At 34.8% G+C, this 144,179-nt stretch overlaps 2 pseudogenes; one reads left to right on the top strand and one right to left on the bottom strand.

Moving 5' to 3' along the window:
- Nucleotides 1-59,321: 59,321 nt before the first annotated feature.
- On the bottom strand, nucleotides 59,322-138,091 carry LOC149547067 (subtilisin-like protease SBT1.8; annotated as a pseudogene).
- A 5,887-nt stretch (nucleotides 138,092-143,978) lies between these two features.
- Nucleotides 143,979-144,179, top strand: part of LOC149547066 (subtilisin-like protease SBT1.7) — a 7,780-nt pseudogene continuing 7,579 nt past the window's right edge.

The following is a 144,179-nucleotide window of genomic DNA, read 5'->3' as shown; positions in this document are numbered from 1 at the left end:
TTGGCCTTTTCTATCTTGAAATAATAAACAATCGTTTCACACTTACCAATAAATTTTTCCATATCTTTTCCTCGATGTATGTAAATCATTTTCCCCACTTTGTATGGCATTACATAAAACTTCTATGCCATTTCTAATATGTATGTAGCCTTTGTCTAACTCAATGTATACTGTGTTCTTGCTTGGTAGTCATGTTGTCACTTAGTTTCCTTAAGACTCGGTAATATTTGCGAGGCTTGGTGACATGTGTGCTTAGTTAATCTCTATCTACTTGGTGACCACTATGACTTGGTTATAAAATTTCATACTTAGAATTCTTGAATCTTCTTTTTATAGGCACTATAGTGTAACTTGATGAATTGTGTGACTCAATGACTTCATTCGCTAACCAATGACTTCTATCTTATCAACTATCTTTTGAACTATTTGACACTAATGGCAACATGAATGCATCTTAGGAGTAACATTTACTAGGAAGTTGATAGATAGATAACAAACAAACAAGAAGAATGATCCAAACTCACTAAAGACTCTATATAAAGTGGGTCAAGGTACATGTAGCAATACAATCATGGTGAAGTGAACACCTAGTTTATGTGAAACCTTAGGATCATTAGAAAAATCACCATAGGTACAAAACAAAAAAACCATGTCTTCAATCCTATCTTCTCTAGTCATTTGTACTTTAGTTTCTTAGGATTTACAAAAAGAAAAAACCATAAATGATGCAAAGAAAATTAAAATATTCATTAATGTTTCTCTAGCCTAAAGACATCATAAAGATAGATAGAAAGATGTAAAGAAATTATTTTTAAATTGTGTCAAATGTTTTCATTGCGATTTCATTATGTTTAGGATTTTTTGTTTGGATTCATGTTTATTTGTAAGTAGTGTTTAGAAATAATTTTGTTTAGGTTTAATTTTAGTTTCAATATGATGGGAGTGTTGATAAATGTTTTTGACTAAAGTATTGAAAAATACTAGTTTGACGTCTATTATAAGTAGGTGGTGTTAAGAAACACCATTGTTTGTGACCATGATAGTGATTTTTTTTTGTGTGTTAAGAAATATTATTTTATGTCAGTTGAAAACTTCCCTAAACAAGAACCCAAGATAATGAAGTTTGGAAAAGAAAACCATGACTAACAAGATTCACTTGACTACTCCATGACTAGATATTATGGTTGACTTTGACTAGGAAGATGATTGATGCTAATTAGAGTTAGACTCTATAGAATGAATATGAACTTTCCCCTATCTAGATATGATTTTCAAAAGAATGAGATATGTATAAAGATTGATACAAGATGTCACACAACTGATAAATTCAAGACTAAGCCTAAGATTTTTGATTTTTGGATTATTTTCAAGAACATTTTTCACTTTTTTTTTATTTTTTATTTTTTATAATTTCTAGTTCTCAAGAAAATATCACATTGTTTTGTCCCAATGTTTAGCAAGGTGTAGGACATGATGTATAAACAAGTTGATGGAAGCAATGAATATGTAATGATGCATGGAGAAAAATGAAATCCTTAAGAACCATCTCCTCAAGATTACCCAATATAAGAAAAGAGAATATAGCCATATGAAGCATATTTTGGATAAGCAAAAAAAGTCAACAAGCTACATAACATATATGATAATGAATTGATCTTATTAAAGCATGTGGTCCCAAAAGAATGGACATTCCATGAGGCATCTTAGAAGCATTATTTAATTATTCTTTTTTCTTTTGATCAAGAACAAGTGTTAATTTAGATAGGATAGTGATGTGATAGAATGACTAGGATGGTGCTAATTATGGAGACTATGAGTGAAATAATAAAGATCATGATAGGTTATTTGATGGAAAAGATAACTCAACATTGTCAAGATCAAAGGTGAAATAGGAAATAGTTGGATAATGGAGGATTATGCATGATGAATGTTTGCCAAGATTTCATCATGGCACTTGTCCAAGGTACCACAAGAAGTGGTATTTTCCATAGGAAAGATTCATTTTTCTTTAATTTTTCTACCAATGCATCTATTTACCAGGTTTACACCAAGTCACTTTTTCTCTTTGAAAAGAATATTAATTCATTTTGGAGTTTTAGAATGAATTAAAACCTTTTCCTCTTTGGTTTATGTTCCTCTTGAAGGATATGTTGTGATGGTAAAATTGAAAGGTATGCTCAAAGTTGTTGATAGTGTCATGAAAAGGAGATGATATTTGAGAAAGGTATATGAAGGACAAAGTTTTATGAATTGGATGAGATAAATATATTGAAATAATAGAATGTGGAAGGATAATTGACAAGTGTGGGATAGTGGATATCGTATTGAAAATATTTGTGCAAAGGTAGATGGAAAAGTAGGACAGATCAAGATTAGCACACACCTTGAAGGGTGGTGGAATAATGGAGGAAACATGTATAAAATAGATTGGGGATTTGATGCATGAGGTGGTAGAAGATGTTTGAAAGAATATGTAGTTGAAGCCTTCCATTAGATCCCAACTCTGATTTGTATTCAATTTTCAAGTATTTTTAGAGAGACTTGGGCATAGATTTTTATTTTTCTCTTATTTTGGATGATTTAGGAAGCATTTCTTCAATGATGGATTTAGGAACCTATATTTTACTTCATATCCTTCTTTTCTTAGTGGACCCTTGTGATATCTTGAATATTTATTCTCTCTTTATATTCACATGTCTATTAGATATGACATGGTGATTTTTAGATGTAAATGGATTCTTATATATTATTTTTTGAAATCCAAATTGTTTCCAAAATACTTGGGACTTGTGGATAGATGAGGCTTATATGGTGTGTTGACATGAATAGGTGGATTAAAATTTGTCAAGGTTATTTAAAAAATAAAAATCTTGTTGAATGATGAGAGAAGTGGATGTCAAGCTAGAAATGAGAGGTATGAGAGATGGAGGAATATAACAACCAAATATAGATGGACAGTTTCAAGGATTTAGCTTTGAGATGTAAGGAGCAAGGATTTATTTGGAAGATGAGAATGGATAATAGATAGGTATATCAACATTAGTAGAGTGAGAAACATGGCCAAAGATATCATATTTAAGATACATTTTTATTCCAATAGGATTGGGAATACCTTTGATATGAGGAAATTTGGTAGGAGAAGCTAAAGCTTGGGGATATTAATTCTTGTGCTAAGGATTAGGATGAATGGGGGATTTTTGAGGTGGGTATGAAGAAGTATAACATGGGGATGGGGTGATACTTTGAATAGTAAAAAAGAAATCTATTACTAAATAAACTACTAAAAATTGTAGATATGTGGTTGATTTTGATCACGCGACCAATGGTAGTTTATTGCCAGACATTTATCTCTCAACATTATGACTAAACTATTTTAATCATTGATTAGGTCATTGACTTAGTCATTTACTATTGTTACTATGGTAGTTTATTTGGTAATTTTGGTAGTATAATTGGTAGTTTTTTGGGTAGTATATATGGTAGTATATTTGGTAGTATTTTGAGTAGTATATATGGTAGTATATATGGTATTATATTTGGTAATATATTTGATTGTTTATTTAATCATTAATTTAGTCATATTAGGGCATGATAGAATTGAACCACCATCCTTCTACTTATAAAGAAGGAACTATTTCATTAAGTTAGTACCCTTTAAAGAATAATGCAAAAAATTGATTTTGCAAAGTTGTCTTCCCAATATTAGATCTACCATGATCATGGTCACTGTAACATGATATACTCTTCTCAAAGAACAAAAATTTTAGTTATTATGAAAAAATAAAATCTAAATCTTTATCAATAACAATTCAACAATTTTAATTTCTTCTGTTGAAGCATTTTAAAATTATATTTCATGTCAATTACATTTCTCTAAATTATTGTAGTAATAGACTCTTATAAAATATAATTTGGAGCACTTTGGCCACAAAAAAGTATTGTTTCTTGTGTTAACTTCGTAGAAAAAGATAGAAATGATTATGAAATTTATGTCAAGAAAATATACCATTGCATTAAATAAAAACATCAAACCTTATTAAAAAATCACATCAAACCAACTATTTTTCTTTTCACAATCTTTGCAATAATTGCGACTAGCTTATGTGCATTACAAAAATAGAGTCACTTGTTGTAATGAAAAAATGTAATCACCATAATAATAATACCAATGTCAAGAGCATGAAAAAGCCGTGTATGATGGATTTACATAGGACACATTGAACTGTGCCAATTCCTACCATGACCTAAGAGACTATTTTTTGGGAGGGAATCTTTGTGAGGAAAAAACAAAAGACTACCAAAAAAATTGATCCAACATGCTTCAAATCCAAGAATGAAAATGCAACCAAATTTCTTGTCCTTGTCATTCCATTGTTAGATAAATCCAAACCCATTACAAAAGTCAAGATATGAATGTGTTGAATAACATCTATTGAACCTTTGGCTCAATTATTTTTTTTGAAGACATTGGAACTATATGTGGTAGAATAACAAATACAATCAAGAAAAGAAAATATTAACATCATATTTACACTCTATATGAGCCAAATCTTGAATTCTATTCAACATAGTTAGAATGTGTAAATAAGGTTCATTAAAAAACAAAATGAAAAACAAGGTTAAGGAAATGTAAGCTGTACCAAGAAAAGATTTAGATCCTTGGTTAAATCATTATTAGCCTAACAAGAATATTAGGGACCATTTAAAAAGTCTCAAATTGAACATCTTGTATTACCAATTGCTCCTTATCCCTCCATGCTACCACAACTGAACAATCTAGAGAAAGAATAATAATAGGACTAATTCATTAGAAAACCAATGAATCTTAAGGCATGAAAATTGACAAGAAATACAAATTTTAGAATAAAAGATGAAATCTTACTTTTGAAAGTGATGACTTTACCAGTAGTTTCTACAAGAGATAGATGAACTTTGCCATCTCTACTCTAAAAATTCTCATGGAAAGAATCAATTTCTATTCCACTCTCTATCTCAATTCTCCAAACAATAAAAAGGAAGAAATATTTTTTCTTCTCTTCTAATCGCCTAACCTTATAATATTTTCTTTACCAATATTCTCTTTACCAATATTCTAAGCACTTGGACATAAAATCTCTAATCAATATCTTGGACATAGATAAAGCATAGAAGAAAAAGAAGGATAACAAGAGCTCTGATTGAGCTAGAGTCCCTGCCTTACGTGCAAAATGAAAGCTATAGAATAGCATAGAAATGACAACAACATAAGGAAGAATATGGAAGGAATAAGAGTTTGAAGGAATAAGAATTCTAATTGTTGAAAGGGGTTGCTTGTACTTTTTACTTTTGCATTGTATTTAAACTATTAATCTTATTATTAATTAAAAATAATTTAATCTAAAAGTAATCCAAAGAATAGAAATTGTAGATACATGATAATACAAAAAATATATTTATGATCATGTTTAATGTTTAAATTTTAAAGATGTGAGATATATAATTAAAAAATATTGGTCCATCTATCCCTCATTTTTTATGCCACTAACCATTTTCAAATAAAACAATCATTTTATAATAATTTCTACTATAAGTTTATGAAATATTATTCATTGAAATATTTTCAACTTCATTGAAGAATTTTTTTTTCATAGCCAACAATCATTACACAAATCAAATTAAAAAATACTATGTACAATATAACATTCAGATTATGTAAATAATCATAAAATCATAATTTGAATAAACTTTTTTCTAGTTATTAATTAATCCTCTTAGATGATATTAGATTAAATTTAAATAATATGTTAAATAATAATTATTGAAATAAGAATATTTAATCAACTTCTAGAAAACATTAAAACTAAAGCTCAAATTTTCTTTTTAATGAAATAAAACAAAACTATTAAAAAATAACTCTAGATATAATCAATTTGAGAGTTTGAGATAACATGCTATATAGCTAGGAATGTACTAGTAGAATGCTTCAAACTCATGACATTTACTTCAATCCCCACCTCTTCGTATCCCCGTTGGTGATCGTAACCCTTCAATTGACTCCTCTTAATTTGATTTGTTCTAGCGATGATAGCTGCCTGATAGATAAGGCTCTCCATTTGGATAAATGAAAATATGTTAGCAACATCCCTTGTTCAAATGTGTTATTGTCAGTGACCCTCTTTTAAACCATTTGCACCAACTATAACATTTATTAAAAAAATTGTCATTGATTTTACCAAATTTCCTTTGACAGACAAATTTTTGGAAGTCTAGTGTGTTCTACGAAGCAAAAACCGTAGACAAAATCCTTTGGTTAATCTAAGCATTTATAAATCTTCATCAAATTCACGACATGAAATTGATTTGAGATTGAGAGAAACCCTTGTTTGGTAGACTCAATTCCATATGTAGCTCATTCCCCTATTTTAACCAAGGAAAGATTTCTCAATGCTCATCTGGCTACCCTCACATCAATTTTGAAGGAGAGTGTCTTTTTTTCCATGTGATCAGAGAGGATGACCTATATTTCTCTTAAACTCTTGCTCATTCCTCTATTATTTACACATATATTTTTGTTACATTTTGGCTAGTCTAGAGCTAAACATCAACAATAAAATACAGTGTCAAAAGGAATTGTCATGTTCTCAAATTTTAACCTTGGGTTGGGTCATATCACTCCACAAAGTTTCATGGACATGTTTCCCTATCAACCATCATTAATTACTAGAAATCATACAGTAAAATATTTATCATATGTACAACTACAAATGATAAAATATCAAATTTGGAGTATATTTAGTTAACTAATGGGGAATGGATAATTCTTTCCTAAAACTAAAATGTCATCATTTAGTTATTTTTACGATGATTGAAATTGATATCATGGTAAGCAAATCTACACTAGTTTTGACATCGACATTGCAAGCAAAGGATGGATTTTACTTTCAACTATTCCAATTTCCCATTGCCAATTAGACTCCACAAAAGACATTGGATAAAGATATTTATAGGTAACAACCTTTGGAATTAACCAAAAAGAATTAACCCTATGCATTGATGTAATAGAAGAATGCAAAAGAATTTTTGGAACAAACAGTGATAACAATAATCAAGCCACAAAAAACAATGATTAAAGATTATTAGCAATCAACGAAAAACAAAAAAAAATAAAGTTGATTAGAAAATTTGAAGGTATGTGATCATGAAAAATTAAATAACAATTAGTTTCAAGTTTACAATTAAAAAAGAGGTACATCTCCTCTTAAGTGAGTAAATGAGATATAGAAGGAGGAGGGCTGCAGTAGCAAGAGGACTTATTTAAGCAACTAACACATTCACCTGCTTATTTAAGAAACTAACACATTCAGTAGACTATATTATAAGTAGTCAAACATACTCAGTTATCCATTACATCTGTAAAATAAAATCATAAAGAAATATAGAAGAAAGTTAGTAAAAGTGCCTCTAGGACTAAGGCAATTAATAAGATTGCTCAACTCTTATACACAAAAACTCCTTTGTAGATTAGCAGACTGATAATATATTAGACCTTCCATTTTTGTGGGCTTCCTATTTCTAAGTAATTATCATATATTAAAACAAATATATTCATAATGCTAAGATAAGTGTTCATAATATAACATAAGATAATCTCAGTTGCAAAATTAGTTACATCCACCATTTACTTTAGCACTCAACTTGTTCCCACCTTGTCCACCCTTGGAGGCATAACATAGTCAATTGCTCACAAGGAAGTATAGAAGTATATAAGTGATTATCTTTTGTGGTTTTTTTCATTTAGATAGTGTAGATGGAATAAGACTAATTTAGTGTGTTTATATATAGATTTTAATTAGGAATAGAGTAGATTGTGTGAACTTCATTTGTGTGTATATTTTTTACTTAAAATAAATCTTGTCAAAATAAAATCTCTGTTCATTTCAAGACTTCAAAACTCTTCAAAGGTTAGTTTCTACACCTAAATATTTTAGTTTAAATAATCAAACTATTTAGATGGTGTATGTTCTAATTTCTTTAAAACAATAGCTTGATGAATTCAAGAAAGAGAAAGAGGGGGAACAATTCTATCAAAGACAAGTAGAGGCCATGGATCAACTTTAGTAGATAATTGCATTTCTAAGCTAGGCTGATGTAGTGCAACCTATAAATGATAAATGAAGCAATTATAAGAGAGAGAAGCATGATGAGAGAAATCAATCACTCCCTCCTCTGCAATCTTTGTTTTGTCCAATAGCACAAGAAATAATGGAAGATCTAGTTGGACTAATTTCTAGGTAGACATTTGAAAGTAGAACAATTGGAAATTGGTTTTTATCAGAATATATAATATATCTAGTGACAAAGACACATGTTTCAACTTTAGATTTGAAGCCCAATCTCTTCAAAACTCTATTTATTTATGGAAAGATAGAAATACACTTTTTGATATCACAAGAATTAGTACAAAGCTTTAGAGTGATTCTAATAATGAATCACAACTACATTATTCTACCTGTATAACTTTTTTGGAAATTCTTTAGAATAACTGAGAGGGGGGTGAATCAATTATTCAATGTCCAAATTTCCTATTCAAACCTTTTCACTAAGTCATGAGCCCATTCAACCATTCATTTATCCAAGCTTTAACTTTTCTAATCAGCAAGTTACTGTAAATCAACATACAAGCATAACACATAAAAGATAAACACATAACAAAGTGATTTACATGGAAACCTAATTTGGAAAAAACCACCAGTAACATGCTACTCAATTCTCACTCTCTTGAAGTGATGCCTTGTGAAAGGCCTGCCTTGTTAGAGACTTACAACACTATTAAATGTGACCTTGTTAGAGGATTTAACCACCCTATTAGAGGTGGGCCTGGCAAGAGGACTTTAGAACATTCACTTGGAATTTCACCTTATTAAAGGATTTATAAATGGTTGTTAGGCCAAATTAAGTCCATAGGATTTTTCCTCTATCCTAATTGATACAATTGCTAGAGAGTAACAATTAGTGATTTTGACTTGATTGTAGAATACAACTTAACTTGTAGATCTCAAATCACTTCTTAGCTCATACCATTTCTTGGCCTTCAATCTCTGCAACTCTTGATAGTGTGCCCTCCTTTCAAGCTTTTTCTCCTTGAGTCTCCATGCTCATTGTACCAATGTAATCATCTCTTCTTGACCACTTGTAGAAGTAGTGCCTCTGTGCTCTTCCTTCTCCTAGATGTGTTCTCCTTGAAACCCTTTTAACCATTTCACAATTTGGCTCTTTAGTAGTAGCAACATCAACAACATTTGCTTCTTGGTTTGTGACTCCTTAAATAGAAGTCTTGGAGTTCCTTTTCCCACTCAATTCTTCCTTCCTTTTGATTTCAATTTATATGGATTAGGTAGGATTCATTATATCTAACCCATATTTTGTTTCCTCTAAAAATTCTTGAATAATCATTTTGAATTTGTCCAAAAATGGTTTACATAGAACTATGTGCCACTAGCTCATCATCCTTATCCTCCAACTAGGTCACAAAATTCAAGACAAGAACTCTATCAACATTATTGAAATACTGGTGCTTATCACATACTGTGTTACTCAACATCAACTATGTTTTTCCTAATGCTCAACACCTAAAGATCACTTGGCACACACTGGAATTTCCTATTGCTCGGCTCCAACTAAGAATTTTCTTGACTTCAACTAGCTTGCTCGACACCCACTAATGAACTTAGTTTAAGCTTTGTAGTCAACCCTATTAAAACTTATTCCTCCAATGTTTCTAAGTGTGACTAACCTCTATATCTTTGAGTATGTTATCAATATATCATTTGACCATAGTCTTAACTAATCCTTGCACTTCATCACAACATTATAACTCAACCTTTCCCTTAGGTACTCTTGTTACATCATGTTGATCAAATCCTCTTCATTAATCAACTAAGTGATAGTACTTGGATCTTATAAGCAAATGTCATTCCTACAAATAGCAGGTTTGACATCAATGATGAAATGATGTAGGAGCATCCAGAGGTATAAGGGCAATCCTGTGCCACCCAAAAAATGTACTTAGACTTAGTTTTTGTTTCATGTGTTTTCATTTCTGGATACCCATTTGGGTCAAATAAAGGTTCCAACTCTCACAGTTCCACTATTAGTGTTCTAAGATAGAGTATTTGAGTACCTTGGGATACGTGTAAATGCCAAAAAAAAGGACTATCTAATTGAGCCATAATTATGGTGGATTAGAAGGTGTAAATTGGAGGGAGGATTAAAATTGTAATTTAGAACAATCCAGAAAAAGAATCAGGTCAAAAGGCTGCATGGTTTGAAATTTATTGTAGGTTTTCAATTTTTGGAGAACTCCTAAGAATGCTTCAAAGTTAGGTTTTGGGCATTAAATGACTTCATATAGGGCCAAAAAATGGGGTATAAGCAAATCTGGTCCATAGGGCTATAAAGTGCTTCAAGAGCTTTTCAAAAATGTAAATGGTTCGTCAATCAGAGCTACAGTTCAAAAGTTATGCCTCCTAAAAGTTCGGTTACCATTTCTAAATTCTTCTAGTTTTGTGCTGACTTCTAACATGACTTTGGGAGCCTTCTATTTGGTTAGTGGATGCTAACTATCACTTTCTAGAATGTATTCCTAATCCTTAACCCTTTGGGGTCTATTTAAGAACATTTTTGGCATTGTAAAAGGCAGTTCAGAGAGTAGTTTGAGAGAAGGTACTGGGAGAAGAAATTATCTCCTGATTTATGCTATTGTAAGCCCATAGGGCATGTTTTGGAGTCCATTTCTCTACACTAAGTGTACTAGCATATTTTCATAGTTAATAAAATTTTCCCTTTCTTGTTGTGCCCATTTTGTACTTGGGTCATGTCTCCATCAAGTGGTATCAGAGAGGGTTTTCCTAAGTGTGTAGATAGAGTGCTGACTGTGAAGTAGTTTGCACCAAGACTATGTGGTTATGGGTTTAAATTAAGAAGATGCCTCCATGAAGAGAGCATGGTGGAAGGGCTAGAGCTATTAATCCTAAGGAGGTTAGAGCCCTCCAAAGGCAGGTTCAAGCGTTGCAGGAGGAGCTCTGTAGAGGAACAAATGTTACTGCAGGTGACAAAAGTGAGGACAACAATAAAGAAGAAGAAATTGAACCAGAAGGGGAAGTTGAAGGGGAAGTTTTGAATTAGGTAGAGGAGAGGCTTTTTAGGGCCATTACTAAGTTTGGGAAAAGTCCTACAATTGATGTGGGTGTATTTTTAGGAAATCTAAAACTAGATGAGTTGACCGACTAGATTAATGAACTAGAAGAGTACTTTGAGTATGAGGATATCAGGGATCTAGATAGGTTAACAGTAACAGATTTCCACAATCCATTTGTAAAGTACTGAGTTTTCTGGATTAGATTGTGTTTGTTTATTTCATCAACGTTTCGGATCCAAAGGCCAAATTAAAAGGACATGCCAAAATTTGGTGGCAAGAGGTTCAATTGGAGAGAAATAGAAGAGGAAAGAAGAAGATCACAAGGTGGGATCACATGGTGGACAAACTAAAGAAGCAGTTCATTCCTATTGACTATGAGCTTGATTTGTTTAAGAAGATGCATGGGTTAAAGAATGTAAGAAAATCAGTCCAAGAATATATGGAGGAGTTTTATCGACTTCTTATTAGAGCAAGGCATGCAGAAACAAATAAGGAGAAGGTTTCTCATTATATCAATGGGTTACGACCTAGCAGCTAGGAGGAATTAAGTTTGGTAAGAATGACCAGCATTTAAGAGGCATACCAGTTTGCCCTATGAGTTGAAGAGAAGCTAAATCAAAAGTTTGAAGGGAGACAAAGAGGGTATAGTTAAGGAGGAAGGGGTAGTGGTAGGTCATCTAGAGGTCAAAATGAGACCCAAAGGAAAAATGAAGATGTGGGTACTAGCAGGAACCAGAGGAACAAGGATTTCAACTGCTCTCATGATCAAAACTTTGGAGATTAGAGAGGAAGAGGTAGAGGATGTGGACAAGGTTCAGGAAGAGGAGGTTTTGGTTGTACCTATTTCTATTGCAATGAACAAGGCCATTGTGCCTTTGAATGCCCTCAATGACAAGGAAGAACATATAGGAGAGCTGAGGGCCAAGCTAGGGTTGCTCATGTGGATGAGGATGTACAGTCATCACATTTAGAGGATGCAGAAAGAGGAGAGAATTTAGTAAATGAAAGTGTTCTACTAAGTGGAGAGATTGAACCAAGATAAAGGAGGATTCTATTTCATACCAAGTGCAAATGTGAGAATCAATGTTGTAATGTGATCATTGATGGTGGTATCACTAACAACTTGGTGTCAGAAGAGATGCTCTCTAAGCTAAAGCTCAAGAGCGAGAAACACCCCCAGCCCTATTGGATCGCTTGGGTGAAGGATGATCATAAGGTCCTGGTAAGTGAACATCATTTAGTGAAGTTCAAAATTGGGAGTTATCATGATGAAGTTCTCTATGATATTATTCCAATGGATGTCTGCCATCTATTGTTGGGAAGACTATGGCAGTTTGATAGGCATGTAGGACATGATGGTCATGCAAACACATACTCTCTAACAAAGGATGGAGTTTGCTACAAATTGAAGCCCATGGTAAAGGAAGGTGAAAAAGTATGCAATGGTGCTAGGATCTATCTTGTTGATGGAAGAAAATTTTTAGATGGCACGAAACATCAACATATGTGCTATGCTTTGATTCCTAGAAAAGATAAGGAAGGTAGTAGTGAAATACCACTTGAAGTTTCAAATTTATTAAATGAGTTTGGAGATATCATTTCTGATAATGTTCCAAAAGGACTACCACCAATAAGGAAAATCAGTCATCAGATAGATTTAATCCTTGGATCTAGTTTGCCTAACAAGGCGGCTCATAGGATGACTCCTACTAAAATTGAGGAGCTAAAAAGATAGGTTTTGGAGCTATTGAAGAAGGGTTTGATTTGAGAGAGATTGAGTCCATGTGCAATACCTACAGTACTGGCACCAAAGAAGGATGGAGAGTGGAGAATGTGTACGGACTCTCGAGCTATAAATAGGATAACCATCAAGTATCCGTTTCCTTTGCCAAGAATGGATGATCTTATGGACTACTTGGGTGGAGCTCAGTACTTCACAAAGATAGATCTCAAGAGTGGCTATCACCGGATATAGATTCAAGAAGGAGATGAATGGAAAATTGCCTTCAAGACCAAGGAGGTTCTTTATGAGTGGTTAGTCATGCCCTTTGGATTGACAAATTCCCCAAGCACCTTCATGTGGCTTATGAATGAGGTAATTAAGAAGTTCTTGGGAAAATTTGTTATTGTCTATTTGGATGATATTTTAATTTTCAGCAAGACTTTGGAAGAACATTTATTGCATATTCGTAGTGTCCTTGAAAGGTTAAGGGAAGAGAAACTATTAATTAATCTGAAGAAGTGTAGCTTTGCTAAAAAAGAGTTAGTCTACCTGGGGTTTGTTGTATCACCTAAAGGTCTCAAAATGGATCCAGAGAAGGTAAAAACCATCTTGGAATGGCCTAATCCAAGGTCTGCTACTAAGGTGAGATCATTTCATGGTCTGGTTAGTTTTTACAAGAAGTTCATTAAGAATTTCAGTGGCATATGTGCACCCCTAATTGACACAATAAGAGGGGATAGAAAAGAGTTCAAATGGACTGTGGCAGCTATGAGAAGTTTTGAATTACTGAAGAAGAAGGTGATAGAGCAACTTGTGTTGGGACTTCCTAATTTTAGCAAGGTGTTCCAAGTAGATTGTGATGCTAGTGGTAGAACTATTGGGGTTGTATTAAGCCAAGAAGGTAAGCCTATTGCATATTTTAGTGAAAATTTTGAATGATGCAAAAAAGAAGTATTCTGTTTATGATCAAGAGTTCTATGCAATAGTTCAGGCCTTAAAGAAATGGAGGCATTATTTATTGCCAAAGGAATTCGTTTTATATATTGATCACCAGGCATTACAATATCTAAATAGCCAAGGTAAATTGAATCAGAGGCATATGAAGTGGGTAGAGTTCTTGCAGAGCTATAGATTTGTGTTGAAGCATAGAAGTGGAAAATCTAAAAGGGTTGCAGATGCATTAAGTAGGAGATAGTTGTTGCTTATAGTAATGCAGGTTGAAGTAGTTGGGTTTGCTGAACTCAAAAATTTGTACCCTAAGGATCTTGATTTTGCTGAAGCATGGAAAGCTTGTAAAGAACCTTTTGTTGTAGATAGAACTAAGTGGTTAGACTATTTGATTCAGGATGGTATGTTGTTCAAGGGTAGTCAATTGTGTATTCCAAGGAGTTCCATGAGGGAAAATCTAATTAAGGAGAAACATAGTAGAGGGATGGTAGGACATTTTGGTCGAGATAAGACCATTTCCATTCTTAGATAACATTATTTTTGGCCTCAGATTTAACAAGATGTGAAGAAGTTTGTACAAAGTTGCCAGATTTGTCAAGTGGCCAAGGGATTTAGTTACGATACTAGACTTTATTAGCCATTGCATGTTCCATCAAAGCCATGGGAGGACATAAATATGGATTTTGTTCTTGGATTTCTGAGGACACAAAGGGGTGATGACTCAATATTTGTGGTGGTTGACATGTTGTCCAAAATGGCACATTTCATTCCATGCCATAAAACCCATGATGTTGTCCATATTGCAGAGTTTTTTTTTAGAGAGGTGGTAAGACTACATGGCCTCCCAAATAGTATAGTTTCTAATAGAGACACTACATTTGTGGGGTATTTGTGGAGAACATTGTGGAAGAAGTTGAGAACTGACTTGAAATTCAGTTCCACACATCATCTGCAGACTAATGGCCAAATAGAAGTGGTAAACAGAAGTTTGGGCAATTTGCTGAGATGTTTAGTTGGGGATAAGCCCAAAGGATGGGATTTGATTATACCACAAGTATAATTTTCTTACAATAACCCTATAAATAGGAGTACTGGTAAATCACCATTCCAAATTGTATATGGAAGTAGCCCAAGGACTGCACCAAAATTGAGGAAGATGGAGCAAGGGGAGTGGGCAAGCGCTGAAGTAGAAGAGTTTGCTAAACATATCAAGTGCCAACATAAGGAGGTCTAGGCACACATTATCAAGATGAATCAATAGTATAAAGCTAGGGCTGATCAAAGGAGAAGACATAAGGAGTTCCAAGTAGGGGATCTAGTCATGGTACACTTAAGAAAGGAGAGATTTCTAGTAGGTACTTACAACAAGCTGAAGATGAAGAAATTTGGCCCCTACAAAATTCTGAAGAAACATGACTCAGGAAATGCATATGAGGTGGAGTTGCCAGATGGAATTCACATTTCTGCTATCTTCAACATTGCAGACTTGATAGAGTATCATGATGATGGTGCAAATGAAGAGATGATGTTAGAGCCATGTCCAATTCTCGCTTCTAAGAAGGAGGAGATAGAAAATATTTTGGATCATCGTGTGGGTAGGAGTACTAGAAATAGGCAGTATGAAGAGTATCTAGTTAAGTGGAAAGGCCGACCGATTGAGGACTCAACTTGGATATCAGCAGCTGAGGTTTTCCATTTGGGATTTTCTCTACCATCCATAAAGTGACAAGTTCACTTTTCAATCTACCCTGGGTGTCTGATGCAGGAGTATCTAGAGGTATAAGGGCAATCCTGTGTCACCCAAAAAATGTACTTAGACTTAGTTTCTGTTTCATGTGTTTTCATTTCTAGATACCCATTTGGGTCAAATAAAGATTTCAACTCTCACAGTTCCACTATTAGTGTTCTAGGATAGAGTATTTGAGCACCTTGGGATACGTGTAAATGTAAAAAAAATAAGACTATGTAATTAAGCCATAATTATGGTGGATTAGAAGGTGTAAATTGGAGGGAGGATTAAAATTGTAATTTAGAATATTCGAGAAAAAGAATCAGGTCAAAAGGCTGCATAGTTTGAAAGTTATCGTAATTTTTTGGTTTCTGGAGACCTCCTAAGAATGCTTCAAAGTCAGGTTCATGGAATTAAATGACCTCATATAGGGACAAAAAATGGGGGATGAGCAAAGCTGGTCCATAAGGCTATAGAGCACTTTGAGAGCTTTCCAAAAATGTAAACGGTTCGTCAATTGGAGCTACAGTTCAAAAGTTATGCCTTTCGAAAGTTTGGTTACCATTCCTAGATTCTTCTAGTTTTGCGCCGACTTCTAATGCAACTTTTGGAGCCTTCTATTTGGTTGATGGATGCCAACTAGCACTTTCTAGAATGTATTCCTAATCCTTAACCCTTTGGGGTCTATTTAAGGACATTTCTGGCATTGTAAAAGGCAGTTCGGAGTGGAGTTTGAGAGAAGGTACTGCGAGAAGAAATTATCTCCAAATTTATGCTATTGTAAGCCCATAGGGCATGTTTTGGAGTCTGTTTCTCTGCACTAAGTGTACTAGCATATTTTCATAGTTAATAAAATTTTCCCTTTCCTATTGTGTCCATTTTGTACTTGGGTCATGTCCCCATCATGAAACAATGATTGAAAAAATTCTTTTAACAACAATCTCCCTCTTTGATCTTCAACAATGAGATTTTCAATTAGATTTCCAACAATCTCCCTCTTTGGCATTGATGGCAAACCAAACTGATCAACCATCAAACTAAACTATTCAACCATATGCTAACTAGGTTAGAACAGTAAGTCAAATGCCAAAAAGAAATTTGTGTTAGCATTAGTTCTCATATCTTCCTCTACTATTCTAAATGCCTCATTTCTACTTCTCCCTCCTAGCTACTATATGCTTTCTTTTCTTTTCTTCCTTCTTACATTTTCTCCCTCTATATGCATTGCTCATCTTTTTCTATTCTATGTTCTGATCAACTTCTTCATCTTTTCATTCAATCTTCATTTGATCAACTTCTACATTTTTTTGACATTTCTCCCTCATACTTTTGATCAAATTTTGTTGATCATTTTCTTTTCTATTTCTCCCTCTTTGACAAAAATGCCAAAGACACACTATTTCAACATCTTAATATGCAAGTGTAGCATTTGTAGGCTCTTTCAATTTCACCCTCTATCACCTTGCTTGTGATTGATTAGGAACTTCAACACTTCAATTACTTCAGGCATGAACCCTAAAGTAAACATCCTTTGCATTAATGTGTAAAATCTTCAACAATCAACTAATTTGATGCATGGTAGTTTTGCCTTTTCTTCAAGTAGCCTTGGCTAGGGGTATCACCCCTAACTTACCTCTAAGATACTCAAAAGCATCTTTAGGTAGTGCTTTTGTAAAGATGTCAGCAATCTGTTCCTTTGAGCTAACATATTCCATCTTCACATGTTTATCTTCCACTAATTCTCTTACATAGTGATACTTGATTGCAATATGTTTGGTTTTAGTGTGCATTAAGAGTTCTTTGATATGTTGATAGCACTTGTATTATCACAATAAAGTATCATAGGCTAATTTACTTCTTCCTTCATACCTTCTAGCAAATGTTTGATCCATACAATATTGGTGCAATTTATAGTAGCTACAACATATTTAGCTTCAGTAGTGGACTATGAGGTACAACTTTTCTTTTTTGTTGGTCCATGTAATCAACCTTTTTTCCAAGAAAAGTGCTCCTCCATTGGTGCTTTTTCTATCATGAATGTTACCTCCCCAATCTACATCAGTGTAGGCTCTCAGCTCAAATTTTTCACTTCTCTTGTAGTAAAATCCAAGGTCATTAGTTCATTTTAGGTACCTCAATATTCTCTTTACTACCATCAGATGATTTCCAATAGCTAATGCAATGTCTAGCCTACTATGTACAACATACTGCAACTTTTCAATCATTGATCTATACAATGTCTGATTCACTTCAGCTGATTCATTATTTTTGGATAGGTTATGTTCTATTGCCATTGGTGTGTTAACTATTTTTGAATCTTCTAATCCAAATATTTTGAGTATCTCCTTGATGTATTTGGATTGGGTCATAAATATGCCATTCTTCAATAGATGTACTTGTAAACCAACAAAGAACTTGATTTCTCCAAATATTGACATCTCAAATTCCTGTTTCATTTGATCAGAAAAATCTTTGCATAGAACATCTTTTCCTCCAAATATTATATCATCAACAAAGGTTTATGATATCAAAATTTCTTCACATTTTTTAGTTTTGATGTACAAGTTTCTATTGTCATTTTTTCTTTCAAATCCTACTTTCACAAGATATTTGTGCAGTCTTTCATACCATGCTCTAGGTGCTTGCTTCAATCCATAGAGTGCCTTGTGTAGTTTGTAGACCATGTCCTTGTTTTTGTTATCAACAAAACCCAATGGTTGTTCTATGTATACTTCCTCTTCTAGTATACCATTTAGAAAAGTAGACTTAACATCCATTTGGTAGACTTTGAAACCTTTGTAAGTAGCATATGCAAGCAGTGTTCTTACTCCTTCCATTCTTGCAACAGGGACAAATGTTTCCCCATAATCCAATCCTTCTTCTTGTGCATAGCATTTACAAACTAATCTAGCTTTTTTTCTTGTTATCTCACCATTCTCATCAAGTTTGTTCTTAAACTCCCATTTGGTACCAATTACATTCTTGTCAACTGGTCTAAGAACTAGGGTCCAGGTTTTGTTCTTCTAAAATTGGTCTATCTCTTCTTCCATAAGTTTATACTAGTCATCATCTTGTAGTGCATCCTTCATTGTTTTAGGTTCAACCTTACTCAGTAGACATGATTCATTCCTTAGTCTATTCCTTGTCATTGGTCTAGCATCCTTGTCACCAATGATTTGATCAATAGCGTGATGTCTTCTTACATATTTGGCTAACCTTGGTTCTATCCTTCTTTCCATGTTTGATCCTTTAGCTTCAAAGTCATTTTTCTCTCCTTCATCAAGTACTTCATCATCTCTTTCATGTGCACTAATTTCAAAGTCAGAATGTGCATTTTCTACATTCTACAACTCAGCTTCTGAATGCAGCTTGGCATTCAGTGGTCGTGACTTGGCTGATACTAAAATTTGTTGCTAATTTCCAACTTGATTTGCAACATTTTCTTCAATAGTCATTCCTTCATAGAAGTATACAAATGATCTATAATCCTCTGATTTTTTAGTTCCATCAACCTGAACTTCTACATGCTCATCAAAATTTACATTTGCACTCTCCACAATCTTTTTAGTGTTAGTATTCAAACACTTTTATGCTTTGCTTCTAGTGGAGTATCCAAGGAATATGCCTTCATCACTTTTTGCATCAAAATTTCCATTTCTAGTATCTTTAAGAATATAACATTTACAACCAAAGACATTGAAATGTTTTACATTAGGTGAGTGACCATACCACAATTCAAAAGGTGTTGCATTTTTACCTTTCTTGACTTGGACTCTATTCAGTGTGTAGACTACAGTCCTTATAAATTCTCTCCAGTACTTTAGTGCAACATTTTTTTCCATCATCAAGGTTCTAGCATAGTCAATCATTGACGTATTTCTTCTTTTAGCAATACCATTCTATGGTGGAGTCCTTGGTGTTGATGTTTTCCTTTTGATGCCTTTGTCTTTGTAGAATATCTCAAATTATTTTGATGTAAACTCACCTCCTCTATTTGACCTCAAGCATTTCAAACTCTTTCCTCTTTTCTTCTCAACTCTGGTCAAATACCACTTGAACATTTGAAATGCATTAGCTTTTTTCTTTAAAAACATAACAGTCATCATCCTTGAATAGTCATCTACAAATAACATTATGTATCTGTCTCCTAGGTAACTTTTCACTTCTATTGGACCACATAAGTTTGTATGGACTAACTCTAGGACTTCCTTGGAAGTGTATGTTTTTTTTTTGAAGCTAGACTTAGTCATCTTCCCTAGTTGACATTTTTACACATTGTGTTTTTAGGTTTCTTTAGTTTAGGCAACCCTCTGATCTTCTTCTTTTTGCTAATGCTAATCAGATTGTCAAAGTTGACATGACACAACTTTTTATGCCACAACCACACATCATTAAGTCTAACAAAAAGATAAGTTGCTTCTTCCATATCTAGGTAAAACAAGCTACTCCTAGTATTTTCACCTTTTCCTATTATATTTCCATCATTGTCATATATATTGGTAGTTTTGTTTCCAAATTCTACTTTGCAACCTACATTGCTTAATTGTGATACACTTAACAAGTTGTAATTCATTCTTTCAACATAGTATACATTATCACATGAAATTTTCTCGATAATTTTAATTGAGTCTTTCCCTTTGATTTGACATGGAGCATCATTACCAAATCTAACATTATTTACATCATATTGAGTAAAGGTAATGAACTTACTTTTATCTCATGTCATGTGATGTGAGCATCCACTATCTATGATCTATTTGTCATTCTTGTTCACATAGGTAACCATTGTTGTTGCTTCATCTTCATCTTTATCTAATTCATCCTTCATGGCCACATAGAATACTTCATCATCATTCTCATTAGAATCTTCCTCAACAATGTTGCATCTTTTGCCTTTTTCTTTGTAGTCCTTGCTATCATCTTCTCTCTTTTTCTTGTACTTGTTTCCTTCTTTGTATTTCTTCTTATCTTTACACCTTGCTACAATATGACCCACTTCATTGTAATTGAAACATATGATAAGGAGCTTACCTTTGAATTTACCTTTGCCTCTATGAGATCTCCTAGCCAGTAGTGCTTCTAACTGTTCCACATCTTCCTCATCTACGCTGCTATCACTGGATGCATGTTTTCCTTTTCTTATCTTCTTGTTTGATGTCTCCTCCTTAGTGTCTTTTATTTTCATCTTGGCCTTGAAAGTAGATTCAAGGTTCTTAGGTTTTTAGTTATCAAAATTGGATAACTTAAATGTAGTAAGTCTTCCCACTATACCTTCAAAGGTTAGTGTGTTTCCTTGTACACACTTTAGCTCTTGGATGGTTGAAACTCTAATGGCATAGATAGGGAGCAGAATTCTTAAGTATTTGCTAATGATAGTTTCTTCTTCCAATTGACCACCTAGACTTCTTATTGCACTTACCACTTCTTTCATTCTAGTAGCATATTGAACATCATTTTCTCCTTCCTCCATTCTCATGTCATCAAACTTTCCTCTTAGGCTTTCTCTCTTTACTCTCTAGACATTTTGATCTCCTCTGTAGATATCTGTTAGGGCTTTCTACATCTTGAATGCAGTATAACAATCTTTGATATCATCATATTCTACATAGATGAGTGTAGAGGCAATCTCCAATATTTCTTTATTGTGCTCCTTCCTTTTGCTCAAATCATTTGCAGTAAGAGGTCCTATTGGATTTATATGTTCTATTCCAATTGAGGTTTGTGCATAGTCACCTATTGATCCAAGGTGCAATTTCATTAGACTCTGCCATGTAGCAAAGTTGTCTTTGTTGAGCTTTAGAACTTCTCTCTTGGACATCTTGATCTTCCTACTTCTAGTACCTTGAAACTAAATCAGCAGATGGCTCTAATACCAATTGTTAGAAATGCTTTAGAATAACTGAGATTGGGGGTGAATCAGTTATTCAAGGTCCAAATTTCCTATTCAAACTTTTTCACTAAGTGTATTGAGCCCATTCAACCATTCATTCATCTAAGCTTTAAATTTTCTAATCAGAAAGTTACTATAAATCAACATGCAAGCATAACAAATAAAAGATCAACACATAACATAGTGATTTACATGGAAACCTAATTTGGGAAAAACCACCAGTAACATGCTACTCAATTCTAACTCTTCTGAAGTGATGCCTTCTGAAAGGCTTGCCCTATTAGGGGCTTACAACATACTTTTAAATGTGAACTTGTTAGAGGATTTAACCACCCTGTTAGAAGTGGGCCTAGCAAGTGGACTTTAGAACATTCACTTGGAATGCCACTCTATTAAAGGATTTATAAATGGGTGTTAGGCCAACCTAAGTCCATATGATTTTTCCTCTATCCTAACTGATACAATTACTAAAGAGTAACAATTAAGGATTTTGACATGATTGCAAAATACATCTTAACTTGCAGATCTTAGATCACTTCTCAGCTCATACCATTGCTTGGCCTTCAATCTCTACAACTCTTGACAACTTTCCCTCCTTTCAAGCTTTGTCTCCTTGAGTCTCCATGCTAACTGTACTAGTGCAATCATCTCTTCTTGACCACTTGTAGAAGTAGAGACTCTATGCTCTTCCTTCTCCTATATTTCTTCTCCTTGACACCCTTCTAACCACTTCTCAATTTGCTTCTTTAGCAATAGCATCAGCAACATTTTCTTTTTAGTCTGTGACTCCTTAAATAGAAGTCTTGGAGTTCTTTTTCCCATTCAATTCTTCCTTCCTTTTGATTTCAATTCATATGTATTAGGTAGGATTCATTATATCTAACCCATATTTTGTTTCCTCTAGAAACTTCTTGAATAATCCTTTTGAATTTTCCCAAATATGATTTACATAGAATTCTATGCCACTAGCTCATCATCCTTATCCTCCAACTAGTTCACAAAATTCAAGACAACAACTTTGTCAGCTCAGATTTGGTGAATCTTCATCATTTAAACTAATGCAACTACTCAAAACTCTTGAAATATTGGTGCTCGACACATACTATGTTACTCAGCATCAACTGTGTTTTTCCTGATGCTCAGCATCTGAAGATCACTTGGCATCAACTAAGATTTTTTGATGCTCGGTACTTGAACTTTACTCAGCACCTGAAGATCACTTGACACACACTAGAATTTCCTATTTCTTGGCTCCAACTAAGAATTTTCTCAGCTTCAATTAGCTTTCTTGGCACCCACTAATGAACTTAGTTTAAGCTTTGCAGTCAACCTTGTTACAACTTATTCCTCCAATGTTTCTAAGTGTGACCAACCTCTATATCTTTGAGTATGTTATCAATACATCATTTAACCACTATCTTAACTAATCCTTGCACTTCATTACAACATCATAACTCAACCTTTCCCTTAGGTGCTCTTGTTACATCTTGTTGATCAAATCCTCTTCATCAATCAACTAAGTGATAGTACTTGGATTTTATAAGAAAATGTCATTCCTACAAATAGAAGGTTTGACATCAATGACAAAACAATGATTGAAAACATTCTTTTAACAACAATCTCCCTATTTGATCTTTAATAGTGAGCTTTTCAATCAGATTTCCAACAAACTTAAGTGAAGAAAAACCTAACACTGATACTAGATAAGTGTTGAAGGTCATGCTCTCATTCTTTCACAACTATTGAATTCTAACAAGCATGACATTAGGAAGCATGCATTTGCAATAATGAAGAGCATTGTAATAATTAACAATAAAATTAAGGTATTCCCTACAAAAATATGGATTGGTTTTGTTAATTTCTATTTGTTTGGTTCTTATCTAAAATGCATCCTTGATTTCATTGCAATCTTATAGTTTGGTTGTTGTTGTGTAGGAAAGAATAGTGGATGTAGGGGTATTTCCTTGCATAGTACACTCATTGGCATGAGATATTGAGGAAGGAAAGCAAGAAATGACCCTTCAACTTGGTTTTTTACCAAACTTGTAGCCAAAAATTGAAAGCACAACAAAAAATTGAATGCAGAAAGGACAAGAACATTTATTAAAAAAAATTAGAATACAAACATACTTATAAGCCTACACATGTTCCTTAGATTTAACCCATTGACCCTATATGCAGACATACATGCCACCATGGGCTTATTACTAATTTTTAAATATAATTCTACTCTGTGCGCGCGCACACATGTGTGTGTGCGTGTGTGTTACATTTAATCATTGGAAGTGATATACATTGGCTTCCTAGGGACTAGAGGTGATATAATTAAGCAATAGATTGTCCCTATGTTTTCAATACTCTATTATTGGTTATGAAAACATATTACCTTCTTAGTAAGATTAATCATATCAGTAATATCATTACAATACAAAGTCATATCATATAAGGAGTACAAAAATGGTCCATTTTCTCCGTGATGTTGTATCTTTTTTATATTTTGTATATACCTTGTTATTCCTATGCCACCTCATGTGGTCCATTACTTATGAATTAGGATTCAATACACTATTATATTGAAAAAAGCATCTTCATCGATTGAGAAATGAGCATTCTTGTATTCATATATAATGTTCTTTAATAATATGAGTGGATTAGAAAAAGAATAGTTTCATGTGCTCTTTAACTTGCACAAACACTTTAATATTTGATACTAGCAATAAACACATGTTAGAAATTATGGGAGTTGTTCTTAGTGTGTCTCTACCTATACAGGAGGACAGTGGTCTCTATCCTAGCAAGTGAACATCCATACATGGATATTGTTGGATAAATTCCTACCAAATATGGAAGCTAGAAATAATAGTAGCCATGCATTAATGACACAAAAGTAGTTGGTCTATAACATCTAGCATTTAGATGAGCACATGAACTATTTGACATAATAATTCCAAAGAGATGTCACCTATGAAATATGTGAAATAAAAGAAACAAGAATTTTATCTTTATGAATCTCATACCACAATTCTCCACCAAATTTAATAGATTTATAGATTTAATAATGTTCCTACAACATTATAGTTGTAGTTAGTGAGAAAGAGAATTGCTTATAAGTTGGTGACTTAGTGTATTTTTTGGACCATGCCTATCTTAAGTGCTATCATTTCATGCTATCTTCCATACTGATATGTATAAAGATCATCCCTGCTAACATGTTTGTGTTATAAGGCTCATATTCACAATATCCATTTATTGTTCACATGATGTGGAATACTTCTTATTTGAACTTTTTTGTTTATATCATATTATGAATTCATTGCTTGATTAAGTGTTAAACTTCTACTTAAACTTTCCAGAAGATCCATATCACTGATATTTTCATTTATTGCCCTATTCGATACATGACCATCACTAAGTGTCATTTTCTTATACCTATATTTTTCTATTTTGGTTCTTGCATTTAATCAAATTAAGATTGGATTATATGCATGAGTCTTTTACTTGTACTATGGGGCCTTCTCCATTATCGATGTCTTAATACAAACTGAAATGTATAGTGAAAATGTAATTCAAACCTGATTTGCTTGATGCTTTCAATTTAGTATATTTTTATCCCTTCAATGAATCCATATATTATATTTCTTTTTTTTTGCCTTTGTATTTGTGCAATATGATTAGGACTAATGCTTCTCTCCTTGAATCAATATTGTATCTTCTACATGAATCTTATTTTCTTTATATTATAATTTTATAATTTAGTGATTGTGTATGAAATTTTTGCTGCAATATGGATACTCTATTTATCTTTGTCATGAATCACCACATCATCTTTGACTTATATTTGTCACACCCTCTTAGAAAACAACACTTTGATATTTGTGTAGTCACAACATGACATTGGCTCTTCATATATCAGTTTAATTACTGACACGTGTGTGTTTGTCTTATTTTATTTTATTTTATGTACAACCACTATGAATAATCTTGGTGACTTGCTAAGTGGTATGACTTCACTATTATTTTTATTATTGATGATGCTAATTAATAGTAGGCTTTCTATTGAATTTAATAATGACTTCATCTTCATACCTTTGATATTGGTGAATACTCGTTGTTTTGTTCATGTTCTTTGAAATCAATGGCAATATATCCACCAGTTCCATGGAGGTAATATATTTTTTTTTGGAATGACTATGATTTTTGTTCAACTTGGTTTCAAGAAATCTTTAAAATTAAAAATTTGTAAAGTGATAGAATATTTGCCTTAACTTCTAACCTAGGAGGGGAATTTTGAAAGGAGCCTAGCAAATGAGGGTTGGAAGATTGTCACACCTCCTAGAAGTATTCATGGATTAAATTTTATAAACAAAAATTCAACCTCTATCATATTTTGTTTCATGGATATATCTAGTGGTTATTCCTAAATGTATTTGAAAAATAATATGGGGAAAATCTTCTGTTCACCACTTCACTCTAAAATATCATAGGTTTTCTAAGAAGCACTTGCAAATAAACTTTCTAGTATCCTCTTGTAGAACTACCCAAGGAGTAAATAATTAATATTTAAAATTTGATTCAAAAGTGGAATTCGCATTAATAATTGAGTTTAATTGGTAAGGGTGATATGTTAGATCAGTGGTATGGAGAATCAAAATCTTTTTTATGGTATTAAATAAATGTCACAATAATTTTTTTTTTTTGAGGTCTCCATAGTCCATAAATTTTAATAAGAGATTAAATAACTATATGTATATTAAAGTTTATCCCATTATCACTGTATCACAACTATTTGTGACAACTTCATCTAATCATTGAGTTCACTGTAGTGCCAATGTTATTGGAGGACTATCACTTGGTAGAGAAGCTTGTTCAATTTGATGGAGAAAGGATTCGTAAGAGATTTATTCATGCAAGAAAAGTATTTGCCAAAGTATTTTTTGAGGTGGCACATGATGTTTCACACTAGACTTGTGCTATTTTTCTTAGGATAGATAAAGTTCAACTTCAAACACCTCTTATTGTGTGCTTCTCTACTATCATACATGAATGCTGGAGTCTAGATATATTGAGATATCCAAGAGGTTTTGCTGTAAGTTTTATACAAGAGAAGGAAACTTTGATCTTATTGGGAACAACATTCTTGTGTTCTTTGTTTGTGATGGAATGAAGGTATTTACTTTTAGTTTATGTTATAAGATCAAACTTTTATGTAGCTTCTTTATTTCATCTTAAGTTTGGAAGGTATTGTAGAAATTATAAATTTGATATTGGAGAAATATTAAATTTGAATCAACTAAGTCTTGCAAACATATTGAGTTAAATTATGTATTATGTATTTATTTAGTTTTATAGATGTTTGTAAATTTTCTATATGGTGTTTTATGTTTTTTGTTTGAATGATTGAATATGCAGTTTCTTGATGTCATTCATGCTCTCAAGCCCAACATAAAGACTCATATTCAAGAGCCATAACATATCATTGATTTATTTTCCCATTGTCTTGAAAGTTGTGGTGACTGGGGAATTCCATTAGATTTTAGGCACATTGAAGTTTTTGGAGATAACACATTCATGGTATGACACTTTTTGCTAGCTACTTTTCTTTCTTCCCTTGAAAGCTAATAGATAACTAAGACAACTTAATGATATGTCTCTTGTTAAAGATTTTGTTCTAGATTGTTTCGTCCTATCAACATAGTACTAAATCTCTTGTTGGAGATTTTATTCTACATAATTGCCTGATACTTGCATAAAATTTTGAGCTCCACTTTTAATGACACCAGATCATATACTATTATTCAAATAATTGATGTTAAAGTTTAGGATAAAAATGAGCAGTTTGTGGATAAAGTTGTACAACATTGTTTATATCATTTAATGCAATAGTCAATTGGTTGCAAAGATCATACGTACAACTTGAAAAAATGATGGTGATATAACTGAAGTAGTTTCTAAATTCTATGAGCATGAAATCAAATTTTGGGAGAAAATTGTGGCTCTTACCAAAATGAGTCCTAGAGTCAATAAGGATCCAATGAGCGAGAAGTTTGCAAGTGATAAATTATCTTAGCACTTAGATTCTATCTCTAATGCTTCCGTGGCAAAAAAATAAGGATCTCATTCATATGCAACACCTAATAGTAAAGAATTCAAAATACCAAATATACATCCTTCAAGCGTTAATCATCATAATGAGGGCATTGGAAAAAATAGCTCAAAGAGGAAAATTGCTTCCAAAGGCATTGACTGGAGTATTAGTAGTAAGCCAAAAAAAAAAATGTTCTCTATTAAGTCTCCAAAAAAAGATAAACACTCAATTATTACTAACTTCTTTAAGAAGGGAGTTATAGATAAGAGTGTACCAAGAAGTGACTCTATTATTAAACAATCTTGTATTACTAATTTCTTTAAGAAAATAAATTAATTATGGATGAAAGCATGTTAAGTGTTGATTCTAATGTACTAGTCTCAAATGCATAGTAAATATTTTTAGTAGTTCACAATCAGGTGGTTTGGAAAGTACATGCAGGTCTAAAGATTCTAAACAACTATATGGTGAAGGTTTACCATAGCTTCTTTAGATATTAGATGGAAATATGTCAAATGAAGATGCTCTGATTTTTTTGGATATGAAAAAAGGCAATGTTAATACAACATTATATTTGTATTACATTGTGGGTTGTGAACCATCAGATAAGAAGATTACAAGGAACAAATTGAAGTTGGAAAAATGTATATATCCATTTGAAATGGGCAACAACTTTCTTAGTTGTAATATCTTGGAAAATTCGACTCGCAAATTTGCTGAACCAACTGTACTATCCATTCAAAAGCATTTTGAAATTATTGCAGTGAATGTGAAGGAATGTTCTATTGCCCTTCCCCTGGTGAATTGCAATCCCATTGCGAATGGTAGGATGACATGCTTTTATTGTGCTATTGGGGAAATGTGTCCATTTATAAATGTGTCTTCCTATACCTTTTTTTTTTTATGCCCTATGACCTAGATGGGAAGGTTGAGGTGGAACTTAGGTTATGGTGTAATGCAAAAGTAGGGAAACTCTAAATGACTAGTAAAAAAATAGAATGATGCTATGCGTTGGTTGATGGTAACAACTTTTGTTGGTGTGGTAGTGTTGGTGCCATTTTTGGTTAATTCATAAGTTAGTCATGAATTTTCAAATCCTATGTTTGATTACTTGGTAAATTCCCATAATGTATACTAGATGTTGAAATAGATTTTATGTTTTTGTGATGTAATTTGTGGATACACTAGAATTGACTTGAACAAAAGAAATTATGTCTGAATTCTTTTTAGTCAAAATGTTCAATCCTTTGTTTGAAGAAAAAAGGTTGGTATTAAGTTACATTTTGTAGTTTGATCATAATTGGATCTTCTACATAAAATAGATTGTTATGGGTTGTTTAGTTTGGTTGTAGAATGTATATGAATGCTATGAACATTAGGAATTCATAGAGGCCACAAGGATGGTGTAAGAGCATTGTATAATGTTTGTTAAGTTCCTAGGAAGTTGGGGCACTCAAGGAAGGACTTGAAGCAAGGAAGATTATAGACAAAGTATGACTAGCTTATGCATATGTTCCTAAACATTGGGAAAGAATCAAACGATTTAAGGAACCCTAATTGTATATACTTCCAACATTATTCTATTCTTATGCATATGATCCTATACAAGGGACAAGAATTGAAGATATGGAAAAAACCTTACCTACGAATTTCTTCAATCTATCAGCAATGGAGTAGATTTTTTGCCTTTTCTTCAGCCTCTACCACCAATGGAGAAAATAATTTCACCCTTTCTTCACCCTGTGTTTCCAGTTACCAATGGAGCCAATATTTATGCTTATCCTCTTTCGTCAATGAGAGAATGATTTTTTTCCCCTTTGTTATATATGCTCCAAATGAGACAGTAGACTTATTTATTTTAAAATTTATTTTAAATTTTAAATTTTTATTTTTTTAGGATAGGACACCAAAGGTTACATGTTGAAATGATTAATAACGTGTATTATTAGTAATTAAAAATATTATATTTTTTAACTTTAATTTTAAATAAATTAATTAATAATTATAGTTTTTTTTTCCATTTTTAAGTGTAAGAAAATTAAAATAGTTTTAATTTGATATTTTAAATAATTAATAATAATTTAGCTTTTTATAATAATATGTTGATTTTTCCTTAAATTTTCAAACTTTCAATTTTTTTGAGCTAGAGTAGTAATTCTAGACTAGGTATTGACTTCTCAAAAAATTTCACTACTACATAGGTTCTATGAGCATCGACATCCAGATCCAATGACTAGTTTTAATTAAGTGACATTAATTTATTCCTTCCTATGATGAGATCAAAAGGGCTAAATTATAGGTGAACCAATAATTCATGAAACACATATGAGTTAACGATTTTGACTCAACAAATTAGATAGTTAAATCCTGATAGTAATATAACATTTTTTTATAAACACCTCACCTTAACAATTGTGCCTATATTGAACATGCACCTATTCCATTATAATATTTATCATGATTGCAAAATATTAATTTAAAGATGGATTAATTCACAACATTTTCATAATGGGAATAGACCCATATGCTTTTACAATAGATAGCTAATGAGGAAACCTTAGAGTAATATTATATACAATTAAACTTCCAAAACCTCCTCACATCAATATTGTACAATGTTCTTTGAAACTCAGTCTGATACTTTGGAATAATTAGCTAGTATCCTATCTAATTTAGAGCACCATATTTGCTAGTGAGTTGATCTGACCTTAACTTGTAAGCTTGCTTAAGGCTTCATCATTAGGTGCAAGTACATGAACCCTACATATTTGATGGTCATGGGCATTTTTTCCCTTTAAAATTTTGATTTTTTTTCACATGAATCCCTATGGGGCATCATATGCATAATTATATGAATATTAATTATTAATAAATAAAATTTAAATCATAAGTATTAATTATTTTTATCATTAAATCATATTATAATTTTAAGGTTTGATATTTTTTATTATAAATAATGGTAATTATAATCATTATTCAATAAATATATAAAAACAATGTTATATTTTATATAGGTGGCAATTTCATGACATTAATATGATAAATAAAAATTATATGTTTCGATTATTAAATACTTAATTGATAATGAATATTTTTTATATGCAGATATAAACTTGGAGTTTTCTTTTGAATACAATATGGAGTTGGGATTTAATTATTTTCTTTGGGACTAGTTTTACATAGATAGATTTTGAGGAGTATGAGTGTAGATTGTGACAATTTTGAGTTCATTTATAGTTCAATATTAGCTAAGAGGATATTTAAGGAAGTTAACTAATAATGATGTATTGATAGGACAAAAACTTCATTTATGGGCAATACAAGTTATAAAAAGTTAAAGAATGTATTAATATGATAAAGAAACCACCAATCATTCATTTAGTCATTTGTTTTGGTGACCATTTGTTTAGTCATTTATTGGATCATTTATTTAATCATTTATCTTTGTCTAACCCTATGATTTTACTTGATCACCAAATTAGTCATTTATTTACTCACTTATACTTATAAATTGAAAAATATTACTATAATTTAGTCACTGTTAGTCATGTGACTAAAATGTTTGTTCTTGTTACTAAAAGTTTTAGTTACGTAGTCATTTATTTATCAAAATTCTACTAGTGTTTTCTCTTGAAAATAATCTTTGGATAGCATAGGAAGAATGCTTTGAGTATGCATGATAGACATAGTAGTACATCGATATTTGGGATCTTTGATTCTAGAAGCATTAACAATATTTGTAGCCAAATTTAATTCAGCTATGATTTCTTTTAGAGGCATCCCTTCAGGGTATACATTGTTAATATGAAAATTAGTAGGATCTTTGTTTGATGGAGTCATGTTGGCTAGATTTGATGATTTAGGATATACACAAGTGTTGAAAGAAGCAAAGGATAGACAAGAACAACTAAATAGACACAAGTTCATCAATTTGATCTTGTTTAAGAGTAGTGTCTTTATTAGATGAGTCATTAGGATCTTCTTCTTTAATTAATTAATTGTTAATAATATATTGGATTTTTTATTTAAACTCTATGTAATGTGAATTATTGTACTTATTATTTAAATGATATGCACAATAGTTTCTTAAGAATGATATTCTACATGAGGTGGTTTGAGGCAACATGGTGAGATTATTCTCAAGAAGTTGTCCTAAATGAGTAATGTTTCTCTCTAAATAATGATTAGGTTATTCATGATGTTCTTGTAGATAGAGAAGAATATCAAGTAAATAGGATATATTTGTTTCATCATATTTTGATCAAAAATAGGCTCATCATGATGTTGTGGTATAGCCTTTTGATCAAATATTGGATTTTCATGCTTTAGCATTTCCATGTTTGAAGGTTATGAAAGAATGTATGAATCATGATAAAAAAGAAAAGGATAGATCAGAAGGAATACTTGTTTAATTTTGTCTCCTTTTCTTTCTTCATGTCTTGAATTTCTTATCAATGAGGATAAATATAGCTTGATCATCAGTGTCTTGATTTTTTTGACTTTGTTGATTGTTATCCCAGTAATACAAGTGTTGAGAAATTCTTGTAGTAGTTGTAGGTGTTTTTTGTTGAGTTTTACTTTCTATACTAGGCATGTTTGATCCAAATAGGGGATTCCTTTGTGAAGGGTCACTGTGTTCAAATGTTATTTGTTTCAGTATTTCATCTTCTTGTGCAAAAGGATTGTTTGTGTTTAGATCATATGCTTTGGATCTTGTAAGAGCCATGAAAACCTTATAGGTTATATTTTCAAGTTAAAGTATCTCAATGTCAAAAGAGGTATAGTGTTTATGCAAGTGTGTTTGTCCAAAAGGGGTTGATAATACATGATTGTGAAAATATATGATATGTGATAGAGATCTCATAAGTTTAAATATTAGAAGACTTGTTAGCTTTATGTTGAACTAAGAACCAAAATGTTTGATTGATAGTAACAAGATACAATAAACTAACAAGATTGGTTTGAATGTTTGACAGTGTAACTTGGGTACACTTAAAAAGTTTCTAACAAAGACTTTCAAATTTGATGAATGTTACAACTAGGTCTAGTAGAGGATCCAAAAGGGTACTAGAATATATAGACCTTATTTATATAACATGGGGAACACTCACTTTTCAAAAAATGAGTGAAGAAAAATGACACTTCAAACTTAACCAAGGCCTCCTAGAAATGATTGTTGTTAGTCTAAGAGTGATTGAAGCCCTATAATGACCATTTTAGTCCTAGAAATGGACCTTTAGCAAAAAATGGCCCTTCCTAATAATAAATGTTCCTCAAATAGAAATGACCCTCAACTCATAAATGAACCTTGGGCTGTTGGAGATGATTGAAGACTTACTAGGACCCCAAAATGACCTTTTGCAAGGTTAGACACTAGTTCTTGACTTGGTTAACATGTAGGGTAAAATTTGTGAAGTCTGAATTATCTAATTGCCTAATGTGGATATGTAGGGTAAAAAATATGAAGTCTAACTTATCTAAGAGTGTTTCAAATGACTAAAATGTTTCTCATTTTTGAAAATCTAAGGGGAAAGTCAGATGCTAAGAGGTTTGGGGGGGTGGGGAGGGTGGTGGGCGGTTGGGGGGGGGGGGGGGGGGGGGGTGGTGGTTGGGGGGTGAATCAAGATTTCTAATTTTTTTACCATTTCAAACATAAACCATACTCAAAATTAATTCACCACACATCTCAATCCTTAACCTTAACCATGCATCATCGTATGTCAACATGAAATATCAGATCTAACATCTAATCTAGTTTCACCATGCTCTCTACCCTCTAGCCCTAAATTTCTTCTCATTGCTAATAAACCTAATACCACTCCCTCAATCTCTAGTTAGGTTGTACATTCTAGTCCACTATCCTTAATAGAATGTATAGAAACCTTGGGTGTCAAAAGGATAAGGTTTGAACTTGAAAACCTTAAAGTTTAGGAAAGAAAACCAAAAATACCACCCTCAACATTGTTGACAGTGAAAATGAGAATTTTCTCCATACTCAATGCTCATCCAAGATTGGTAAGGAAAAATGGAAGCAAACCATAAAGAATTTGGCTATCGAGGAGTCCTTTGAGGATACTACTATCAAAGAAACCCCATAATTTAACTGTGACTCTTCTTCCAAGGATACTAAAATTGCTAAGAATGATCAACTTCTCACCAACCACCTATCTCTTATCTAACCCCTATCTTCCATTTTCCCTCAAATTGTTAACCCTAATTCCCCCCTCCCCCCTTAATTTTTTATGGTAGGCAAAAATGTTGCTGTTGGAGGTAGGATAAACTTTAAGAAAGCCTCCTCCAAAAAAAGATATAAAATATTGGTGAATCTTTCATAATTTTAGAAAAAATAATTTATTTCTATTGGTGAATCTCTTAATTTTTTATTTTGAATATGATAAATATTGGCGATTATTTACAAATCATAATTTTTTGGTATAAAATGTTTACAAATCTCAATAATAATAGGAATTTCATTAATCACCATTGAATATTACAAATCAAAATTGAATTTTTTTTACCTCATTGAATATTATGAGGATTGTTACATATACTTCAAATCAATAGTGTAAACTAAATATTGGTGATATATCCCTAAAGTAACTAGTAATTATGATAATTATTGGTCAGTTAAATTTAATTTCTCCAATAGTATATTATATTTGTGTGACTCAAATCTAATCATGTAACAAATATTGTGGCAAATATTTGAGTTTAAAATTTTCAATAAAATAAATTATCTAGTGATTTTAAATATTCTAGATCTAAAATTTATAAAACTACGGAAATTTAGATTGTATCTTAAATTATTAGCCAAATTACTAGCCATAAAATTCTAAAGTTAGCTAATTTGTGAATTTTAGTCGCTAAAAAAATAACTTGATAAAGGCTATCATGATACCCTTTCTAGGTGTTTAGAGCCAAATGAGGTTGCGATGGACCTAAGGAAGTTACATGAAAGACTTTGTGGTTCCCATAAAAGTGCCATTGTCCTAGCCAGGAAAGTCTTAAGAGATGGGTATTATTGGCCCACATTAGAAAATGATATTGTTAGCAATGTTTAGAATAACTGAGAGCAGTGGGGGGTGAATCAATTACTCAAGGTCCTCAAGCACCATTTGAACAATCAAACATAAACATTCACTCTTCTTTATCCTATTGTAATTTGGTGTCTACTAAATACTGATTAACAAAATTACTAGTAGTTCACTATCCTATTATAACAAACTTTTTAGAATGTAAATATGTAACTGTAAAACACCATACAACATTCAACACAAGTTTGACGCTAGCATTTAACTTAGAAACCCAATTTGGGAAAAACTACTAGCAACATGTTACCACTTCTTCACTCTTTCAAAGTGAGCTCTATTAGGAGCCAACCTTGTTAAAGGTTACAATACACACTATTAAATGGGAATTGGTTAGAGGATTTAATCACCTTGTTAGGAGTGGCCCTAGTAGAGGACTTTAATCATTCTATTTAGAATGTCACCTTGTCATAGGATTTACATAGACTGTTATGTACTTCAATGACTATTAGGTCAACCTTTGATTAAAAGGATTTCAATATAAAATATTTACAATTATTAGAAATAAAATAGTAGGGTTTTGATCTATATGTTTACAACTCAATTTTGCAAGTTCAAATCACTTTTTGGCTCTTGTGTTGATTTTATGATAAGTCCCCTTTTCAACTCTATCTCTTAACTCACTTGGAAACCCTTCAAGTAGTCATCCCCCTTCACATAAAACTTAAGTGTTCTACTTAGATTCACTTATCAGCTTTAGCAACATTTGAGCAAGCACTCCTTTTGCTTCTCTCTCGCACTTACACACTAGTGTTCAACCTTGTGTTCCTCTATTCCACCTTTCTTTGTGCCCACCATTTTAAAGTTTAGATCTATACCTCTTAAATAGGTAATTCTTATTTTTCCATTTTTCATGATCATCGTAGATCTTAGGGTTTGTGATCTAGCTCATTAGGTTTATTGTATATGTCCATCTTCCTTATTTTATAGAAACTTCTCATCCATCAGATTTGATCTTAGGTATTCTACCTAATCCTTTCCTTGAATTTAATGATCCAACTCATTAATCTTATCTTCAACATGATTTCCATATCCTAGAAATATGTAAAAATTTATAAATACACAACTTTATAGATCCTAGAAATAACCTGCAAGCAAATACCTGTTACAAGGAAGATGAAGCAAATAAGTGTTAGTTTGTGGTGACTGATCAAGGAAGTACTATACACACTTCATAAATTCTTTGGGCTACCATTCACCGATGGCTAGTATTCCCCAATTGGCTTTTTCTTATATTCACCAATTTATGGCGAACATGTTGTATGTCATGCCCAAACTTTCTTGAACAAGACACACATTTACACACACATATACACATATAATAATAATATTCAATTTTATTTCTTGGAATTTTTTTAAGAAATATTTGAAACAAAATATATTCATAGTATTCAAAAGTCCTTTTAAATATTACAATCATGTTTGGATCCTTACATCAATTTACAAATTATAGAAGATCTACTTCTTATCTTTTACATTACATAACTTTTACAAATGTTCATAATTAATCATCTTCAAAAATTCAACAAAAAGTAAAAATCTTCCAGACTTTTCTTCAACACATATCAATTTAGAATACCTGCACAAAACAACCCTGTAAACCATGAAGAGCTCACCTCCTAGCCTAGGTCTCTAAGAGGCCACTCACCGAGCTTGGAGAACAAGACCAACTGGGTAACAATTAGGTATACACATATAAATCAAAAATACATGATACAAAATTTAACACCCTTTTTGAGCTTACATAATAGGTTACTAGAGGAACCAATAGAATGGGTGAAGGTGCCTAAAACCCCTAGGAGAAGCTAAATACAAAAAACCAAATCTGCCTCCACAAGGCATACAAAATAAATACCAACTCTCACAAACTTTCTCCCCTTATCACCCCCAAAGTGCATAACCAAGTACTAGCACATGCAACCCATACTACATGCTTATCCCTCTTCCTTCTAGGGAAGAGACTCTGCACTTAGGGGATAGGCCCAATAGACCCCTTCATCGAAAGGCCAGAGTGATGTCCTTCCACACCCATAACACCATACTCTCAAAATCAAATAAAAATAAGGCAATAGAAATTCATCAACACCTAGCAATACAATAGGGATAATAAACAACACACATATGCATCTATAGAAAAATTTACACATTTTATATTCAGAAAAATAATCCAACACATAATTTCCAAAACATAGTAAAAGCTCCAACCTTTCTCGAAGCTATGATAAATGACTCAATTTGAGAAGAGCCCTCTATCTTTCCTTAATCCAATCTCAAAAACCAAAAATCTCTAAAACTAGAAAGTTGGTGAATGCCCAACCTATTTTCCAATCTCCCTCTAAAAGAAGAACATTCCTAATTTTTCTCCATCATAAAAGAGAACAAACACTTCAAATCCACCTAAGTTTCCCTATTTGGTTGGAATTATCAACTCACTGGAGATAAGGTAGGAATTTTGGGTAAGACTTCTTCCATTTTCGCAATACTTAAGAAATGAGATTTTACAAGTGTTAGAAAAGATATTTAACTCTAGCAAAGCCAAAATTAAAGCCCTAACATAAAGTACTAACATGTAGGTAACTTAATTTCACTAAAAGAACACTCTAAGACTCAAACAAAGCCCTCTAAAGTCACCCTAAACTTGAAATCCAAAATCTAATTTAATTAAAACCTTCATAAGATATTTTATGCAAGGAAATGAAAACTTCAACATTTCTAACTGGTTAGGAATAAGGTTGGGTGTTTTTTGCCAATGACTCAACCTGACTTGCCACTAAAATTATAACAACACAAGTGTTAAGTGACACTATAAATATACATTTAACATTATGAGTGGAAAATCAATTTTCACAAAAAGGAATCTAATCTAAAACTGTTGGAATTATGATATATCTGCCATTAGTGCAAACACTTATTCTATCCCGAATGCTTATCTTGCTCATCACTTAATCTCAAGTATATACCGAGCATTCAGTGGTTACCTTATAAGTTTAGCAGGAAAACAGTTCTCACCGAGCATTCCAGAGTTTACCGAGTGAAAAAGGTAAACAAAGATTAGTAGAGTTTACCGAGTGAAAAAGGTAAATGAAGATCAGTGGAGCTTACCGAGTGAAAAAGGTAAACAAAGGAATTAGTGTTTACTGAGTTAAGCAAGGTAAACAAAGAAGAAGATAGTTTCTATTGAGTGACACTACATCTATCAAGTGCATGACGATGCCAAGTAGCATAATGGATACTGAGTATCAGAAGGCCACCAAGTCAGTTCAGTGAACTCGAGTTATTTACTAATGGGCCGACTCAATAATGTTTTGTTCACTTGTGTTTTGGCCGACCTTGTAACTGTAAATATTGGAATGCTATATATGTAATGTATGATATCATTTTGTAATATATGAATATGATTGAGAATATTGGCATAAAATAAGAGAGTATTGTTCGCATGTGAAGAAGATATTGCTATCAGCAGCAAAGCAAAAGGAATACAACAAGGTCAACACAGGAGCAGGAAAAGTTATATCTATCACATCAGGTGATCAATGCATAAAGGATCTTATCAAAAAACAAGTTGTAAGTAGATCCACTACTTCATCCTAATAGGTGAATCAATTTTTTAAATCCTTTAATAGGGTAGACTTAACAGTCTTTTTGTAAAACTCCTAACAGAGTGCATACTTCATTGTATGTTTGTAAATCATCCAACAAGGTGGATCTAGCAGTCCTACTTGCTCCTAACAGGGTAGATCATCAGAAGTGATCATTGTAATCCTTAACTGGCAAACTTCATACTACAGTAATGAAGTTTTGTGGGCATCATCCCCACCCTAGTTTTACTTTCTAATTGGAAGGTTTTTGGGTCACCAAATCATTGTGTTCATGTGTTATGAATAAGTGATCTTTCATTTATGCAGTAGATTAGATGAATGAATGAGGAATGGTTAAAATGCTTAATATTTTATATGTTACTGATTCACCCCTCCCCTCTTAGTAACACATTTCATCCTGAATATATCCAAAAATTGGTATCAAAGCATTTGGTTCTCATGACAAAGTTTGACAGCTTGAGCAAAGATCAAGAACAATGGAGATATTCAAACTTGACAAAGCTATTGAAAATGAAAAGTTAGATCTAGAAATGATCATGGATCAACTCAATGAAGCCAAGGAACATCTTTCTCAATCCCTAAAAAGAAGAAAGAAACTTGCAAGACAAATGAATGATCATCAGTATGTTGAAGAAAAGATTGAAGAACTTTTACCATCAAGTAGTTCAAATGAAGCTAATGAGGCAATCAAGGAACTACTGGCAAAGAATGGTTCCCTACACAAAGAAGTAAGAAAACTCAAAAGAGAACAAGAAATCGAATCAATCAGGCTATGTGAAGTCTTGGAACAAAGAAACAAGGAAAATGAAGACTTAGAGGTAAGAAATAGTCAATCCATTCAGCATCAAGATCTTATAAATCAACTTTCCAATGCAAATGAAGCAATTATGAATTTGAGATCTGAAAATGAAGATCTGAGGAATGATCTGATCACTAAAAGACAAATCAATGAAAGCTTAAAAATTGACTTGAGATCTGAAAGAAAAATCAATGAAAGTTTCGAAAATGACCTAAACACTGAAAATAAAATCAATGAGAGAATGATGAAATCACAAGCAAACATGACTCAATTAAATCCGCTAAGTAAGCAAAATCTTCATAGACAAAAGGGCAAAGCTGGACTTGGTTACAAGGAAGAAGTTGAAACTTCCAAACAAGGTGCACAAAGCAATCAAAGGCCTACTTGTAATCACTGTGGTAAGATAGGTCATACATCAAAAAAATGTTGGAGTAATGGAAAGGAAAAATTCAATAGCAAATGCTTCAACTACAATCAGCATGGTCACAAAGCTAATGAATGCAAAGAAAAACCAAAATTTGAAGGAAAATGTCACAAATGCAAGAAACTAGGTCACAAGGCATCTCAATGCAAATCAAAAGCATTTAATCTAGTAGAAAAAATTATCAAAACAATATTTAGTTGGGACTACAATACCTGGTGCAAGTGTCACTATTGTGGAGAATATGGACACATTGGGATAAACTGTGCAAGGCATCATCTAAGAAAGAAGGATACAACCATAAGATGTTACACATGTACTGAACTTGGTCATATAGCTAAGAATTCCATGAATACTAGAAGAATTGAAGATGAAAATAAAGCTAACGCTGATAACATTTGGAAGAAAATGAGACAAAAGTGGATTCCTAAATCTACCAATCAAGACAGTTCAAATAATGATCATGTCACTCAAGAAGTGGGTGACTCCACCATTTCCAATGAAGACTTAAGGAGACTCAAGAACTGCATCCTCTACCCACATCTTAAACAATTCTAGATTATAAAAATGGGTGCAAATGATTAATATAGTATTTCAGATACATGGATCATAGAAAATTTATCATTCACTGAGTTGCATGTACCGAACAAGGCTGACTAAAGACCTTACCGAGCTAGTTTGGGAGTATCAAAGATTTTGTTAGACCACCGAGTTACAAGGTTCTACCAAGTAATTCAATGACAGACTAGCACACACTATGTCATCTCATCTACCTTTGTACCGAGCTTTAATGATAGTATTTCATTAAAAGGGGCAGAATTTGATTTCATTTTTCACCGTGACTTAAAATACTCAGAGCGAAAAGGATTTCCAGGTGCATGCCAAGCAATTTGAAGAAAAATCCCTGCAAAGTAATTGTTTGAAATTTTTCTCATCCACCGAGCAACAATGGCATCCACAAGCACCAGCAGTAGCAAGGTGAAGAAGGGTTTCTAAATGCTCATAAAAGGAGTCGAATGGAAAGCCCCAAAATTTAAGGTAGTGCTTGCAGTTGCTGAATCACTTGACATCCATGGAGCTCAATCAACAATTCCTCCTAAGGTACTTCTTGTTAATGATATTCATGCTCATTTCAAATGTGCTATTCAAGAAATTGGTATATTAGATATGGATAATGCCCTAGGTCAATTATGTGCTGATGGAGCCCTAAAACCTGAGCATAAACACTTAGAAGAAAAAGGCTTAACCCATATTTTGCACCTTCCAAGAAGTTTCCAGGTTAAATGGGTTAGATATGTTCTGAGCCATGTACATAATGGTTAGTTGTGGTTGGAACAACCCGTATTGTTAATCAAAAAGATGATTCATAAAATCACGAGTTTGCCTATGCTAAACAAAGCCAAAACCACTAAAACCCTAGGTCGGGATGAATTACAGAAGAAAACCCTAGCAGAGTGGGATGGTAGAGGACTAAAACTTAACAATATATCTGACGTGGAACTCAGATTTAGCATTTATGTGTTTGCATATAAATTATACAGTTCCAACAGATTGAATAGTGTACCGTGTGAAGCTATGGATTTAGCATTTAAGATTGTAAAGAAAAATCTCGAATTTGATTTGTCAGAATTGTTGTTAAGATAGCTAAATAAAAATATGGAAATCATAAGGACTTCAAAGAATAACCCCTATAAATTTGGTTTTTTTTTAAATATTCTTATTCCTTTTATGTACAAAAGTTTTTTTCCATCAAAAGGATCTGTAGTATGGAGAAAAGATACTCCAATTTTATATTAGATTAATGAGTTCATAGCAAAAATGGGTGAAATTTTTGACAAAGTCATGGATAACTATTTTGAAGATTTAAAGGAAAGGATGAATAACAGGTTCAGAATTCGTCCTAAACTAGTTGAGGATTATAAAGATGATATATGTTTCATGGTTGACTGTGATCATGTGTATATATAGTCAGTCATACTGTGAGTGGCATGGGTAAAACCATTTCCTTATGAATTAAATATTGATGATGCAAGATATATCATTGAGGCACTAGTCAATGAACTAGCTATCCCTAACATCCTTGCCTTTGGAACTTATAATGAAGAAAAGGCTAGAATAGAGCTTGAAATCAAGCTACCTTAGGCAATAAGCAAAGACAAGAGGAAGATAGCCAAAATGAAAACTGCTACCGGTCCTCTTATGCTAACTAAAGGTAAGGGCAAGGACGAAGAAGATGATGAAGAAGAAGGAGAAGAAGAAGAAGAAGAAGAAGAAGAATCTACAGGAGAAGAACCCCCAAAGAAGAAAGGTAAGGTAACCATTACCAAACCTAAGAAGATGCCTACTGTAGTATTCCTAATGAGAACTAGAAAAGGAAAATAGGAACCTATACTGGTCAGACCTTCATTCACATTTGAGGAAAGGCTCAAACAATTGGAAGAAGGAGCAGGCATCACAAATTTCAAAGCTTTGAAATTTGAAAAAAGAACAGATGCTGAGAAAATGTAGATAGAGGAACTGGTACTCTCCAAGATGGGAAAATGGAAATACTCCTCAGACCAACTTGCCTCTCAAATCTCCAAGGAACTACTAGAGAGATTGCAACCAAGATGGGAAACAACCACCCAAATAGTGAAAGATATCTATGAGCAATCTCTGAAGAATCTTCAACCAAATCTCACTGGAGCAGAAATAAAGACTGCAATGAAAAATCATGAAGGCAAAATGATGATCAAATTCCACACTTGTTTGATTTTAATCAAAGACATTGAGCATGTTATAAATGATGCAACAAACATGTGGAAAAATAGCTATCATCTGCATAAGCCTAGTGAAGACCCAGTAGAAATCCAAGATGATGACAACAGTGACAGTGATAATACAATTGCCTCTCCATCCATCATAGTCTCACCAAGAGAGCTACATGCATTGATGGAAGAAGACAAGGAAGAAAAAGAGGAAGAAGCTAAAGAAGAAAATAAGGAGGAAGATGATCCAGTAAAAATTGCAGTAGTAGTCATTGCATCCCTTCCTCACTCTCCACCTAAAACCATCACATCATCAAGGTTGGAGTCAGCTTCCATAGGTTTGATAGCATCTACATCATATTTATCATCTACACCTGCCACTTCACAACTCTAGGTCTCATCAATGGAAGTATCTACCACTTCATCTATCGATTTGTAGCCCTCTTCTTTAGTCACCGAGCTAGCCTCCTCTCTTCCATCATCATTAGGAGATACAACAATAAGTTCCACAATTTTGTCAGTTCCAGCATGTTCTACAATTTTGATAGCATTATCTGCATCTACTTCAAATTCAACTAGTTCAGATATTGCTATAATGGGTATATCATCATTTTTGGGAAGTATTCCAGTTTTTGATCCAGTAAATACTTCTATTGGCATTCATTCTTCAAGTCCTATCCCAATTTTTGCTGTTAGCCCTTCCATCTCTACTATTGTGTCTATTCCTAAGATTAAACCAAAGGTCACAGAAGTCAAACAAAAGAAACCATTAAGACTTCTGATACCTAGAAAGGAAATTCCAGAAGACATTGATTTAGACACATACAGTTATTCCAAAAATTGACTATGAAAATGCTACCATTGAAGAAATGAGGTATGCTAGTCAATTAATAGAGATGAAGGCTATGCAGAAGCAGTTAAGATCTGAAAGGGATAAGGAATATAAAATAATAGAGGATGCCAAGAACATAATTATAGAGGCTATAGGTGTTGAAGTAGATTCTACTCAACACATTTTGATACAATTAGAAGAGGCTGTAAATAAATTCAACAAGGACACCTCTAGTCAAGAAAAAATGGTTGAGAAGGCTGAAAGGAAATTTGATAATAAGGTGCTTGAGCACATTGCTCAGCACATTGCAATAAAATAGGTAGAATTTTCTACAATTTTGCTAATTTTGAAAATTCTTTTAATAATGTAACTTCACTTTTTGCCAAACTTTGTGATGTTACTGAGTACACTAAGGAGATCAAAGAAAAATTGAATAAAATTGATGAGGGTATGAAGGGCAGTGCCCAAACATTGCAACTTGACCCAAATTCAAGTTCATCCCATCATCTCAGAATCAGATTTTTGTTAGAAAAGTAGGTAGAATTATTGAGAGAAGAAGCAAGGATCAGGTCTACCTTAATAGACATCCAGAAAATGATCCTTCCTATCATGGACACAATGGAAAAACACATTGTCCACTCCAAAGCATTGATCCATGACAACAATTTCTTAGTTGCAGATCATATGGTTGAACTTTCAACAAAAGTTCAAATAGCACTCTCCACCTACAAAATTTTGCAAGAAAATTGGGATAAGACTTTGGCTCTTATTCTCAAGGTACACTCTGAATTCATCTCCCATTTGGTGTCCCTGTGTAAATATATATTGCTTAATTTGGCATTATTGTCAAAAAGGGGGAGATAGAGTTTAGAGATGGAGATAGAGTTAGAAAAGAGATAGAGATATTTGTAAATACTGTGAGCATATTGTATGGGGGAGATATATGTAAATCAGTACGTCAAATTTTGTACATAATTTTTTGCTCATAAGTGTTTTTGTCACTAATGCCAAAGGAGGAGATTGTTGGAATTATGATATATTTATCATTAGTGAAAAAACTTATTCTATCCTGAATTCTTATCTTGCTCACACTTAATCTCAAGTATATACTGAGCATTTAATGGTTACCTTATAAGTTTAGCAGGCAAACAGTTCTCACTGAGCATTCCAGAGTTTACCAAGTGAAAAAGGTAAATGAAGATCAGTAGAGTTTATCGAGTGAAAAAGGTAAATGAAGATCAGCGGAGCTTACCAAGTGAAAAAGGTAAACAAAGGATTTAGTGTTTATTGAGTTAAGCAAGGTAAACGAAGAAGAAGATAGTTTCTATCAAGTGACACTACATCTACTGAGTCACCAATGGTTACCAAGTTCCAAGCAATGTTCTGTGGCTAGTATGAACCGAGTCTCTACATCTACCGAGTGCATGATGATGCTGAGTAGCATAAAGGATACCGAGTATTAGAAGGTCACCAAGTCAGTTTAGTGAACCCGAGTTATTTACTAATGGGCCGACTCAGTAATGTTTTGTTCACTTGTGTTTTGGCCGACCTTGTAATTGTAAATATTGGAATGGTATATATGTAATGTATGATATCATTTTGTAATATATGAATATGACTGAGAATATTGGCATGAAATAAGAGAGTATTGTTCACATGTGAAGAAGATATTTCTATCAGTAGCAGAGCAAAAGGAATACAACAAGGTCAACACGGGAGTAGAAAAGTTATATCTATCACATCAGGTGATCAATGCATAAAGGATGAATGGTTAAAATGCTTAAGATTTTATATGTTACTGATTCACCCCTCCCCTCTCAGTAACACATTTCATCCTAAATATTTCCAACAAAAAATCCATTCACATTATGATCACAAAGTAAAATACTTAACGACGAGGTTAAGATCTCTTCATTAGATCTAACCTTGGCAATCTCAATTAATACAAAGGTATAGTCTTGGTTCTCCATTTTACCATGGATATTTCTACACACTCAAGCCACATATCAGTAATCCAAGATAAATAAAAGATATTCATATATAAATCCTCAATCAATTCTATATTCATAATTGAATCAAAACATAAGGCATTTCTCAATTGAATAACATTATTTCCATTTCTAACCATTGTGCATATATAATACTACCATTATTGAACTAAACATGACATGACTCTTTTGCACATTTCATGATTGTCATACATATATATAGTTCATCTAACATTTATATTCAAATATAACTTCCTACTCATTAATAAAATAACCAACCAAGTACATGAATGTAACTAATCATCAAGCATCATAAATAAGTTCTAACATCATAAATGATTACCATAAAATAAAGTGTCCCATAGTATCCAATAGTCTGAGTAACAATCCAAAATAGGCCAACATATAACAAGGTCTCAAAATGTAAATTATTTGCAATGCCAAATATAAAGTATCTAAAATGCAAATAAACTACTATGATATGCTATGATGGGCCAGGGTGAGGCCTCACATTGTAACTAGTTTTAACCCTAAAAGCAACAAAAATACTTGTATAAAAGGTCTTAGGGTTAGGGATTGTTTCATAAAGTGTGATGTGAAAATTTCTTCTTGTAGTGGTATTGAGCTATAAGGGATTGCATATGGTTATCAGGTTGTAATTGTAGAACAAGATTTAGTATGCAAAGAACATTAACAAATAAAGTAAACATTCACAAACCAAAAACTAAATTCACATATTTGCTTAGACAAAGAAAGCAAAAAATAAGTGCAAACCTCACAAGAGAAAACACTCCATGCTTTCTTGATTCTGTAGATGTGTCCTTTTGCTATGGATGTATGCTCAAGATGCTCAAAAGCTGCTTCAATGGAGATGGGTAATGGCAAATTGGTAGCTTTGTGAGCTCTCAATTTGGCATTATAAGGGTATGGGTATGGCTTTTGGCTCTCAAAAGGGCATGGTAACTTTAGCTCAAAGATTGTTGATGAAATGGCTTGGGATGGGATTCAATTTATAGGCTAAGGGGTAGAGGGATGGAGGGCTTAGATGCAATGATGGATGAAGGCTTAAGGAGGGCTAGGATGCACTCAAAGGAGAGCACATGGATTGTGCTTATTTAGCACCAATGGGAAGGTGACACTTGTCACAAGGAGGATGAGTGTGAGAGGGTAGGGTAAAGGGTTGGTTAAAGGCATGATGAGTGGGGTTGAGTATGTAAGAGGGATGTAAGAGGAATGAGTGTGGAAGAGGGAAGAGTGTGGAAGATGGGTGTAAGAGTCATGAGTGGGCTTTTAAGAGTCTTTATGTTTTGTAAGAGCACTCATGACTTAGTGGTTGGGTTTTTTGAGGGGAGACTTTGGTTTGGATTAGGAAAGTCTTAAACTTGTTTAAGGAATGTGACAACATTAGGGGGTGGATTAGGCTTGGCTTTAGGATTAGCTTAGGGATGTTAGAGATGTGCAAGTGGATGGCATTAATGAGGGTGGGTGAGTTAGTGGCTAAGCTTGGTTAGTATGGGTGGATGGGGTGGATTAGGCTAAATGGAAGATTAGAGATAGGTTAGGGTTTTTTTGAATTTGAGGATTTCATTTATCAAATAGATTTATTTTAATAAATGGGGATTTTTGAAATTAGATAGAAGAATAGGATTTAATTGATAAATAATAGATTATTTGATTTATCAATTAGGACTATAGATGATTAATTAAATTAATCAACTAGGGGATGACAAAGGATTAATTAAATAAGAATTTAATTAATGATGCCTTTAGAGATGGCTAAATTAGATTACCAAAGCAGTGTAATCAAATTTAGGTGTCTACATTTTGCCCCTCTTTGACATAGTGTTGAGACAACACTATTTCAAAGAAGTTCGAATGAAGACGACACGAGGAAGATGTTTTTAGCAACAAGGTTGCCCCAGTCTCGGATAAGAAGAGGAGAGACTAGACTTAGATGGTGCCCCCTCAAGAAGGTGGAGGGGAGAGAAATGAGGCTCGACGACTTCTTGAAAAGTACAAGAAATTGAGACAAGCTGAGACGCAGGTTGGCGAAGAGAAGGGGCTGAATTAGCTCAAACTCTCACTATGGGAGAATGATAAAGGGAAATCAGAGGCACAATAGTAAAGCAAGCTTAAGACTTTCCAGGATTGGGGGGGGGGAGATGGAGGAGAGGAGCGCTACAAAAGGAATCCATGGTAGGGAGATGGATGATAGAATGATAAAGCTGATGCAACAGGATTTCAAAGAGTCAGATTGGCGAAAGATGGGTTTCGGAGATCCCTAGGACTAGGATTGTGGATCTCGAAAGATGAGGCTTGGTGGATTGATTTGATTGGTGGATCCCCAAGACTAGGATTGTGGATCCCTAAAGCTAAGCGTGAGGAGTGATTCAAAGAGATACTGATGCATAAGCTGGGGTAGGAGCGACAGATGTAGGATATGGATGAGGGATAATGGAGATGAAGGAAAACCATTGAAGCTTTTTGAGCGGGGGGATACTTCAAAGAGAAGTACCACCATGTAGTTGAGCACTAGATTTGCTATAGGACTATTGGTTAATTGCCAAGGTTACCAAGAACATCAAGGCCTTTTCACCAACCGTCCAAAGGACTGACGAACTGACTCAAAAAAAACACACAAGGATTGCCCCAGTATCACACATGAATCCCAGAGGAAGCAGCGTGGAAATGACACTAGGTAACCCACAAGCAGAAAAAGAAAACAAGCAAAAGACCTGATCAAGACCTTACGCTCTAATTGCCCCATTCGCAGCATACCATGATATGGAAGATCGTGGCAACCTTGAGGAGGGAACAAGGAGATTGCTTGGAAAAGATATTTCAAGACCCAAAAGGGAAGATCCCAAATCAAAAGAAAGAGAAAATCCAAAAGAGAACTATTTGCCAACGAGATGGGTAGGACGAGGTACTAATGGACCAAGATCAGACATGAGGAAAGCTATATCCTGCAAGGATCTATCAGAGAGCACCTAAGCTGATGGATCTAGATGAGTGATGCGTCTGGCAAGCTGAACTAAGAAGGATAACACTTTGGTGACAAGAGATCTAGCTAAAGGATGCATTGGAATATCTAACCAAGGTGTGCGATGTGTGCAAGATGTTCACCAAGGATGAACTAACATGAAAGCCGGATAGATACAATGATACTAAGCTAAAGAGGATGTACAAGCTGACAGACCAAGATATGTTACAAATGTACAAGTTTGTTCATGTTTTGGTTTTTTATGAGATGGAAATTTTTGTGAAGGATGGGATGTCTAAAATAGTTGATAGGTGGATAGATAGATGGTTTTTGAAAAGCTTAAGGAAAATGGGATTCTGTGTGTGCATGTGATAGGATACAGGCTAGGATACAAGATTATTTACAAGCTGGAATATGGTACAAGCTTTGGACAAGATTCAGATATATACAAGGTATGGTACAAGATTTACAAGGTATAATACAAGCTTTGGTACAAGATTTACAAGCTGTACAGGAGGTATTGACAAGCTCCATTAGATTTTGGATATTTGATTGGAACACCAAGGGAACAAGCAGGTGTTTTATGGGATGGATGGATGAGGGATAGGATAGTGATAGATAATGGATTTGTCTTTAGCACACAAGGTGCTTGAATTACCAGGTTTTCACCAAGGTACCTATCCAAGGTGCTTGAATTGCCAAGTTTTCACCATTGGACGCTTATTTCTCTTTACTATTTTTTTTTTGTATTTTTTTTTTCAAGGATCTTCAAGCATAGAACTTTTTGAGATGAATGATGTTACTGGGATCATTCAAGAGTTCTCCTTCTGGTGTAGATAATTGATAGGCTCCGGAGCCAAAGGAGGCAGTAACCACATAGGGACCAAGCCATGTAGGTTCAAACTTGCCTTTCTTTTCTCGATCTACTTGGACTTTCATATTTTCTTTGAGGACCATATCACCTGGTTGAAAGTGTCGTGGGAGCACCTTCTTGTTGAAATTCCCTTTGAGACGAGTTTGGTAGACTATGAGATGGTCATAGGCTTGTTGTCTCTTCTCGTCTAAGAGATCTAGCTGGGTGAGTCGAGCTACTCTGTATTCTTCATTTGAGATTTGCCCTCGCAAATATATGTGTAGTGAGGGAAGTTCAACTTCTATAGGTAATACCACTTCAGCACCATAGACTAGGGAGTATGGAGTTGTGCTTGTGGATGTACGGAAGGAAGTTCGATAGGCCCATAGAGCCGGATTTATTTGAAGGTGCCAATCACAGCCGGAATCATTGACAACTTTCTTTAGGATTTTGAGGAGGGTTTTGTTAGTTGCCTCTGCCTGGCCGTTACCTTGTGGGAAATATGGGCTAGAAAAGTGGTGATGGATGCCGAGGGAAGTGCACAATTCTTCCATGTTGAGATTTTCAAAGTTACCTCCGTGGTCAGTGAAGATGGTGGATGGGATGCCGAAGTGGCAAACAATGTGGTACAAGATGAACTTGGAGACTTGAACTCCTGTAGCTGAGACTAGGGGGACTACTTCCACCCACTTAGTGAAATAGTTTGTAGCTGTTATTATCCATTTATGTCCATCAGATGAGAGAGGGGTGATAGTTCCAACTAGATCAAGGCCCCAACAAGCAAAAGGCCAAGGTGGTGCAATAGGTTGTAGATCTTGTGCTGGAGCGTGCACAAGATTTGCATGCTGCTGACATGGGAGACACTTTCTGACAAAGTCACAAGAGTCTTCTACAATGGTAGGCCAATAGTAGCCTGCTCTAAGGATTTTTCATACTAGGACAATACCACTCATGTGGGCACCGCAAAGTCTGGAATGTACTTCTTTTAATGCCATCGCGGCCTCATTTTCATCTAAACATCAAGAGAGAGCATCGTGATAACCTCGACGATATAGGGTATTGGCTATGATAACATAGCGGGATGATTTTTGAATAAGGTTCTGGCATTGGGTGCATGTGAGGTGAGGGGATATGATACCATCATTAAGGTAATTGTGAATTTCATGGTACCAAGGGGATTGGGGACCAACCAAGATACAAACACGATTTGACTCCTCATTCGCATAAGTGGGTGTGAGGAGCTGCTCAACTAAAAATTCATACTGCGTAGCATCTTGGGGAATTTCCAAGAGCGAGCTGATAGTGGCCATGGCATCTGATGCCTTATTCTACATTCGAGGCACTTGTGTAAACTGAAGCTTTGTAAAATGCTGGGTCAGCTGATCAACTAGCTCTTTGTAGGGTAATAGCTTTTCATCTTTGGTTTGATATTCATTTAAGACTTGTTTGATGATGAGCTGGGAATCACCAAAGATTTCTAACTCAGTGATATTCCATTCTGCAGCTATCTTTAATCCTGCTACAAGAGCTTCATATTCTGCTATATTGTTGGTGCTAGGGAATTGTAGCTTGAAGGCTTTTGGAATGTAATCTCCTTGAGGTGTAACTAATAATATTCCTGCCCCTGATCCATGAGAGGTGTATGAGCCATCAAAATAAAGCTTCCATGGGGCTGTTCTTCAATTAGGCAGATATGCTCATCTGGAAATTCTGTGAGCAAAGGATATGCATCTACTAGAGGTGCATCAGCTAGGTGATTTGCTATAGCTTGCCCTTTGATTGCCTTTCTGTCCACATATTGGATGTCAAACTCACTTAGTAGCATAACCCATTTGGCCAAACGGCCTGTAAGTGCTGTTCTGGAGAGCATATACTTGAGAGGGTCAATCTTGGACACTAGTTGGATGGTATGACTTAGCATGTAGTGGCGAAGCTTTTGAGTTGAGAAAACAACTGCCAAACAAGTTTTTTCCATAGGAGTGTAATTGAGTTCATAACCAACTAGGGTTCTACTGATATAGTAGATGGCTCTCTCTCTGCTATAATCATCATGTTGTGCTAGAAGTGCCCCTAGGGCAGTAGGTGTTGCTGATATATACAAGATCAAGGGACGACCAAGAACTAGTGGAACCAAGATAGGGGGATTGGTGAGATACTGCTTGAGCTGATCGAAGCTGCACTGACATAAAAGATCCCACTTGAAGTTCTCATTTTTCTTTAGCAAGTGTGAAAACAGTGTACACTTATCTGCAAGCTGGGAGATGAAGCACCGGACAGATTGAAGTTTTCCCTAAAGAGAGCGAAGCTATTGTAGTGTCTGGGGAGGAGGCATGTCTAAGATAGCCTTGACCTTTTTGGGGTCGATCTCTATACCCCGTTTAGAAACTATGAAGCCTAGAAGCTTGCCACATGTGACCCCAAAGACACACTTCTTAGGATTTAACATGAGATGATATTGGGCCAACCTATCAAAGACTTTTTCCAGGTCAGCAAGATGATCCATGAAGGTGTGATATTTGACTAGGATATCATCCACATAATCTTCCAAAATGCTATGGATAAGATCATGGAAAATGGCTGTCATAGCTCTTTGATAGGTAGCCCCAGCATTCTTTAGGGTTCCCCAAGGGGTAGTGAATGTTGTCTTATGCTGGTCCTCTTCTGCAATCTTGATCTGATTATACCCGAAAAATCCATCCATAAGGGACAGAATTTCATGTCCAATTGTAAGATCTACAATCATATCTATGTTGGGCAAGGGAAAATCATCCTTTGGACAAGCTTTGTTAAGATCTCTAAAATCAGTGCAGATTTTGATGTCATCGGAAGGCTTAGTGACAGGGACCATGTTGGAGATCCATTCTGAGTAGTCGATAGGTCGGATAACCTTAGCAGCTAACATTCTTTCTAGTTCAGCTTTGACTAGTAATGCCACCTTGGGGTGCATTTTTCTAAGCTTTTGTCTGACGGGCTTGATCTTTGGATCGGCTGCAAGATGATGAACTAATAGCTTTGGATCAAGTCCTGGCATGTCCTGATATGACCATGCAAATCGGTAAATGTTCTCTCGTAAAACCTCAAAGAGGAGGTCAGCTTGGTCTTGTGATAGGGATGCAGCAATGTGAACAATTCTAGGGATCTCTGAAGAACCAATGTTGACTTCTCTAGTATCCTCTATTAGAATAGAAGACACCTCTGGTCGATTATCTTGAGGAGGCAATACTAAATCCTCATGTTTTTCTTGTGGCTCTGGATTTTCTTGCTGAGGGGTTCTCTTCGCTGCCTTAGCTAGTCCCAGATTTACCTTAGTTTTAGTTTTGGGTGTATCGAAACTAGGTTGCAAATTTTCTCCAAAATACCCCTTGGGATCTAGCTTGTAGATGTAAGCAGAATCTGGCTTTGTCTTCTTATGAGGAGTTTCGGCTCCCATGAATCTTAGAAGCGCTTCCTTTGATGTGAACTCATCAATATGTATGACACTTGGTTGGTCCCAATCTATGAGTTGTGGATGAGCGAGTGGTAGGTCAATGAGATGGATGGATAGCTCTCGGAGAACAGAGTCTCCTAGGAAGATTTGGTCTGGGATATCGTCGTAGGCTCTCTTTTCAACTTCCTCAGGAATGTCTTCGATTTCGACAAGGTCGCGGTGAATGTTCAAAAAAGCGTGACCGTTCTCGTTGGTGCCCCCAGTTGTGGGTATGCCAAAGCCAAGACCTAACTTCATTTCCCAATTATGTGCTTCGATGGGACATTGCATGCCCCTTTCTTCTTGTCCTAGTCCACCTCCTTGATAGTTCCATTTTTCAGTGATGAGCTTATGTTGTTGGGGATACTTCTGGCTGAAGTGATCAAGGCGTGCTTGGTTTCTTGGAGGTGCATCCTTATGTAACCAATTGTTGATATCTGGAGTGAGCTCCTCATGAAGAGGCATTTTTGAGGACACAAAGGTGGTTGGGCAAAACCATTTGTATCGAGGAGGTGGAATCTCCTTAGCTTTGTGATATGTTGGCCGTCCATGGGTATGTGGATCAAGTGGGATTGCTCTGATAGCAAATGCATCTGATAGACTATATTCTCCACAACCTTTGTTGTTGATCTTTACAGTAGATAGGGTGGAGGCGAGGATGGTTTCTGCATCATTACAAGTGTGGGATGAGCTGGCGATGGCTGTGCCGATGTCTATTCCAGGGCAATGGTTTGTATATGAATCTTCAACCGCATTGTAGTAAGCAAAGGGTTCTAGATCGGCATGGATGGTTACCTCAGTGCCTTGATGCGGAAATTTGATGCACTGATGGTAAGTGGATGGAACGGCCTTCATAGCATGAATCCATGGGCGACCGAGGAGGATGTTAAATGGTAGGTTTAGATCAACAACATGGCAAACTATCTCTTGGATGATCGGCCCAAAGTTGATTGGTAGCAAAATAGTCCCTTCTGTGGTCCTTTCCAAGTTGTCATAAGCTTTGATGGTGATAACCTCACTGATCATATCTACCTCAGTATACCCAGCTTGTTTTATGAATTTTAGGGTGCAAATGTTCAAGGCTGATCCATTATCTATCATTACTCTTTTCACGACAAAATTGGATACCATGATGGCTATGCGAAGTGGAAGGGTGTGATCTGGCTCAACCGCGGGTATGTCGGTGGGTTTGAAAGATAGGGCACATGAGGATGAAAGGTGTCCAACAAGATTACGAAAATCAATAGCATTGATATCAGAAGGGACACGGGATTCTATGAGAGCACTGTCAAGGATGTCTTTGTACACAGGACTAGTGCGGAGAAGGTCTAAAATGGAGATTTGGGCTGGCATGTTCCCAAGGTGTTCCAAGATATTGTACTGGCTTTTTGATGGAGCTGATGGTGCTGACAAAACTAGTGGTCCTGCGATGTTAAATCGTGCTCTTCGAGTGGTGACCACACACTCATTGTCTGGTCCTCGGATATTGATAACATTGACAGAAGGCTCTTTCTTAGATATACAACCTATAAGGCTACCGTAGTCTATATAGGATGAAGTGTGGTCATTGTTCTTCCCATGTTGTTGGTTTGGCTAGCAGTTCTTGGTGTTGTTTTGGATAGGTGTTTTTCTAGGATTTTGGTTGTTGTGTGGAGGAAAAGCATTTTGATAAATCTGTAAGCCTGCATTGGGAGAGGTTTGGGCACCAACAGTGATTTCCTTCCGATCAATGAGGTCCTGCACATAGTCTTTCAGTTTCATGCATCTGAGGGTGGTGTGACTGTTTACCCTATGGAACTTGCAATACTCATTGTCCTTGTACCATGCAGCTTTGGATTGGCTTGGATCAATTTGCTGGGTAGGAGGAAATTTGATGAGGTTTTCCTTAGCCAATTTCTCAAAAATAACATCCAATGGCTCACCAAGGGGTGTATAGTTTCTAGGTGCAGGTTGGAATCTAGGCTTTTGCCCTGCAGCTACATTGATGGCATTAGCTTGATTGTTAGACCCTTGAAAGTTGGGTCTTGTATTGTGGTTTTGATAGCTTTGGTTATTTTGTTGTTGGTAATTGATAGCTTGTTGGTTGTTTGTTTGATATGGTGGGTTAGACTGGTTTTGAGAAGGACCAACGATATTCACATGTCTAGTGTCAGTAACCCCATCTATTGCAACATGCTTGTTTTTGTTCCAATACCTAGACTTGTCATTGGAATGTGATTGATTTTGGTTGGCCTCTTTGTAAATCTTTACCACACCTTCTTTGATGAGTCCTTGCTCAAGGATCATTCCTTTCTCTTTGATATCCTTATAGGTCTGCAAATAGTTCATGGTCATGTGGTGAACCAAACTGGGATGTGCATTATCAATAAACATTTTCACCACATGGCGTTCTGGTAAGGTGCAGGATATGCGGGTGGTAAGGGTTTTCCATCTTTGCAGGTATTCGGCAAGGCTTTCTCCACCTTTTTGCTTGGTGTGGACAAGATCAACTATTGATAGCTCTGTTTCAACAAGATGGGCATATTGGGCTACAAATGCCTCAGATAATTCAGCAAAGTTTTTAATTGTGCCATAGGGGATTCTATAAAACCATTCAAGAGCTGGTCCAGCCAAGCTTTTGGGAAAAAGGCGCAAGAGGAAGACATCATTGTATGCCACATCCTGGCAATGCATGTAAAATTATTTGATATGTGTGACAGGGTATCCTTTTCCTCTGAATTTGTCAAATTTAGGTACCTCAAAGTGTTCGGGAAATGGTGTCGTGGTAATGGCTCTGTCAAATGGGTAAGGACACACATTCTCAAACTTGAATGTCTTTGGATCATTCCCTTCTTGGATGGCTTTCAGAGCTGTCTTCATTTGCTCCCACTCTAAATTGATAGGTGATGGTTGGGGTGCCCCCAATGTAGGAGTGCCTTGAGGTAGGTATGTGCTGGATGGGGCCATTGAATATGGATGGTTATGAGGGATTTGCTGATAGGGATTGTACATTGTTTGGGCAGCTGCATGGTGGATGACGGGTTGTTGAGGGGGAGGTGGCGCATATTGCTGCATGTGCTGTGAGGCTTGTTGTTGATATGGGATTTGAGGTTGGGATTGAGGAACATAAGCTGGCTATGGGATAAATGGATTTCTTTGTGGAGGTAAGGTATAAGATGGTTGTGAGGCTTGAGGAAAGGATCGGGGGGCTTGTGGGGTTTGACCAATATATGTGGGTTGTGCCCCCATTTGGGATGGTATCTGCAAATAATTGGTGGTTGGCTGGGGTGGTGGATTACCTCCTAGAAGTGGCATTGAAAAGTAGTTGGTAATAGGAGGTAATGGATTAGTTGGTGGTGGAGGTGATGGGAATTGAAAGCTTGAGAATGGAATTGATGGGTTTTGATAGCTTGGTGGCTGGATTTGGAAGCTTGGTATAGTGGTGGTGGGAGTTGGGGTCACTTGGGAGCTTGGTAGAAGATTGGCAGTAGCTTGTGGGATTTGATAGCTTTGTGGAGTGAAGGTAGTAGCTTGTGGATTTGTGGCTGGTGGTATTGAGCTCCCAAGACCTAATGGAAATGATGGGATTGTGCTTTGGGCTGTGGTGAACAAGCTGGGGGCGATGAAAGGTTGATTACTTGGCCCCATTGGTGGCATCCCTATTGTATATTTTTGAGGTTGGCCAAAGATGCTAGCACTGATTTGGGAGATGGGTGGATTTGGAAGGCTGGGTTGGGGAGCAGCAGCAATAGTGAAGGGGGTGAACGGTGAGATGTTTTGGGTAAAGGGGGTTTGGAGCAGAGAGGTATGAACCAAGGAGGGAGTGGTGGTGGCTGGGTTGGCTTGCGGCATGGAGATTTCAACTTGGGTGGATGATGGTATGTTTGGGTCTGTTGGGTCATATGGATTGGCTGGAGGCTCTTCTTTTGGAATATATTGAGGATAATTTGGATCATAAGAGCCTATGGGTGGTGGCAGCTGCCCAAACAACGGGTGAGATGGATCTAATAATGGAGGGGGTCTTCAAAAGTCAAAGGTTCCTACATTGTCCCTTCAAAAATTAGCCATGATTGTCTCTTTGTTTTTGTCTATAATGACGTTTACCAATACTGCATTTCCTGGTTGGTTCATGAAAGCTTCAATTTCAGTAGGTGATGGCATAGCTGGCTCTGGGCTGAAGGATGGCTGAGTGCTCAAGGGGGGTGAGGCTGTTCGATCCAAATAATAGGGCTCCATTGTTTCTTTCTTCTTGGCTAAGCGAGTGACGGGTGGCATGAAAAATGCTCCTAGGGATGAGATGCAATAATGCTGATGGATGCAAAAAGGGGGAAGGCTTTTCTATGCAAATGATTTCCTGGGTTGAGGCAAAGCTATATGACAAAACCTAAGGAGGATTGGGTTGGGGATTCTAACTTCAAAGATATGTTGTCAAAGCACAAAAGGTCTACTTTCCTATGTGCAAGCTTGGTGGTGATTGTGTCAACTTAAGGATAGACTGATGATCCTTTAGGAAGAACACGAGATTGACCACTTGCGGATCCGAACCTTTAGCTCAAGGTGATGAGGGATAACAAGTGACAAAGCTAGATTACCCTAGACAAAGCTCTGTCAAAGGGATAACCTTGGTGAGATTGGTGGATTTGGAAGATTTTAGGAATGGCAAACTTTTAGCAAGGTGACAACAATTTTGAAAGCTTAGATATGCAGATTTTCGATTACTGGCTAGATGGTATGATTCTAAATGATATGGATGAGCTAATAATGCTTAAGGGGATAACCTAAGATGGCTGGCTTTTCTACAAAGATGACTCTAATGTGAAGCTTATCCAAGAAGATGTGGAGAAACAAGGGTGTCTAATCATAGAAATCATGCCTAGTTGGTAAGGCATAAGCAAGATTAACTCCTGGATGTTGGCTAAATTTGATGGTATGCTCTAACCAGGCCTCTTGAAGTGCTTCGTCGGTAGCTTTGTCCTCTACTTTGTGGAGTTTGGCAATTCGTGGATTTGGTGTTATTTCTTTTCTCTTGGCTGAAAGTTCTTGGTATGCTAGAGATGGCTTGATTTTGACCTTGTGAAACTTCTGTTTGGGTTTGGGTTGTTCTGACATAAATTCTTGAATTTGCTTGGCTTTGGGAAAAATCTCAGTTATTTTGCTTCAACTTGTTCAACTTCTAAAATAGGCAGTGACTACGCTAAGTGTGCCCTAAGCTAGGATTGACCAAGTTTGGCAAACATTCATTCAACAAGTAAAATAAAAACAAGCAATAAATAGGAACACCCAGATAGAAGTTTGTGGTTCTCAGAATGTGATACTTGCGCCAAGGAGTGTGTATGTTCTACAAATGTTTCGATCAGTCACTCCAAACACATTAACATCCTAGATGGTTTTCTGTAAGGATGACAATTGATTTAGCTAGGGAGTCCTCGATATACGCAAGGTACATGAGGCCCAAATATGTAGATGAGACCAAAAGGATGTCACACAGCCGAGAGGAGCGGTAACCCACTTCTCCTCTTTCACTTCTCAAGGGTATAAAGTTCCTTGAGGCTTAGCCCGAATGACAAAATCTTGATCCCAAGAGAGGTGTCTTTCGATTCACCTCCCGATTCTTATACTCCATCGGAACGCTGGAGTTGAGGTCGTCCAAGGGGTGATGAAATCCCCAAGCAGGCCTCCTAAAAAGAAACAAGGTTTTGGATCCTAATCTTATGCACCCAAGATGGCCTCGAAAGACAACAAGGGGAGAGAAGACTTGGATGACCTTGGGCTAAAAAACACGCTTGTTCTTTTACCAACTGACTCTTATGTGTGCTAATCTAGACTTTGCAAGCACTCATGTTTAAGAGACAATGTTCAATTCCAACTTGAAGTGCCAACAAAAGTAAATTGATTGAAGAATGCAAAAAATAAGAAGAGTTAGGGTCAACAAAAGCAAACTCGTGCGCCCGGAGGCCCTCCACGTCAAGTATCGATTAATTTTCTTTAAGGCATTCAAGATTGAGTGTGAGTTTGTTTTAAGCCCAAAACAAAAGTGCGTGAGATTCGATTTCAAGAGCGCTCCCAGAGGCTCTCCACGTCAGTTGTTGTTCAATTTTAGTGCCCAAACTTGAAGTGTGATCGATTTAATCTAGAGTTTTGGCCATTTAAGAATTTTGATAAAGTTAAAGCAAACGTTCAAAGACCAAGTGAGTGAGTTAGATTGTGGAACATTTAACACCTTTTTCAAGTAGACCCATCCCCATAAATGGCGCTGAGATTGCAACCAATGGTTAATATTTGATGGGTGATTAGAAAAGAGGTGAGTCCAAGGAACTACTCAAATTGATTTTTGTAAATTTGTATTTTAACTTAACAAAGTTTCTTAAATGTCCAAAAATCAAACTTTACCTAGATTGCATGTGAAAAAGAGATTTGTTTTGTTCAATTTTAGAAGCTCCAAATGAAGTGTTTGATATTGCAATGGTTAATTGATCCTTGGCATTCAAGATTGGATTTTTTGTTTTAAGCATTCTTTCCAAGGAAAGTTGATTTTAATCCATGACATTCAAGAGTGTGTTTTGAGCAACATTCATTCAATGGAAAATGTGTTTAACCATTCAAGTTCATTTTTTAGCAACATGAAAACCTACAAGAAACATGGTTAGTGGTTCCATATGTGCTCCAACCTGCAGTGAGACAAAAAAAAAAACAATTTAGTTAGTTAGCCAAAATCTTCAAAAATGAGAGCTTAACTATGGAAAAAAAAATTTAAACTTTTTTTGTTGTTTTTTCTATGCGTAAAAATGCTTAAAATGGTCTAAATCCTACAGAACCACTAAAAGTCAAATTTTGATTTATACCCTTTTTTTTTTAAAAACTACAAAGTGCAGAAATAAAGATTTTAAAATAGAAGTGCAATAGAGACAGGCGAAGACGATAGTTCATCAGGTGCAGACGCCAAACTGTAGAGACGCTGATCTGCGGAGATGCTAATCTGCCGAGACAATGGCGGTAGCAGAGATGACATTTTAGGTTACATAGACAATAGAGTAGCTGATAGAGGCGCTAATCTACGGAGACGATAGTCCAGGATGCGTAGATGACAGTCGGAGATGCCAAACTGCGTAGATGACAATTTGGTTGCAACATAAGCAGGCAGAGATGACAGTCTATCAAGCAGAGACGCCACAATACGAAGATGCTGAAATATAGAGATGCTAGTATTCGAAGACGACAGAACAGATTTGCGGCATAGAAAATAGGTGACAAGCAGAGAGGCCGATTTGCGCAGATGCGGATTTTCGTAGATGACAATTTTCGCAGACGCGGATTTTCACAGATGTCGATTTGCACAGACGTGGATTCTCGCAGATAGAACAGGTTGCAGATGCCAAAACTGCGCCAAAAAAGCTGAAAAATGCAAATTCTTTTTTTAGATGGTATTTCTTCTTCCTAAGTGCGTTCTTTAACCTGCAAAAATAAGAAAAACACCCTCACAACACACTCAAACAACAACAAACATTAGATGGTTAGAAAAATGACATATAGATGAAAATAGATGATTAAATGACCCATAGTGGGGTCCCACCGGGCGTGCCAAAATGTAGAACAAGATTTAGTATGCAAAGAACATTAACAAATAAAGTAAACATTCACAAACCAAAAACTAAATTCACATATATGCTTAGACAAAGAAAGCAAACAATAAGTGCAAATCTCACAAGAGAAAACACTCCATGCTTTCTTGATTCTGTAGATGTGTCCTTTTGCTGTGGATGTATGCTCAAGATGCTCAAAAGCTGCTTCAATGGAGATGGGTAATGGCAAATTGGTAGCTTTGTGAGCTCTCAATTTGGAATTATAAGGGTATGGGTATGGCTTTTGGCTCTCAAAAGGGCATGGTAACTTTAGCTCAAAGATTGTTGATGAAATGGCTTGGGATGGGATTCAATTTATAGGCTAAGGGGTAGAGGGATGGAGGGCTTAGATGCAAGGATGGATGAAGGCTTAAGGAGGGCTAGGATGCACTCAAAGGAGAGCACATGGATTGTGCTTGTTTAGCACCAATGGGAAGGTGACACTTGTCACAAGGAGGATGAGTGTGAGAGGGTAGGGTAAAGGGTTGGTTAAAGGCATGATGAGTGGGGTTGAGTATGTAAGAGGGATGTAAGAGGAATGAGTGTGGAAGAGGGAAGAGTGTGGAAGATGGGTGTAAGAGTCATGAGTGGGCTTGTAAGAGTCTTTATGTTTTGTAAGAGCACTCATGACTTAGTGGTTGGGTTTTTTGAGGGGAGACTTTGGTTTGCATTAGGAAAGTCTTAAACTTGTTTAAGGAATGTGACAACATTAGGGGGTGGATTAGGCTTGGGTTTAGGATTAGCTTAGGGATGTTAGAGATGTGCAAGTGGATGGCATTAATGAGGGTGGGTGAGTTAGTGGCTAAGCTTGGTTAGTATGGGTGGATGGGGTGGATTAGGCTAAATAGAAGATTAGAGATAGGTTAGGGTTTTTTTGAATTTGAGGATTTCATTTATCAAATAGATTTATTTTAATAAATGGGGATTTTTGAAATTAGATAGAAGAATAAGATTTAATTGATAAATAATAGATTATTTGATTTATCAATTAGGACTATAGATGATTAATTAAATTAATCAACTAGGGGATGAAAAAGGATTAATTAAATAAGAATTTAATTAATGATGCCTTTAGAGATGGCTAAATTAGATTACCAAAGTAGTGTAATCAAATTTAGGTGTCTACAGTAATCACTAGATCATAAGAATATTGGACTTTTTGTTTGGTGGACATAGCCTAGGGATTAGGTGAACCACGCTAAATCTTGGTGTCTTGTGTTCTTTTCTATGTGATCAATTATTTTCTAATATTGTTTATATTTGCATGTAATTCTTATTTTTGTCTGAGGTTTAATCCTAATAGGAAGAAAATTTATCTCTTAAAATAGAAAGAATATATTCATATGAAAAATGAGAAGTGTTCTCATCAATAAGGAATGAGTTCTAAAGATATGTAATACAAGAGAGATGATGTCTATAGAGGAGATCCTATAATCTCTAAAGAGGATAAGGTGATAAGGGAATCCTTGTCATCCACTCCTAAAGAGATAATGGGTCAATGCAATCCTGTCATGGATTCCCTAAAGAGATAAATCCATTTAATAAATGAAAACATTTATTAAATTCCAACTATGCATAAAGGTGAAATCTTAAGAGAGGATACAATACAACTTTAATCAAGAAATTAAAGTTAGGAATTTTACTCTAACACCCCCCCCCAACAAAGATGAGCAATAATCTAGAAGAAAAGTTGGGTCCTGACAACATGACCTGATGAGGTACCCAATTAAAACCAAATCTCTATAAGATGGATAAATGGAGGAAACCACATGGGAAAAACTATACTCCAAAAAGAGATGAAAAAAAATGTTGTAAAACATGAAAAAGGAAATAAATCCTCACTAAGACCCCCCAGAGACAACTTCCTTCACCCCAAGTATGGTGCACAACTCAAGATAGTGCGGTGATGCAAAAGACTTAGTGAAGATGTCAACAACCTTCTCTTCTATAGGAATGTACTCTAAGATGAGAACACCATCCTAGATCAAGTGTTGGATGAAGTGAATATGGATGTCAATACACTTAGTATGTTGATGCTCCACTAGGTTGTGGGAAATTTGAATGATACTTTGATTATCACACCAAAGCATAGCATAGGTAAAAGCACAAACCTGTATCACCCTTTTGTAAAGGACAAGGCTAAAAAAAGTATAATTGTTCACCTCCAGTGACATAAAATTGGTATTATTATTTTGAATTTGAAAATGAAGTAAACTAATGAAATGTGTAGAAATGGGTGACGTTTAGGATTATGATTTTTAATAATTATTTGGAATAAGCTTTGATAAGTGTTCCTAACTTTTATAGATAATTTCTTAGCTAATGAAAAATGCTAAAAACTAGGGGTCTAGTTCCCAAAACAAAACTACATTTAATTTAACTTATTTCCCTTTGATCTCAGACTATGTTATAGATAACATATATAGCTAGAAAAATAAAAAAATAAAAAAAAGCTTTAGACCTATATTTTCTCTTTTATAATGATTCAAATTTCAACTCACTTGAAATCGATAGTTTTCATATACCAACACATTTTTGAAAAAAAATCTATTCTAACAAGGAGAACAATTATACATTCTAGAAGAGGACTCTCTCCTTTAGAACGCCATATAATTTTAAATTTTTTTGATATGATTTAATATTTTTTTCTTTCTCAAAACCAACATCTTTTCGAGTTTTAAAATACGTGCTTGTAGACTTTTTTAATTATAAGTTACTATATCTATCTAAAACACTATAAACTCTATATAAGAATATTCTTAACTCTGAGCTCTATAAAATGGTGTTTATATGTTATTAAAAATACCATAAAAAATAGTAAGAATTATTAAAATGCCACTTTTCTAAAATAATTTTATTTTTTTAGTAATTGGATATGAACTAGTATAAAACATGCATTTAATAGACATTTCCAATTGGAAAAGTGTGAGACCATACATAACTTAGCTAGAATAAATTTATCTAGATCATATGTTTGATAAAAAATGATTTTTAGATAGAAATAATCAAATTCAGTCATTATAATAAGTCATCCTAAAAGGTGACACAACTTTATAGTTTTACCTACTATAAGGAGGAAACCCAAACTCAGTCATCAACTGTTGAAGCCACAAAATTTCTTGACTAGATAACACTACTACTTGATACTCACCCTCTATAGATGATAGTGCAATAGTAGATTTCTACTTGCAAGACCATGTGATAGGACCAAATCTAAGATAGAAAATTAAGCCATAAGTATAATTCCTATCATCAGAATCACCAACTCAATTTGAGTCAGTGAAGCTGACAATGTGTGTGGGTCATATAGTCTAGTGAATGCCAAACTATGTAGTGCCCTGAATGTACCTCAAAATAGGTTTGGCTTCCTATCAATGTCTCTCATCAGGATCATGGGAAAATTGAGAAATAAGGGCCACTACAAAAGAAAGATCAAGACAAGTGTGCATTAGGTACAACAAACTACCAACCAACTGCCAGTATAAAGTGGGATCCACTAAAGAAGTAGGAAAAGTGGTAGACAAGACAACACTTGATTGTAATGATGTAGAGGAAGGCTTGAAATCAAGCATGTTGAATAACTAAAGCATATCAAGTGAATACTTATGTTGATAGATGGAAATACCATTGGGAGTCTAAGTAACTTGTAGGCGTAAAAATAGTGCAAAAGATCAAGATTTGTGATCTCAAACTACTCCATCAATTCTCTCTGAACACTCTAAATTATAGAGGATGAGGTAACCATAATGATGAGATCATAAAGATAGAGACAAGTATCATAATATCAATCCCCTAACACTAAATGTCTACTATGTGATTAGAATGATAGTGTGTGAAGAGTGAAGTAAGCAAGAATGAGTCCATCTTCTCATACCAATCCCTAGGGGCTTGTTTAAGATCATATAATGAATATTGAAGTCTAAAAACTAAGGAAGAGTCTTGCAAAAACCTAAGGATCCTCTATATAGATATCTTTACAAAGATCCCCATGAAAGAATGCACTCTTCACATCCATTTGATAGATTACCCATCCCTATGAACCTGCTAATGAAAGTACAAAGTGAATGAATTCATCTTGGCAATAGGGGAAAAGGTCTTAGAGTAATCAATACCCTCTACCTATGAAATTCCCTTCACAACAAGAGATGCCTTGTACTTATCAATAGATCCATTTTCAACATACTTGATATGGTATAGCCACTTGCACTAAACTAACTTTCTCCCTTTCAAAAGGGAACAAAGAACCCATGTATTATTCTTCATCAAGGAAGAATACTCCTCATTCATAGAGATATCCTACTCTGGGTATCCTATTGCCTCTAATTTTTTTTTGAGGATCTATAGAAATAACATGACTTAGAAGTCTTGAACCAAATTTCTAAGCTTGAGTACAATATGTATTAGAAGGAACACCTACTAAAGAACTAACTACCTTAACTGTGATACATACCCACCTAGGAAAAAATGGAGCAACTGGTGGGGGGGTGGATTATCATCTACATCATCCTTGGAGGATGTTAAATCCCTAAAAGATGAATAGGGAGGAGTAGGTAATGAGGAGGAATTCAATGAGGGAGAATCTAGAAGAGGAAAATGCTCATCAAACTAGTCATCTCGTGAAAATAAGACCTTTTTGGAATTAGGATCAAACAACCTATATGCCTTCACATCCTTACATTAGCCAATAAATATGAGTGGTCAAATCTTCTTCTCCATAGATTTCTTCTAAGCATCAGGAATAAGATCCCTTGCCTCACTACCAAAAATTGAAATGTAGAAACATCATGCTTGGCATGAGACCAAGCCTCTTTAGGAGTCATATGCCGTAATGCCTTGTGGGGCACTTGATTATGAATATAGTTGACACAATCAACTGCTTTAGCCCAAAATGAAGATTGCATATCCTATGAGTGAATTATACAATTTTCCATCTCTTGTAGTGTTATGTTCTTTTTCTCATCAACATCATTTTGCTAAGGGGTATGGGGAATTGAAAATTCTTGTAGTAAACCATGCATAGTGCCAAATTCTTTGAATGTGTGCTTCACATACTTCCCCATTATCTCTTTTTATTTATGTGAGAGAAAAAATAGATTTCTTCTCCAAAAATTTCTTAAATATTTGAAAGGAACCAAAGACATCGTATTTGTACTTAAGAAAGTACACCCATGTATGTCTGGCACAGTTATCAATGAAGGTGAGTATATAGTGAGCCCTTGAAAAAGGAATAGGAAATGACATAAGATTATTGTGGACCAACTCCAAGGGTTCCTTAACACATGTGGCCATTCCCATAAGAAAGGAATCTTGATGATACTATCCAAGAACACATCCATGATAAACACTATTAGTGCAAGAAATCTTTTCTATCCCAGTAACAAGTGCTTGTGTACTCATCTACTCTAAATATTTGTACTTGACATGGACCAAATATTCATGCCAAAGCTTGCTTACTAAGTTTTCATGATAAATAAGAGAAGAACCCAAAATTTTGAACTCTCAAAGCCATCAAACTGATATAAGTGAGACTAAGGATCAACATTTCTAGTATAAATAACTGAATCAAGATCATGAAGGTCTCAAATAACTACATCACATGGTGAGAACTTAACTATCTCACTAGATCCATAATGGAAAATTTGATAAACTAAAAAGAGGTTCATCAAAATGTCAAGAACAAGAAGTACATCCTAAATAGAACCACCATCTAATGAAATTAAACCTGAACCAAGAACTAGGAGTTGTGCTGAGTCACCAACTACAATATGTGAAGTATCAGTATGGGAAAGGGTGGTGGCCAAATCCTATGAATGTGTCATATGGTGTGAAACACCAGAATCAATGATCTAAGAAGACCCCAAAGGTAAGGTTCATGCATGAAGAACATGACCTTTCCCTATGGAAGGAGGCTGAGGTGGAGAGATATGTTGTTGTTGCATGACTTCCTTTAAAGCCTCTAACCATCTCCAACACCTAGAAACTGGATGTCCTTCCTTACCATAGAAACTGCAAAGATCCCTTGTAAATTTCTTAGTCTTGGAGGAAGAATCACTAGATTTAGAAGATTTACTTTGTTTAGGATTGAATTTTGTTTTTTGAAGTAGACTTCAAAGTTGGATTGAAGGATTGTTCACTTCCAGAAAAATCATTCTTAGGCTTCAATTTCTACTTTGACCTCTCCTTAGATGACTAAGCAACTAATGCTTATTTTTTTGATCCTATTAGAGAGTACAACTATGTAATCTTGGCCTGCTCTCTAGTTAGTCAATCACAAAAAACCTTAAATGTAGGAATGGTAAGTCTAGAACCCAAAGCATTCATAGTAGAGTAAAATATAGATAAGAAAATCTGAAAGTTTCCTTGAATATTTGATAGAATAAGGTAAATGTACTCTTGATTAGTCTCAATATTTCCACAACCTTGTATGATAGATATGATAGATTTGAATTTCATCAAGAAACCCTTAATGGAGGGAAATGAATTAGGAACTAGACAAGTCAACTCTGCCTTAATTTACAATTCTTGGAACTCATTTATGGTGCCAAAAATTCCCTCAAAATTTCTCCATACAACCCAAGGAGTGAGACAACCATCTAGATGAAAGAGTAGATTGTCAATGACATACAAAGATAACAAACCCATAGCCAGATCCATATTGTTCCTATGTTGCATGACCTCAAAAGCATGTGTCAACTAAGGTTGAACCTCATCCAAACATGACCATAATCCTTGTGATCTTAGAATTCTTGTCATACAAGCTTTCCATAGATGATAATTGTTTGGAGTAAGAGACTCTAAAGATGAATTTACCATTGTTTTCAAAAGTTTAAGAAGTTTGGGTTTTCTAATGTATATTAAAGAAAGAAAGAAAGAAACTTCCCCCACAATATAATTAACCCAACCAAAAAATTAATTGCATACTTAATTATGTGGAATTAAGATTTCAAATTATGATTTCCTAGTTGACTTAAGATACTTGAAGGAGTCAATGCATTCAGATTTACACAAGATCATGTCCGTCGAGTTTCACTAAATCAAGAGTTATCCCCCAAAATGCAAATTTTTGGCACTTTATAATGGAGTGTAGGTACAATTTTCTAGTTGAAAAAAAAGAAAAGTGTCCTTTTTTTTTATGATTACAACTTCCAATCTGAAACAATATCAGTTTCATACAAAAAAAAAACTTAGATCACAAAAGGATCTAATAGAGGGTAAGTACCAAAGAGGAAAATAAGGCCACTTTTTGAAAGTGAAGTTTCTACTCAAATAAGACTATCTTTTGATATTATATCTAGATAGATCTTAAAAAAAAGGCACTTTAAAAAAGAATAAAACTTAAATATGTGTTTGTATGAGCTCTAGAGGTTGCCAAAAAAGGATTAAGTAGGTATAATCATAGAAAAATTTTTAATACATAAAAAACCATTCATCAAACTACAAAACTGATTTCACCATTGGAAAATTTGGGAGTTACTATCCTAAATCAAAAAAAAAAATTGCATTTGATTTGGAGTCAGGATGACCAAGTTATGACCTTCCTAGGTTTGATTACCAAATAAAAAATTAAATGCACTATTTCACAATTCAAATGTGCTATTTTAGAGTGAAAATATGCTATTTTACAATGCAAATACTGATACTATCTTGCTTGGTTGACATTGATGCTTGGTTAACATTAAATTTTCTCAATACTTATTGTGGCTCGATTGATAGTAGCATCACTTGAAAATCTTTAGTCTTTCATTCCATTGTTTGGTTAAGCTTTACATCAATGATAAAAATAATCATTTTGGTTTGTCAAAGTCTAATTAATCAGATGTCCATTGCAACTTCCTTTTCATAACTCAATCTTTCCTCTAGGTGATATTGTAATGAGTAATCTCTCAAATCCTCTTCATCAATCAAAATAACTATGAAATTTAGATCATATAGCAACATGTCTCATCAATAGATTTGATATCAATGAAAAAATAATAATTTTTCCAATTGTAGTTTCCAACAATCTCCCTCTTTGGCATTGGTAGCAACACCTCAATACATCTTACAATATAGGAATACAGTCTCCCTCTTTATTACCATGCAATCCAAAAGATTTTCACTATGAGTGAATGATCATATATCATTCTAATTCTCATCTCTAAAATTTTAGAAAACTCCCTCTATCATATGATTCTCTCTTTTTGAGGTTTATCTATGGTAATTCTCTCCCTCATTCTTATTTAATGATTCTCTCCCTCTTTGAAAACAATGCAAAAGATAGTTAGAATTATTTGCTTCAGTTACTTCATACATTTGGATTATGTAGATATTTGCATGTCTAGCTGAATTCTAACATCTATCTCTTGTTGAGTTGTTAGGTTGGTCTTCTTCTTAACTTCACTATCTTAGGTATCTCCTAAAGTAGAAATACTTTCCATCAATGTGTAAGGTATTGAAATATTTTCCATCAATGTGTAAGGTATTTTGATTAGCACATTTGATGCAATACACCTTATCTCCTTAACTTTATTTTCTTAGGGGAATCACCCCTAATTTACCTCTAAGATATTCATGAGCTTTAGTAAATATGTCTACAATATGTTCTTTGGTGTTCACATATTCTAACTTCACTTCTTTGTCTTGAACTAGTTCTCTCAAGTAGTGATACTTGATAGCAATGTTCTTGGTCTTAGTGTGCATCACTCGATTCTTTGATATGTTGATAACACTTTTGTTACCACAATAGATAACCACTAGATCTATAATTTCTTCTTTCACTCCCTTCAACAATTATTTGATCCACATAATGTTTGAATAGTTCACTACAACTACCACATACTCGGCTTTAGCTATTGATTGGAAATAAAATTTTGTTTCTTTCTTGTCCATGGCACCAATCTCTTTCCTAGAAAGAATGCACCTCCGCTAGTGTTTTTTATTGTCATCAACATTTCACACCCAATCAAAGTTAGTGAATACCTTTAGTTCAAACATATCACCTCTCTTGTAATATAATCCATAGTCTTTTATACCATTCAAATATCTCAATATCCTTTTCATTGCCATCATGAGATTCTCTTTAGGATTTTCCAAAAATCCTGCAACTATCCCAACAACTAATGCAATATCTGGTCTTCTATGAACAACATATTGTAATTTTCAAATCATGGATTTGTATAGTGCCTAGTTCACATTAGCAAATTAATCATTTTTAGATAACTTTTGTCCTAGAGACATAGGTGTGTTTAGTGGTCTTGAATCTTCCATTCTAAAAGTCTTTAGTATCTCCTTGATATATTTTGTCATGTCCAAAATTATAGGGCAAAAAAAAAACTATTTTTTTAGAAAGCTAGACTGAATGTCTCATATATTTACGCGTGCAAGTTGCAACTAGGATTGAATAACTTGGTGGCACTGTTAGATGATTCTCTTGTTTGATACTTTAGGATCACTAAATAGATAATTTAATGGGAGGTCACATATTATTATTTTAGTTTTAGGTTATGAAACATGGCTAAATTATAATTGCTTCCATAGCAATAGGTTTGTCCCAAGGCCTTGTTATGCACACATTGATAAGTGACATCACTTTTAATTTCATAACCTAACTTGGAAGGTTCATTGTATTCATAAATGTGGGATATCAAGTCTTTATATAGATCCACAACTTAATCATGGCAATGTATTGATGATGAATAATCATATTCATTCTAGTACATATATATGTTTCCAACATTCATAAGGAAACCTCAAATCACTATTCTTCCATTCCAAATTTCATATCTCAAAATAGATTTTTAAATGAACATTTTCATTCTAGGTATGCATTTCATAGGTTATTGGAATGCATAGTGTTTGCATTCAAATTTAATCTTATGAAATTAGAGTGTAGAGCAATTATTACATCATGATAATTTAATATAAACCCTTAGGTTACTATAGGGCTATCCAACCTTTAATTATGTACTACTAACATCTACTAGTATTGATACACATTCACTTTATTATTTAATAAAACCCTAACCATGCTAATAAACTACTAGCTATGCTATGGAATTTATTTATTTATTATTTCACAACCACTACTACTAATGCTATCAACTAGTAAAACCTAATTTTCACCTATCAATTATTTCATCCATTTACCAACTTATCTAATTGCTAAATTGATTATTATATTAACCAATAATTTAAATTTTTTATATTCAGATATTATTATCCACAAATTTGATGTTACTAAACAACCCCAAAATACCTATCTTATACTTTTACTAATTAATTCACCATGCACCGTTTATCAACAATCATTATCTACTTACTATACTAATATTCCATTTTAATGTATATTACTACTAACTAACCCTTCATTACATCCCTTATCTAATCACTAAGAACATCCTCTTCTTAACAACCCACTACTAAAATGCACATACCCTTTTACTAACATTAACTAAACTAACTTCTAATCATCATTACTATCTAACCTAACTTTTTAACTACTAACACACTCATACTTATCAAATAATACACTAACCCTAATTACCTAAACATTATTTGCTATTTCCTATTATTTTCTACAAACTAATCAAAACCCATAAAATCTACCTCTAACTCCTAACCCTACCTTTTTCTTAGCAACCTTCTCCTTTACACATTGCTTCCTCCAAAATTCATGTGTCACACATGAGAGGAGGAACCTCCTTCCAAGAAGTCTCCTTTGGGTTCCTATCCCTAAGCCTTTTTTCAATTCCCATTCCTAAGTTCCTTTACCTAGTGCATTGCCCAAGGCATAATGGTGGGTAGTTATTGCTGAAGTGTTTGGGAAACATGCTCACCTTGGTTCTTGAGTAGGTGGAGTTACGCGATGAGATTAGTCCCACCAAATCACATGCCTCTTCAAGGCTTAGTAAACGAGTTTTTCTTGAAAGGTGATGTGTGAAGTAGGGGTGTGGTGAGGACCACATAGTTCCTCTCCCTCTCCCTCTTAGAATTTTGAATGGTTTTGCCATTCCTAAGTAATACCTAGCTAATATCCATCCTATCTCCCTTCACATATTCCAATACAATAACCGAACCCCACTTGTATGTACCAATAATCTCTCCCCTATGAAATTCAGCTACTTCCAAGTAATTTTCCCTCCCATTCTTAGTCAATTCCTCTCATTTGGTAGTGAGTAGAGTGGAGGTATAAGGTTCTTGGAAGGTCTGACCCATGGTCAGATCATGCCTTCACTTGAGTGGCACTTGAATATAGGTGAAGGGGAGATGGAGGATGAGGATCCTCATCAAATACGATGTGCTAAAACTATATATGTTATTCTAAGCTTTCTTTTCCTTACCATAAATGTCAAATTCTTAGATTAGAGTTAGGTCAAGGTTTGATGATATTTAATTATTTATTATTTCATTTAACTTCCTCCCCCCTTTTGTGATGTGACTTCATAATGGGTTGCTTGTGAGATTTTCTCCAATTTTCAACATGGTAGTGTTTTACTTATTACACCCTATGTCTGTAATAAGTTTATGGATATGTTATAAGATTCTGAGGAATATTATTCTAGATTTTTTAATTAGATTTTATTTGGGAGTGGGGTAATTTTCCACCTCCCATACAAATTCTAGAGACTAAAATACATGTACAGGCCTATTTTCATATGGGAGTTTCCAATTGTTTCCTCTTATTGCAACTATGTTTATTGAGCTCTTTGGAAGTGAAATAACTTGTCAAGATATATTTCCTTTGTTATTGAGATGTAGATAGCTGATTTAATGAAACTATTTAAAATATTTTCCATACAACATACTTAACCCAAGTATTATAGTCAAACAAGGTTAATGAAACTAATTGAGTCCTCTTCCTATCTATCATGGTACTTAAATAATATTTGTCATTTGACTAATGCACAATGAAATTTCTTTATAGAATGAATGAAGTGCACTTTCTCAAATTTGGTCCTTGATTCCAAAAATAAAAATGGAACATTACATATACATTTTTAAAGTATCAAAATACATGGCTATCCTCAAAATAAATTATTTTGATGCTCAAACTATGATGCAAAAATCTCTCATTTTTCCACTACGCTTAAATGTAAAATCTTAATTTTTACAATGAAATCACATATGATCATGTTCCCAAATCCTTTAATCTTCACCAAAATGTACATAAGACGATAATCTCACCCCTACAATGCACTATATAGAGACAAAAATGAATCGTCAAACTTTAACAATGCAAACTACAACAACATGGAGAAGGATTTCACCCTTTCAGATTCATTACAAAATGACATATCCCTTCCTTGTTACTATTCAAATCATTCCTTGAAAAATATGAATAAGGTGAAGAGAGATTCTCCAATCCATGTACAATGCACAATGACAAGCTTTCTCCATCAAGCAACATCTACAAGATGATCTTTCTAAGCTTTTTCCAATGCCCATTCCCAAGTTCCTTTACCTAGCACACTGTCCAAAGCACAATGGTGAGTAGAAATGACTGAAGTGTTCAAGCAATTTACATAGCTTGGTTCCTAAGTAGGTGGAGTTATGTGATGAGATTGGTCCCACCAAATCGCATGCCTCTTCAAGGCTTAGTACACAAGTTTTTTTTGAAAGGTGACATTTGAGATAGGGGTGTGGTGGTGACCACATTGTTCCTCTCCCTCTCCCTCTAAAACTTTTGAATGCCGTTACCATTCCTAGGTAATACCTAGCTAATATGCATGCTATATCCCTTCCCATATTCCAATACAATAACCCAGCCCCACTTACGTGTCCCAATAATCTCCCCCCTATGAAATTCACCTATCGCCAAGTAATTTTCCCTCCCATTCTCAGTCAACTCCTCTCATTTGTAGAGAGTAAAGTGGAGGCATAAAGATCTTGGAAGGTCTAACCCATGGTCAGATCATGTCTTCACTTGGGTGGCACCTAAATATAGGTAAAGGGGATGTGGGGGATGAGGGAGTAGTAGGGACCACTTCCTTCCTTCCTCATCAAATACGATGCTCTAAAGCTATATATGTTATTCTGAGCCTACCTTTCCTTACCATAAATGTCAAATTCTTTGATTAGAGTTAGATCATGGTTTGATGATATTTTATTATTTCTTATTTTATTTGATTCCACCATTTTTTTGTGACATGACTTTCTAGCACAAGTTTGGCCATGAGTTGCTTGTTACATTTTCTCCATTTTTCAACATGGTAGTGTTTTACTTATTGCACCCTACATCCATAGTAAATTTATGGATATGTTAAATATTCTTCTAGAATATTTTATTAGATTGTATTTGGGAGTGGGGTAATTTTCCACCTCCCATACAAATTCCAAAGACTAAAATGGATGTATAGACCTATTTTCATATGGGAGTTTCCAATTGATTTCTCTTATTGTGACTATGTTTATTGAGCTCTTTGGAAGTGAAATAGCTTGTCAAGATTTATTTCCTTTTATATTTTAGATAGATGATTTAATGAAACTATTTTAAATCTTTTCCGTACAACATACCTAACCCAAGTATTGTAGTGAAAAATTTGAGTGAAACTAATTGAGTCCTCTTCCTATCTATCATGGAACTTAAATAATATTTCTCATTTAACTAATGCATAGTGAAATTTCTTTTTACAAAATCAATGAAGTGCACTTTCTCAAATTTGGTCCTTGATTCTAAAAATAAAAATACAATATTACATATACATTTTCCAAGTATCAAAGTACATGGCTATCCTTGAAATGAATTATTTCTATGCTCAAACTATGATGCAAAAATTTCTCATTTTTCCACTATAGCTAAATGTAAAATCTCAATTTTTATAATGCAATCAAATATGATCATGTTCCAAAATCCTTTACTCTTCACCACAATGTACATAAGATGATAATCTCACTACTACAATGCATTATACAAAGACCTAAATGAAGTGTCCAACTTTAAGAATGAAAAATACAACAACATGGAGAAGGATTTGATCCTTTCAAATTCATTAAAAAATGACATATCCCTTCCTTTCTACTATGCAAATAATCCCTTGCAAAAATATGAATAAGGTGGAGAGAGATTCTCCAATACATGTACAATGCACAATGACATGTTTTCTCCAAGAAACATCTACAAGATGATCTTTCTAAGCTTTTTCCATTGCTCCCTTGAGTTCAAAATCTGCAAATACATCACAAAAAAACAACAAAGACCATGGGTACTCTCCTCCCAACCATATGCATCCAAAGATACCACCCCCGAGCTAGGGGAACAAGGCTCAAATGGGGTTTCATTCCAATCTTACAAATGCATACATCAAATTACAACATTTAACAATTTCATCCCAAGGATATTACACAATGGTTCACCTATGGAACCATGAACATAGGGTGAAGGTGTAATTTTCTAATGGACACTTGCAATATCAAATAATATCTACAATAAAGAATTTTCATGCCCTTTTAAGGATTTCACAAACCAACAAATTTCATGCCCTTTCAAGGCTTTCACAAGAATCCTCCAAACTCACTACCATCAGATATAACTTCCTTGGAGCCCATACTCCATAACCTTCCTTTCTACACCATTCTTCCCTTATTAACCTTAGCAAGATATGAATGATTATTGCACACAATGGAGCCCATTCTCCAGGGTTCTTGAATACATTTTCAAGCCCAACTAACCCCTTCACCCTGGACTTCTCTTCCCTTCCCAAAAGGCAAGTGAAGTCCTCACACCCATAAAAAAAACACATAACAAAATGGAGAAACAAGAGAAAATCAAATGCAACAACACTTTTCATCTCAAAACAATAATGTCACAATCTTCCCACAACATGATTCACAATTCAAACATTTACATGAATGCTGCTTCACAATACAACACCATGCAATCTACATACAATATGAATCTCACACTCCTTGATGCTCATTAATGGAACACCATTATGAGAGTTTGAAGAAAAATATTACATGGGCAAGAAGAAACAAACCTTGAATCCTTTTTCAAAATAGTAATGAATGGTTGTAGAAGAGCTCCCTCCCAAGCTTTTAAAACCTAAGAGTCTCTAAAATTAGAGAGTGGGTAGACACTCTACTAGTTTGTCCAAGTCTAGTAAAAGGACTCTCCCACTATATTTTTTGGCAAAAACATCAAGCCACTATCTCTTACACCCTTTTCCCTACTAAAATTTCTACTTTGACTAAGTGGAAAAAGTGGAGGTAAATTCATGGGACAACTCAATTTTCGAATTGGCTTGAAAGTGACTTATTTAGAGGATTCCCAAGGTCATCTTGGCTTACTAAAGGCTAAATTTAGATGCCCAAACCATATTATTATCATGATAGCACTTATTTTTCACCAAAAATAACCCCCTTGGATCAATTTTTGATCCCTAAAAGTTATTGGGAAGTTGGAATTTGAATTTCCCTTGATGGAGACTTCTCCTAACAGTCTACCATAAGGGGTTAACTTGGGTACTACATTGGGTTAGGTTTAGGTTAGGTGACTTTTTCCCAAAACTTTAAATGAGAAGTCATCAACACATGGACAACACAAGTGTCAAGCAACTCATAAAAATAACACATTACATTTATAGTGACATGTCTCTAATTATATATGAATTAAGCTATACACACATACACTTCACATTACAAAACATGTTACAATGAGGTTTGAATCTTTTCCACTGATTTAACCTTGGCTATGTCATGTTTACATGGGCTTGAGCCTTGGTTCCCCATTAAATCCCATGGTTAGATTATTGCACACTAAACTCGAGCATTAGTGGTCCAAGAAAATCATGTAAGCCATATGCAAATATGTGTAACAAATCATTATCACATTCAACATTAGGGTTTCATACTTCATCATTTCCAATTAACTTAATTTTTTCCTAATCATTCTCACATCAAACATTCAAAACATTTAATATCAAATTATGATTATCAACGTTAAATTTTACTTAACATAATCAAATTAATATTCTAAATAACTTCATAATATATTTTATATCACAGTGATGAAATATTGAATCCATAACTATTAAGTCATTAGGCATGTGAATTAGGTCCTATTTCATATCATAATCTATCCTTTAATCTTAATTTCCACTTAAACATTACAATTTGATATCTCAAGCATTTCTAAAATTTAGTTTCTATCAAAGCAATTGAAAAATATCAGAGCATGGATGAAATCATTAAATATAGTATTTAGGTATTAATGTGCAGATCATCATAATACAAATATTAAAATAACATAACCCTATAGTCTCAAAGGTGTATCAAAACATTGAATTAGAAGTATCATAATGCAAATATGTCATCTACACTATGATATATTGGGTGAGGCCTCACATCCTTCCCCCCTAGGTGTGAACCTCCTCTTGGAGTTCATCAACAAGATACAAGTATTAGGATCTTATCTATGTTGTATCTACCAAGGTTGGACCAACTTTAGTCTTCTACTATTGGTACTAATAAATTTCTCTTTACCTTACCAAGGTCTAATTGATGAATTGTTTATGCCCTTACTTAGGGTTCTTAACATAATATTGACCTATAGTCTTAACAAGTATAAGATACAATCAATATTTGTGCTAATATTGGTTTAAGGAGTTTGACCATTTCCTATTTACAACATAGAAAAGGATGGTGTCTTAAGGATCTTGTCTAGTAGCCTTGGAACACATAACAAGCAAGTTTTAATGGTTCACTAGTTTTCTAGATGGTTAGTCAAGGTTTCTCATTGGTATGGTCGTTTCATAGGTATTAGTATAATGTACTTGCCAAAACTATTGAGAAGAAAATGCCTCATAAATGACTTAGAACAAAAAATAAAAGAACTATTTTACAAGAAAACAACAAAAATGTGGCCACTTTGGTAAATCCAAATAAAATTAAGACATGCCCCTAAGGCACAATGGGACCAAAATCAAGAAATCTAGCTAAATAGAAAAATGATAAATGTCACATTGTTGGCAAAATGTATAAATGAAAAATTTGCAACAAAGACCCAACAAGAATTCACATTGAATAATAATTTCACAAGAATGATGTGGCCGTACCAAGGTTCCCTAACGGAGAAGAGGAGAAATAGTCATTTTATTGAAACTATTTGCTTAGGAAGAAGTCTCCTATCCCCTATGTCTCTGAGTGCTTCGTCCATAGATTGTACTAATACATCTTGCACAAGGTTGTAGTTTTTTGCCTAAGTTGAAATAGAATGGGTTAGGATCATAGTGTTGAAACTAGGATTTGATACCAGAATGTCATGCCCAAAATTATAGGTAAAAAATACAACTATTTTTTTTTTGAAAGCTAAATTGAAGGTATCATATATTGATGTGTGCAAGTTGGAACCAGGTTATTGAATAACTTGGTGGCATTGTCAGATGATTCTCTCGTTTGATACTTTAGTATCACTAGATAAATAATTTAATGGGAGGTCACACATCATTATTGGAGTTTTAGATTATGACACATGGCTAAATTATAATTGCTTCCACTAAAATAGATTTGTCCTGAGGCCTTGTTGTGCATGAATTGATAAGCAACATCACTTTTAATTTCATAACCTAACTTGGAAGTAACATTGTATTCATAAATGTGGGATATCAAGTCTTTATATAGATCCACAACTTAATCATGGCAATGTATCAATGATAAATAATCATATACGTTCTAGTACATATATATATTTCCAAAAATTTTAAGGCAACCTCAAATCATTATTATTCCATTCCAAATTTCATATCTCAAAATAGATGTTTAAATGAACTTTTTCATTCTAGATATGCATTTCATAGGTTATTGGCATGTATAGTATTTGTGTTCAAATTTAACATTACCAAATTAGTGTATAGAGTAATTATTAGATCATGACGATTTAATATAAACCATTATGTTACTATAGGGCTATTGAACCTTTAATTATGTACTACTAATGTCTACTAGTATTGATACACATTCACCTTATTATTTAATAAAATCCTAACCATGCTAATAAACTACTAACTATGCTATGGAATTTATTTATTAATTATTTCACAACCACTACTACTAACGTTATCAACTAGCAAAACCTAAATTTTACCTATCAATTACTTGATCAATTTACCAACTTATCTAATTGCTAACTTGATTATTATATTAACTAATAACTTAAATATTAGATTTGGATATTATTACTGACAAATTCTATTTACTAACCAACTACAAACTACCTATCTTATAGTTTTACTAATTAATTCACCATACACCGTTTATCAAAAATCATTATCTACTTACTATACTAATATTCTATTTCAATGTATACTACTACTAACTAACCATTCATTACATCCCTTATCTAATCACTAAGAACATCCTCTTCTTAACAACCCACTACTAAAATGCACATACCATTTTACTAACATTAACTAAACTAAATTCTAATAATTATTACTATCTAACCTAACTTTTTAACTACTAACGCACTCATACTTATCAAATAATACACTAACCTTTATTACCTAAAAATTATTTACTACTTGTTATTATTTTCTACATACTAATCTAAACCCATAAAATCTACCTCTAACTCCTAACCCTACCTTTTTCTTAGCATCCTTCTCCCTTAAAAATCACTTCCTCCAAATGTCACATGTCACATGTGAGAGGAGGCACCTCCTTCCAAGTGGTTTCCTTTGGGTGCCCATCCCTAGGCCTTTTTCCAATGCCTATTCCCAAGTTCCTTTACCTAGCATACTGCCAAGGCATGATGGTGGGCAGCAATGACTGAAGTGTTTGGGCAATGTACTTACCTTGGCTCCTAAGTAGGTGGAGTTATGTGATGAGATTGGTCCCACAAAATTGCATGCCTCTTCAAGGATTAGTACATGAGTTTTTTTTGAAAGGTAACATGTAAGGTAGGGCTATGGTGGGGACCACATGGTTCCTCTCCCTCTCCCTCTTAAAATTTTGAATGCCTTTATCATTCCTAAGTAATACCTAGCTAATATAAATGCTATATCCCTTCCCATATTCCAATACAATAACCCAACCCCACTTATGTGTCCAACTAATCTCCCCCCTATGAAATTCACCTATCACCAAGTAATTTTTCCTCCCATTCTCAGTCAATTCCTCTCATTTGTAGAGAGTAGAGTGGAGGCATAAAGAACTTGGAAGGTCTAACCAATGGTCAGATCATGTCTTCACTTGGGTGGAACCTAAATATAGGTAAAGGGGATGTGGAGGATGAGGGAGTAGTAAGGACCACTTCCTTCCTTCCTCATCAAATACGATGCGCTAAAGCTATATATGTTATTTTGAGCCTTCCTTTCCTTACCATAAATATCAAATTCTTTTATTAGAGTTAGATCATGGTTTGATGATATTTTATTATTTCTTATTTTATTTTATTCGACCATTTTTTTGTGACATGACTTTCTAGCACACGTTTGGCCATGAGTTGCTTGTGACATTTTCTCCATTTTTCAAGATGGTAGTGTTTACTTATTACACCCTACATCCATAGTAAATTTATGGATATGTTAAAAGATTTTAAGGAATATTCTTCTAGAGTATTTTATTAGATTTTATTTGGGAGTGGGGTAATTTCCCACCTCCCATACAAATTCCAGGGACTAAAATGTATATACAGGCCTATTTTCATATGGGAGTTTCCAATTATTTTCTCTTGTTACAACTATGTTTATTGAGCTCTTTGGAAGTGAAATAACTTGTCAAGATATATTTCCTTTGATATTTCAATGTAGATAGATGAGTTAATGAAACCATTTTAAATCCTTTCCATACAACATGCTTAACCCAAGTATTGTAGTGAAAAATTTGAAGAAAACTAATTGAGTCCTCTTCCTATCTATCATGGAACTTAAATAATATTTCTCATTTAACTAATGCATAGTGAAATTTATTTACAAAATCAATGAAGTGTAGTTCTCAAATTTGGTCCTTGATTTCAAAAATAAAAATGCAACATTACATATACATTTTCCAAGTATCAAAGTACATGGCTATCTTCAAAATGAATTATTTCTATGCTCAAACTATGATGCAAAAATCTCTCATTTTTCCACTACAGCTTAATGTAAAATCTCAATTTTTATAATTCAATCACATATGATCATGTTCCTAAATCCTTTACTCTTCACCACAATGTACATAAGATGATAATCCCACCCCTACAATGCATTATATAAAGACATAAATGAAGCATCCAACTTTAAGAATGAAAAATACAACAACATGGAGAAGGATTTGACCCTTTCAAATTCATTACAAAATGACATATTCCTTCCTTTCTACTATGCAAATCATTCCTTGCAAAAATATGAATAAGGTGGAGAGAGATTCTCCAATACATGTTATTGGAATGCAACCTAGAGGAATATCCTATTTGAGGGATGTTGCTGGAGAAGAAAAGAGAAATATTTAAGGGGAATAATTTGTTGGTTTTATGAAGACTTTGCATGAGGAAGTGAAGTTGAGTTGCGTAATGACATGGTATATATTTCCAATATTCAATGTTGCTGATTTGTATAACTATCATGAATAAGATAATGACATTTTTGTATCAGATGATTATCCTAAGAAGAAGATTGAAGAGGTTGAACAAGTATTGGATTAGAGAATTGGAAAAATAACAAGAGGAATAGATTACTATGAGTATTTGGTGAAGTGGTAGAATAGACCAATTGAAGATGCTACATGGATTTATCAATCCGAGTTGGATTCAGCTCAGGTTGTGACAATTACATGATTCAGGAGAAACATTTCTTTCAAACCTAGTTGTCTAATGTAGGTTTACCTTGTAATCCTTCTCTTTTGTTCATTTTGTCAGTTTTTACCAAGTTTGCAATGTTAGCCAAGTACCCACAGTGTTAATCGAGTATACACAATGTTAACTGAGTACACATAGTGTTTGATGAGGCATATTAATGTCTCAAATTTTATATAGTTTTCACTTAGCCTGAACTTACTTTTTGAGCCATGTGAAGATAAAATTTCCAATATATATCTTTTAAATGTCTTGTGAACTTATGTTGAATGTAGGTAGAACCTATTAAACCTATGGATAGTGGATATAACATACGTTACTTAATATTATATATAAAGTGCAGTATTTCATATAAATGTTTTAAGCTATGTTTTAATATTTGAATGAGACTAGAAATGTTGTCGCACATATGGTTTGAATTTTTCTAATCTTTAGGAAATGGAGAAGTGGTGCAAAGAGTGCAGAGCACCATATTAAAAAGGAGTAATGAAGACTCATCATAGCATGAGAAGCGTAGGTCAATTCTGGGTAATAAGTCATGTCTGTGAGGGGAGTTATTCTAGGAGACCTAACTTGTTACATTATCTATGGGCCATTATTTTGTTGCTTAATCAATGTTCTAAAGTCATGGTTGATATTCTGCCTTTTTCTTTGAACAAATTTTTCTCCCGATTTCTTTTATGTTATATTTGTAATAAGTTCCAATCCTCTATATATATGAGAGAAAAAGGAAAAATTTGAGAGTTAGTTGAAAAAAAAGGATTCTAAAGTTTTTTTTTCTATTCTCTATGAATTATTTAGTCATGTAGCAAAAGAAGAATTTCAATGAAAGAGTGATTTTGGACTACCTATTATGTTCTTAGTTACTTTAAGCCAACCAAGGGGGTCTACTTGGGAGGTGGAATAGATTTAGGTAGAGTAGATTTATTTATTGTAATTTCTTGTTTAAGATAGATTTACTGTATTAGTCCTACAACATAATTATTGTTAAAGTTCCTGCATCACTTGTGGAAAACAATCATAGTGGATGCTTGAATTGTTAATTAGTTTAGAATTCTCTTTTCTATAGTTTCCACAACTCTCTATAGATAGCCTAAGTGTGTTTACTGCTCTATGTTAGTACTATATATACCTTTCATGCATTTTACTTTCTTGTAGCATAGGTGTTAAGACTCTTAAAGGAACTTAGTTCACATACTTTGCTGACCCATTTCAAGTCTTATGTCCCTTGGTTGACAATTCAAATGTATTTTCATAATGGAATAGATAGTCCTTAAAATGGATATAGTATCCTTGTGAAAGGAATAGTGGTGTGATTATCTTGACCTATTGTGGAAACTTACCATTTTTGGCATTATTACTAGGGATAGTGTCAAACTAGGAACCTTCATGAGTCCTCTATTTTTAGATTAGTGTGTTTGTTAGAAACCACAAGATTGAGTGCTTAATTCACAAGTCACCAATTCAATTGCATTCGTCAAAGAGGCAGACAACACAATGAATATGGGAGATTTTTTTCATGAAAACCAATTAATCTAAATGAAGAAATTGAAGAAGAAGTTGAGTTACCTTTTTTAGATGCAAGCCCTTTTTCTCTATAGAATCGTCCTCAAGAGAAGAACCTTTGGATACAAGTGGTCTTCAACCATTTGCTAAAATTTTGGCTAGTTTTCTTAGTACTGCTCCAAATCCACCAGTTGTTTACAATCTAGTGCCCAATGTTCCTTTTCAATTGCAACCTCATAATTAAATACCTCTAGTAGCACAACCTACTTTTCCATGTCCTCTCAAAAGTCTTGTAACCAATGCTAATCTTAAAAATATACCTCCAAATGCTTTCTAAAGTTTTATGGCCTTGCAATTGAAGATCTTGATACCTTCTTGTTTGATTTTGACATACTTTGTCATAGCTTTGACTACAACGCTGATGCCCATAAGCTCAAATTATTTCTAGCAACATTGAAAGAGTCAGCTTTACAATGGTTCATGGGTTTAGGAGCCCCAATGTAGTAGGTACTTGGGATGAAATACAAACTTTGTTTCTAGACAAATATAAAGAGTATTGCAAAGCAACTGATTCAAGAGAAGATGATATTTTTAGAATATCACAAAAGGAGGAAGAAACATTGGAAGACTATGTTTCACATTTCTTGTATACACTGCAAAAGAACCCTCAACATGTGTTGTCCAAGGATCCACAAAAGCTAGACTTTTTGAGAGGCATGAATGATAGTTGTCTAGAAGTATTAGACTTGATGGCTGGAGGAGATGTATATCGATCTTCTTGGTATGACCTCAAGAAAATTTGTCTTAATTACTCAAGATCAACAATGAAGAAAGGAAAAGGACACCAAACTATGATTACTAAAGGAATCAGTCAAGGTATTTCAAAGCTTGAGACATCTAATCTACTCTCAAGATTTCAAGTAGGACATTATAAATGATGTTGCTACACTTCTCAACACAATGACTACAAAGAAGAAACATGTAGAAGATGAGTTACAATTAGCTAAGTACTGCCCACATTGTCAGAAGTAGAAGAAAGATTGCCAATGCAAATTGGTTGCTAGCAGGCAAAACTAGCATCTTCCAACTGAGTACATCAAGATAGATGGAGATGATGAGCAAGTATTCTTTGTTGCTCAATGCCGACCATGGACCCAATGTCAAGGCATGCCTCAAGACCCTTTGTAAAATTTAAATCTATATGATAATCAATGGCAAAATTGTAATACCCAAGGCCCTCCACAATATAGTCAACCTAATTGGAATAATGCTTGGCAAAATAATCCACAATAGCCTCAATGGCCTCAGAATTTCCAACCTTCCTAGCCAAACCAACAAAATAATCAATGGAAAAATTAGTAGAACCAATGCCAACCACCTCAAGGGAATTGGAAATCTACAAATCAATGGAGAGGACCTCAATAGTGGCCTAACCAAAATACTAGTAATCCAAAATTACCACAATTACCACCTCCAGTCTAATAACTTGCACTAATGCCACCACTTTCAAGTCCTAGACCTCAAAAGTAGACCCAATTACCTATACAACCTCATCCAAATCCAAATAACCAGTAGTCACAACAACCCATGTGCTCTACTAATGCTCAACAATATCTTGCTTACACTTTGAATGTTGTAAATATACATTTGAGGTTCGATATAACCCTACCAACACCTAAACCACCTCTTATAACTAAAATACTATATACTCCTATAGAATCAAAACCGGTACTTTCTAAAGAGGTTGACCCAACTAATGTCACTAGCTCAGCTCAAGCCCAGCTAGTAGTTGACCCTCATTTTCCAAAGAAGCTCATACAAAGAAACTTGAAGAAATAGAGGAACAACCTTTTGATATTATTGATTAGTTAAAGAAAATGCTTGTCCAAATACCCCTATTCCAAGCTATTAAAGATGTTCCTATCTATGCCATCAGAGAAGCCTGCCTGAAAAAGCCTAGGAGGAAGAAGAAGGACCCAACTATAGTCCATGTTGTAGGACAATTGTCTGAAATTATGTTAGGAAAACTAATCATTCCTAAATACTCTGATCTAGGAAGTCTAGTTTTGAATGTGATTATAAATGGTTAGTCTGTTAAAAATTCTTTAATTGATCTTGGTGCTTATATAAATATCATGACTAAGGATACTATGAAGAAGTTGAAAATAGAGGGATTGAGGGCTACTCCAACAATTCTGCAACTTGCAAATAGTTCTACTATCACTCCTAGTGGAATGATAGAAGACATAGTTGTAACCCTAGACTCTCTAGAGTACCTTGTAGATTTCATGATTCTCTCTCCCAAAGTTAATTTATCTGGTTACCTTGTCATTCTAGGATGACCATGGTTAGCTACAACTGATGCAAATACAAGTTGTAGGTTAGGGAATATGATCATATCTAATGGTCAAGCAACAAAGAAATTTGATTTATATCCTCCAACACAACTACAACTAGGTTTAAGCACATCTGTTTGTCCAAATTTAGGGGATGGAGAAGAAGAGTTAAACTCTATAGCTTAGCTTATGATGTTACATAGACAATATTTTCTAAAGCTACAAGAAGAGGATTTGGTAATTCTGAGTATTCTTACTAACACTTGTGTGGTAGAAAAAGATGTATCTGATAGTTCTATGTTAGAATTAACCACATATGAGGAATGTAATGAGAATTGTATTCTGCTCAAGGAGCCAAACATTATTCATCAACTCTAACCATGTGAATTAGATACAAGTCCAAATCTCTGAAGCTACTATAATTGAGTCAGCAACTACTATTGACCTATCAAAAGGTCATAATATCCACATTAATCCCAAATTATCTTCCACATAGATGAAACAATTAACAGAACTACTTCAAAAACATGAAAATGATTTTGCATGGGATTATGGGAATATGAAAGGGTTGAGTCCTACACTATGTACTCATAGAATATACATCAATGAAGGGTGTCTATCACTCTATCAACCCAAGAGAAGGATTAATCCAACCCTTAGAGAAATAGTTAAAACTAAATTGCAAAATTGCTTAATGCTAGTTTTATTTATCCTATATTTGATAGTAGATGGGTGTCACCCCTGGTCATAGTACCTAAAAGGGAGGGAAATAGTAGATTTGTGTAGATTACAAAGAATTGAATAAGGCAACTAAAAGGAATCACTTTCCTTTACCATTCATTGATCAAGTTCTGGACACTCTAGCTGGAAAGAAGTATTTGTCTTTTCTAGATGGGTATAGTGGTTATAATCAAACAAGTATTTCTCTCGAAGATCAAGACAAAACCACATTTACATGCCCATGGGGTACTTTTGCATATTTTGTTTTTCCATTTGGCCTATGTAATACCCTTGCAACATTCCAATGAGTTGTAATCAACATCTTTGCTAATATATCACATGATTATATGGAAATATATATGGATGATTTCACAACACTTGGATTCACCTTTGAAGAAGCCATAATGAATCTTGAAAAGGTTCTCATCAGATGTAGAGAACATAATCTAGCACTTAATAGTGAAAAATGTTTCATGCTCATGCAAGGAGTGGTACTTGGTCATTTCATATCAACTGCAGGAATACAAGTGGATCCAACTAAGATAGAGGTAATTCTAACATTGCCCATACCTAAAAAACTAAAAGATGTAAGATCTTTTTTAGGTCATGCTAGATATTATAGGCATTTCATAAAATACTTCATCAAAATAGCTAGTCCTTTATACACATTGTTGAATAAGGAAGTTGAATTTATTTGGACACTTGAATGTAATGAAGCCTTCTTGTAGCTTAAGAAACTCCTCACCATAACACCAATTTTTTAGGGACCATATTGGTCAATTGCATTTCATATTCATATTGATGCATCAAACTATGCCATAGGAGCCGCATTAGGACAAAAGCCTCCTAATCTTGAGAATGCTATCTACTATATTAGTAAAAGCATGCATGGACCCGAGCTGAATTACATAGTAATGAAAAAAGAACTTTTAGCTGTATTCTATGCATTGAAAAAATTTAGACATTATGTGACTAGATATCCTATTTTTTATTCATAAATATTAGTTAACTATAAGGTATTTAATGAACAAACCAACTATCATTGATAGATTGGCAAGATGGCTCTTGTCGTTACAAGAATTTGATATTACTATTATTGATAAGCCAGGTAAATCTAACATAGTTGCAGATTATTTGTCTAGATTAACCATTGTTGGTGAGGATCCAACTCTAATTGAAGACACCTTTCTAGATCAGCATTTGTTCCTTATAGCATCTCATACACCATGGTATGCAAACATTGCAAATTATCTTGCTACAAACAAAATGCCCCCACACTTCTCTCATAAAAAAAAGAAAAAGCTACTAGAGAATAGTTTTCAATATTCTTGGATAGATAACAATCTCTTCTATGTAGGACTAGATCAAGTCATGAGGAGATGTGTCAAGGAAGATGAGATATATGATATACTACATGCTTGTCATGACGAACCATGTGGAGGCCATTTTGCAGGGAAAATAATAGCACTGCAAATACTTACAATGAGATATTATTGGCCAACATTACATAAGGATGCAGTGACATATACAACTAATTGTGACAAATGCTAGAGGATGGGCTGACTAATGAAAACTAATGAGATGCCACTCACTCCACATATTCTAGTCACACCTTTTGATAAGTGGGTCATGGACTTCATAGGTCCAATTGATTCACCATCAATTAGAAAATCCTACATCTTAGTATGTATAGATTATGTAACTAAATGGATAGAAGTTAGAGAAATGAAAAATGCCAGAGATGAGAAAGTAGCTAAGTTCCTATATGAAGAAATATTCACCCATTATGGGGTGCCCAGAGAACTTGTCACAAATCAAGGAGCTTATTTTACATCAAAATTGATCACTGAGTTTATGAAGGAATACAACATAAGGCACCATAAATCTAGTCCTTATCACCCTCAAGAAAATGGACATGAAGAGGTTTCCAATAGAGAACTAGAAGCCATTTGGACTAAAACATTGCACATACATAAGAAGGATTAGAAAAGAAAATTAACTAAAGTTGTTTGGGCATATCAAACCACATGAAAGACAACAACTAGATTCAATCCATTTCAACTTATATATGGTAAAGAAACAATGTTGCCCATTGAATTTGAATACAAGACATTGCACACTACTTTAGAGTTGAACATCAATCTTCCTATAGTACAACAAGAGAGACTCCTCCACTTGAATTTGCTAGATGAAATATGAAAGAGAACTTTAGAAAGAATAGAAAATATTAAGTAGTAGTGAAAGTAGTGGCATGATGCACATATCAAGAATAAAAAATTCCAAGTAGGAAATTAGGCTGTCCTCTATGATTGTCACTTCAAAGAGAATCTAGGGAAATTTTAGACTTGATGGTTAGGGCCTTATGAAATTTAGTATGTATTTGACAATGGTGTCATACAATTGACAACCATTGATCCTATTTAGTTTAAGTTACTTGTAAATGACCATAGCCTATGTCTCTATCATAAGTCACAGACTAAAGCATAGTTCCTACAGCAATTCCAACCAACTGGTGCACCAGCTCTTTTGAATATAGTTCTTGCAACAGAAGATGAAAGTCTTCTTTCTGCAACCATGTAATGATCAAAGTTTTAGGAACCTTCATAATAAAACCTCATTGAAATATGAGGCCCCATTCTTCCATCCACTCTTCTCTTTCTTCATATCAATCCATCTCATTTCTCTATCTACCATCCACCCACACTACATGTCACCAACACACTATTTTTCCTACTTTTAATAAATGAAACTATTAGGATTTTCTATGGTCATCAGACTTCATCACCTCATCAACTTGCATGCGAATGTACACTCTCAAATTTTTAGGTATAACAATTTCTTTTTCTCTTTATTCATTTTTAGAATATAGGTTTCGATGTTTATATCTAATACTGCATTATACATCATATAAGACTTAATTTAGTTTCTCCTTCCCATGCCAAAATTTTTAAAGTGAGGACACTTGTCAAATTTTAGTGGGGGGTTGAGAAAGTGTAATAATTTCCAAATTTCATCTCCACATTATCCTAGTCATGTCTACATTAAAGGATGTAATTTGGCAGTAGTTTGATAGTTTTCATTTCATTAATTTTAAAAAATCCTTCTATATCCACCATACCTTTTATTGTGATTTTTGGGAAAAAGATCTCCTATAATTGGCATGATTGAAAAGACTAGAGTTATTATGGGAATAACTTTAGTTAGTCTCAATGTCCTTCATCATTAATGTATCATTATTCTACATGTTGGAAAAAAAGGGGTCTTGATTACAAGAAATGGTAATGGCATACGCCATTTTTTGTCATTTTTCATAAAGATTAGTTTTGAAGTTCATAGAAATAGGGAATTTGAAGAGGTAAGAGGGGAATTTTTTTATCATAGTAGCAAGAGTGGAAGCCAGACATTTTGAAGATGGGAGGATAGCTAAAGAGGTATGAGTGTTTTACTTGTGGACATTGAAGCAGTTTGGCAATTTCATGCTTGTCGATGGCTTGGTTACTTCTTACAACTAAGAAAATTCAATGAATAAGTGGCAATGGAGTTCATGATGAATTTTGATTAAGGGGAAGCCTTGGTTTGGGGATCAAGAGTGGTTTCTACTAAGGAAAGGATAGTAGAAGTCATAGGATTAAATTAGGGAACATTATCCAAATGAACATGATGCCAGGTCTTCAAGGGCACAATTCACTTAGCAAGGTGACCCTCAACTAGATATTACAAAACAAGGATGTAAGAGACTTTTTCTTCCACCTCCATATCTAGAGTTAGCAACCCACATTATTAGATATTTAACTTGTGAAGGTAGGTTTTCGAACTTGCATGCTCATCATTTTAAATTTCTTAGTTGCATATGGCATAACATGCAAGTTAGTGTTTCCATCTTTCTTTACAATATGTTGTGTATAAGTTCTGAGGAAAATCAAATAGGAAAGGAAAATTATGTTTCCCATCATGCCCTCATTAAGCATCTAGTCGAAGGATCTCATAGAGATTCCTCCCCTATTTCATGGGCATAATTTGTTGAAGCCAAGACCTTCCAGCCACAAGCAAACCTTGTTCCCCAAAACCTAGAAAATGAGGAAGAAACCATAGAACCAATTAAAAATCTAGTTGAGATGGAAAAATAACCCTCTCCTGATAAGTATACTAAGCTCAATTTAGAGAATGATATGCTGAGCTCTTCTAGGGGTAAAGGAAAGTATAAGGTTAGCACTAACCATGAAAAGGAAGTACAAAATCTCTATGTTAAGGTAACAAAAAGAAAGAAGTCTATTCCTATAGAAACTAATCCTACAACATCTACTCCAGTCATGCCTAAATAAAAATGGACCCACAAGGTGGTTGAAGCTAAAGGAGTTTCTGTACATAGAAGCCTTCATATGTGAGGTCGTGTATCTCCAGCTTTTATTGAAAAACCAAATGCCCCAATTCCAAATTCTCATATAGAGTCAGTAGTTAAAAATGTCCCAGATGATTCTCCTATGCAATTAGAGCCCCAAAATGTAGAAATACTTGAAGTTGAGCCTATTAAGGAGACACCACAAGTGAATTAGGAAATATGCAAATTGAATCCTACTACTATTCTAAGAAAAAGCCCCTAGCAATGATCAACCTACCATGCTACCAGTCCCTAAATATTCCAATATCTCTCTTATACCTTATAAATCTTCTTGGTACACCCAACATTTCCAACGAGTTGCCAGAGAGCAAAAGATGAAATCCAAAACTTGAGAATTTTCATCATCAACAATTCAGTCAATATTGTTTGTTCTATACAATCATTTTATTTTTCAAAAAGCCTTGTGGAAGCAAGAAAGAGACTAGATGCAAAAGGAAATATTTGATAGATATGAGGAAATTGAATCATTAAAAGAGAAACTAGAAAAGTAGAAGCAATAAATGAATAAAGATTTGAAGCTAGTTGATTAGGCTATGGCGTGTAGACCACCCCCAAGGGTGTATGCTATGTGTTTAAAAGAACAATTTATGTTATTCCAGTTGATGATGACAATGAGAAATATTGATTGTGAATTAAAGAATGCTCAAGATTTTTATAATGTGTATCAAACTTTTCCTCCATGGAAAAAAAACTTCTTGTGTGAAATCTATTTGCACAATTTCATAATTCCATAAGAAACAGAGTGGAATCCCCTGCTTTACATAGGGGATGCTCACTTGAGAGCCCTAATGTCATGGATGCACAATGAAACAAATTATGATAGACAATTGGATAACTATAGAGACCTTGAAAATTCTAAATCACTACCACTCTGGGTTGAATCCCATAAGCCTTATGATCTCTTGAGAGATTGGTTCAAATTAATTTGTGGAAGGCCAAAACTAGAAATCAGAGAGAAAGTGTTCAAAGAAAGGGAAAAAGTTTACAGAGAGTATTAGAAACTTCCTAATTTCACACATCAGAGAGAAATTGCAGGGCTTAGAAATAGATGGAGTTGATTGCCATAATCTTTCAAGAAGGCTGAACCACACAACCCTATTAATTTTGAGGTAGCAGTAAATAGAGTGGCTAAATATATACAATTATGAAGGAAAGTCAAGAAAGAGTTATGGATGCCACTAACCTTCCAACCTCCTACCCTTCTCTAGCCCCTATATGAAAGCAATACTACCAAGTTAGATCCATTAGTTGAAGAACACTTAGGTGAGCATTGGAGATGATCTAGAGGATATTTCCACACCTTCAGAAGTGGGAAATGGAAGATAATGGTAAGAGATTTCAGAGCAATAAAAAAGAAATACAATGCTTGAGGACAAGCATTTGCATAGTGGGGGCTACATGATGAGGCATATTAATGTCTCAAATTTGATGTAGTTTTTACATAGTTTGAACTTACTCTTTGAGCCATGTGAATTTTTTTTCCAATATATTTGTTTTAAATGTCTTGTGAACTTATGTTGAATGTAGCTATAACCTATTAAACACATGGATAGTGGATATAACTTACCTTGCTTAATATTATATATAAAGTGCAGTATTTTATATAAATGTTTTAAGCTATGTTTTAATATTTGAATGAGAGTAGAAATTTTGTTGTGCATATGGTTCAAATGTTTCTAATCTTTAGGAAATGGAGAAGTGGCACAAAGAGTGGAGAGCACCATATTAAAAAGGAGTAATGAAGACTGGTCATAGCATGAGAAGTATAGGTTAGTTCCAGGTGATAAGCCATGTCTACAAGGGGAGTTATTCTTGGAGACCCGACTTGTTACATTATTTGTAGACCATTATTCTGTGGCTTAATCAATGTTCTAAAGTCATTGTTGACATTCTGCCTTTTTCTTTTGACAAAGTTTGCTCCCAGTTTCTTTTGTGTTATGTTTGTAATAAGTTCCAATCCTCTATATATATTAGAGAAAAAGGAAAAAGTTGATAGTTAGTTGAAGAAAAGGATTCTAAATTTTTCTTTTTTCTTTTTTCTTTTTTTTCTATTCTCTACAAATTATTTAGTCATGTAGCAAAAGAAGAATTTTAATCAAAGAGTGATTTTGGACTACCTATTGTGTTCTTAGTTAGCTAAAGCCAACCAAGGGGGGGCACTTGGGAGGTGGAATAGATTTAGGTAGAGTAGATTCATTTATTGCAATTTCCTATTTAAGATAGATTTACTGTATTAGTCCTACAACATAACTACTATGAAAGTTCCTACAACACTTTTGGGAAATGATCATAGTGGATGTTTGAATTGTTAATTAGTTTAGAATTCTCTTTTTCCTAGTTTCCATAGTTCTTTGTAGATAGCCTAAGTGTGTTTACTATTTTGTGTTAGTAGTATGGATTCCTTTCATGCATTTTACTTTCCTATAGCATAGGTGTTAAGATTCTTAAATGAACTTAATGCACATATTGTGCTGACCCATTTCAAGTCTTATGTCCTTGGGTTGACAATTCAAATGTATTTTCATAATGGAATAGATAGTCCTTAAAATGGATATAGTATCCTTGTGAGAAGAATAGTGGTGTGATTATCTTGACCTATTGTGGAAACCTACTAGTGTTAACCAAGTTCAACCTGTGTTAGTAATAACCAATAGTGTTAACTGAGTTCCAATGTTAACTAAGTTGTCCAGTATTGACTGAGTGTTCCTTCATGTGTCGAGTGAATCTATTATTTGTTGATGCTCGGGTCCTTCTTTGACTGAATTTATTTGTGTTGATTCTTATTTTGAGCTTACTCATGTATTTAATTTGGATCATGAAGTTAATGATATGATCTTGTCTTGGGATGAGTACAAACCATTTTGGGGTTGGCCTTTCTACTATGTAATGTTCTAGAATCTTCTGTAAGTTATTTTTGGCAAGTATAAGTAGAGGTACATTTGGTTTAGATTAGAGGTAGATCGAGAAATTTAGAGAGGATGTTTTTGGAATTACAAATTTGAAGTTGGATTGTAGATCTTGAAGTTGTATTTTTATCTAGTCATACCTGTAGAAGTTGTGAAAACTAACTTCATAGATCGCCAAGAACACCTGCACGCAAATAACCTATACTAAAGAGAAACTAGAAAAGAAAAAAGCAGAGCTTGGAAAATCTCAACGGTGTGAGAACAAAATTGTATTCCAAGTTATGAAAACAAAAAGTACAAAATTTCAACCCTAAAGGTGAAAAAAACCCTAAAGGGAAAGAAAAATAGGTTTGCACATTATAATTAATATAAAATATTAATTATATACACCTAAGAGAAAGCTTAAGTAGACTAGAGTAATGGATCACTTAATTAATTAAATCAACATTATTTAATTAATAAGTGTAAATAAATAGTTACTCTAGGACCCCCCTTAAGTGAAGCTCAGAAGGTAAACTAACCTAGCAAAGCTATGAAAGCAGGAAAATGGGTTCCAACAACAAGGCCTGATCAAGTACCCAAAACAAGGAAATCTCTATAAACTGCAAACAAAGGAGAAAACCTATTGGGAAAAACCCTTGTCCAAAAAGAGATAAAACAAACATGCTGAAAAAAAATGAATGAAAGAAGGCCTCAAAAAGACTTGCCAAGGACAACTTCTATAACCCCAAGCATAGACCACAACTGAAGATAGCAAGGTGATGCAAATGACTTGGTGAAGATGTTGGCAACCTAGGCATCAATGGAAATATACTCCAAAGAGATAACATCATGCTAGATTAACTAACAAATGAAATGCATATGAAGCTCAATGTGTTTAGTGCACTAATGATCCACCAGGTTGTGAGAAATGTGAATAGCACTCTAATTATTGCACCATAAAATAGTGGAATGATCAAGAGGAAAACCAAACTCAGTCATCAACTATTGAAGCCATAAAATCTCCTAACTAGCACGCATTGCTGCTCTATACTTAGCCTTTGTAGATGAAAATGTGTGACCATGCTACTTCTTACACGACCATGTGATAGGACTAGAGCCAAGATAGAAAACAAAGCTAGAAATAGACTTCCAATCATCAACATCACCAACCCAATTTGAGTCAGTGTAGTCAACAATGTGAGGAGTCCTTGATGTGTAATGAATGCCATACATAAGGGTGCCTTGAATGTATGTCAAAATATGCCTGGCAGCTTGCAAATGACTCTCATGAGGCTCATGTGAAAACTAAAAGACAAGACCATCTGCAAAGGAGAGATCAGGATGAGTGTGGGTCAAGTATAACAAGCTGCCAACCAATTGCCAATACAATGTGGGATCCACTAAAAGTGAAGTGCAAGAGGTAGACAAAATAACACCTGAATGAAAAGGTGTAGGAGCAAGCTTGCAATCAAGCATGCCAAATCATTAAAACATGTCAAAAGCATACTTTTGTTGGTAAACAAAGATTCCAGAAGAGGACTAAACAATCTATAAACCAAGACAATAGTGTAAAAGACCAAGATCAATCATCTCAAACTGTTCCATCAATGCTTGCTAAACATCTTGAATATAGAGGACAAGCTATTTGTGAGAAGAAGGTCATCAACATATAGTACAAGGATCAAAACCTCAGCCTCAAGATGTTGAATGTAGGTTATGGGATCATAATGGTAGTGGCTAAAGCCTGTAGAAAGAAAAAAGGAGTCCATCTTCTCATACCAAACCTAAGGGGCCTATTTGAGACCATACAATGAGCATCAAAGTCTACAAACCAAGGAGGAATCCTACACAAAATCCTAAGGCTGTTCTATGAAAATCTCCTCAGTGAGATCACCATGCAAGAATACACTCTTCACATCCATCTGAAAAATGGGCCATCCCTGTGAAGTTGTGAGGGATAAGACAAGGTGAATAGAGTTCATCATGGTGATAGGAGCAAATGTCTTAGTGTAATCAATACCCTCAACCTATTAAAAACCCTTCACAACAAGACAAGCCTTGTACTTATCAATTGAACCATCAACAACAAACTTAGTATGATACAATTATTTGCATCGCACTAACTTTCTTTCCTTAGGAAGAGAACAAATATCGCAAGTATGATTCTTCATCAAAGAAAAATAATCCTCCTCCATTGCACTATCCTACTCAAAATATCATGTCACTATTGTAAATGTTTGAAGATCATCACAAATAGCATGACTAAGAAGACTAGAACCCGTAGTATGAGATTGGGTGTGACAAGAACTAGAAGGGTCACCAGCTAGAGATCTTGTAGCCTCAACTGTAGCTCAAGCCCATTTAAGCATTTGGGGAGGATTTTATGGTGGAGGTAAATGGGGATCACCAAGATCATCATTCTCATCATCCAAAAAAGAGACTAGAAAGGATGAGGGAGTAGTGGTAAGTGAAGTAGATTCTAGAGATAGGGTATCTACTGTAGGAAGGCGCTCATCAAATTGGACATCCTGTAGAAATAGGACCTCTTTAGAATTAGGATCAGACAACCTGTAGACCTTAATATCCTTGCAGTAGCCAACAAAAATGAGGTGTCATCTCTTTCACTTCATTTCTCTCCTCTAAGCATTAGGTACAAATGCCCATGCTTCACTACCAAAAACTCAGAATGACGATACATCAGGATTGACATGAGATGAAGCCTCCTCAGGAGTCATATGTCAAACAACCTTATGAGATATCTGATTCTAAATATAGTTGGCATAATTGACTACCCCTACCCAAAAATATGAATCCATGGACCTAGACTGAATGATACAATTAGCCATCTCCTAAAGTGTTATGTTCTATCTCTCTGCCACACCATTCTGTCGAGGGGTGTAGGGCTAGAAACTGATGCTAAAGACCATGTTCAAAGAAAAATCCCTAAAAGCTTGGTTCATATACTTTCCCCCATTATTTGTGCATATCTGCCAAATAAAAAGACTAGATTACTTCTCTACAAATGTCTTAAAGACTCAAAATGAATCAAAGACATCAGACTTGTACTTCAAAAAGTACACCCATGTATGTCTGGAGAAGTAATCAATGAAAGTAAGCACATATCTGGCACTAAAAAAGGAAAGAGTGGGAAATGACATGAGGTCACTATGAATCAACTCCAATGGTGCCAAAGCATGAGTGGCTTGTCCATGTGGAGAAGGATCCCTATGTTGTTTTCCAAGAGCGCAACTCTGACAAACACCATCTATGCAGGAAATTTGGGGAAGCCCAAGAACAAGTGCCTGTGTGCTCATCTACTAAAGATATTTGTAGTTGACATGGCCTAAATTCTCGTGCCAAAGTCTGCTTATTAAATTTGCAAATGCTACAAGACATGAACCTATGTCATCAGAGGACTCAAATCCATCAAATCTATAGAGATGAGATGCAAAGTCAACACTCTTAGTAGCCAAGATCAACTCAAAATCAAGTAAGTCCTGAATAACCACATCATGTCATGAGAACCCAACTATCTTACTAGAGCTAGAGTGAAAAACTTGATAAATAGACAATAGGTTCATCAAGATGTCAAGGACAAAAAGAACATCTTGAAGAGAACCCCCATCTAATGCAACATAACCAGAACCCATGACTGAAAGATGTGATGAGTTCCCAACAACAATCTATGAAGTAACACAAGGGGCAAGTGAGGTGACCAACTACTGAGTTTTTGTCATATGGTGAGAGGCACCAAAATCAAGAATCAAATTAGGTGTAGAAGTCATAGCTCATGCAGTAAAAATGGGACCTTTCCCTATAGTGGGGGATGAAGACTTAGGAGCTGAAATATGATGCTCCTACATGGCTTCCTCTAAAGCCTCAAAATGTTTCTGACACCTAGAAATGGAATGTCCATCCTTTCCACAAAAATTGCAGGTCTCAGTTGATTAGTTCTTAGTCTTGGAGGTAGACTTAGTAGAATTTGAAGCAGATTTACCTTGGAAGGGTTAGCTAGAGGTTTGGAATCAATTTTTGGTATATCTTTCTTCAGTTTGGCTTTCTGTTTTAGTTTCCCCTAAGAAATCTGAGAAACCAATGCTTGGCTAGAAGAGCTAGAGGCATCCACCTATTGGATCTCTGCCTGTTCCTATGTCAACCAATCACAAAATGTCTCAAAAGAAGGCATCTAATGTCTACTACCCAAGGCATCCATAGTTGAGTAGAAAGTGGAAGAAAAGATCTGATACTGTCCTCGCAACTTTGAGAGTATAAAAAAAAATGCTCATCATCTATTTTATTTTTTCTACATCCCTGCAAAATTGTACACAAAGATTTGAACTTCATTAAGGAGTCCTCAATGGTGGGGAAGCTAGTAGGTGTCAAAAAAGTCAACTCTACATCAAGATGTAGTGCTCGAAACTCATTTATTGTGCCAAACAAGTTCTGAAACTTGGTCCAAATAGCACAAGGAGTGGTCAAACCATTTAGATAAAATAGTAGACTATCAGAGATCTTTAGTGCAATCAATCTCATGGCTTCATCCATTTTGTTCCTATGCTAACTGCTGCAGGATAGGGGGTATGTGCAAGAAGTTGGGTCTCACTTTTGGGCAAAAAGTGGAAGTGTTTTTCCTATTTTTGAATTTTTTTGTCAATTGATGTCAAAATTTGAGGCATTTAGAGATTAACTATAAAAAAACTATAGGAATAAAAAATTTAGTGTTTGAAATCTAGTTTATGAATATGTAATTTATTTTTGTACCCATATGATATATTTTATTTTTGGTATGGATCTTTAAAAACCACTTTTTCAAAATGCCTGTTTCAAGACCATACCACACATGTGTATAGACACCATAATTTGACACAAATAAATGATTTTTTGTAAATCATTTTAAAGGGTGTTACCTAATACACATAAGATTGATGATAATATTTTTCCTTCATTTTTTATTGAATGATTTTATTATTATTAATTATTAATTGGCTATAAAGGTAAATTTTAAAACCTCTCATGTACAGACACCATAATTTGATCAAAATTTCATTTTTTTAAAAAATTACTTTTCTTAATCTCAAAAGAATTGTATGTAAATTGATAGAATATAAATTAATTTAAGGAAAAATTATAAAATAAAAAAGTTATTAAATTTTTAGTGAACTTCACTATTTTAAATTTAGGTACCACCTTTCATTTAAACATAATGCAAAAATAGTAAATAAAATCATAGCACCATAAAATTTATATTAATGAAATCAAGACAATGAGAGCTCTATGGGTTTTTGTTTCATAAAAAAAATTGATTAGGAAGACCCTCTATAAATTATGGCATGTCGTGAATTTGTTAGTTCAATGCCTTAGCCAAATCTTGCGAGGACGAAGCATAGGCTTGGTCTCACCAAGCCTGTCCCGAACAAAAATTTGAGGTGGGAGAAAACAAATCCTACCCAATATTGTAAGAAATGGGCACCTATTATTTGAATTTCAAAAAATGGGTAGCCATTTTGAAAATGTGAAATCGGCATAATGTAAGGTTTTGCCTTGACCCATCAAAGCATAATTGATACATTATTATTTTCATACTCATGAGTTGATATGTCGAGACACTGTTAGATACACTGGACATTACTATGTTATTTTATGTCATGTGATGTTTTACTTTGAGATGTTTAATTATATTATTTAATGTTTCATGAACATGTATATTGATGATGCAGTGCAAAAAATGAATATAGAATTAACACTTTGATTATCCAATTTTAGTGGTTAAGTATATGAGTAGAAATGAGATAAATAGTTAATTATTTGAAAGATTTATGTTTTGAGTTATGTGATTATCCTAATGAGTTATATATATGCATGTGACTTTCTTGAGCTATTGATGTGTGCAATGAGTGTGCAGGATATTTTAGCCAAGAAATCTAACAGAGAATTGAAACTAAACCCTATGTACCATTTGTGAAAACTAGGGTAGAGTCTAATAAAAGATGCAGAACCCATAGTTCGTATTTTATTTGTATTGTGAATTGAATGAATGTATCATTCTGTAATCATTAAGTGTTAATGTTTTGTAACAGTAATTTTATAATGTCGCTTGACACTCATGATTTCTATATGCATTTCAGCATGATAGTTAGGGTTAAGTGAGTAACCTAAAGATCTAAGTGGACTAGATTAGTGACCTAATGCTAATATGTGGGTAATTGAGGTTAATTACCCTAATCAAGGTTTAGTGATAATTTTGCATTTTTTAAAGAGTTTTAAGAAGTGAAAAAATTTCAAGCATTTTATTAGGTCACTAAATAGTCCTAGAGGCCAAAAATTATGAAAACTAAGTACCCAAGGGTTATATGTATGGGTTGGGGGTGTTTTCCACCCCTCTAGCCCCTTTCGTTGACTTTGGTGACCACTCAAATATTCCATTTTTTCTTTATTGCGAAAATTGAAGTTCTATCATGAGTTTGATAAGTTAAACTCCACCTTGAGGTTAGCCTTAATGTCAGGATTGGGTTAGAAGTCTCTAGAAGCCCTTGGTCAAGTGGGGGAGTTATTTCATTTTGAAGGTGGTTGAGTTGGGATATTATTTAGGGGCAGATTTGAGGATGGAGGAGTGTTCACCCAACCTCTAGTTTTAGAGAGCAATTCAAGATTGAAGGAGAAGGAAGGGAAGCTCATCTCAAATTTTAGTTGCCATCACCTTATTGTGAAGGTAGGAACCCTTCAAGCTCATGTGTCCATGTTGTGTTCATTCTTAAGTAGTTTTCTTTGCATATGTATGTTTGTGTGTTTGATAAATATGTTTTGAAGGGATTGAAATGAGTTTTCCTTAAATGTTTCCTTTTTTTTCTTTTTCACTTTTGATTTCAAAGGGATTGTATGGGTTGTATTGGCATTACTCACCTTCGGATAGGGAAAAAGTGGCCATGTATAAGAGGTCATCTTTAGTTGGACTCCGACAGTGCATAGTCTCTCCTCAAGATGATGAGAGGGAGAGAGTAGGGTGTTGTGGCCCCCTAGTCGTTAGCACAAATCATGTTTTGAGTTTTAGAATTTAAGAAATGGAAGAAAGAAAGTTCTTGTAATTATAGCCCTGAAAGGGCACCTATTATGGTGTTGTGACCGATGTCTCTTGTTGAAAAAATCCACCTTCTCCCTACTCTGGTTCAATGAAAAACCTATTGTGCAATCCTGTATGGGAGTAAATATTTGAATTTGTCTTCATGTTAAAATTGTTTGTCTCTTGGTCAGTTTCATAATGACTACTCTGTTGTGGAGCCAAACAAAAAATTTAGAGCTGTTATTTAAATTCAAATGTATTTGGGAGTTTTCCCCTTGGGATTAAGATCCTATTGTAAAAAAATTTTTTGTTAAATGTATTGTTGAAATGACTATGATCTTGGGTTTTCTTCCCTAGTTCTTTCCTGAGGGAGTCCTCGAATTAGATGAATGAATTAAAATGGAGTACTTTCTATTCTTATGATATTCTATGTGATTAAATTTGCATATGCATAAGTTACTAAAAACTAAATGCGTTGATGTTTTATCCTTTTTATGATATTCTTAAAGTTGGAATTTTATTCATGGATTAAATTGTAATTTGAGGAAATAATGATAAATAGAGATATGCAAAATTGATCCCAAATTATGTTAAGGAAATTTGATTACTTGAATGTTAGATTATCTAGCATTTTCATAATTATTAGGAAGCATTATAATATTATTTGAACACTCAAACATAATATTTAATCTCTATGTTATATTCAATTTTAAAAAAAATGTTTCCCTTACTATGTAAATTTAATTTGGAATCTAACACCTTGAAAAAAAATATAGACTCAAAAAAAAAAAAAATTTCCTTGGCAAATTATGTAAATTCGAAATTTCCAACACTTACAAAAAAAAATTGCATCCTAAGAGTGAATGCTATCTATATTTTGTATGGAAAAAAATAATCCCATTGTTGAAATAGAAAATATTCTTGTTGGATTCTCTTTGAAAATTCATTGCTAAATTTAATTAATATCAAAAAAATTATAAACAAAAAAAAAATATAAATATCCTACCCTATGTCTATCCTAGCCACCCACTAAACTTTACATAGTCAATGTATTTAAGTGGGTGATGTCACCCTCTCACCCTCCAAAGTTATTGCATTTTCTTTTCCTATAAACCACTCACATGACATGGCAAGGAATGGGGGGAAAAATTCAATTTTGTGTTGAAAGGTTGTAAAGTGACTGTAAATGCCTCCTCCTCCTCATTATTGCAAAAGCCTTCAACAAATTCATGCATACCTTCCTTGGAGTAAAGGCTAAGATGACCTTGGACCATGTGCAACCCCCTTTCTCATGCGCTTGGGAAGCACCCAAGTTTGGGAAAATGGAATCCCACTTGGTCACATAGCCTAGGGAATAGGGGGTTAAGTGGGGTAAGGTTAGAAGTAGGGGTAGTTAATGTTTTTCTTGAAATTAGAATTTTTAGTAAATTTTGTTAGTAGGAAGTTTTAATGATTAGAATTAGTTTATTTATTAGATAATGTTTATAGTTTAGTTTTAAAATGTGTTTAAAAAAAAAGTGCTTTAAAGTTAATATTAGGTGTTAGTAAAGTTAGTTTGTATATTATATGTTAGATTTTATTTAGAATTAGTTAAGTTTAGTTAGTTAGTTAAAGTTAGATAGTTATTAGTGTTAGAGTATGTTAGATATTAGAAATTAGATAATATGTTATTTTGTTTAAATATTTTAGTAAAATTTAAAGTTAGGATTTGTTAATTTAATGTTAAGTTAGTAAGTTAAAGGTAAATTAGTTAGTTAATTTGTTTGAAGAATTGTCATTTAGTTTTATTTAATTTTAACTATATTGTTATTGTTAGATATGTTTTATTTTAGAATAGATTGTAGATTTAAATATAATTTATTTAGAATAAAGATGAATAGTTGTGTTAGTTTTAAATAATGTTTAGTTATTTATATATTAGATGTTATATTAGTTAGTTACTTCTTTGATTTCAATGTTTCGAAATAATTAGATTTATATTTATTTGAATTGTTATTCAAATAATTTAAATATATTGTTCATTAATATATTGCTTAATTAATGTTATAGTGGTTAATGTTAATAGGTTTTAAATTAGTTGCAAATTATGTTTTCTAGTAGATTTAACAATTTGTTGGTTTAGTCAAGATAGTGACATTGGATGCCATGAAGATGACGTCAAGCTAAGTAGTGTTGGCCAGGTGGCAGGTTGGTTATGCTCCATGGCGATGTTAGTTTGTGGTGACTGATCAGCAAAGTACTATACATACTCCATAAATTCTTTGGGGAATTTTTTTTGGGCCCTATTTTATCGAGATTTTAGGCTGACATGTAATTATTGATTATAACCCTAAAATGGTAAAAATACTTGTATAAAAGAGCTTAGGGTTAGGGATTGTTTCATAGGTGATGCAAAATTGGTTCTTGCAGCGATATTGAGTTGTAAGGGATTATGGATTGTAATAAGGTTGTAATCACTAGATCGTAAAATATTGGACTTTCTATTTGGTGGACGTAGCCCAGGGTTTGGGTGAACCATGTTAAATCTTGGTGTCTTGTGTTCTTTTCTCTGTGATATACTTCTTCTTTTTTTCTGATATTGGTTATATTTTCATGTAATTGTTATTTCTATCCATGGTTTAATTCTAACAAGTGGTATTAGAGCGAGGCTATTTTTTAGTTATTCTCTATAGGAAAGTCTCATGGTTGAGTGGGAGTGATGGCAGATGAGGGTAAGCTGAGATTTGACAAGATTAATGGTTAAACTTTTAGTTATGGAAGATGAAAATGGAAGACTATCTTTATCAAAAGGATTAATGGAAGTCCTTGGAAGGAAAAACCAAGAATCAAGGATCTATGTCAAATGACGAATGGCATCTTTTGGATAGAAAGGCACTTGGAAGCATTTGATTATGCCTAGCACCATCGGTGTCTAGAGTAAATGATTATTTATTAATTATTTATTCTTTTACTTAAGTTTACTTAGGTTAATGCATTTATTTAATAGTTGTAGTTGATGAGTTGTTGAAAACACAAGAGTTTGCTCCTATCTAGTCATACTTATCCTCTCACCTTGATCAAGGATATTCCACCTTTTGTGGATGTATGCTTAGTTGTCACTGTTATCTTCTAACACTTTCAAGTTTGTTGTACAAGCTTCCTTGAGGCCCTTATATTTGGTCTCTCTCATTGTAAATTCACATCATTCACATAGAAATTTTATTTTCTTATTGTGAAATATCTTTTCTTTCTTTTTTGAATTGCTCCAAGCTCTTGTTCCTTCTTCTTCAGTTTCTTTTCAGCAAGCTATTTGCATGCAGGTGATCTTGGTGCACTGTGAAGTTGGCTTTCATCAACTTCTACATAATATCAGAGCCTCCCTGCTGCTTCTTGGTTTGAAAATTTTTTGAAGCTGCGATTCAAAGACACAAACCCTAGTTTGTTTGAGATTTTTTTCTTCAATCAAGAGGAAGTGCATTTTTTTGGGGCAAATTTTTTCAAAAATAAAAAAGTTTTGTATTTATATATTTTTTGTGAAAATTTTCTATATATATATATATATAGTTCATTAACATGTTGCTTAATTAATGTTATAGTGGTTAATGTTAATAGGTTTTGAATTAGTTGAAAATTATGTTTTCTAATAGATTTAACAAGTTGTTGGTTTATGTATGGGTTATTGAAAGGTAATTGAAAAATAATATATTGTTTTAAAATTAATGTAATACAAAATAAATGTCAAAATCAAATTAATAATGAATATTTAAAATTATGAGTGGACCCCACATGTTGGTTATAAACTTAAATGAAATGTCAGGATATTGTTAGGAGAACCCATATCTGTCTTACATTATACCTTTACTTTAACTTGTGAAAACAAACATATCTAAATTAGTGGATTTAATTAATTTAAAAATAAAATAAAAATTTGCCCTATATTTTGGGCATGAAATTTTGATATCAGAGCCTGTGTTTTGACACTAGAAACCTAAATCCATTATGCTTCTGAAACTTAATCTAAACTTGTGTAGGATGCCTCCCATCACACGAAGCAATCAATGAGGTAGAGGTCATAGGGTGAGAGGTGGTAGAGCAAAAAAGGAGGATGGACCACCACCTCCACTACCACCACCACCACCACTAAACCCAAATCAGGACATCTTGGATGCCCTCCAAAAACTAAATGGAGTAGTTTAGCAGAGCCTACCACCCATAGTTTAGCCAGAGCAACAAATTCCCAAAGAGGAAGCATAGGGACCCAGAGGAGGTAGGCCTGGTGACAGAGAGAGGAGTAGGAGTCACCCATCGAGGTAGGTTGAGGGACAGGATGAGCATAAGGGTGAGTTGATACATCATAGAGGACCACCACTCACCAGACCTCCTAGACATGTAGGAAATGAGATTAGGGAGTTGATTTGACTCCAGCCACCATTCTTTACTGGTTCCATTGAAAAAATAATAGCAAAGGCTTGGTTATAGAGTTTGTAGTGGTGCTTTGGATTACATCCTTATCGGAGTAATCTAAAGGCACATCTATTAGTCCATTAGCTAAGAGGAGATGCCTCCAATTGGTGGCATTAGGAAAAAACTATAGGAGGAGTGAGGATAGATAACCTCAAATGGGAGACATTCTTGGTTAAATTTTGAGAGAGGTACCTTTCCAAGCATTTCAAGCATGAGTAGATAGAGGAATTTCATTCTCTATATTAGAAGAACCTCAAAGTAGCTTAGAATGAGAGTAGGTTTCTTGAGCTCCTTCCTTATGTTGAATACATGAAGGATAAGAAATAACAAGTACATCACTTCATCATGGGCCTAAATTTTTCACTCTAGGGTGTAAAATGTTTGGCCTTCCCTACCAGCTTCAGATAGGTAGTTGAGATAACATTAGTTTCTGAGGATACTCTTGGTGGATAGGAGTCATAGAATTAGTCTTAGAACCAAAACTATACCCAATAGAAACCTCCTTGGAAAGGAAATCAAAACTATACAATAGGGTCCTCTAAGGGCCAACAATCTTAGCAACAAAAACCATAACAATAGTAGTGGAAACCCTCATAAGGTTATCAGGGCTCTAAGCCCAAGCAGTGGTAGTCATAGGGTCCTAAATAGGACCAAAAATTATAGGCCCCATAGTCATAGTCAGTAAAGACTCAGTAGTCTTCTAGGAGTGGATAACATGGATCTAGTAGGTCAAGAGGCCCATAGCAGTCTAGATCAAAAGGTGTATAGTCTTATACCTGAGGACTGTGCTACACTTGTGGTGGCATGGGTCATATAGCTAGAGAGTGTCCATAGGGACAATCATCAAGTGGTTAGAGAGGGGCTATTTTAGAGCTGAGAGTTGGTGATATGGGTAGATCCCATAGAGTTTTTGTAGTGGTTGACAACCACCAGACTGAGCATTAGGCCATAGTTATCAAGGCCACAGGTATAATGTAGGGTCGTATGGTTGCTATTTTATTTGATTCTAGAGCTATTGACTATTTTATATCTCCATATGCAGTGGAGTGTTGCGGCTAGTGGTAGTTAGAAAAGATGTTAGTTGGGAAGTAGAGTTAGCCTCAGGAGCTAAAGTGTCAATTAGTTCCATGGTGCATAATTGCTAGATTTAGATTGGAGACATGACCATGATGTTTGATCTATGCATTACCCCTCTAGGTTCTTATGATGTTGTCATTGGAATGGATTGGATTTATGCCCATAGTACCAAGATGGATTGTCGACAGAAGAGGGTAGAATGTGTGGATGAATATGGGATCTCTAGAGTGATATTTGGAGTAAAGATACCAATATCCCTTCATATGATTTTTGCTATGCAACTTAGACAGTGCATCTGAAAATGATGTTAGTTGTTTGCTATCACCAATAGTGATAGAGAGGAAGATCTAGAGGGAGAGCCATCCCTCAATAGTTTTCCAATCCTGCAGGAGTTTGCAAATGTTTTTCCTTTAGAGCCCCTTGGTATCCCTCCACCTAGAGTAGTGGAATTTCACATAGATCTTATGTCAGGAGCCAATCTAGTATTGAGAGCACCATACAAAATGACTACTTATGAGCTCAGTGAGCTAAAGATTCAATTGGAGGAACTCTTGGAGAAAGGGCATAGTTGACCTAGTGTATCACCTTGGGGTGCATTAGTGATCTTTGTAAAGAAGAAGGATAGATCAGTTAGGTTGTGTATTGATTATCAATAGTTGAACAAAGTAACCATCAAGAATTGATACATGCTTCCTAGGATTAATGATCTCTTCAATTAGTTATAGGTTTCCCAAGTAATTTTAAAGATTTATTTGCAGTTCGGTTATCATCAATTGAGGATTATAGATAGTGATATCTCCAAGAGTACATTTTATATGAGGTATGGTCACTATGAGTTCACTGTGGTACCATTTGGCTTCACAAATGCTCTAGTTGTATTCATGAGCCTCATGAATGGAGTATTTTGTATCTTTTTGGATAATTTTTTGGTCGTATTCCTTGATGACATTATGATTTATTCTCATAAGAAGAAAGAGCATGAAGAGCACCTAAGAAAAGTGTTGTAGAATTTGAGAGAGAATCAGTTGTATGGTAGCTTGTTGAAGTGTGCATTCTATAGACCTGAGATACATTATTTGGATCATATCATATTAGGTGATGGAGTCTCAGTAGACCCATCAAAGATTAGGGCCATCATGGACTGGCTAGCACCCACTAGTGTCATTGAAGTGAGGAGCTTTATGAGACTAACAGGATATTACCAACATTTTATTGTAGGATTCTCTAGATTGGCACACCCAATCACATCTCTTCAAAAAAAGGGGAAGAATTATGAGTGAACAAAGAAGTGTGATAGCGCTTTTCAAGAGCTCAAGAGAGCCCTCAAAAGTGTGCTAATCCTAGCAGTGGCAAATCCTTCTACAGATTTGGTGGTGTACACAGATGCATCTTTGGATAGTATAGGGGCAGTCCTTATGTAGGATGGATGAAATGTTTCCCTCAAGTCTAGAAAATTGAAGACTCATGAACTCAATTACCCTACTCATGAACTAGACCTTGCAACAGTTGTTCATGCCTTAGTGAGGTGGCAACACTTCCTTCTAGGTCATTGATTCAAACTTCATTCCGATTGCCAGAGCTTGTAGTACATATTTACTTAGATGAACCTTAATGCTAGGAAAAGAAGGTGGATGGAGTTCCTTTGTGAGTATGATTTTTATGTTCATTTCATCAAGGGAAAGGAGAATGTGGTTGTAGATTCTTTAAGTAGAAGGTTCCATAAGCTTTTATCTATGACTACTTGCACTGATTTGAGAGAGTGGATCCTACATCATTTGGCAGTGGATGAGTTTTATGTAGAAGTTAATCAGATAGTGCATTCTCAAAGACCCTTGGAAGGGAAGTGTTTAGAGTATTCTTTGGAGTATGATGGACTCTTGCATCATAGAGGACATATGTATGTACCTTCGATTAGGGGCTTGTGCAAGCTCATTTTATTTGAGGCTCACAAAGCACCTTATGCAGCACACCTCCATGTTAAGAAGTTACATGTAGATCTAAGGCAATTATTTCACTAGCCAAGCATGAGAGTGAATATTGCTAACATAGTTGTGAGATGCCTCGAGTATTAAAGGGTGAAGGTAGAAAACCATCATCCTGGTGGGATTTTTCAACCTCATGAGATTGTAGAGTGGAAGTGGGATGTTATATCTATGGATTTTATTGTTGGTCTTCCCATGTCTTCTCGCTACCATGATGTCATTTTGGTGATGGTTGACACATTGACCAAGGTTGCCCACTTCTCACCTATGTGTACTACATACACAACACAAAACATAGCCTAGGTGTTTTTGGAGGACATTGTCAAACTTCATGGCATTCCTCATAAAATCATGTTAGATAGGGACACTCTATTCACTTCATCCTTTTGGAGAGAGTTGTAGGAAACATTGAGCACTAGGATCAATTTTAGTATAGTGTACCATCCTTAGATTGATGGTCAGACTAAGTGAGTGAATCAGGTTTTGAAGGACATGTTACATATGTACGTGATGGAACATCAGGTCAAATAGGAGGAACACTTACATCTTGTCAAGTTTGCCTATAATAATGGACACCATTCCTCCATAGGTATGCCACCTTATGAAGCCTTGTATGGAAGACCTTGAAAAATGCCCTTGATTTGGGATAGGATCAAAGATCGAGTATCTATTGGCCCTCAATTAGTCAAAGAAATGAAACAACAATTGACCCTGATTAGACAACATTTGAGAGAGGCACATGATAGGCAGAAGAAGTGTGTTGATGCAAAGAGGATAGATCGAGAGTATCAGGTTGGAGATAGAGTTTTCTTGAGGGTGTGACCACACAATAGTCTGATTCGATTCAAAAAAGGCTCCAAGTTGGCACCCTGGTTTGTTGGACCATTTGAGATCCTAGTGAGGATAGAACCAGTTGCATACCGTCTAGCTTTTTCACATAGCTTATTACGCATCCAAATGTGTTTCACATTTTAGTACTTAGAGGATACATTTATGACAAGTCTCACATTATAGATTGGAATGCCTTGCAGGTGGAGTCGGATGGGCAATTAGCACTAGCGCTTATCCATATTATTGTCTACTGAAACCTAGCTCTTCGAGGCCAAGAGCTGGACCAAGTTAGAGTCCAATGGGATTGTTATGATGAGGTCACAGTTTCATGAGAGGATGCAGTGTAGATGCGATCTTAGTACCTATATATTTTTTATGAACTCCAGGAGGATGTTCATGCCTAGTGGGGGAGGATGTGATGCCTCACCTTGACCCATCATAACATAGTTGATACATTATTATTTTGATACTCATGACTCGATATGTCGAGACATTGTTAGATACACTAGACATTATTATGTAATTTTATATTGTGTGATGTTTTACTTTGAGATGTTTAATTAATGTTATTTAATGTTTCATGAACATGTATACTGATGATGTAGTGTAAAAAGTGAATATAGAATTAACACTTTGATTATGCAATTTTAGTGGTTAAGTATATGAGCAAAAAGGAGATAAATAGTTAATTATTTGAAAGATTTATGTTTTGAGTTATGTGATTATACTGATGAGTTATATATATGTGTGTGTGTGTGTGTGTGTGTGTGTGTGTGTGAGTTTCTCAAAATTGGACTTGCTATTTGGTGGACATAGCATAGGGTTTGGGTGAACCATGTTGTAGAAAAATTAAGATTAAGTTGTAGAATGGGAATCATTGGCTATTACATGAGGTAAGATGTGTTCCAAGGCTGAGTAAGAATTTAATTTTAGCAAGGCAAGTCGGTGATGAGGATTGTGTAGTTACTTTTAATAATAAAAATTGGAAGATTTCAAAAGGTTCCCTTGTAGTAGAAAAATGTGTGAAAGTAGGCACCATATATCTTCGTATAGGTCATATTGTTCCTTCTACTTTAATTGTTTTAGAAAAAAATAAATGTTTAGGAACAATTGTTATAGTTGAGTAGGGAGAACAAATAGCTGTTGTAAATTTTGATACAGTGTTGTGGCACAACAGACTTGGGCACATGAGTGAGAAAGGTAAGAAAGTACTTCATTCAAAGAATGTTTTACTAGGTCTAAAATGTGTTAATATGGATTTTTGCGAAAGTTGTGTGTATGAAAAGCAAAAGAGAGTGAGTTTTATGAAGACTGGGAAGGAAAACAAAAAGGAGAAATTAGAGCTTTTGCATACTGATGTATGGGGACCAGCTTAGGTATCTTACCTTAGAGGCTCTCATTATTATGTTACATTTATTGATGATGCAACTAGAAAGGTATGGATTTATTTCCTTGATGGAAATCTAGTGTATTTCAAACTATTAAGAAATGGAAATGCTTGGTTGAAAATGAGACTAGTAAGAAATTAAAATGTCTCAGATTTGATAATGGTGGTGAGTATTACAATCATGAATTTGAAGATTACTACTCCACTAATGGTATTTGTAGATAGAAAACTATTCCAAGGACTCCATAAGAAAATTGAGTGGCTAAATACATGAACAAGATTATAATGGAGCATGCAAGGAGCATGAGGTTTCATGCTAGGTTTCGCTTACACATATACTATTGTATATTTGATTAATAGAGGTCTCTCTATTCCTTTGGGATGTGGTATTCTAGAGGAAGCATGGACTGGTAAGAAGGTGGGTTATTCTTTTCTCAAGGCCTTCAGTTGTGAAGCATTTGCTCACATAGATTCTGAAAACACAACCAAGCTAGAAGTTAAATCAAAGAATTGTGTATTTGTTAGATATGAAATTAGTGAATTTGGTTATAGGCTTTAAGATTTTGAAACTTATAAAATTGTAAGAAGCAAAGATGTCATATTCAATGAGAAAGTGTTGTACAAAGATATGTTGCAGCAGCATGAGAAGAAAGAAGATGATTATGTAGTCCTAGATGATACTCCAAAAGATGATGTTCTAGCCGTTCCTCATGATGTGTAACAACTATAGCAAAAAATACCGCACACACTAGTAAATGTTAGACGATCAACAAGGCAAATTAGACCTCTAAAAAGATTTTCTCTCTCTCTTTGTGTTCTATTTTGTTAATAGATGCTAGTGAACCTAAACGTTATGATAAAGCTATGTAGGTGGATACTAAGATTCAATGGGAGTTTGCAATGAAAGACGAAATGGACTCTTTGCTGAAGAATAAGACATGGGATTTATGCAAGTTGCCTATAGGTAAAAAGACTTTATAGAATAAATGGATTTACAAGTTAAAAGAAGAGGATGGAGGTGAAAAAATATTTAAAGCCAGGTTAGTTGTAAAAGGATTTGCATAGAAAAAGGGCATTGATTTTGATGAGATATTTTCTCTTGTTGTTAAAATGACTTCTATCCATTGTATTTTAAGTATTATGGCTATTGAAGGTTTGCATTTAGAGAAAATTGAAGTTAAAATAGTCTTCCTTCATGGTGATTTGGATGAAGAGATATATATGGCTTAACCATGGGGATTTGAGGTCAAAAGCAAGGAGAACTTAGTTGTGAATTGAAGAAAAGTTTATATGGCTTGAAGGAAGCACCTCAGTAATGATATCTAAAATTTGATAGTTTTATGCATGAGCATGGATAAAATAGGTGTCATTCAAATCATTGTGTTTATTTTAAGAGGTTGGATGATGAAAGCTACATTATTTTATGTTTATATGTTGATGATATGCTTATAGTTGGGTCTAACATGGATCATATTAAGGGGCTAAAATACCAGTTAGCACATGCATTTTCTATGAAGGATTTGGGGGTAGCAAAATAAATACTTGGTATGAAGATTTGCAGAGATAGGAAGAAAAAAATATTGACACTATCTCAGGCTGATTATGTGGAGAAGGTGTTGTAACATTTCTCTATGGAGAATGCTAAAGCTGTCAGCACATCTTTACCTAATCATTTGAAGTTGATTAAGGAGATGTGTCACAAGACACAAGAAGAGGAGGATAAGATGTCTAAGGTACCTTATGCTTTAGTTGTAGGAAGCTTGATGTATGTTATGGTATGTACAAGACCAAATATTGCACATGCGGTGTGAGTTGTTAGTAGGTATATGAGTCATCCAAGAATTGAGCATTGGAATGCAGTCAAGTGGATTCTCAGATATTTGAGAGGAACATCCAATAAGTGTTTACACTTTGGGGGCTCTACTACTGATTTACAAGGCTATGTTGACTTAGATTTGGTAGGGGATATTGATACTAGGTGAAGTATTACGGGTTATGTCTTTACCATTAGTGGGGAAACCGTGAGCTAGGTTTCTAGGCTATAGAAGGTTAATGCTTTATCCACTATAGAGGTAGAGTATGTTGCTGCTATAGAGGCAACCAAGGAGATGATATGGCTCCAGTTCTTCTTGGAAGAGTTGGGACATCCTCAAAAGGATAAATATTTGTTTATAGATAGTCAGAGTGTAATTCATCTTACGAAGAATTCAGCTCTACATTCAAAGACAAAACACATACAGTTGTGGTACCATTTCATTCGATTAGTTTTGGAGGATGGATAATTAAAGTTGGACAAGATACATATAGATGAAAATCTAGTAGATATGTTTACTAAGGTAGTGACAAGAGAGAAGTTGAATTCCTCTTCAATTTCAGTTGGTCTTCTCGATTGAACAAAAATCAATGAACAACATAGTCCAGGGTGGTTTGATCTAGTGGGAGCCCTATGTGGTAGCGATATTGCTATAGGATCAGTCTCCAAGTGGGAGATTATTGTCTAGTGTGGAGTCTAATTAGTCCCCAAGTGGGAGATTGTTAGTTTGTGGTGACTAATCAGAAAAGTGTTGTACATACTCCATAAATACTTTGGGGAAAAAAAATTTGGGCCCTATTTATCAATATTTTGGGCTAACATGTAATTATTAATTATAACTCTAAAGTGGTAAAAATACTTGTATAAAAGAGCATAGAGTTAGGGATTATTTCATAGGTGATGCGAAATTGGTTCTTGCGGTGGTATTGAGCTATAAGGGATTGGAGATTGTAATAAGGTTGCAATCACTAGATTGTAAAATATTGGACTTGCTATTTGGTGGACTTAGCCCAGGGTTTGGGTGAACCATGTTAAATCTTAGTGTCTTGTGTTCTTTTCTATGTGATCTATTATTTTCTAATATTGGTTATATTTGCATGCAATTGTTATTTTTGTTCATGGTTTAATCCTAATAGGTGGCGATGGCTAAAGAGGGTGGCGCCATCGGTGTTGGTGGTAGCTAGGTTGAGCGAAGGTGGCTAGAGGGTGGGCCGCCGGTGGTAGCCAAGAGCAGGCTACGTTCTGGCTACGTGATTGGTGTCGGCTGAGCATGGGCTAGGCGCGAGTTGCATTCCAGCAGTGGTGGGTCACTAGGCGATGGCTGCTAGGAAGAGCGGCCTGTGTGATCGCTTCTTAATTTTTTAATTTTTTTGATTTTCCATCTGCACGGTCCTTTGGGAGGCCAGATGTTTTTTCCAGAATCTACAATGGCCAAAAATCAATTATTTTATATGATTTTTGACTGTAATGGGCCTTCTAAGCATGATGGAAATGTCCATTTTGGCCTAAAGTGAGCCAAAAAAATGACCACCTCCTAGTTGTAGGAGAAAGCCTAAAAAACATGGGGTTTCTGACTTTGAATCATGGCTTCAAAAATCTTCAAACTAGGAAGCAATAGGGACGCTCTGATACCATGTAAAAGTTGTGAAAACCAACTTCACAGATTGCCAAGAACACCTACATGCAAATAACCTATACTCTAGAGAAATCAGAAAAGGAAAAAGAAGAGCTTGGAAAATCTCAATGGTGTGAGAGCAAAATTGTATTCCAAGTTATGAAAACAAAATGTACAAAATTTCAACCTTAAAAGTGAAAAAATCCCTAAAGGGAAAGAAAACTAGGTTTTTGCATTATAATTAATATTTTATATTAATTATAAGCACCTAAGAAAAAACTTAAATAGACTAGAGTAATAGATGACATAATTAGTTAAATCAACATGATTTAATTAATAAGCATAAATAAATAGTTACTCTAACAATAACCCAGAAAGCTTTATAGTTAGACATGTATGCTGATAATTTGATGAATCAACAAAAGTGATTTGCTCTCTCTCTCTCTCTCTCTCTCTCTCTCTCTCTCTCTCTCTCTCTCTCCTTGGATTTTTTCTCTGTGTTTGTTTTCTTTTGTTGTGTTTACTTAGCAAGGTGGTTGGATAGTTAGGTGTGCCTTTGGCCCTAGCTATTCGATCCCTCCTTGCACTGGCTTCTCTCTTTCTATGACAGGTGTTTCATCCATGTGATTCTTGGGAGCTTCGGTGTTGATATTTCATCAACTTCAACATGGTATTAGAGCTCCAAATCTTCATGCCCTTGTTCTATTTATGAGAGGTTTGTCTTGACTTTAAGTTTTGTATTTTTTCTTTCAAAGGGTTTCATTTTTCAGAGGTTTTTTGTAGTGAATATGGGGGGCCACTAATTTTTGGTGCACTTTGAAAAAAAAATGAACCTAACTATTGAACTCATAGCACCCCAAAAACCCTATTTTCATTTAAGGCACATCTAATCTAGACATAATTGGAATTTGGAGCAAACAAAACCTACTCCCAAATTGGGCACATTTCCTAAGGTGTCGATCTATGCATTCTGGCTAAAAATCAAGACTTTTCTAGCACAAAAATTGAGGTTTTTTGCAAACAAAATTGAGGTGATTTTTACATGTTGGAACATAAATCAAGGCATGTTTGCACACAAATTGAGATTTTTTGGCAAGGAAATCAAGGCGATCTATGCACATTGACATAGAAATTGACGCATATTTTCACAGACACCAAGATTTTTGACATAGAAATTGAGGCAATTTGGTGCATGTTGGCCTAGAAATTGAGGCACTTTGGCATGGAAACTAAGACATGTTGGCACAAAAACTAAGGCACTTTGCCTCAACTTGTCATTCTAACTCTGTTTGGTCGATAGATTTTTCTTCTGACACCAACCATTTGATCCTACATAGTATTTTTGGCAACTAGATTTTCTTTTTTCTGGTAGGGGTCATTTTTCTGGCGATTTTTTGCTTCTTCAACCATTTTCCCATCAAATTTATGCTTCTCACATGCTGACATCAATACTGCATCAACATATCCTATAACTATTTTTTGCTCTGATTGGACTTACCTTCACATTTTTGCTCATATCTTGAGCATACAGAGTTCATTTTTTTGCAAACAAGACATCATTAGAAAGTTATTTTTTAGTTTATTATAGTGGTATAAGTATTTTTCAATTTTGATACTTTTTATGCCTTTTTTTGCTATCAAAGTCAGGGGTTCTATTTTGCACTCTAGGAGACATATCTTGAGTATCTGATCTCCAATTTGGAAATTCTTTATATCCTTGGAAATCTCTTTTAGAGCTCTTCCTAATTATGCTAGTTATTTTTTTAGATTTTTCTCCAAGTAGTTTTTTCTTTTTGCATGTTTGCATTTCAGTGGATATCTTGGTTGTTTTAGGTCCGGAGATTGATTTCATTGCTTCAAATGATTCTTTATGGGTTGTACTATCTATTGTATCATCTTTATGTATCTACTAGTCTTTATAGACATCATTTGTATGCATTCTTGCAAACACACTAAGATAAAGTGTTGTATTTCAACTATATTTTTATTTCAGTTATTTTTCTTTCTAACTCAACCAGTGTCATTTGAGGACACTCGTATAGATTATTGTATTCTTGGAATTCATTATATCTTGTGTCTTATTGTACATGCACTGCTTTGATTAAAGTGCCATGAGGGGTGTATGTTTTTCCTTTGTTTGCCATCATTCTTGGTCTAGTGACTTTCCCTTATTTGAAATTAGCCACATGATGTGTTTGAGATTGGTCACCTCAGTACACACATATGTATTATTTTACACATCTTGATTGTGGTTCCTTCACATGCTGTTCTTTTGGCCCACTTTTCCAATTTCATATCACCTCACCCTTGTCTACATAAGGGGGGTTCTTCTATTGTTTCTTATGCTTCCTTGGTTCAATGGAGTGAGCTATGTATTTAGTTTTCATTCCTCTATACTAGGCGGATGCAGTGGCTAGGTACCTATGCTTTTTGGTGATATGGATCACTTACCATATAGACACATTTCTTTTTGTTCCTACTTTGGTTACAGTCTTCCATGTTAAATTAATCATTTCTTTAAGCTTTGGTGTTTCATACCATATGTATCTTCAATTTTAGTTGTTTTCTTTTGTGTGCCTCCTAATTTGATGCAGATTATAGTCTTTTCTACCTAGTTAGGTCCTAGTTTAGTGGAGGTTCTTCATATTAGCAATTACTTTTGACAGAGCTTTGCAACTTCTACATGTTCCTATCTTCTAGGACATTCCCTAGTTTGGAGGCTTCTTCAGTCCTCCACTAGTTCTTTTCAACATTATTTCCATCTCTTTTTGGTGTAAGGTTGTTCCCATGTGGTTTTCTTTATTTCTCCTCTTTGCAGAGATTTGGTTGTGCTTGGGTATCTCATCAGGCCTTATTGTCGAGACCCAATTATATTTTCAGTAGGAGTTTTAAGTTTTTAGCTACTCTCTAAGTTTATCTTAAGGGGGGGTGTTAGAGTAATTAGATCTTTCCTAATTAACTCTATTTTACTTAAGCTAAACTTTAGGCATATAATAATTAATTATTATCATGCAACCTAGATTAGTTACTTGTTAGGGTTTTAATCTCCTTTATAAGGATGATCTCTCTTTGTAATTATAACATTAATTCACTTTTGATTATAAATATTTCTCTTTTTTCTCATCAAGAATATCTCATCTATAGATCTGAGAATTCTAGCCTCTATAGCATTTGTTTCTCTCTTTCTGTGACAAGTGTTTGCATGAAGGTGATTCAAGAGTTGCGGGGTTGATCTTCATCAACTTCAATAGGATCCACCTTCCTCCTCCTCCTCCTCTATAATTCCTCCTTTTGCAGTCACTTGGGCAAGGTTGATCATTTCCTCTACAATTCCTCTTGTAGTTGTTAATAGAGCTTGTCCTATTGCTTTAGACCTTGGTACCTCAAGTGGCTAGTCCACTCTCACTAATAAGAGATGGTATTTCATTTTCTAAGTAATTTCTCACTATAATATGATGATGTAATCCATGATATAATGTATATTTTGGTGTGTAGCTTTCATGGTTATATTTTGTTTTTTATCATTAAAAATAACAAGAGGGTGCAAGCCCATCACACAAACTAGCATATTAATAGCACATTAATTACACCAGTAACTTTCATTACTGACAAGTCTATTCAATACTTTGACAAATGTATGTTTCTAAATTATATAATCGATAAAAAAATTTGTGTGGAAAATAATATAAATTATTTAACTTTATTGTTAGAATTTTCAAAGAAATGTGATAGGCTTGAAATATCAATTGTGGAAATCAAACATAAAGAAAGGTAAAATATAAAATATTTGGTGTTAGATAAATGAAGAAAAATAATTTTTCTTGAAGGATTATTCTCTTGAAGGAAAAAACATATGTCCCTATGTAATTAAAGTTTTTGATTAACACCTTTTGAACACAAGACACTTTTACAATTAATTTTTTAAATTTAAGTTTAAAAAAATTATAGTCTTGTTTACAAAGACAATTTATATATTTTAAAATGATGCGATTTTTAAAAATAAATAATGATATATACTCCAAAAAATCATAAATATGTATTTAAGAATATTTATAATAAGTTATAAATATTTCATTTTAAAAATATTCAAAAAAATATTATACATAAATGACATATTTTTGTAACTATTCAAAAAAATAGTAAAAAATAGTAAATAGTGAAAAATAGATATTTTAATTGAAGAGATATTTTTTAACTAATATAACTATAATAATTTCTACAAATTGACTGAAGTAATAATTTATTTTTACATGATAAATATAAATTCTAAAATATGATTATTTTATTCTCAGCGTTATAATTTAATTCCATGGCACTCCAAATTTAACTTAATATTTTTTACTAAAACAAAACATTTATCTTCATAAAACAAAATTACATAAAGAAGAAAAGCACCAAGAAAAAGTTATTCTTTAACATATAGCTATTGTAGTATTTAATTCCATCTCATTTTTTTTAGAGGAGTCATTGGAAAGAATTGTCTCCCTCGAAAGAAGAACGGTTCAATGACATACACCAAATACTGCACTTGTTGTGTTAACATAAATACATGCAGAGTCTTTGTTTTATATCGACATCCTCACTATAGATAATCTGGGCATTATTTATATGCTACCACCTAGGCTAGTGTAGCTATTCTCTCTCTACGTATAGAGACGCTCTCCACTTCAAACCAAAATCCAAAGAATTCACTCTCCTCTCTCCCTTCCACTTTTCTTTCGAATGTCAGATTATATCTTGCCTGTTCACTCCTTTACATTTGGACTTCTTTTCACCCGCACTTTGTATGCCGCATTGTCGCCACCCACGTTGGTCACCGTCCTCCTCTTCACCTGAACACACTCTCCATAATTCAATATGATAGAGAAAGACGGGTAATTATGATCCGCACCTGATTCCACCAGTTTTGGGTAGGGGGGCCATTTGTGGGTGAGTAGTGTGAAAAATCAACTATTGTAGTCACTGATTATCAATCTCCTATTGTAAACAATTAATAAACTGCTGAAAACGAATTCCCAGCTAATATTGAAAAATAACACAATTTCAACTTCACTTATATAATACTGAAAGAAATAAACAACAAAATGAGGAATTATATTAAACTTCAGCAAATCAAGAGATACAAAATTCCTTGCCTCTCACTGGCAGAACTCCGACAACCTCCTAATTTCTCCCGTTGATATTCTCCACTGCTATCCCCACGCTAACACTGCAAGACAATTTGCTATCATTGCAAAATGCTTCTCAAAAACTTGTATTTCCAAATGACCCAATGACCCCTTTTTATACTACCCTATTGGAAAAACCAACGACCGAGATTAAATCAAACCAAGGGCTGAGATCAAGACAACTTGACAGAAAATAATAGAATTGGTTGCAAGGTGTCCAAAAGGAATCACTAAAATTAGTAAACAATAACATTTACTTATTCTCGGCAAGTGGACAAATAGCTATCATAACTACTGCTGCTATACATAGATAAGTACGAACAACTGTCCAAGCTACCCATAAATACTACTGCTATTTCCAAGTCAGAAATAACAGTTGTCCAACTAACAATAATTAACACTCCCTCTTAGCGAGGAAGCTTTTTTGCATGACACCCATCTTATCTCTGAAAAAGATAAATTTGGTCTTTCCCAAAGTCTTCGTCAGAATGTCTGCTACCTGCTCATCTGTAGGTATGTATTGTAGTCGAAAAAAACCTCATTGTACACAATCTCTAATGAAATGATATCTAATATCTATATGTTTAGACCTATCATGAAACATTGGATTCTCAAACAACTTCATGCAACTCTGATTGTCACAATGTATCATAGTAGTCTCAACCTTCTGACCAAACAAGGCTACTAACAACTTCTGAAGCCATATAGCTTCACATGTTGCCATACTAGCTGCTATGTATTCTACTTCTATTGAACTTAGAGCCACAGACTTCTACTTCTTGCTGAACCAAGATACAACTCCTGACCCCAAATTGAAACAACACCCTGAAGTGCTCCTTTTGTCCATTGTACTTCCTGCCCAATCTGCATCAGTATAGCTTATCAATTTGATACCTTCACCTCAGACATATCTGATCCCATACTTGACTAAGAGAGTTAACTGCAAATGCTATATCTAGCCTAGTGTTGACCAAATACATAAGCGAACCAATCAACTGTCTAAATAAAGTGGGATCTACATCCTTCTCCTTAGATACATCATTATGCTCTGTGCTCACCTCCGGAACACCTGTCACCATCTCACGAAGCAATCTAAGTGCTCCATGATGAATATGGCCCATCCTCCTATGCCATAGCTCTCCAAGATCTCTAGGGTTACTGTTGCTCATGAGTGCCTTAGGAGTATCAAACTGCAATCTATAAAGGCGACCACTCCTAACTCCAATAGTTATGGGTGATTTCCAATCCTTGTGCTTAATCAACACATTTGTCCCTCTAAAGAGTACATTATACCCCCTATCCTGAAGAATAGATACATAAATCAAATTCATACCTAAGCTTGGCACATATAACACATGATGAAGTGGAATTATCTTTCCATCCTCCCTCTGAAACTGAATAGTCCCTTTCCCAATAGGGTTAAGTTTGGACAAGTTTCCCATAGAAATCTGGATGTTGGTGTTCTCCTCCTTGTAACTAGAGAAGTACTCTCTAACTCCTGTCATATGAAATGACGCCCCACTATCTATATACCAAACACACTGTGAGGTTGAGCTAACCATACAAGCTGTGAGTGCAAACTCATCTTCCATTCTACTGGAGAGTTCTTCCGCACTTGCTAAAGCTGCCACCTGCTTCTTACCCTTCTTCCTCTCTGGGCAATCACTGACATAGTGGCCAAACTCGTGACATCCAAAGCACTTGACCTTAGAAAGGTCCTTCTTCTTTTTCTCACTTTGTGAATTTGATTCTTTGCTAGATCCCTTCTTTTCTTTCCCTTTACCTGCTAGGGAAACGTTCTCTTGTTCCGCCTCATTTTTCTGACTCTTGTTGGCCCCATTGACAAGACTTAGTCTAAACTCCTCCTGAGTGAAATTAGTCCATAGTCGATCCCAACTTGGTAAAGTATCTTGTCCACTGACAACTTGAACAAAGACACTCCATTGTTTAGTAAACCCATTTAGGGCTATTCTCACTAGCTTGTCATCACTAGGGCTATCTTCAACAGCTGCTAACTCGTCCTTGACAAGTCTGAGCCTGGTGAGGTAACTTGTGACGTCTTCTCCCTAATTCATCTGGGTATTCTTTAGCTTCTCTCTGAGAATCAACTTCCTGTTGGTGGTAGCATTCTGGTATAGATTCAGAATGGCGTCCCACATCTTCTTCGTCGTATCTAGCTCTATGATATGTGGAACAATATGATCCTTGACACCATCAAGGATAATCCTCCTTGCTTTGGCATCATCCTTTCTATATGTTGCAAGCTGGGTTGCATCTGTTGGTACAGGTACAACACTGGTAGCATAATTCTTGATACCATTCTCTCCCAACAATAAAGAAATTCTGGCCTTCCAGACACCAAAATTTGAGGCACCATCCAATCTATCCTGATCTCTCAAACCAACTGAAGCCATCTCAAGGGATTAAAGCAATAATAAATCTAAAGAGATCAAAATTTCTTTCCTAGGGCAAAACTCTTCTACCCTTAACAACGCTCTGATACCATGTGAAAAATCAACTATTGCAGTCATTGATTATCAATCTCCTAACGTAAACGATTAATAAATTGTTGAAAATAAATTTCCAGCTAATATTGAAAAATAACACAACTGCAACTTCACTTATATAATACGGAAATAAATGAACAACACAATGAGGAATTATATTAAACTTTAGCAAATCAAGAGATACAAAATTTCTTGCCTCTCACTGGCAGAACTCCGACAACCTCCTAATTTTTTTCATTGATATTCCCCACTGCTATCCCCAAGCTAACACTGCGCCCTTACTAACACTGCAAGACAATTTGCTATCACTGCAAAATGCTTCTCGAAAACTTGCATTTCCAAATGACCTGATGGCCCCTTTTTATACTACCCTATTGGAAAAACCAATGACCGAAATTAAATCAAACCAACGGCTAAGATCAAGACAACTCGACAGCCAATACTAGAATTGGTTCCAAGGTGTCCAAAAGGAATCACTAAAATTAGTAAACAATAACCATTTACTAATTCTCGGCAAGTGGACAAATAGCTATCATAACTACTGTTGTTATACATAGATAAAGACGAACAGCTGTCCAAGCTACCCATAAATACTACTGCTATTTCCGGATCAAAAATAACAGCTGTCGAACTAACAATAATTAACAAGTAGTGCTATTTGCTTTCCGGTGTACACGTTTTGACCGCACAGATATTTGACGTAGTCTTGAGGGCGCAAATCATAGACCAACCCGGGCTCCAAGGCAGCCGTTGGATTTACCTCACCCGCTCCCATTGCAAACGGGTCCGCAGCTCGCAGGGTGAGCGCATCTTTGATGGGCTGTTTTGCGTTGTCTATCGTGCAGGCCATCGTCAGCAGAACCGATCTGATTGCCGCGGGACTCCACGTCGGATGCGCGGCTGGTAGGATCCCTGCGATGCCGCTGACGTGTGGGCACGACGACGAGGTCCCAGATGCTATGATGAATCCTCCCTCCTTCCACGCACCCAAGATGTTGACACCTGGCGCAACCAGATGCGGCTTCAGGATATAATGCGCTCAGATCCTGCGAAGAAAACACGTCGACGATGGGAGCGATTGCTTTTCCCACCACTGTCAATCCGGTGGGGTTGATTGCAGCCGTAGGCACCGCCGTGGTGTTAACATAGGTCTTTATCTTTTCCCCCGTCGAAAAGCTCACACTGGTGGCGGGCAATAATTGTTGATCGAAAGGCACATCCGCGGCACCGAATAATTCGGGGTTCACATATATCATTCCCGCCGTTCCAGCGTCCTTCAGAAGCCTGGCCATTTCCATGGAATTCTCATTGGAAATGCACATCACAACTTTATCCTTGAAAATGTGCGGATCGACACAAAGGTCGGTGCAATACTCGTAGACGAGAGGCAGATTTTGAATCCCGTCTCCTCTGTAAAGCGAGGATCCTTTCAATAGCTGACCATTGCCGAGTTTCACGAGAGAGAGAAACTCTCTGTCTATACTGCTGGAGCCCACGGTGGTTATCCACGGTGCCGCGTTGGTAAGAGAAGCTGAGAAAGGCCCAGAGTTTCAAGCAGAGGCGCAAACAAAGACACCCTTCTCCATCGCCCCGAACGCTGCCAGCGCAGTGTGATCTGCGTAAAATGGTTTCTCCAACGGGAAGCCAATCGAAATAGAAATAATGTTGACACCATCTTGGATGGCCTTTTCCATGGCAGCAGCTATGTCGCTCTCATCGCAGCTGACTTCCACTCCCCAACAAGCCTTGTACACTGCCACTCTCGCCGCTGGCGCCATCCCCATGGCCGTCCCATTACCAAAGCCATTGTAGCTCGCCCCCTTTACGGCGGAACCCACAGCAATAGAAGCAGTATGCGTGCCGTGGCCATAGCCGTCTCTTGCTGATACGCAATCTTCGCCAACGTGCGACTTCCAGCCCACAGAAAAATTGAATCTTGCTTCGATGAGTTTTCTGTTGCACACGGATGAATCGAATCCATCTCCGCTTTCACACTCGCCCTTCCATCTGGAGGGAACAGGGACGAGACCCTCGTCGTGGAAGCTCTCACTCTCGGGCCATATTCCCGTGTCCACCACGCCCACTATCACATCGTCTCCCCGATTCAAGTCCGATACCAGTGCTCATGCAAACTGAAGTGCGGGGGTTTCATGGATTTCAACATATGGATGATGTGTGCCTTTCTTTCATTGCCACTTGCTGTGGTGATAGGAAGAAGAGGAGCAATGTTGCCAGCGTGGCGATGGACATGGTGATGAGTAACCCAGAAGGAGGGGATGAATAAAGACGCAGGGATTGTATCTACTAGAAAGGGAGGATTCCTTTAAATTAGCTATAGAAGAGACTTCGATGTCAATGAAAAGTCTTGGTCACGTAGATAATATGAAGGGCAAATTACATGGGTAGACATTGATCACAAGAGAGGATATCGGGATACGTTCACGCGGAAACATCTATTTTGCAAGCATTTTCAAACCAGTTTTTTTTCAAAGCAGCTGGGGTGCTTGACTTGAACTGGGAAATATGGTAGAGAAATGACTTTTTTTTTTTTTTTTTTTTTGGTCTATATAGATTTAAAATTTAAGGTCAGAAATCTAAAAAAATTGTTGGTTTGATACATACAATAATTTTTTAAAAATAAATTTCGTACATAAATAAACAAATCTTCGATTGTAAAGAAGATTCTAAATACTCTAGAAATCAAAAAAATCAAAAAATAAAATTTTATTCATAGAAAACATAATTTTCAGGCAATGTCTATTTCTATTCTATTCCATTCTATTTTTTAAAAATAATTATAAAATTACTAAAACATCTCCTATTACAAATCCTACACTCTCTCATGGTTTCATAATGTTACTAGGTAAAATGTGTCAATTTGTTGTAAAAAAAATTTAATATTAGGAATAATAAGTTTTTATTGTCAAAGTCATAAAATGTCTATATTTTATTTTTCTAGTTACAAATTCTATACACCTTTATTTCACAATTAGACATAAAATATTCTATATGAAATATATTTACAAACCTCCTCTTAATGAATTGCAAAGACTAAATGTTGATAATCTATAAAACCTCTAAAGACTAAAGAATACTTCAAATGAATCAAAAAATTCAAACTAGCTCTATTCCTTTGTAAATGAACAATCAAAATCAAAATACAAAAAATTATGAACATACAACTAAATAAGAAATATTGCTCCTAAAAATGCCATTTTCTTAAATATGCAATAATTCATACTCACCATAACCATTTATTTTTTTAAAAAGGCCAAAAGAAAGAACACACACACACACACATCTTTGTGTGTGTATACTCACAATAACCATTAGTAAGTAATGAATAATGAAAAAAGACACAGTACAAACATTATTGACACATAAATTCTAAAAACTATAACAATTCCATGTATGCCAAATTATTTAAAAAAATCATTTGCACAATCACCATTTACCGGGGAATTCTAATTTTAATTAGCATATTAATTACAAGTTTCATAGTAATAATAAAAGGAGAAAATCCTCAGCACAATCAATTTTTAGAGAAATTTCATAATCACAATAATCTAAATTACGAATATCACTTCGTTGAAGCCTTGGATAGCTTCATAGTTAACAAATCAATGAATAAAAATTGTTTGGACGCTGCATGTTTCAAAAATAAATGAATTTGGCCCTACAACATTACGATTTCCTCTGCTCTCAACCAACCCTTTGATGACAACATTGTTATCGCATTCTCTATTCACCATAGAAATGATGGGTCAGTAGAATGCTTTGACAGACTTATCATGCTTCGTAGCATGGAGAATGACATAACCTTAAAAATATTAAGTATGTTTTTAAGAAAAATATAAAATTTGATTTTTATGTAATGCATGCCTTTTGATTTCATCAGAAAATTTTAATTATATTGAATCAAATTCTACAACTCATTATTGGATATGAAAGTAAGAAAAGGAAAATATATTATATCGTATTATAAAAACTCTAATTTTTAATTTCATTATTATCTATATTTTAATAATATTTTAAGAAAGAATACAAATGTTATGAGAAAAAATAGAAAATATTTTCAAATGTTCTCAATATGAGAAAATGTTGTAAATGAATTATTAAAAACTTATTTTCAATTTAGTCTAAGCTTATCCAATAAAATGTATTTATACAAATAGAATTAATTTAGACTACTTACCTATTTTTTTTTAATCAAGGCAAATGTGTTTTGAAGGGACAATGAAATCCTTTTAAAAACAAAGATAGTTAATAACAAAAGAAACTAAACAACAACAAGGACAAAAAAGAAGTAGCTAAATTGAAAAAAGATAAAATAGGGTACATGATCCATATCGAAACAAGGAAAATAGGGTTGTAGAGCCACTAAATTACAAAAATAAATAATTAAGAACCTTGGTAGACTCAACATTTTTCAATAAAAAATCCTCACTAAATTCTAGAATTTCATGAATAATGTTAACATACTTCCTTTTACCCTTGGCCTATGATGTAGTACCCAAGTACCTAACTACAATTAAAATGCATTCTACAGAAGGGAAACATATAGAAAAATATGGAAGCAACAAATATATTATGAAACTCAAGTATCTTTCAATAACTAACCTCCTTCTACATCAATTTTTTGCTTCTTAAATATATATGAACACTCTAAATTTGAAAAAAATAGAAAATTACCCTTTTTGGCAGATTTTAACAAATCTTCAATTTTTCCATTTCAGGTAACCTTTGAAATTAAATCCTAAAAAGCTGCAAATAAAACTATACATTCCTTAAGCTATGAAAACTTGACCTTCCAACTAATCTTCGAATTTAGAAATGTCCATTCAAAGTTATTACAAAAAAAACTCTAAGTAATAGACAAAAATTAGAAAAATTAAGCTTTGGGAGTCTAAACAGATTTTCTAAGACCTGAAAAGTAAATTCTTCTAGACACAATGGAGCAGACCTAATTTGTCGAGCCATCAAAGTCCCCCTTTCAAAACCACTATAAAAACTTGAGAGAAAACCCAGGTCTCAGTCAAAATTTATGACTCCCAGAAGTTGATCCATCATTCTCCCCTTCTTGAAAGAAACATAGCACCTGCAAGTTATTGTCTGTGAATTGCTACACTCTTGTTAGATCTAACTACATTAGTGCCCACTTAGATAACCATGTACTCTCTATTTTAGGTAACTTGTACCACTATATTAGGTATCTGTTATGCTAGTCATGCCTTGTGGAGGTAGTTTGCTTGTCAAGAATTTGGGCAATCTTTTCCTTCTTTTTATTGGAAAGATGATGTTGCCAATCCACTCCCTATACATCATCTATATTTGGAACATCTCCATGGATTGTGTATAAATCAACAACATTAAAAACAAGGGAGATGTCAAGATTTGTTGGGAAGCTAACCTTATAAGAAAAATTACAAGTTTGAATTGAAAGCCTATATAGATGTTGATTGGATTGGAAACATTGATGATAGAAAAAGTACAAGTGGTGGAGCATTTTTCTTAGGAAAAAGATTGATTACCTTGACTAGCAAGAAATAGAACTGCAGTTCACAATCTACTACTAAAGCTGAATATGTGGTGGCTGTAGTGAATTGCACAAATGTGGTGTGATCAAATAGTTACTCAAAGGAATGATGGAAGAAATCACTGAACTTGTGGTAATTTACTAAGATAATACAAGTGCTGTAAACATACCTAAGTACCATTACTTGAGAGAGTTGGTTCAAGACAAAGAAGTGAGAATGTAATATGTGAATACAAAGGAACATATAGCTGATATACTCACAAAAGCTTTACCTAAGGATGCGCATGAATATCTTTGAGGTAAGCTAGGGGTGATACCCCTATCCAAAGCTACTTAAGAAGCAAGAATAGTGCACTACATCAACTGAGTTGAATGACATATTTTTGAACTTGATGCAGTGGATATTACTTTAGGAACTACCTGAAGTAAGAAAGGAGCTAAAATAGAAGATTTACAATCACATGTAAGGTGACATAAGTAGAACTTGAATTACTAATATCTACATGAAAAGATGTCCAGTCTTTGGCATTGTTTTCAAAGAGGGAAAGTTTACTACAAGTTACTATAAGTATGAGGGAGAGTTAGTACCAAAAAAGAGAGAGACCAGAAAGAGGTAGAGTTACACTGAATATTTGAAGAAGAAGAGAGAGATTGTAGCCTATACAAAAGAAGGACATATACTGATAGATGGAGAGATCTCAATACAAGGTATTAAGTTTTGTTGTGGTATTATTTTTGGTGTTGGTTTTCCATCAATGCCAAAGAGGGAGATTATTGAAATGAAGAATATTGTTGAAGCGTAGAAACGAGGAAGATTGATGAAACCTATCATAGAACAATCATTATTTTGTCACTAATGTCAGGCCTACTACTTGTTGTGAGATAATTGCTAATTTAGTGTGAATGATATCATTTTATTGATTGGTGAAGAGGATTTTAAAAGAAAGGATAACAAGAGTAACTAGAGAAAAGCTAAGTTATATGGTGTATAAAAGGAGCACTAAGACTAAGTAAGACTTTGATGATATAGTGTATTATTTATCTACTTAAGGCTACAATGAAAGGATACTTAAGAAAAGATAAGAAGAAGGCTAAGAAAAAACATATGTTTACCAAGTCTGACTAAGCAAATAGTGGAAGTCAAGCAAGTCAGTACAGGATGAGAAGAAAGTTAGTTGCGATCGAGAAAATTTAGTATGTGTTGAGCAAAGAGAAATCTAGGAGATGTCGAGTGAAGGAAGTTTAATATGTGTCGAGCACTAGTAAGATTAAGTGTATGCCGAGCAACCTAGTGTTGACCGAGCATCAAAAAATGATTATTGCCAAGTAAACAACATGTTATTGCTAAGTTCTAGTAAAATGAGTTTGACCAAAGATTTGATGAATATGAGCTAACAAAGTTGATTTCTTAGATTGTGTGAAGCATGTGGAAAATAAGTATGATGATATAGAATTCAAGATAAACCATTTTGAAATGAATTTGAAGAGGATTATAAGGGGAGCTTCTTGAGTGAACAAAATGGAAAAGAGGGTAGATTCGATGAATCTGACCTAACCCTAAGATGGACGATTGTGGTGAAGCAAAAAAAGATCTAAATTCTCTATATAAGGAGATAACAGGCCATAAGCAAAGTGTCATAGTGCAAGCTAGAGAGAGACAAGGAGTCTTGAGGTGTTGTTTCATTTGGTGGCCAAAGGAATGAACCTACATTTGGCATACTAAACATGAAGGCTTAAGGAGGTGAAGCTTTGAATACTATTATTTTCTAACAACTATATTAGTTTGGATAAATCCTTTGGATTAAAGTTGACCTAATAGTCATGAGTAAATCCTTTAACATGGTGACATTCTAATGGAATGTTTTAAAGTCCTCTAACAAGGCTCACTCCTAACAAGGTGATTGAAATCCTTTTACCAAGGTCACATTTAACAGTGTGAATTGTAAGCTTTAATAGGGTTGGCTCCTCACAAAGCTCACATTAGAAGAGTGAAAATTGGTAGCATGTTACTCGTGGTTTTTTCCAAATTGGGTTTCCACATAAAATCCTTGTGTCAAATTGTGTGAATGATTTTTTGGCATTTGATGCAGGAGCATCGAGCTTGGATTTTGGTGGATTTATGCTTTTCATGGTTAGAGATGTGTTGCAGACACATTGGAGAACCTTTCCTCATGATTTCATAGAGATTGGATGGATTGAGTTGAAGCTTCAGCCATTTTACCTTGCTATTGGAACTGTGTTTTCTAGTTTCTGGGTGCCTATTGCGAGTTGTGTAACTAATTTCTCACAATGAGTTAGAGGCTATGAAATTCAAGGATTGAAGAGGGCCTAGAGTAATATCTTTTATTTTCATTAAGTAAAAAAAAAGTTTTAAAGGACCCAAAACCTTTTACAAAGTAACCCAAAGTCTAGAGAAAAAAGCATAAAGCTACCATCTAAGTCTAAAGCATAGTTCACTAAAAAATTCTAAAGCATAGTTTGCTAAAAGAGTACTATTTATTGTTAATTTATCTAGTCCTAATTCATTATAAGTTGGGAGATAGGGCAATTCTCCTAGAGTATCAATTTCTGGTAGTTTGTGCGATGGTTTCTGTGCATGACTTTCAGGATGAATCCAAAGATATCCTTAATTAATCAAACTTATTGAACTTAAGAGGTTGTAGAGGACCTAAAGTAATACCTTTAGTTCAAAGGAAAAGTTCTAATTCAATTGGAGCTAGGAGATATTGTGATTTTTCTTAGGTATCAATTTTTGGATATTTAATTTATGTTGGAGGTTGACTTGTGGCTCTTCAAGTATTTATTGTTAGGTTTATTTAATTTGTAATTTCTAGGCTGACTTGTGGCTTTTTTGGGTATAAGTAGGGGGGTCTTGTGGAGTCTTTTAGTCATTCATGATGGAGTGATTCATTCAAAGGAGGAGGAGTGAGTGTGGGAGCAACTAAAGGGCAAGTTTTCCCGAGTCTATGGATAGAGCACCAAATGTGAGGCAGTTTACAACAAGATTATGATGAATTTGTGAGTGTGTGGATAGAGCACCCAATGTGAGATAGTTTACACTTGGATCTTGGATAAATTTGGAGTAGAGCTAGGGCTACGGTTGGGAAACACAGAGATTGCTTAGTGGGCTTGTGAGCACACGTTGAGATTTCCTTGGTGGTTTCTTCTATATTGCTATTATGTTATAGTTCTAGGCTAGCTAGGATAGTGTTTAGATTGGATCTTGAGGGATCTTGGAGAACTATTACTTTCTTTGTATTTGGCCATAACTAGGAAGGTCTTACAACGTGACACATTGCATGTAATCAGTTATATCTATAAATATTTTATTATGATTCGATATCAAATCATGGTTCTAACTTGCAGTTATAGAGGGCTTGTAGATGGATAAATGGATGCAAATATGGAAGTTTGATCTTGTTGAGGCATGATCAAAAAGAGTTTGTGTATTGTAGATCTATGGTCCTAGACTTGTGATTTGTTTTGTGATTGTTCATGTGAGGTGGTAGGTTGCGATCTAACTTGCAAACAATTCAAGGTTGTCACATGGAGTGTGGGAAGGATTTTTTGTAGAGGGTTTAAGAAGATCTTGGGAGATGGCTTTGAGAGGATTGGACCCTGAGATGATTATGAATCTTTGTGATGTGGTGGAGGGGAATTTTTCTAAGATGTCTACTTGGTTTGAAGCTAGTTTGGCTAGTCGAGCGAAGGAGGAGGTTGCTCGGTTTGAAACTAGTTCAATTGATTGAGATAAGGATAGGATGAGGAAGAAATTCCATAGATGTTTGTGGAGTTGGAGTTTACCAATCTAAAAGAGATTTGTCTAGACATTAGAAGACTTTTTCATGAGAGAAGATGGCATAGCAAGGTCGAGGTTGAAGAGTTTGGTATTGTTGATCAAATTATGGAGTCCGATATAGAACTTTTAGAGCAGCTGTAGGTTGTTGCTAAAGATATTCATATCCTTGTTGATGCCGGGACAGAGGTTGGTTTTCATGATTAGTTGGCTAATTCTGACATGGAGATTGTAGAGCACTTGGTCATGGATGATCTGATTGCTATTAGTGGTGAGTTATGTATTGCAGAGAATCTTATTGTGAGCAATGAGAAGGTTGGTTTTGAGAGTTTGGCATATGTTGCTGAGGAGTTACATACTATTTTTGATATGGAGTTTGTTGTTGCTAGTGTGGATTCACTAGTTGTTGATGTGGATGAGGGTTTGCTGATGAAGCATTATGTTCAATTAATTGTTGGGTGTGAGCATGCTAATTGGGTTACTGATATGTATTTGATTCTGATGTTTCACTAGATAAACCATAGATGGTTGATTTTAAATTTTTTTCTATTGACTTTGATAAAGTTGAAGCCTTTGGTAAAGAAAAATTTGGTTGCAGATCTTTCTTTGGGCATCAAAGTATGGGACATACATCTCTATTTACTTGGGGAGTTTGATGTAGGAGCATCGAGCTTGGATTTTGGCGGAGTTATAATTTTCATGGTTAGGGATGTGTTAGAGACACATTGGAGAACCTTCCTCATGATTGCACAGAGATTGGATGGATTGAGTTGAAGTTTGAGCCATTTTACCTTGCTGCTGGAACTGTGTTTTCTGGTTTCTGGGTTCCTATTACGAGCCATGTAACTAATTTTCCATAATTATTCAAAGGCTATCAAGTTCAAGGATTGAAGAGGGCCTAAATTAATATCTCTGGTAAAGGTCACTAGTCCTAATTTATTATAAGTTGGTAGATATGGCAATTCTCTTGGAGTATTGATTTTTGGCAGTTTGCACAATGGGTTTATGTGCATGACTTTTAGGATGAATTCGTGAAGATATCCTTAATGAATCAGCATTAGCAATATTAAGGGATTGTACAAGACCTAAATTACTACCGTCATTTTGAAGCACAAGTTCTAATTCAATCGAAGCTAGGAGATATTGAGATTTTTCTCAGGTATCAAATTTTGGATATTTAATTGTTGTTGGAGACTGCCTTATGGCTCTTCAAGTATTTAATGTTAGGTTTATTTAATTTTTAATTGCTAGGCTGAATTGTGGCTTTGTTGGGTATAAGTAGGGGGGTCTTGTGGAGTCTTTTAGTCATTCATGATGGAGTGATTCATTCAGAGGAGGAGTGAGTGTGGGAGCAGCTGAAAGGTGAGTTTTCCTGAGTCTATGGACATAACACTAAATGCGAGGCAGATTATAGTAGGATTGTAATGAAGTTGTGAGTGTGTAGAAGAAGTGCCAAATGTGAGGTAGTTTACACTTGGATCTTGGATAAAGTTGGAGTAGAGATAGGGTTGTGGTTGGAAAGCAAGGAGATTGCTTGGTAAGCTTGCGAGCACAAGTTGAGATTTCCTTGGTATTTTCATCTAGATTGTGTGTTATAGATGTGGACTAGCTAGGATAGTGTTTGGATTGGATCTTGAGGGATCTTTTACAACTATTACTTGATTTGTATTTGGCCATAACCAGGAAGCCTTATAGCCTGACACATTGCATGCAATTAGTTATATCTATGAATAATTTATTATGATTTGGTATCAAATCATGTATTTTTATTCTATTTCTATTGTATGGTTATTAGCTAGGGGCTAGGACATCTCCTTTGGGGATTCTCTTGCCTTGCACTACATTAGTATTTCACGTTTACATTTTTGCAAATTTCATTTGACCTTGGACTATAATATACTATGGTTTGAGATAATGGATGATCAATGCACACACATGTATTTGTTAAATACTAAAAAGTTTTATCTATACATTTGGACCTTAGATAACTGATTCACCCCCTCTCTTAGTTATTCTAAAGCATTCCAACAAAAATAACATTTCTTTAAAAGTGCATACCGTAGGTATTTGAGGTTGTGCCTCACTAGTAGATGGATCAATAGCTATAGAAGCACCTAGCTATATAATAGATGACAATCCATACAAAATCTGACAAAAAAATGCATTAGGACATGTTATTAAATTTGAGTTCCAATGTATATTATTTTTAATTTAATTCAAAGTGCATACCTAATGAGGGATGCCAACACTTGAAGGCCTCAACAAAAGGCTATATTGTCTCCTACAATGAACAATATCATTCATCATCTAGACATTATGGTTCATACAATTATGCATATGCAGAATGTAATTAATTATGTACTTTATAAATTATATATAATTAAATTTTTACCTGATGCTCCTGATTGTCTTCCTCCACATAAAGAAGGTCAAAATATTATGGCACATCAAAATCACCACCACCACCACCATGAGAAACACACAACTCATCATCACAACCACCACCATGAGAAACATACACCTCATCATCACCACCACCATGAGCAACATATGCCTCATCATCAAAATCACTACCCTCAATGGGTTGGGCATCCTATCTTGTATCTGGATCACTCTAAGAGGCCTCTAAATATATCCCCACAACTAGTACAAATGCGTCTAAGGGAAAAAATATCCCTCACTGCGTCGACTGCTATACTACATTTTCTGAAATGGCATTCAATGAACTAAGAGCAAAGAACATTGCATGATGATAGATAGGTGCTAGAACAATTGGTGAAAGAAGAGGAACAAGAGTCTGAGGGCATTGATGATTCCTAGTATTATCCCTAAGATTTTCCCCAGGCCTATCCTAAGGTATACCTCTATTGATCCCTTGAAATTGTTTCATATCAAATAATTGGGTTTCAAACCCAATTCAAACTCTACCCATAACTTCCTAAGAAAGTAGATGGGCACCTCATGATAGCATGTGGTGTATGGGAAAATACCATCAACCACCACTCCAAAAATTTCTCTCATATCCAAGGGTGTGTATACCATCTAATAGATATACATGGCTTCTTGTCACTTATCTTGTCAACAGTCTTCAAGTTCTTAAAATATCTTTCTAAATGGCATTTATTTATTATCAAGTCATGGACCTATTTATAAGACATGCCATTAGAATAAAATGAATACATGTCTTTCCTCCATGCTCAAAAGCTATCCATCCCATAGTTTAAGTTTTGTACAAAGTGCACAATGCCTTGCATGTTATCTATAAGGCAAAGTAGTTTGGGGGGATGATGTGTCTCACGCTTAAGCGTCTCAATATCTTGCATGATGTCACAGATGTTACTTCTCATGCTCTCATGTAACTCCTTGAGGGTAGGTGGTGGAGGAAGACTAGGTAGTCATTGAGTTCGGGGTGGAGGTGGGGGTGGAGATGGTGGGGGCGAGGGTGGGTCCTCACCAAATATGTCATCCATGAAACAGAATCTGCATATGTGTATATACATACATACATACATACATACATACATACATATATATACATACATACACACACACACACACACACACACACACACACACACATATACATCTACATATACATATACATATGTATATGTATATATATACAACATAAAAATTCACAAAATTACTTTTCATTAAAAATATCTAAAACATAAATCTAATTACATGTCTTTAAAACTATTTAAACATCTTAATACATATTTTGGAAAAAGGGGAAGGGAGGAGAGAGAAATCTAGGTTAGCACTAATTTGAAAAATGGAAATCTATTTCATCATCTAGGTTGATACTAATTTAAGTAAGGACAGAGAAAGATGATGGTAGTAGAGAGAAAGAGGAGGAGAAAGAGATGATGGTAGGAGAGAGAAAGAGGAAGAGAGAAAAAAAGAGTGAGGAGAGAGAAAGGAAGGAGAGAGAAAGATGGTGGTAGTAGAAAGAAAGATGATGGTAGGAGAGAGAAAGAGGAAGGAAGGAGTGAGAATGCTGATGTAAATAGAGGGGAGAGAAAAAGGAAGGGAGGAGAGAGAAAGATGAGGGGAGGAGAGAGAAAGATGATGGTAGGAGAGAGAAAGATGATGGTAGGAGAGAAAAAGAGGAAGGAGTAAGAAAGATGATGGTAGGAGAAAAAATAGAGGAGAGAGAAAGATGATGGTAGGAGAGAAATAGAGGAGAGAGAAAGATGATGGTAAGATTATTAGCTAGTTCTACACATATGAGCTTTAGGCTTAGTTTTCAAAAATAGGGTACAAGGTTTGGGATTATGTATTAGTTAGTGTTCAAACTTGGATAAAGTTATATTTAATTAATCTTTAAATCTAAAACATAAATATAATTACATCTTCACAACCATCTAATCATCTAATACGTCTTTAACTACAAATATATCACAAAGGGGAGGAGAGAGATTAAACTATAATTAACTATTTAAATAAATGAGTTACATCTAAAAGATAAATTTAAATGAACATCAACCTTACATTCTTATTGATCTATATTGTTTAAAGAAACATTAATATATTATTTAATTTAAAATCAAAGAGATTGTAAGATAAATTTATCTTAAAGAATGATTATGACAAGTGAATTTATTCATTTCTATACATGGACTTATATGAGAAGTTCATCTCTAATAATACATCCTAAGTAGGGAGGAGAGAGATAGGAAGGAGAAGAAAGATGATGGTAGGAGAGAGAAAGAAAAAGGGAGGAGAGGAGGAGAGAGAGAGAGAGAGAAAAGATGGGGACAAAAGAGAAAGGGGGGGGGAGAGAGAGAGAGAGAGAGAGAGAGAGAGAGAGAGAGAGAGAGAGAGAGAGAGAGAATAGAGGGAGGAGAGAGAAAGATGATGGTAGAAGAGACAAAGAGGAAGGGAGGAGTGAGAAAGATGATGGTAGGAGAGAGAAATAGAGGAGAGAGAAAGATGATGGTAGGTGAGAGGAGGAAGGGAGGAGGGAAAGATGATGGTAGGAAAGAAAAAGATGATGGTAGGAGAGAGAAATAGAGAAGAGAGAAAGAGGAAGGGAAGAGTAAAAACAATGATGGCACAAGGGAGAAAGAGGAAGGGAGGAGAGAGAAAGAGGAAGGGGGAAAGATAAAAATGATGGTATGATTATTATCTAGTTCTATGTATTTCAGGTTTAGGGTTAGTTTTAGAATAAGGGTACAAGGTTTGGGATTATGTATTAGTTAGGGTTCAAACTCTAGTAATATGACTCTAGTTAGGATTAGATTATGGTTAGGGTTCAAAGTATGATAAAGTTATATCTAATTTATCTTTAAATCTAAAATATAAATATAACTACATCTTTAAAATCATCTAATACGTCTTTAACTACAAATATTCAAAAAGGGAAGAAGAGAGATTAAACTATAATAAACTATATAATTAAATGAACATCTAAAAAATAAATTAAAATGAACATCAATCTTATATGCTCATTGATCTATATAATTTAAAGAAACATTAATATATTGTTTAAGCTAAAAACAAAGAGAATATAAGATAAATTTATCCTAATGAATGGTTATGGCAAGTGAATTTATTAATTTCTATCCATGGACTTAAATATGAGAAGTTCATTGCTAATAATAGGTCCTAGGTAGGGAGGAGAGAGAAAGAGAGAGTGAGGAGAGAGAAAGATGATGGTAGGAGAGATAAAGATGAAGGGAGGAGATAGAGAAGGAGAGAGAAACAAGAGAGAAATAATATGGGGAGGAGAGAGAAAGGGAGGAGAGAGAAAGGGAGGAGAGAGAAAAATAGGAGACAAAAAGGGAGGAGAGAGAAAGATGATGGTCGGATAGAGAAAGAGGAATGGAGGAGTGAGAAAGATGATGGTAGGAGAGAGAGATAGGAAAGAAGGAGAGAGAAAGATGATGGTAGGAGAAAGAAATAGAGGAAAGAGAAAGAGTAAGGGAGGAGAGAGAAAGATGATGGTAGGATTATTATCTAGTTCTATGTATTTAAGGTTTAGGGTTAGTTTTAGAATTAGGGTAAGGTTTGGGATTATGTATTAGTTAGGGTTCAAACCAGGATTAATTTATATTTAATTCATCTCTAAATCTAAAACATAAATATAATTACTATCTTTAAAACCATCAAACATCTACTATGTCTTTAACTACAAATATATCAAAAAGGGCAAGAGAGAGATTAAACTATAATTAACTATATAATTAAATGAACATCTAAAACATAAATTTAAATGAACATCAATCTTAAATTCTTATTGATCTATATTATTTAAAGAAACATTAATATATTGTTTAACTTAAAAGCAAAGAGATTGTATGATAAATTTATCTTAATGAATGGTTATGGCAAGTTAATTTATTCATTTCTATACATGGCCTTATGTGACAAGTTCATCACTAATAATAGGTCCTAGGTAGGGAGGAGAGAGAAACAAAGAGTGAGGAGAGAGATAGGGAGGAGAGAGAAAGAAGAAGGGAAGGGAGAGAGGGAGGAGACAGAAAAAAGAGAGGGAGGATAGAGAAAGGGAGAGGAAAAAAAAAAGAGGGAGGAGAGAGAAAGATGATGGTAGGAGAAAGAAAGAGGAATGGAGGAGCGAGAAAGATGACTAGTAGGAGAGAGAAATTGAGGAGAGAGGAAGAGGAAGGGAGGAGAGGGAAAGATGATGGTACGAGAGAGAAATAGAGGAAAGAGAAACAAGAAGGAAGGAGAGATATATAACTAACTTAAAACTATGCATGGATATATATCTTTTCACTCTTTTCATAATTGTATATTTAAATATAAAATTTTCAAAAAATATGTACTGAAATATGTCAATTTATGTTAGATGTTCCCTTTGCCTTAACTATTCATCAAAATTCATAATAAGGTTTGGCTTCAACTATCCTAGATAATTAAAGTGGGGATGAATATTTATTTTGGTGAAATGGAGGAAGACAATTCAAAAATAATATGACAAATATAATTTTTTGTAGAAATAGAAACAAATATTAATCATTTTATCACAAGCTTTACATTCTTATTTGTCTATTTTGTGGATTTTTGCATTCTACTTAAAAATGTTACAAGCTGCCCTAAAGACTCCATCTTGTTTCAAATCCATATTCTAATGAGGAAATAGACAACTTATCATTGCTCAATTTGTTTCTATGTTTCTAATAGACAACACGAACATTTTCTACCCACTTATTTTCTTGTTCTATGTTTGCATTTGCATGTTTGAAATGCTTGAAACATTGGAAACACAAGAATGGCATATGGATTGTCTAACAAAATGGCTCCAAGGACTTTTGGGCCTCTCCACATATTGTTCAAGAAGCTAGTAAATTAGATTGGTCACTAGGAAAATCAGCTTGTGAAGAGAAAGTCATGCAAATCAGATTGTGTGGAGATTGATCATACCATAGTTCTCATTGTCTTATATGTTTTAAATGAGAATTGTCTCTTTGGGAATGACAAACATCTATGAGAAAATCATTCCTTGTCCATTTTCATACTTGTGAGTCTTAATGGTGCATGGAATGTTGTGTAATGGTGAAATAGGGGATTGGAGTTGGAAATGGCACTCTATTCATCCAACTTAGCAAAAAATAAATATCATATGGGCTATGTTAAATTTCATGCAAACCAGCTATAGAATGAGTTTTACATGCCATTTGAAAAAATATGGTAGTTTCAAATAGTTAGGAGCTAAAGGAAAGTTATGTTGTATGCTAGGATTAGAGTGTTGAGGAAGCATTAAGGTTCATCTGCACACAAGTAATCCACAAGTTATATATAAAGGCTAGTGAGAACAAGTACCTCTAGTACACATATCAATGCAACTATGTTGAATAATTGTCATTGCATAGTAGTGTTCTTATTGTGATTTATCTCTCTTATACAAAAATGTTGTGTGTACCTGTTTTATACATTTCAAATGGTTCCATGTAGTTTCTATAGCTATTTGACTTCACCAAAATTTAATAAAATAATATATTGGAACAAGAGCTTCTATTCCTCTTGTATTACTATAACTAATTCAACATGAGGAGCCCTCTTTCTACCACAAGAAAATAATCTTTACTCGTTTAAAAAAAATATATAATGAAGTTTTCACTTGAATCTTAATCAGACAAGAAGCACGAACTTTGATGCTTACACCCCAACATGAACTTTCCGCGAAACCAAATATGCTTTACATGCATCACATTTGACTCACTTTTATTTACTTTAAACAAAATTACTTAAAAGAAACCATTTTTTGAGCGCTAAGATTCGAACTCTTTTCCATCTTTTCTTGGAAACCTCAAGGCAAAGAAGTCTTATTACGTTGCTCTATTTTTTCTACCGTGACTTCTGCCTTGCGTGGATAGTACAAATCGTTTGTCATCCCTGTCTGCAACCAGTCATAACATTTTCCACACTACTCATACCTTGGTTTCCACAACTCAAACCATTTCTAAAAAGCTTTCCACAGTTGAACAAACCACTACTCAAATAGTTTCCCAACAACTTGCTAATGCTCAAGCCATAAGCCATATGCCAAAGCAAGTGGAAAATCTGATAGCTGATAAATTGTCCAGTCAAGTCAGCTCTAGCTTTGTGAAACCCCCTAGTAAATTTCCAAGTTCTTAGTCGGATCTCCAACGCCTACATGGAATGAGTTCAAGAAAAGCATTAGTCCTATATGTACCAAAGCCAAAGCCACAAGAGTTTGACCCTACTACTGGTACATGGAAAACTGTAAATATGGTGAGTCAAGATCTGTTTGATCAACTACATGCTTTCAATGAAAATGTGCCACCATATATCAATCTGGATTCATATGATCCTGTTAAGAATAAAGCCACTCTAGATGCACTTAGAACATGGATGGATAATGCCATCTATGCTGCTAGCATGACACAAGATCAAGCCATCAGGAAAGGCTTGAATGCTTTAACTGGAATTGCTAGGAATGCATGGGATGGATTACCAGTAGATTATAAAGATGATCTAATCAATGCTAGTGTTACATCTGTTTGTAGTGCCCTATACAGGATATTTGTAGGACAACATGATAATGAACAATGTGCTGCCTTGAAAAAGTTTAAAGAAAGTAAGATCTGTGATATGAGTCAACTAGATCAATACTGTAGTGATCAGTATGCCAATTTCTATCGATTTGGTTAGACCAACAATAACGTCTAGATGTGCAATACATTCCTTGATGGTTTTCCCTTGTAGCTACAGTCTTACTACTGAGAAAATATTCTCATCAGTATAATGAACACTCCAGACATGAGCATCAATGATGTAACATTCCCATAGCTCTATCAATTCATTAAAGAAATTAATAGTGATCTCTATACAGAAAAATAGAATCGTAAGAAGAAAAAAGAAGTCTTTCTTTATTTGAAAAGTGGACTCTGCCACTGTGCCTCAACTTCTTATGGTTGTGATAAATGAAAAAAGAAAAATTATAAGTCATATCAAAATGACTATCAGCCAAGTAGAAGAAAGTCTTTCTCAAAGCATAAGAAATTCAAAAGAAAGAAATTTGTATTGAGAAAGAAAGATCGAGTAAAGAGAAAAGATTTTCAGCCTGTCTGCTACATTTCTAAAGGTAATCATTATGCAAATAAGCGCCCTGACAGACAGAAAAAAGGTAAGTGTGTCCGTGCTTTAAGATCTGCTAATCTTCATAATGAACCCATTACTATTGTCTCTGAAGCTTCAGATTCAGAAGATATAGTACTTGAAGATGTTTTCAGAAGTGACAGTGAAGATGATCTCCTTCAAGAGAGACATCTCAGAATTTTTGGTAGCCCTGAACTAGAACTAGAAGAACCTGAAGAGTTTTTCTCTCCAGATTCTTCTAGTGAATCTAAAATCTCTTTTTATTGTAATATGTATCACCATGCTAATAAGGTTCCTGATCAAAATCGATCTTTGACCCAAATTGATCCAAACTGGTTGAAACTGACACCTGAACATGAATTGGAACGCATTCAAATTAGAAGTAGTCAGTTGATGAAGCATAAGCAAGAATTTTTGACACCCTACCAGTTTGCAACAAGCAAGAAAAAATTAGCTACATTAGAGGAGCAAAGAAACAACATCTTAATGCAAATGAAGGAAGAAGAACTCCCTTTGTATAATGAAGATGCTCCTAGTGATCTTCCTACTCCTCATGAGTACCGGTCCAGTCAGACAGCAGAAAGAGCCTTTGCCAAGGCTTCCAACAAAGAATGGCTTTCTCAACGCCTAGCTTTCCTGTATCAAGCCAAAGCTAATGTTATGAAAGAAATACATCAAATCCAACAAGAATTGAAAGAATATGAAGCCGCTTCCAGTTCACTCAGTGCTTTTGATAAGCTCCTAGTTGAAGCAGAACAAAAGGATGATGTATCCCAGAAAGAAGAAGCCTATTCTGAAGAATAGCTTACAAAAGAACCAACTGGAAAACAAGTGCTTGGTTACCTCAAAGGTATGCATAATCCATGCCTTGCATTTTTACTTACTATGAAACTTTCGGGCATCAAAGCATATACTTTGTGTGCATTATTAGACTCAGGTGCTGATTGTAATCTAGCTTGACCTGAAGCATTTCCTTCAGATTGTTGGATTCCTACTAATACGAGTATTCACTCTGTCACCCATGCCAACAATCCAATCTGATTCCAAGCACACATACCCTTGCAATTTCCTACCCAAACCCTTGTTGTTACTTTTCTACAGTTTCCAGTCGACCAGTATGACTATATAATTGGTAGTCATACCCTCCAACAGTGGAGCCCTTATACTGTTGGGTTATAAGGCACTCATATTGATTTTAAGTTTGGCCGTGTTTGCCAAATCAATGAGCATCATGCCTATGCTCCGAAGTTATCTTTTCTGCTTGTCAAAGCCATTCTTCCACAATCGCGTGTTTGGTTAACCACGCAATCTCTTTCCACCTGGGGGCATTTAGCGATTATTCAAAATAATTTTGCTTCTACTATGTTAACCAAAGATCTCCATAAGTACAAACGTCAGATGGAATGTAGTCTCCCTCTACGTACAGATGAACAAGGCCATCCCATGTTACCTACCTGTAAAGCTAACTATTTCATCCTGTCCAAAGAAGAGCAAGAACACTGTGAAAAGGAAATCAGTGATTTACTTCAAAAGAGTATCATTCGTCCAAGTAATAGTCCCTTTTCTTGTCATGTCATATATATGCCCAAGAAGGATGAACATGGTAACATCATTGCTGAAAAGAGACTTGTAGTGAATTACAAGCCTTTAAATGTTTGTTTAGAAAAGAATCAGCATCCATTTCCCAGTAAAGACTATATTTGGCAATGTATCCAAGGATGCAATATCTTTAGTAAGTTTGATCTCACTAAAAGGTTTTGGAAAATCTCTATTAAAGAGGAAGATCGGTATAAAACAACCTTCTCAGTTCCTCAAGGTTTGTTTGAATGGAATATTCTGCCATTTGGTATCAAGACTACCTCGTCTATCTTTCAAAGCCATATGGATAGGATCTTCTCTCCTTATGCCAAATTCATACAACCCTATATAGATGACATCTTGATATTTAGTCAAGATTATAATGCCCATATGAGTCATCTGCGACAGTTTCTCAACATCTGTCAAACTAATGGTATCTGCCTCAATCCAACAAAGTTACAATGGTGCACTGAAAGCCTCCTATTTATTGGTACTAGGATTGAGCCCAATGGTCGGTTGTATCCTCAAGAACATCTCTTGACCACCATTCAAAAAGTTGAAGTTTCAGATAAGAAATCTCTGCAATGATTTCTAGGATTAGTCAACTATATAGCTAGCTATTATCAGAAGATTGTTGAAGCAAGAAAAGAGTTGAATAAGCTCTTGCACAAAAATCCAACTCAATGGACAGAAAAGCATAATCAAATCATCTAGCAGATCAAAGATCAATGTCAACAACTGCCTCCTCTCAGAATTCTAGGATCAGGCAAAAAGATTGTACAAACCGATGCTAGTAATGATGCATGGGGTGCTGTACTTATTGAAGTTGTTGAATCAAATGGAAAAGCTCGTGAAGAAGTTGTGCGATATGAATCTGGTGCTTTCAAAGGTGCAGAAATGAATTATCACAGCACACATAAAGAGCTGTTAGCTGTTATCAATGCTTTTAGTAAGTTTCAATTGTTCATTGGTGATAAGCCCTTTGTTCTTCGCAGTGATTTAAGACATCTAGCTCAGTTCTTCAAGAAGGAGTCCAAGAACAAGGTAGCTCGTGGTCGCTTACTACGATGGGTGCAATTTCTTGACACATTTGATTTTGAAACAGAATATGTTGAAGGAATCAAGAACATGCTTGCAAACTTCCTCAGTCGAGAAGGTCATTTTGTGAATGCTCTTTCAGAAGAAAGAGAGCATGAAGCATTTCTAAGACCCAGGCCAAATCCTATTGCTAACTCTTTGCCTGATGTTATTGATAATATGTTTAATTGTATTTATTTTTGTCCTCAGCTAACAAGATAGGAAATTCATCATGATCATGCTATAATTGAACAAGAAGAAGAAAGAGGACATTTAGCTGAAGATCATCGCAACCAGATCTTGGTGCGGCTTCCAGAACCAGAACCTGCAGAACAACAAAATAATGTGAGAATGATCATGGAACATAAAGAGATTTATCCTATGGTGAGTAATACTCCCTGGATCCCAGATACATATCTATTAACCAAACAAATCTATAACGATCTTTGTCAGATCCATTTTGTTGCCAATAGACAACTTCTGACAGACTCTATCATTTCCAAATATCCCTATCAAGAGTCTGATCCAGAAATATCTGCTGCTTTAGGACCGATAGAAACCTATGCTACTGCATATGAATGGCCAATTCAGTTTCTCAGTAATACTCATATTCCAAACCAATATCAATGGTTACATCGAGATTCTGCCCTCACTGAATTCTTCCTAGGTCTCTATCCACATGCTCACAGTTAGCAGCCCATAACCACTAACTATGGTTATTTGTTTTGCCTCCAGTTTATGTCTTCCACACCAACAACCATTACCAATTGGTTATTTGAAACATATGGTCCATCTCGATCTCAAGCTAATACAATTGAACTCAGAACAGTGTCCTCCTTTGTACAGCAACAAAAGCCTTTATGGTTGTTTACCCAATACCAGACCATTCCTGAAAATAGAACACTAGATGTTTCTCTACCAATAGCCTTCATGAGAACAACTCGTCGTATTCTCTGGAAAGAAGACTCCATTGAAGACTGTCTTGAACAACTGGATCGCGACAAGAGACCTGTGTCACCATCAAAAGAAGATGAAGAAGAAATAAATTGGGAAACCAGTTCTCCTCACAGTCATGGGTATTAACCCTATCAAGTGGGGTTGTCACTTGACGAAGGCATCCCATCCTTTGAAAGCTCATCTGGGACATGGCTGTCAACCATGGTAAAAAGTGACACGTGTCGAGTTAACCTTCTCACGTCAAAAAGATGCTTTGTAATCAAGTGTGCCGGTGTGTTCTTATCTCGAATTACTATTCAACTCCTTTTTCTTAGTGGAGTTCCTGTTCGAGATTCCTTAGAGATAAGCTTGCTGAAAGTGGAATCCACGTGTCCATCTCCTATGGTCAGATTTCAAATCTTTCATAATTGTAAGAAGGTGTGTTCGCCTATATATTGAGGCTCCTCCTTCATTTGAAGCAAGCGGTGTTTAGTATCTAAGTCTAGGTGAAGCAAGTCAGTTCTTAGATTAGTGGCTTTAGTCTATATTAGTCTGACATAGAGAGTGTGCTCTCTTCTCTTTGAGAAGATCAAAAATCAGACCGTCAGTTCTGAAGTCAATCATGCAAGCCTAGAGCGCGTGATGAATATTGTGTATAAGTTTCCGCAGATAATGAAATTTTGATTTCACACAATTCACAGCTCGTTACATATATTTCACACTGACAGTATATTAATTATTTGCTTCCCGCTTTCGTCGGATGCTCAATTTCCTCATTCCTTACTGTCAGATTGTAGACTTTATCATCCTTTAAAAAAAGTATTGTACAATTTAATCTCCACATTTTCTCGGATGCTCAATTTCCAGCTCATTTGTTATCGTCACACTGCCCACTCAACCTTTTTAAAAAAAAAGAAAAAAAGAAAAGACAAGAAAAAGGAGAGTACAATAATCTCCACATTTTCTTCTCCACCAAGACTTTGCTTCGGCCCACTAGAGCCTGCTACTCCTGTTAAATAACCCCTCGCGGCCATATAATTCCCTACACCCAACGTTTTTCCTCAACACTCAAAATGAGTAGCCCGACCTCCCCCCTCTCCACGCTTCCAGCGTTTCTGCTGCTCTTCCTATCCACCGCAGCAAGTGTCAATGAAAGAAAGCCATACATCGTCCATATGTTGAAATCCATGAAACCCTCGCACTTCAGTTTGCACGAGCACTGGTACCATTCAATCCTCACCCAGGCCACTTCCAATGCCTCCAAATTA

The sequence above is a fragment of the Cupressus sempervirens genome, chromosome 7 (assembly GCF_028749045.1).
Source record: "Cupressus sempervirens isolate cs-2001-9-10 chromosome 7, ASM2874904v1, whole genome shotgun sequence".
Lineage (NCBI taxonomy): Eukaryota > Viridiplantae > Streptophyta > Pinopsida > Cupressales > Cupressaceae > Cupressus > Cupressus sempervirens.
This window is presented reverse-complemented; position numbering and strand designations above follow the sequence as displayed.